The 137671-nt window shown below is 41.9% G+C and overlaps 4 protein-coding genes across 5 annotated transcripts; 1 reads left to right on the forward strand and 3 right to left on the reverse strand.

The window, feature by feature from the left end:
- The first annotated feature begins 9416 nt into the window (after positions 1-9416).
- rubcn (rubicon autophagy regulator) lies at positions 9417-64113 on the forward strand. 2 transcript variants are annotated; one of them, XM_080736600.1, is made up of 21 exons: positions 9417-9624; positions 16285-16438; positions 19995-20078; positions 27474-27633; positions 28848-28954; positions 29536-29776; positions 32815-33339; positions 35337-35432; positions 35850-35965; positions 36436-36634; positions 37815-37925; positions 43333-43407; positions 49048-49108; positions 49510-49651; positions 50249-50394; positions 51397-51461; positions 53732-53970; positions 54794-54855; positions 56939-57092; positions 57556-57649; positions 61267-64113. In XM_080736600.1, the coding sequence occupies exons 1-21, from the start codon at positions 9587-9589 to the stop codon at positions 61416-61418; spliced, it is 3021 nt and encodes a 1006-aa protein (XP_080592726.1). In that variant the 5' UTR covers positions 9417-9586; the 3' UTR covers positions 61419-64113. The 2 variants fall into 2 exon arrangements, with proteins under 2 accessions (XP_080592726.1, XP_080592727.1); XM_080736601.1 differs by lacking the exon at positions 43333-43407.
- A 2318-nt stretch (positions 64114-66431) lies between these two features.
- On the reverse strand, positions 66432-74346 carry LOC308287832 (5-hydroxytryptamine receptor 3A-like; the record flags this gene model as incomplete). The annotated part of the gene is made up of 9 exons (XM_080729131.1): positions 66432-66649; positions 67167-67481; positions 68607-68817; positions 69754-69914; positions 70660-70829; positions 71628-71737; positions 72063-72107; positions 73109-73256; positions 74321-74346. The coding sequence occupies 9 exons, from the start codon at positions 74344-74346 to the stop codon at positions 66432-66434; spliced, it is 1404 nt and encodes a 467-aa protein (XP_080585257.1).
- Positions 74347-75381: 1035 nt separating this feature from the next.
- On the reverse strand, positions 75382-93530 carry LOC308287837 (uncharacterized protein; the record flags this gene model as incomplete). The annotated part of the gene is made up of 16 exons (XM_080729138.1): positions 75382-75491; positions 75522-75704; positions 76763-76966; positions 77051-77261; positions 77497-77660; positions 80478-80647; positions 82154-82260; positions 85354-85691; positions 86097-86303; positions 90140-90341; positions 91145-91305; positions 91678-91844; positions 91992-92098; positions 92517-92561; positions 92856-92923; positions 93473-93530. The coding sequence occupies 16 exons, from the start codon at positions 93528-93530 to the stop codon at positions 75382-75384; spliced, it is 2502 nt and encodes an 833-aa protein (XP_080585264.1).
- Positions 93531-115362: 21832 nt separating this feature from the next.
- Positions 115363-119090, reverse strand: LOC308294806 (uncharacterized protein). Its single transcript, XM_080737673.1, has 3 exons — positions 116818-119090; positions 116489-116606; positions 115363-115938 (listed from the first exon to the last, which is right to left on the reverse strand). Exons 1-3 carry the CDS (start codon positions 118748-118750, stop codon positions 115722-115724), a joined length of 2268 nt encoding a protein of 755 aa, XP_080593799.1. The 5' UTR covers positions 118751-119090; the 3' UTR covers positions 115363-115721.
- Between the last annotated feature and the right edge of the window lie 18581 nt (positions 119091-137671).

The following is a 137671-nucleotide window of genomic DNA, read 5'->3' on the forward strand; positions in this document are numbered from 1 at the left end:
CCAGCATGTTTCCAGGTGGACCCAGGAAGGCCTTTGTGGCGATCCACCCGCCATACTTTGCCCGGCCTTTGTGGTGATCCACCCGCCATACTTTGCCCTGCCTGGAAATCCTGTACTTTTAGCAGTTACCGCCTCTCACCACAGATATAAAAAGCTAGATGCCTCCTCCGCCGCTGCAGTTCATTGGCGCGACTGGTCAAACAGGACTGGCGGAAGTGCGGAACTGTGGAACGTTGTGGATTCGTGGAAGGCACTCTGCCCCTTGCAGTGGGAAAGAAGGAGTCCCGCCAGTCCACCGCCAGTCCCGCATCTGATTGGCCTACCGAGCGTCCCATTCTGTCACGCCCAAGGAAGCGTCCTTCAGAATCCAGGAAGCTTGCCAGTCCTCTTTGACCAACGACCCCTGTCAGAGGAGGCGTCTATACCTTTATATGTCTATGCCTCTCACGACTTGGACGAGGGGTTGGATTTTAAGAGGCCATCTCCACAATGTTAAACCCCATTATCCAGGAGTTTAGCGGGAAGGTTTCTTCTTCACCGCCACCACCAGCGTCTAGAATCCAGAGGGGTTCTCCCTCTCTCCCTCATCATCATAGGCTCATCATAGCTGTTAGCTGTAGTGGCGTCTAACTGGCAAAATGTGTAATCTTTATCTCAATAGACCTTTGGCCTCTTATACTGTAGGTAGTATTTGACAATTTGGTATAGTTAAAGGGCAACCAGCTATAGTACTTGTCTGACTTTATTCCTTCCATCAATCCATCTTTCCATCTTTCTAGATAAACTTGTTTTTTGCCGCACTACTCCTTCCACAGTTGTGGTGGCACGCACTTGGACCATATGTCAAATCGACTGGCTTCATCGAGACACGTAAGGGTGCATTTTGCTAAGAGATACGTTATATATACTGTAGTTAATTTATATACCGGTAACTTTATTCGTGAATTAACTTTCTCCATTGACTTGAATGGAACAATGCAAAACTTTTACTTCCCAAATATGGAGATGACTGACATCATAGACCGACACTGACACAATATGTCCATATATGGGCATTCCCAGATATAAACTTAATATTGATGAGATCAGGGATCTCCATTCTCCATATATGGGCATTCATTTATTAGTGAATTAATTTTCCCGATTGACATTTCAAATGGTAAGACGGAATTCATTTGCAAGTGTGACTCGAATCACGGCAACCACACTTGCAATTTCCAATTGCATCTTCCTAGTTTGTTGATTACATTTGACACAGTAAGGGTCTTTTTCTTTCTTTTTCTAAGTATGAAAAGTCTTAAGTCCTTAAATTATCACTTAACTGCTGTCTGAAGACCCCCTCGGGAGAACCACAGGTTTATCTGAGGCAGCAGAGCAGAGGACTGGAAGGTGCACAGGTGTGTCAGTGAGTCAGAGACTCACTGTAAAGAACAGAGTGCCTGCTGACCAGTCTCTGGACACACTCTTACTCTGTCTGAATCAGAGAGACCGACAGGGAGTTCAGTTTTCTTGCTATTGTGACAGATGGTTCACCTCTTATACCAACCTCTCAGCCCAGACTCCAAGACTTGTCACTGTTTGCAAACAGACCCTCACATACTCTGCATGCTATTTCTATACAAACCCAACCATTCCACTCCACCACCCAGTAGAGTCAGAGCCTCTCCACACGGAACTGGTTCCCAGTAGTCAAGTCTGACTTGAAGACAAGGATAGTACTGATTAGCTCTCATGCGTAAACTTTCTGATACACTCAAACAGAAAGGTTTGCTTTGTTTGGGTCATGTAATGAGAACTCCCTTCTTGACCATAACCTGCTCTGCAGATAGTATATATAAAGTGCCAAAGCCTCTTAAAAGTCCTCCTGGAGGGAGGCAATCTCTTTTTGAACACCCTACTCGCAATTACAGGACGTTTTCTGTTCGCACAAACCCAGGCAAGTATCCCGGCCTATCGGTCCTTCTCCTTAATCTCCGACAACAGATAGATTACCTTTACCATCGTCTCGTTCTTGTCCTGACAGGTTTTAACCTCGTTCTTCATGTTTTCAATTTCCTTCTCTGCAGAGAGACGCAGCACCTCTTTGTCGTTAATCAGTTTCAGTTTCTCCTCTTCCTGTTTATACCGCTCCTCCCTCCTGTGTTCCTGCATGTCTGTGATCGTCTTTTGCATCTTCAGGACCTTGTTCTCTGTTGTCTTCATCTGGTTCTCCATGTTTTCTTTATCCTTCTCTAGAGAGCATACTTTTTGTGACAGCGAAGCCTTGTCACTATTAAGTTGACCTTTATCCCATTCTAGAGAGAGTACTTTTTGTGACAGCGTATCCTTTTCGCTATTTAGTTGATGAACTTTCCTCTCCCATTTGTCCCTCTCCTCCCTCTTCTTTTCTTCTGTGTCTTTAATCTTCTCTGTCATTGTCAGGATCTGTTTCTCCGCCTTTTCCACTTTTTCTGTGTTCGCTGTGAGTAATTGCTCCATTTCCAGGATCTTGGTCTCTCCGATCTTCACCTCGTTCCGCATGGCTTCTTTTTCCTGATTCTCAGAGCACAAGCTTCCTGTCAAAGATTCTATCTTTACAGTTAGGTCGCGTTTTTCAACAGTCCATTTGTTCACCAAAGCTTCCCTTTCTCCAATCAGTTCGAGTCTGTCCACCTTCAATTTGTTTGCCAAAGCTTCCTTCTCTTGAGTCAGCTGGAGTCTCTCCTCTTGTTTCGTCCTCTTCTCACTCTTCAGTTCCTCCTGAAGGGACGCGTTCTGTTCTCGAACGTGCTCCATCTGCCCTTGCAATGTGAGGAGATTGTTTTCTTTTGCCTTGATCGTGTCCTTCAAGTCATCAATCTTATTCACTGCAGAGAGACCCCTTTGTGACAAAGCATTTCTTTCCGTAATCAATTGGAGTTTCTCCTCCTCCCGTGTTTTCCTCTCCTCCTCCAAGTGTCTGATTGTCTCTTGCATTTTCAGAAGATTGCTCCCTGTTGTCACCATCTGGTTCTTCATGTCTTCATTGTTCTGCTCCATAGAGAGTACTGTCTGTGACAACGCCTCCTTTTCTCTAATAAGCAGACTAGTCTCCTCCTCCCACTTGTCCCTCTCCATCCTCGTCCTCTCCTCTGTGTCTCTGACCTTGGTCTCTGTTGCCTTCATCTTGTTCTTCACGTCTTCGGTCTCTTGCTCCGCAGAGAGAGACCGTTGGAACAGCGCCTCTCTTTCTCTAACCAGTTGGAGTCTCTCCTCCTCCCATCTGTCCGTCTCCTCCCTCCTCTCCTCATCCATGTATCTGATGTTCTCCTGCAGATCCAGGACTCTTTTGTCTTTGTTTTCTCTTAACATGACAATCATCGTTTCCAGTTTCAGGATCTTGAACTGATCAGCCTTCATCTGGTTCTTCAGGTTCTCCAATGTGTGGGACAAACCTTCCTTTTCTATGACCAGTTGGATGTTGTCCTCCTCGAATTTTGCCCCCACATCTTTCATTCCTTCAATCAATTTAACTGATTTCCTCTTCTCACTCTCCAATTCTCCCTCGAGGGAATCATTCTTTTCGATAAAGTAATCCATCTGCTCCTGCATCTTCAGAACGCTGGTGTCTGTTGACTTAATTACTTTGTTCAAGTTCTCATTCTGCTGTGACAAAGTGTTTTTTTCTGTAATCAGTTGGTGTCTCTCATCCTCCCATTTGTTAATCTCCTCCCTACTACTTTCCTTGAAGACTGCAAACGCTTGCTGGTTCTTTTTCTCCTCTGCTTCCACTTCCTGCAACAACTCTTCCATTCTCTGGATCTTGAGCTCTTGAGTTGTCCGGTCTTCCTCTAGGTCTTTAATCTTTTCCATCGCTTGGTAGTTCCTTTTTTTCTCCTTTGCTTCTACTTCTTTCAATGTTTTCTCCATATTCTGGATCTTGAGTTCTCGAGTGGCCATCTCTGACTCCAGGTCTTTGATCGTTTGTATGGCTTGGTTGTTCCTTTTTTTCTCCTTTGCCTCCATGTCTTGCAACGCCTTTTCCATTTTCAAGATTTTGAGCTCTCGAGTGGTCCTCTCCAGCTCCAGCTCTTTCATTCTCTCTTCTGTTGCTTGGTAGCTGTTCCTTTTCTCCTCTGCTTCCACTTCCTGAAACGACTTCTCCATTTTCAAGATATTGAGTTTTTGAGTCGTCCTCTCTTGCTCCAGGTCTTTGATCGCCCTTTCCATTTCCAAGATCTTGGTCTCGGCGGTCCCCAGTTCATTTTTCAAGTCTGCATTTGTCTTTAGCAGTATGACATACATACTATGATATTTAACCTGCTCCTTGGTAAAGATGTTCTTAATATACTCATAGTCCAACATTGTTGTTCAGCTCTTACTACAGGTACAAATAAAGTATAATGTTAGGTCTCTGTTAGCATCTGTGGCTTTGTCCATTGTGCATTTATTTATAAACCCAAACTCTCCCAAGTCTGTGTGTCACAGATGTTCACTGATTGGACAAAGTATTATGATGACATTGGGGTTGTCATAGTAGCAACCTTTTTTAATCTTGAGTTTCATCACAAAATGATGTGTAGATGTTAATTGACGGCCCGATAGCCTGATAATAGTTTGGTGTGTAGAGACCTTAAGGCGCACCCGCCCCTTTGTGGGGGTTTTGGGATCTCTATACTGTATGGGCTGAAGGTGGATCAAAAAAGGCAAAAACAGGAAGACATGCTGGTCATCAGCAGGGGAATTGCAGAACTGGCCAAGTGCCAGGGAAAGCAGCACACCAAGTTAATGAACTATACTCATTTTAAAAGGGTGGAGCGTGGGGATGATAGCCTACAGGCTGTGGACTGAGAGGATGTTGACTATGTCATCGTCCGTCATGACTGACCCACAGAATACTTCCTTCAACAATCAAAACAACTGCTGTACACATAATGAGTTTAACATGAATTAACGTTCATGATAAATTGGCCTGAAGTGAAGGCCCTGCAATAGAATAGACAGGCAGCAAGCAAGCAGAAGCTGCCTGAGCCCTCTACATATTGTGGATTTATTTTAATGGCAATACATCAACCAGTTGATAAACACTGGAGTTCATGCTGACCATATTTTGAAGCACTATTGAAACAACCAAATTGAAAATGGCACTCATGACATCCAGAGGCTTAGAATAATGTGATGAGTAATGCTTCTTCATTGCCATTAATCAGTTTTCCCATTTCTACTGCAAAACATGCACACAATCGTTATTTTAAATACATATACACATACACATACACACACATACATATACGCATACACATACTTTCACAATAGCAGTGTCTTGACCTGAAGGAAACAAATGTTATGTAATCACAATCTTTCATTTTGGCCTCAAATGACCAGGCGTGTGTGTGTGCGGACGGATGCATGCACATTGCACGAATGTGCTGACAAGAAGGAAATATTGTGTGTGTGTGTGTGTGTGTGTGTGTGTGTGTGTGTGTGTGTGTGTGTGTGTGTGTGTGTGTGTGTGTGTGTGTTTGCGTGTGCGAGTCTCTGGCTATTGCGCAATTATAACAATCCAGCTGTCTACCACCACACCTACAGTACTGTAGAAATTAATGTTTACAGTACGAGAATAATTGATTCAAGCTGTCGGCATCCATTGACTCGTTATTGCCATCAAGTGACAAATCTTTTCAACACAAAACCTTATATTTTCTTATATTTCTAAAATGTAATTTTCTCCAATCTATAGGTAGTGTATCTTAATACAATATAACGTATACAATTGGGGTGGTTTCATTTTGTCTCCCTGCTCATCTATTGAGACATTTAGATCAAACCCAATTTGACCGGATGGTCAAGATTCCATGCATCCCCTGAGCAAGCAGGCAGGCTCATTAGCTCAATGACAAAACAAATCAGGAACTTGCACAGGAAACCGGGTTCAAATCCAGGGTAGAAGAGGAAAGTTATAAAGTACTGCTTTAACACAAAATTACTAAATAAATAATTACAATTACAAGTGGCCTGCATGCATGTTGCTTGGTTTGTGATGGGAGAACTGGCCACTTGTGAAGTGGGCCCAGGGGTGAATGGGCCACTGTTGCTCATGAGTGAGTGAATAGAAATGATTTTTTTTAACATGTTTTAAAATGGGAAATTGGAAATGGGGCCCAGGGCCCTCCTCCTGGGCTATTACTGCTCATATTTCACTGCCTTTGCCACATAAGTAAATATATTTAAATGCTCTGTTTATATATACATTTCTATCAAGTTTACTGTACATATTGTGGAACAACTCAAAACTTGCATTTTCCCAGACCTGTCAAGAGCTAATCACATATAGGGCATGCATCACTTTGATTGATTGCTTGATTGATTGGTTGATTGATTGATTGAATTAACAACAACAAAAAAGAATGAAAAAAATGCCTTTTTTCCATTGGGGTCCTTTGTACTCAATTCATCGACAGGGTACTTGACGTTTTAGTTGATGATAGCAATTCATGAGTTAAATATATATATATTGTTATTTCATTGAACACTGTGACTGAACATCTAAATTGCTTATCTTTTTGTATTTTAGGCTTTTTACAAATATTGCACCAGCAAAAATTGCAAAATAGGCTAGGCTACAATTAAATTGCTGGCAATTACCAAGTCGGCAAGTCCAGTACCAATAAATCAAAAATAAATAAAGTACTTTGGGAAAACAGATCCTGCATTTAATAATTGTATAACACCCTCCAATTTATTTCTGTGACTGACTATCCTACAGTAGGATGGGCCTGTTCCTGTGCTTAGGCTACTTGCTTTGTTTCTGATAGAAATATACTTTTTGAGACATAAGGTACTGTAATAAGACGTAAAGAAGCTGTCATTCACTGCAGCCGTTTTTCTCCTACAGTATAGACTAGTGTTTTGTATTTCTTGATGACATGTATAACAAACTGTGTTAAATTGTGTATGCTGTGTTGATGAATTGAATAGGCCTACAGTCCCAGGGACTTTTAGCCCTAATGTCTGACTGTGTGTCTCATAAAGTGTTCAATCAATCTAAAAGCTATCATGTGTGGTGTTGCAGAATCATGTATGGAACAGCAGGTGGCAGCATAATGTGATGAATGATGATCCTCTGGGTTTTAATCTAGAAAGTTCCTATAATTAGTTTGTCATTCACGCAAATTTTGCCACTTTCACATAAACACGAGCCACATGGGAGGGATTGATACATACATATATATGTATATATATACTGTATATATATATATTTATATATATATACACACACACACACACGTATATATATATATATATATATATACACACACACACACACACACACACACACACACACACACACACACACACACACACACACATAAAGACTTGGAGTAGAACCGCTGCTCCTTCACTTGGAAAGGAGTCAGCTTAGGTGGTTCGGGCATCTAGTACGGATGCCTCCTGAGTGCCTTCCTAGGAAGATCCTCGATGCACGTCCCACTGGGAGGAGACCCCGTGGCAGATCAAAGACCAGAAGGATTATATCGCCACACTGGCCTGGGAACGCCTCGGTATACTCCCAGAAGGAGTGGAGGAAGTTGCTCAGCATAGGGAACTCTGGAAATCTCAGTTGGAAGTGTTAACCCGTGACCCGATTCCGGATAAGCGGTTGAAGATGGATGGATGGATGGATAATTAACACAGTCATGCTTTGTGCAATGCATTTTAAACTAGAAGCAGTGCTTTTCCGAGCACAGGTCTCCACCAGGCCGTGCGTCCTGGTGGTGCTACTGTATAATAGGCCAATGTAAAAAGGGTGGCATATGTCCTTCACCTTAGATCTTTCATGGCAATCGGACGCTGCATGCATGATTTGAAGCATTGTGTTCCAAAAATGTGTTTTGCTAAAGTCTACCTGCTGGTGGCGCTATAACAGCCCAATGTGAAAAAGGTAGCATTTGTTCCTTGACCTAGTGGGAATATGTGTGGCAAATTTCATGGTAATCGCAAGCTGCGTTGATGATTTGAGGCATTTTGTTCAAAAACGGAGCAATCCTGCAAACTTTGGAAGCTAATATTAGCCAATCAGGATGGAATATGAAATATCAGACGGATTGGACTTGATCACATGACTATAGAGATACTGTGTACCGATTTGCGTGATTTTTGGATAAAATCTCAAGGAATAATAGGAAAAATTGTGTTTTACATAAGTCGGAGCTATAAAAGGCTGATGTGAAAAATGCAGGGAAAGGGTTTTTCCTTGGCCTCTAGGGAGTGCACTTACAAAGTTTGAAACTGATCGGTGGAGTTATAGGTAAAACCACAAATCGGCCTGTTATAGCGCCACCATGAGGCTGATTTCAAAAATTTGAAGTGGCATTTCTTCCTCGACCTAGTGGGAACGTGTGTGCGCGATTTCATGATAATTGCACTTTGCTTTGGGATTTGAGGCATTTTGTTCAAAATGGCTCAATCCTACAAACTTTGGAAGCCAATCTTAGCCAATCAGGATGGAATATGCAAAATCGGACAGATCCGTGTCGATCACATGACTGTCGAGATACTGCCTACCGATTTGTAGGATTTTTGGACAAAATCTGTAAGAGTAGTGCACAGAAATGTGTTTTGCGAACATCGGCCACAGGTGGCGCTAGAAAAGGCCCATTTGAAAAATTTAGGGCAGAGGTTCTAGATTGGCATCCAGGGAATGTGTGTGCTCACTTTGTCAGCGACCGGGCCAACGGCGACTGGTGCACACAAACTGCGAGGACGCACGGACGGACGGACACACGGACGGACGGACGCACACACGGACGCACGGACACACGGACGGACGAAGGGGAAAACATACTCTCCCCCATGCCTTCGGCTGGTGGAGACAATAAAGCCTGCATGAGGTGAGGAGACGCATATGTATTGAAGTTTAATGGCTGTAAGTCTAACAGGGCATGAGTTAATACCTGTTCAAAGTTTGGATATTTAATTGTGTGCTATTGCGCCACCCTTTGGCCAATGTTTGAATGTTTGTGAATTGGTAGAGGGCCTTTTTGCAATATGATATTATAATTCAAATAGTGAGAGATCTATTGTCTGAGGTCAAAACACTAAAGTTGTTCGGCATGAGTTATATCTGTTCAAAGAGCGCCACCCTTTGGATAGTGGTTCTGGGCTTTGTGTCACTGACCCTTGACATATCCCTCTACCATAATATTGCCCAGTTTGTATGCTCTATTGTTGTTTGAATGTTATAAGTATATCAATATAAACTCAAGTCATACATGTTCTGTATATTTGGAAACTGTAAATAAATAATATATTTAAAAAAAGTATGGGGAACATGAATGGGAGATTTTTTTGTGGCACCAGCAAACCACGCCCACTGCCATGCCTAGTCTCCCCCCCCCCCCCACACACACACACACACCCCTCCTCCTCGGCTCCTCCACTGTTTTGAAATCTGACAGATACGAAACATATCATGTCGGCGTTACAGTGAGAGAGTCCATGGATCTCATTTCTTTAGTTTGGACCAGTCCATCCTCATCATCCTGACGCTAATTGGATATCTTCAGGGGGGGAAGCTGATAGCTGGCGACGTTGTTCGGTTCCCCCCGAAGGAAGGAAGGACACATCCATGGAGATCACAGCCGAGGCAGAAGCCGACGAACGCAGGTGAGAGTGACAACAGAGAGCCGGGGGATACTGAGAGAATCTCTTTGCTGAGAGGGCCTTCCTGGCTAGCGGCGGTACACCAGCGTCTGTGACCTATCGATTGTTGTGACTCGCAGTTCTCTCAGGCAAATTCGCTGTTGGAAAAAGGCAGCCAGTAGGGTATCACATCAATTCAAGACGATCTAGATGTAGTAGACAATGGTGTAAAGTAATAGATTTATAAGTACAATGTTGACGTATTTGTACTTTACTTGACTATTTCCAGTCCAGCACTTTTACTTTTACACCACTATATCTTGGTGTCGGATCCAAATATTGTACTTTGACTCCATTACTCCACCCCAAACAAGCCATTGCGCTTTGTTTGTCCTGTACTGGGTTAGTACAGGAATGCAGTATTATGCATGAATCAAGCGTGATGTGTGCCAACAGTGACCTCTAGAGTCACACAATTCGATAGCTCATTAATGTCCTGTGTGACAGTTGCAATGGGCTTGCCTTGAGCTGCTAAGCTATGGCTACAGCTGAAGTTAATAAGGTTGTCACTAGATCTGTTTAACAAGCGACTCTAACAAAACAAACACCCGGTAAATGTCCATGGACGAATGCTTTACCAGAGCATTCCATAAGAACATGTTCTTAAATAAATGACAAGACTAGCTAGGTAGTTAGCATAATAGTGGGGTTTCAGATAGCAAACCTGAGCTAAATAATTGACATAAACGTTAATGAAAGTAAACCGTCGTCATGTAGACATTGACAAATGTGTCACATTTGTTCCAACATGCACCTTTTAAAAAACACAGCTTGCAACTTATTGCAAAAACATGTATTTTCATGGGAGGCATAGGACAAGTAATAGCCAGCAACTTCTAAGTATACTTTCTCAGACATTTGTGAGAATTATTTTACGGTATGTTGTTGTACAGTATTGAAGGCCAAACGAGTTAGTTGTATTTACAAATATGGTGGCATAGCATATATATGAGCAAGCAATGGCAAAATCTGCTGATTTGTTGGCTATGTAAACAAACATTGAAACGTCATGATGATGACATTTGGATACTTTTGAGTGTGTAAATTAGAATCCCATGGTTTGTCATGCTGCTGCTACAAATAATGTGAAAGTCATACGGCGTGCACAGACTGCACACAGACAGACAAGCAATGACTCAACACATAGATAAGATTATCTTTCTATTATATGATTAGTAACTGATGAGATAATGGAAATAATTACACACACACACACACACACACACACACACACACACACACACACACACACACACACACACACACACACACAGAGAGAGAGAGAAAGTTGTAAAGTTAATCCTTAATCTCAAAGACATGGTGGAATGTTGCTCATTACCCTGAAAGTTCACACACACAAGACCAGTAGCTGAACTCGTGATGGTGCTGTTTATGTTTAAGATCCGTCTCCAGTAAAGGGTTATATTGTGATGGGTATAAACATATCGTCTCTGTCGGGTGGAAACCTCATACGTCCGAAACCTTTCAGGATTCACATTCAGAAGAAGCAGATCTACAAGCTCAAAAGTCAAAATGCACAGCGCTTCGAGCTTGTGGATCTGCTACTTTTGATGCTTTTGTGTGACACTGTCGTAGTATGATCAAGTATATACTGTAGGGTATTAATTTACAAAAGAAAACGTAAAAAGTTTGAATATGGACTTGGGAGGTTTCCGCTCGATATTAACGATGATATGAACTATATTAACATCGTTGTTAATCCTAGTTTAACTGCCTCAAGTTAAAAGTCTTGTGAGGTTTCTGGTGATAGGTGGAGTATGTCAATGTAAACTAACTCACTTCTGTTTTCTTTTCATCATAGCTGGGTTTACTTTGTCCCCCCAACAAATAGTTTTTTGGCCCTTGAAAGCATTCCACAATTGATATTAGGATGATATTCTCATTTGTCTATTTGATCTCCTGTTCATGTGATCTCCTGTTCACGTCTCTCAAATCATGTGCTGGCACAATCTGCCTGAGATTCACCTGCTATCATCCCCGACTGAATCACGCTTGTCACAGGTTGTCGGTGAGACAGACTATTTTATGGTCAGCAGGGGAACGTTCACCAAAAAATAGCAGATCTACAAGCTCACAATGCGTCGTGGCGCGTTTGGTGTAGAGTAAAAAAGAGCGTACCAAGTACAGTTGCAACTCGGGTAAACTTTTTTTTTTATCAAGTATGGAGGGTTAAAAGTGGTTATGGGAAGACTTCACCCATTCTCAACCCATTCTCAACCTATCTTTGTAAAATAAATTTGGTCCTCTGTTAGAGATGGACCGATTGCAAAATTCTTGGCCGATACGATCCACCGGTTTTATGAAGGTCTGACCTGCCAAAACCGATTTTTCCGATACCGATTTCTTTAGCTAAGAACTAGAAAATATGGTTGCTCCAATACCCTTTTTTTCAGTCCAAGTAGGCCTACCAGTAAGACTCCCTAATCGGGAGATAAGCGACCGTAGGTCACATGTACACACAAAGAGGGCTGTAACTGCCATTGGTTCCTAGTTGTGTGGGCAATGTGTAGACATACTGTGTACCGATGTGCGTGATTTTAGGGCAAAATCTGTAGGAGCAGTGTCCAAAAATGTGTTTTGCAAGAATCGGCCTCATGGTGGCGCTAGAAGAGGGCCATGTGAGAAATGAGGGGTGGGGTCTCCGCGTTGCCTTGGCGGACGAATAGGTACCGGCCCCGGCTCTCCCGGACGCTCCTAGCCCGAGTTACGGCATTTTATGTGAGCTGCAGTGGAGGGGGTCCTCCACTGGGGGCGCCACCACTTTGGCATCCGTTCTGGAGCACCAGGAGTCGGTGGTCCCCGGGAATTCCCCGTGAGCAGCCATGTTGGAGTGGTCATTTGGTCATTTTTGCACATTTGGTCTTTTTTTACATCTGGGGGTCCCCCAGGGACCTGGGGGTCCCTGGAGCTCCGGGGGTCCTTGGAGGTTGTAGTTTGGCAGCCAAGGAGCGTGTGTGCAAAATTTGGCATGGATCGGGGCAACGGTTGCGGAGATATGAGCAGGGCAATAGTGTGACGTGTGAGGTGTGACAGACAGACGGACAGACAGACAGACAGACTGACTGACTGACGGACTGACGGACTGACACTTTGTGCAGGGTTTGATAGTAAATGCGACCTACGGTCGCAATAAGACATACTTCAATTTGAGTACCAATAAGCTAGAAGAACACTAATGCCAAATCAATCACAATAGTACAATATCCAAAATCACAGACAATATCCAATAATAATATGACCGTCTGGACTAGGCAGGAGGAAAGCAGGTGACACATGCTTTTTTTCCCCCTTCTTTTTGGAGACAACATTGACACAGGATTATGGAATATATCCTTACATTGCAAAGGTAATCACAATCAGCACCATCTGTATTCTGTAGGCTGCCACTAAGTAGACTGGCTGCTACTTGCTAATGTTTACTTTAGTCACAGGAACAGAGCATCATGCTGTGCAGTCAGTGCCATAGACACAATTGGCATAAAACCGGTATTTATGTCAGTGACCTGCCGGTCACCGATTCGGCCGGTTTGATATCATACCTGCCGATTTTTGATATTGGCCGATTCCGATTTCCATCCCTATCCTCTGTCTGTTTCTCAACGGAGGACTGTGAATAGTTCAGAAGCCTACCAGCGATGTCATATTGAAGATGGGTTGAAATGGGTGAAGTCATCCTTTAAGTCATGAGATACTGTCTGACCAACAGCGCCTGTTTGCCCAAAATGCTCCGTCTGTCTGTCCTGAACAGAACAGAATGTCTAGTCCCTGTGGAAAGTGACAATGTTTATTTGTTAGTTTGTGGACACTCTGCTGTGATATGAGCTCAGTGGTCGCATACCTGCGAAACATGTGACCCGCTGTCTGTGTTGTTGAGCCTAATTACACGATGGAGGTCAGCATATCGTCTCTGTTGGGTGGAGACCTCTTATGTCCAAAACGGTTTCTTTTCAGGATTAGGGTTAGTAGCAGATCCACAAGCTCACTCGAGCTTGTCGATCTGCTTTTGTGTGATGCTTTAGTCTACTATGATCAAGTAGGGCGTTCATTTAAACACATCAAGTTTAATTATGGAGATAGGAGGTTTCTGCCTGACAGCAACGATCTGATGAAATATAAATTGGGCTTCATTATTGCAAAGGCAGTTTTTTGTATTCCGTGCCATACATTCTTTCTGGGGCAGTCCTTGGTGTCAATGAACAGTCAAAAACTTCCCGAGACTCTAGGAGTGCACCCTGTGGTAATGAAACCAAACCACTAAACAGGAATCAAGGGTTTTAGGGTTCCCACGGTTGTGAAATTCCTGGAAATATTTTGAAATTTTGAAAAATATTTCAAACCTTTTTTTCCTGCTGAATATACTGCTATAAATAAAGAAGTATTTATAGCTTTGGTGCACTTATTAACCATAGGAAGTATTAAGTTGGTATAGCACATGCATTCCATACATTTCATAGGGCTGTACCATAACATTGGACAAATAACATCATCAACTCGCAACAGGAGCGGGCCCTATTGAGGGAAAAAAACAAATCAAATTTTTATTGTTTCAATTATAATGTATTAAGGCATATTAGAATTATTAACCAGGGATCCTTTTAAATTGGAGCAGCATTTCCCACCAGTCAGTCTCCAAGGCATAAAAACTGTATCATCATGACACATTCCCCAGTATACAACGCTGACAAGACTATTAGACTAGTTTGGTTTTCTGTATCTGTCTTTGTCCTACGCAGTTTTAGTTGAGCATTGGGTTACGCATCATTGCTGACCAGGGGGAAAAACACAGGAAGTCCTGGATGCAAGCTTTGCACTTTGTGTTTCTCTGAGAGGAAAGTGACATCGACTCATGTCAGGTTGGGTATTGGATATTCCCAAAGCAGCTGCATTCCATCCAAGTGCTGCTGTGTCCAAAATATAGTTTTTGAACATTGTCGTCATCAGGTTTCTTTCCTTGTATTATACCTTTCTCTCTCGTTAGCCTATTTTCCTGATATCGTCTGTATCGGGTGGTAACCTCATATGTCCAAAACTGATACTTTTCAGGATTTAAATTCAAATGTAACAGATCTACAAGCTCAAAACGTGTCGCTTCCCGAAGCGTTTCCAGCCTGCAGATCTGCTACTTGTGATGCTTTTGTGTGACACAAAGCGACAAAAAAACTGCCTGACAGCGACCATATGATACCTACAGTACCTGCCCCTGTGACCCTGTCCCCCATAACATAGTAAACTAGGTCTCAGTCACTCTTCCATGACATCGTTGTGATGTCCAGTCATGGGGAATGATTGGTGGTTTGTGTCCCCTGGTCTAAGATGACACAGTGTTTCCAGGCAATGGGACAGTGTGTATGCGGGTACACAGTAGCTCTGAGTGTTAGCACTGCTAATGGTCAGCACTTTTACTCTGACTAAATGACCCCAGAACATGAGGACTGCTGCACTCTGTGGTCGGTGTATGCTTAGCTGTCACTGTTTTCCTGTCACAGAGTGCCATTTAGACCTGACTAACAGATACGTCTTTATACCTTTCAGTCTGGGACAGCATCTGTGTCTGTCTATTATCTTCTTGAATAAAAATGTTTTTAGAAAACTAGGTGGATTTCTTTTAAATCAGCCTCAGATCTCACCAATGTCAACAATATTTACTTAAAGCAGGTGCTGCTACCAGTAGGTGTAATAGGATGGTGGTGGGATCTCTTAGGATGTTTTGTTTTTGAATTAGAGCTGTCAAACTGAGTGCCATCTATTTTAATCAGCTTCTCAGTAGTCCTCACTACTGTAAGTAAGTACAGTAAGTAGGCTAGTCACTCAGATCAGATAACACAGGGATGCTGACTGAACCCTCGCTAAAAGAAAAACACCAGGACAAGGATCCACTCATCCTAGACTCTTTGCCCTCCTGGCCCCCAAAACGTAGTTTTAGTTTTTTATAAAGTTTTTGAGCGGTGGTTACACCGTCTCCTATACGTGGCCGTGTGTGTATGCGTCCGTCCGTCCGTCCGTGTGTGTGTGTCTGTATGTAGCCTGCAGGCCTGCAGTACCTTTTATGACCACACATGTTAAGGGAGGGGCGCTGTTGTTCAGGCCAGGCCAGACCAGGCACACACACACACACGCACGCACGCACACACACACACACACACACACACACACACACACACACACACACACACACACACACACACACACACACACACACACACACACACACACACACACACACACACACAGGGGGGGGGAGGGGGGGGTAAACCACCGCTCAGTTCACACGGGTGTGATTTTACTGAATAGGTGCTTGGTCTACTCTTCCCCAACACCTCCTCCATCCTTCCATCTGTCCTCCTCCTCCTCTCTCTCCCTCTGAAAGCAAAAACGTTGTTTTTAACAAAGCTCTTGCTTAGTCTTTTACCCTATGCCTTCATTTGTTTTTAATTTACTATTTACCCCAAGAAGGGTCTCTATTTTTCAAGGGTCTTATGTTGTTGCCGATGTTTTAAACCCTGCAGCACTTATTGTGATTGTGCCAAAATGTAAAGTGTGTGTAAATAAAATGTATTATTATTATTCATACCTGCTCCCTCTGTGTGTGGCTGTGCTCCCCAGGCGTGAACACTGGAAGCTGCTGTCCAGCCTGAAGACCACGGTGGAGGGTCTGGTGTCATCCAACAACCCCAACGTGTGGTCTCGCTACGGGGGGCTGCAGAGGCTGCACAAGGACATGAACAACATCCTCAGCCACGGACTCAAGAATGAGCAGGTCCCACACCCACACTTACTTTGTTTTTGTATCGTCCCTGTCGAGCAGAAACCTCTTGCCTCCATGTTTCAATGTGTTCTTTTCGTAAATGAATGCCCTACTGCCTACTTGATCGTACTACAGTACAGAGTCACACAAAAGTATGTTGTGTGTTGCAATTTTATTTATTTATTTGAATATTGAAAAGTAACAGTTTAGGACATAATGAGGTTTCCACCCGACAGAAACGATTTGTTTATTTGTCTATGATGACGTTAGTTCTCAAACTTTTTCATGTCATCGACCCCCAAATTGATTAAAGAAAAACTTCTTTTTTTATAACAAGGATTCATATTTTAGATTGTAATTAGAGAAAAGAAAAGTAGTTGGGCATGCATTTTAGACACAATAAGCCCATTCCCAAGACGCACTGCAATCTTTCATGGGCAGATGTGACTTATGGTGCCTAGAAATTGCCAGCTTATTTTGTCTAAAAAGACATATTTAGCCAATTGTATGCATGCCCCCAGCCACTGAAATCAAAATGGCTAAAATCGCAAAAATGATAGAAAGCAGTAAATGACAACATTTTAAATCTCATCTTTTCTTTTCACTAATTACAAAAATATGAACCCTTGTTGTAAAAAACTAAGTTGCCATTTAATGTATCTGGCCACAGACCCTCATCTGAAAATACTTTGTGCCAGGGAGGGACCCCCCCTCCCATACAAGATTTGTGTTGTTGAAATGTTAAAAAAAATAAAAAAAACATAAAAAATGTATTTACAAGATGATTATTAGCTTGCTGATACCATGGTCAAACCAGACACGACCAAAACTTGTCGATAACTCCTGGTGATGGTACTATAGATTTCAATGTATCCACTATCCTCATAACCGATCAGTTTGATCTGTTATCAGGCTAGGAGATAATTAAATAAGGAAGGATGCCTGATGTTATCAGCCTCCCGATATTATCGGCCGAGATTAGCATAAAAATGTAATATTGGACGATATTGGTTTAAAAGTGTGGTGTGTGTGTGTGTGTGTGTGTGTGTGTGTGTGTGTGTGTGTGTGTGTGTGTGTGTGTGTGTGTGTGTGTGTGTGTGTGTGTGTGTGTGTGTGTGTGTGTGTGTGTGTGTGTGTGTGTGTGTGTGTGTGTGTGTAATGAAATGAAATGAGCTTACTATAATCACACAGTAATCCTAGACTTTCAGGTTAGAGCACTGCAGACTCAGTCAGAGGGCATGCGTGTATCCGTGCGTGTGTTTGTGTGTGTTTCCGACTGTCCGTGTCCGTGTCCGAACATATCGAACATCCCTATAAAAAAGCAGAGTTGAAGGGCCATCAATCACACTGGACTGATTTATTGCGGTTGCAAAATCGAGTTAAAGTTCCTGCTTGTTGCCACACAGCTACTAGGGTGGTGGTGGTGGAATTAGAATGAAAAAGAAAAGTTGATCTGGGAAGGAAAGTAATTGTGAAACTTTACAACACACTGACAACAGTGGGTACTACACATGGTACACATCAACACACTAATAGGTAGGCTGTACAGTACAAAGTGCAACAGTATTGTGCACATCCTGAATGTAGTGGCAGTATGTACTTGATGAATAGGTTTCGAGAACCACTTTTATTGTACTTGTGTAGAAGACATCAGTGGTGTAATCTAACTAGGAAGATTAGTTAAGTACTGTACTTAAATACAGTTGTGAGGTATTTGTTCTTTACTTGAATTTTTCCAATTTCCAATACTTTAACTTCTACCCCACTACATCTCGGATCCAAATATTGTACCTTTACTCCACTACATTTATTTGAGAACTTTAGTTATTAGTTAGTTTGTAGATTTTGATCATTATCACAAAACGTACACATTAACCACTTCAATGCTATATACATTTTGGCCTTTTAAAAATAGACGATCTGCAAGCTCACAATACGCAATGTGTGACGCATTGTGAAGCGTGTAGATCTGTTATTTTCAAAAGATTTTTATACATTTGAAAACTTGAAATAGGACATTCTGCATTATGCGTCCTTTTACTTTTGCTACCTAGTAAATTTTGATGCCAAATACATTTGTACTTTTACAAAAACAAATTGAATTCCATACTTTTACTTGTGTTTCTACTTTGCAGTATCGATACTTTTCCTTAAAGTTCCGCTGACACACCCCGAAATTATCATAGTATTATACAGTAGGTCACGTGGTCTATCTGATAACAGTCTGATTCCAGTCTGATTTTTTTTTTCACTGACTTTTGGACACTTTTTGAGCGGTGGTCACACCGTCTCCATAGCGTGGCCGTGTGTGTAGGTATGTATGTATGTTTGTTTGTATGTATGTATGTATGTATGTATGTATGTGGGTGGGTGGGTCTGTATGTAGCCTCAAGCCTGTGGTGTAGTACCTTTTCTGACCACACATGTTAAGGGAGGGGCGCTGTTGTTCAGGCCAGGCCAGAACAGGCAAGGCACACTCACACTCACACACACGCACGCACGCACGCACGCACGCATGCACACACACACACACACACACACACACACACACACACACACACACACACACACACACACACACACACACACACACACGCGCGCGCGCACAGACTCCACCGCTCAGTTCACACGGGTGTGATTTTTTTTGTCTCTGCACTTTTCTTTTATTTAGGCTAAGCATTATTATTATCGTCTTGGTGCAGACACTTATGTATACTTTATATATGTGTATATCTTTTGGCACTGCGTTGATAAGTAGTTCCTAATGTTTGAATGAATGGACCATTATAAGTTCTTTGATATGAGTTTGCAATATGCTTAGAAAAGTCCCTTAAAATTGCAATCCATTATAGAAACGTTAAGTACTACTATTTCTTGTTGTGTTGTGTATTTTATTTTAAACTGTTCTCGACACTTTATATATATTTTTTAACTTAATTGCTCTGTATGGTTGATTCTCCTGTATTGTTGAGTCTTCTTTCTTGTTTGTTTGTGTCGCTCGGCTGTACACAACAGTCCTTTTTCTTTTTTCTTACTGTCCTGTAACCTTAACTACTGTGCCTCCTCTGGGTGACTGAATTTCCCCCTTGTGATAATCAAGGTATCTATCTATCCAATGATCCCATCACCCGCCCCAGTTCCTGGAAACAGTTCCAAATGTGATAGAACCGATTTCCATGTTAACCCTAGTAATGATGACAAGAGGCATTTGTTTAAAAAAATCTCTTCAGGTATTGTATCTAGGCTATCAGTTCACCTATGATAAAGGAACCGGATGGTGAATAATGGGAACTTAACACAAAGCACTGTATAATAGTCTGTTGTTGTGTCTATTGTAGTTGTCTTCTCTATTGTCCGCATGTGTATTTGACCTCTTTAATCGTGTCACTCTAGATTTTAACCACTTTAACCATTATTTCATGCTTTAACTCTGAAGAAATAGCTGATATACAAGCTCAAAGCCCAGCCTCGCAAGCTTGTAGATCTGCTATTTTTCAAATCTCTGTGTTTACAGGTGTACTACAAAACACACAGTCAGAGACTATAAGAGTATACTGTGTTTTTACAGGTGTACTACAGACACAGAGACTACTGGGCGTTTGTGTGGTGTGTCCGGACCTTCGGCCCTCACCTGGCGGCCATCGTGGAACCGGTACGGAAGTGACAATTCAACTCAAACTTTATTCCTCCACAGGCACGTGCACACATAGACGTCAAAGGGGGCTTGAGCCCCTGCCCTTTATCCCTCTGTAAAAAGTGCCCTCTCCTGACCACAAATGCAGTTTTTACTATGGTGAAAGAAATGCAAATGCCCTCTTTCCATGCCCATACCTGAAGGCAGCATTCAAGAGAATTGCCTTATTAGTCCGATAAAATTAAGGCAGAGGTTGGACAAAATTGTATTATTGTCTCCACCAGCCGAAGGCAGGGGGAGAGTATGTTTTCGCCCCTGTCCGTCCGTCCGTCCGTGCATCCGTCCGTGCGTCCGTCCGTCCTCCGAGTTTGTGTACAGCTAATCCCCGGTGCCGTTGGCCCGATCGCTGCCAAACTGAGCACACACACTCCCTGGATGCCAATTCAGAACCTCTGCCCCACATTTTTCAAATGGCCCTGTTCTAGCGCCACCATGAGGCCGATGTTTGCAAAACACATTTCTGTACACTGCTCCTACAGATTTTGTCCAAAAATCCTACAAATTGGTAGACAGTATCTCTACAGTCATGTGATCATCATGGATACGTCCATGATTTTCCATATTCCATCCTGATTGGCTACAATTGGCTTCCAAAGTTTGCAGGATTGCTCCGTTTTGAACAAAATGCCTCAAATCATGAACACAGCGTGCAACCTTGGTGAAATTGGGCGGGCACGTTCCCACTAGGTAGAGGAAGAAATGCCACTTCAAATTTTTTGCACAAAAAACATTCATTGGCCCCAGAAAACGCCAACAAAAGATGATTTTTTTGATGACTCATCACTTTTCATCACTAAACCATCATTTTCTGGGGCCATTTTTAGCCTAAGGAATGTTTTTTGTGCAAAACAAATGCTTGCAATGGATTCAGCATCATGACAAACCCCTAGTTAGACCCCTCACATCCTACTTAAAGCTGATTTTCTTTCTGGGTATTTTCCTCCTGTATAGAAAGTCGATGGGAGCCCAACTTGATTTGGCCACTGTGGGTATTTACAGTGAGCAGATCATGGTAGATTTTTTATCCTGGCTAGTAGACCTAATTTCCTAACAGAATCAGTTGAAAAACTAAATAATACAATTTTGTCCAACCTGAGTGTATTTTTTCCCTAGATTTACTAGACTATATCCAAACTCTCCTGAACTGGAATGCAGCATCTTATGTTGAAAGAATTGCCCTTTCTGTGTAGAAATCCATGCCGTTACGCCACATCTCCAGTATTGACTTGATAATGCTTAGTTCAGTGTGTATCAAGCACTGCGACGCGTTGTGAGCTTGGAGGTCTGCTATTTTCGATATTTTCACCAAAAGGCCCTTTTAGAAATGTCAGCCTCTGCCTCTCTAGCATTCTCTGCATGTCCCTGTTCCTCTATAGTGACACACAGGAAGTCCATGGAGTATAAACAAATATTAGACAAAAACACGTGAAATAAATGATGCAAAAAAACCCCCCATAAAATCACATTTGGAGGCCGACTCTCCAGAGGCGGCTTCAGGACAATTAGTTCTATGCCAATCAGACTATCCGTTCCTCCTGCCATGACCTCCTTCTCACAGTAGCACCACAATCAGGGTTCCCACGGTCATGAAATTCCTGGAAATATTTTGAAATTAGAAAAATATTTTTCCAGTACTGGAAAAGTTTTGGAATTGATCAAGGGTTATTGATTTTGTTAATACCTCTGAAATGACAAATTAAACATTGGCGAAATTGTCAAATATTAGAGGCAGAAATTGTGAAAATAGCAGATCTACATGCTCACAACGCCTCGCAACGCGAGGCGTTGTGAGCATGGCTCATTTTCACAATAAAACCGTGTTATACAAAATTCCTCAACTCTCTTCAAATATGATTATTTCGGGGGTCACGGCCTGAAAAGGTTGAGAACCACTGGCATACACTACCTGTCTTTGGGCATTGCGCATAGGAATAAGCCACTCGTTATTGAGCTGAATTATTGTTATATACCGGTAGTCCTGGAAATCGGGTTAAATATTCTGGAAACGTTTTGGAAAAGTTTTGGAAATTAATTGGTAAAGATGTGTGGGAACCCTGCACAATCCTCTGAGGCCTTCATCTCCTTCACCTATGCTGCTGTTGTGAGGGTCAATGACCTTTGATCCTTGGAATCCACTCTTCCTCTGCGGAATGTTCGGCTTGATTTATACTTGTTGTGCACCAGGCAGTGTCAACAACAACAGGTCGTGAGCTTGTAGATCGGCTCACGTCACATTTGTGATGCGTTGTGAGCTTGCATGTCTGCTGTTTACAGCATGCAACACCAGCATGCGACTATGTATAAATCAGGCTGGATGGGATTGTGCAACAATGTCAGGGTCTTCACATAAGTGTTGATGTCGTGTCGACTGCCTTTTTTCACTGATGAAAACTAAATAAAAACTAAGCTATGATGACTCAAACTAAGACTAAATATATTAACAATATCGTCAATAATAAAAACTTGACTAAAATGTTAGGGAGTGACTAGTGGAGATAGATCCACTAGGACTAAAAGACAAGTTGTGAGCTTGTAGATCGGCTATTTTCAGCACACAAATAAATCACACCGGTGTGAAGTGAGTGGTGCTCACCGTAGAAACACTATTGGTTCGAGTAGCACGCTAAGTACAGGATGATGATGTAGACCCACATGGGTAAAATATCAGTATTTGATACTATGGGAAAACCCTTAGAGAGCGTCAAAGGTGAGGGTGTCAAATATCAGTGTTTGATACCATTGGAAAACCCTTGGAAAACCTACATCATCAGTATTTGATACCCTCATGTTGTTCCTGTCGCACAAAGATTTGGATGTAGTAACTCAAGGACCCCCTAGAGGTCCCGGACCCCCTTTTGAAGACCCCTGCTCTGGGCAATATCCATTTTAACTTCCAAGTAAATCTCCCTGACGTTGACTTCATTGGTTTAATTCTCTGTAAACTGACTAGTCTGGTAGGAGGCTATAGGGCCCACGCACCCGAAAGATATATTTTTCTAACCTACCTTTTTAGAATCCTTAAGGTGTCTAGTAAATGAATTTTGATGTTCCCAGAGCCAATTCGTGTCCGATATATGTTTTTTTTAACCATATGTTGTGTCCTTCCTGGATTTTCGCTGTGAAAAATACAAACTTTAAATCAACATAGCTTGTGAACTATACATCCGACAGAAACCATTCACCCCATTTTATGTACGTTTTTGCGAGATGAATTGATTGATATGAAGATTTGCCATGGTTCCATCATGTTTAGTGCATTAAAACCCACATAAACAGAAAAAAAGTTAAAATTCGCCTAAAATGGATCACAACAACTCCTCCCCCATGCACCCTATTGATATATTTTTTCAAACATTTGCATTTTTACAATCTTCAAGATGTGTAGTAAACAAATGTTGATGTTCCCCACTTGAAATATTGACACATGTATGTTTATTCTGGCATAGTGTTTGCTATAGTGAATTTTCGAAAATGCAAAAAAGAGAATGTAAAATCTACATAAGGTCTTATCTATACATTATTCTGAGACAAATATCCAATTTGTCTGTTTCATTTTGGCATGAGGCATTGAGGGAGATGGCTGGTGACATAATATGTATATTTATGGATCATCAATACTCAAATAAATGCTAAAATACAGGCAATTCAATAGGCAGAATGGTGCCAGAGGACATTTACCAATACAAATGAAGTTTATTTTATTTATTTATTTTCAAATTGTTAATATGAATGCTTTAGGTGGTTTAGAGCCAGGGTTTAATTTTGCCTACAGTAACCCTAACCCTAACTCAAATATACATGATGTCTTAATTAAATGATATGCATAGACAAATTACCCTATTTGGTTATATTTTGGCATGACATGTCATGCCAAAATACCATTTCATGCCAAGATTTGATTCTAGACATTCCAATGGAACCAACCTTGTCATGCCACCTTGTCGGGCAGGGGGGTAAATGCCTAATGATTCAAAGATGGACAACATTTTGGCAAGGGATTAGATTAGATTAGATATCTTTATTATCCACAAGGGAAATTTGTTTTGCTCGGGTCAGTGCATATCAAGACAATACATAAATATACAATATAATAAAACACCCAGCAAAGTACTTCAGTTCTATAAAAAGTATAAAATAATTCTAAATATTAAAAGGTATTTAAAAGAAAGCAAAGTCCTCCATCCACACTGTGGAACACTGGAAACTGGCACTGGCCTTTGCCCTCTTGAGTGTAGAGGCGTCATATCTCCTACCCGAGGGCAGGATCTTGAATCAGGTGTTGAGATTATGAGTTGGGTCTCTCGCGGTCTTTGCTGCTTTTTTCACTGTCCTCTGGTCATAGAGATGCTGAAGGGCAGAGCACTGCATCCCACAGAGCTTAGACCCCACTGAGGTTGGCCTCTGAGAGACCCCCGTACCAGGCCAGGAAGGAGAAGGTAAGGAGGCTCTCTATATGGCAGATGTAAAAGCTGCGAAGGATGGGGGGGAGGGGGCAACATCCATATATCTCAGCCTCCGTAGGAGGTAGGTCCGCTGCTGACACTTTGCAAAGATGGCCTGTGTGCTGTCATTAAAAGTCAACCCACTGTCAATAGTGGTCCCAAGATATTTGTAGCTGCTGACCCTCTCCACCAGCTCTCCACCCAGTGTCAGCTGAGGAACAGGGTCGAGGTCATCATCCTTCCTCCGGGGGCTTATGAGAAGCTCTTTAGTCTTCTTCACATTCAGCTGGAGGTAGTGCTCCTCACACCACTGGTGGAGCTTCTCTGCTTCCTCTTCAAAGTGAGCAGGGCAGTTTGAGGTGTCCACCAGAGCAGTATCGTCCTCAAACGTCACAGCCATGCTCGCACTGTCTGAGCCCCTCAGGTTGTTGGTATAGAGGGAGAACAGGACTGGGGAAATCACTGTCCCCTGGGGGGCACCAGTAGATGTAATCAGGACAGAAGACGAGGAGTTGTTGACCTTAACAAACTGCTCCCTTTTAAGGAGGAAGTCCATTATCCAGAGGATCATGTGAGGATCCACCTGGAGATAAACGGCCATCACAAATTTTCAAATGGACCCTTGAGCTTTCACCTTGATTTATGTGAATGTAAATGCGTGAAAGGCTCCCCCTGTACAGACATGCCACATTTAGGATATTCTCATGCAGTGTTGGGTAAGAACCATGTAGCTTTTTAACTGTCTGTATAGGGGCAGCATAGCTGAATGGTTAGGGAGCCCGCCTGGGGAACCAGAGCCCCTGGTTGACCCAGGTTCGATTCCAGGCAAGGGTTCCAATGTCCATGTGTGTGGAGGAAAATAGGTATCTATCTATCTATCTGCATCTCAACTCAACACAATTAAAAGCACATTTCTAAAGCACGTTAACATGACCAGGTCATCCAAAGTGCTGTACTGTACAGATGCATTACAGTGTTCTATAGATGTAGTACAGTGGTCTGAAGATGCACTAGAGAGGTCAACAGAACACAACAGTGGCCCACAAATGCACTAGAATGGTCTACAGATCACAACAGTGGTCTACAGATGTACTACAGTGGTCTATATATGTCGTACAGTGGCCTACATATACACTATAGTGTCTGCAGATGCTCTACAGATGTACTAGAATGGTCTACAGGTGGACAACAGTGGTCTACAGTGGTCAACAGATGCACTACTGTGGTCTATGCAGGACAGCCCAGGCTCTGCAACAGCTTGCCCCTACACATCAAGAGCTGCCCAGTCGACTGATATTTCATGACTTTATTAAAGACTTGCCTGGTCTTTAGCTGAGACTGGCAGTCCATGATTTTCCTTTACTGATGCTAATGTTTAGCTTTTGTTTATTTTGGTATTCATTGGTATTTTATTGTAAATGTCTTTATATATTGCATTGTTATGTCGTTTTCTATTTTAACTGTACAACACTTTGGGTGACCTGGTCATGTTAAATGTGCTTTAGAAATGTGCTTTTACCGGTAATTGTGTTGAGTCGAGATGCAGTGAGTCTAGATAGACAGAGACAGACAGACAGAGGAACCCTTGCCTGGAATCAAACCTGGGTCAACCAGGGGCTTTGGTTCTCCAGGTGGGCTCCCTAACCATTCAGCTATGCCGCCCCTATAAAGACAGTAATAAAAACTAAATGGTTCTTGAGATTGTCCTAAATTTGGCATGTCTGTACAGGGGAGGCTTTCACGCATTTGAATCATTAGGCATTTACCCCCCTGCCCGACAAGGTAGCATGACAAGGTTGGTTCCATTGGAAACTTGAGGTTGTCTAGAATCAAATCTTGGCATGAAATGGTATTTTGGCATGACATGTCATGCCAAAATAAAACAAAATAGGATAATTTGTCTATGCATGTAATTTAATGAAGACGTCATGTATATTTGAAATTGTTTGCAGATATCCAAAACTGTAGGCAAAATTAAAACCTGGCACTATGTTTTGAATTTGGATGGGGTGTGTGTATCAAGCAGCCAAAGCAATGATATTAACAATTTGAATAAAATAAAATAAAAAATAAACTTCATTTGTATTGGTAAATGTCCTCTGGCCCCATTCTGCCTATTGAATTGCCTGCATTTTTGCATTTATTTGAGTATTGATGATCCATAAATATACATATTATGTCACCAGCCATCTCCCTCAATGCCTCATGCCAAAATGAAACAGACAAATTGGACATTTGTCTCAGAATAATGTATAGTTAAGACCTTATGTAGATTTTACATTCTCTTTTTTGCATTTTCGAAAATTCACTATAGCAAACACTATGCCAGAATAAACATACATGTGTCAATATTTCAAGTGGGGAACATCAACATTTGTTTACTACACATCTTGAAGATTGTAAAAATGCAAATGTTTGAAAAAATATATCAATAGGGTGCATGGGGGAGGAGTTGTTGTGATCCATTTTAGGCGAATTTTAACTTTTTTTCTGTTTATTTGGGTTTTAATGCACTAAACATGATGGAACCATGGCAAATCTTCATATCAATCAATTCATCTCGCAAAAACGAACATAAAATGGGGTGAATGGTTTCTGTCGGATGTATAGTTCACAAGCTATGTTGATTTAAAGTTTGTATTTTTCACAGCCGAAAATCCAGGACGGACACAACATATGGTTAAAAAAACATATATCGGACACAAATTGGCCCTGGGAACATCAAAATTCATTAACTAGACACCTTAAGGATTCTAAAAAGGTAGGTTAGAAAAATATATCTTTCGGGTGCGTGGGCCCTATAGCCTCCTACCAGACTAGACCTTCATCTCTTCATCTATCCTCATTTTCATCTATCTCTCTCTCTCTCTGTCTCTTCCTCTCTCTCTCTCTGTCCCACCTCCACCTCCAGTTCAATCAGCTGGAGCCGGTGTTGACCAGTGGCCTGCAGACGGCTGGTGAAAGCCACAAGGCTGAGCGCTGGCTGCTCCACAGTCTGCAGATCCACCAGCTCTCCGCCCAGCTTCGGCCGCTGCTCAGACACATGGGACACCCACTCAAGTACTACAACGGTGAGTCCCAGTAGTAGCAGCCTATTTGTGTGTTTTCTTTTTTTCATAAATAAACAGCCCTACTTGGTCATACTGCAGCGTCACACAGAAACATCAAAAGTAGAAGATCTGCAAGCTCAAAATGCAGTGCGGTGCATTTTGAGCTTGTAGATCTGCTACTAGCCTTCCCTAACACTTGATCTAGAGGAGGCGGATCCACTGGCTGGAAACAGCTGGTGAATCCTATTGGTTCACGATTTGTGCCATGGCCCGCCTCCCACTTCTATGCCAGAAATTGCAGCAGGTTACCCCAGGCTTTTATTTTTCTTCCTATCGCCAAAATAAAAGCCTGGGTTTCCGAGGCTTGAATCCTGAAAAGTAACAGTTTTGGACATACAGTATGAGGTTTCCACCCGACAGATGATGATCAATATACTTACATACCGTTAGGTCGGACATGTTTTCAAGTTGAGTACAGCTGCAACAGCCAGTCTGAGCTTCAATTTGTACTTTTGTACTGTGATCTGTATCATTAATTTTAGACCTTAATCAAAATGTGGCTTACGAAGTACGGAATGATGGTATAAATGCTCGTCACAAGTTGTCTGTACCCAGCACACAGGTACAAAGCTGAGGTGTGGCTCGAGAAAGGGGACACAGACTGTCCTGAGGCTGAGTTAAACTGATTAAATCTTAAAAAAAAAAAAAAAGAATAAATAAACAAATAAACAGGCTTCCTTGGAACTATATAATCTAATTATACATTTTCGGAATGTAATCTGTGCTCATTATAGCTGGTAATGTTTCATAACCAGATCACGTACTCCTGATTACAACCATGTACGGACGGCTCTGAAATGTCTTTAATATGTTTCATGCAACAGACAGTGTTTGTTTTTAGGGAGAAAACACACTCTCTTTCTACTCGCTCTCACGCTTTTCTGTTTCACTCAATTCTTCTGTCTCACTGTGTGTGTGTGTGTGTGTGTGTGTGTGTGTCTATCTGTGTTTCTGTCTCCGTCTCCGTCTCTCTCTCTCTCTCTCTCTCTCTCTGTGTCTCTCTCTCTCTCTGTGTCTCTCTCTCTCTTCTCTCTCTCTCTCTCTCTCTCTCTCTCTCTCTGTCTCTCTGTCTCTCTGTGTCTCTCTCTCTCTCTCTCTCTCTCTCTCTCTCTCTCTCTCTCTCTCTCTCTCTCTCTCTCTCTCTGTCTCTCTGTCTCTCTGTGTCTCTCTCTCAGAGGAGGCCTTTCTGCTGAGTGAGCCCCATGTGACAGCTATGTTCCAGTGTCTGGAGGCTGTCGAGCAGAACAACCCCAGGCTGCTGGCTTTGGTGGACACTGTCGGGGTAAGGGCGGGCGGGCGGGCGGGCGGATGCACGCACACACACACACACACACACACACACACACACACACACACACACACACACACACACACACACACACACACACACACACACACACACACACACACACACATACACACTAACAATACTTTTACTTCTACTCCACTACATCTCGGATCAGAATATTGTACTTTTACTCCATTACATTTATTCGAAAACTAGTTAATTTGTAGATTTTTATTATTATTACAAAACCACTTCAGCTCTATATTCATTTCGGCCATTTGAAAATAGCCGATCTACAAGCTCACAATGTGTCGCATCGCAACTCATTGTGAGCTTGTAGATCTGCTATTTTCAAACTATTTTTTATTCATTTGAAAATTTGAAATGGGACATTCTCCACGACAAGTACTCTATACTTTTAAGTACATTTTGACGTCAATACTTTTGTACTTTTACTCAAGTACATTTTGAATTCCTGACTTTTACTTGTAACGGAGTATTTCTCAGTTATATTGCAGTGCTGTTACTTTTTACTTCAGTAAAACATTCAAGTACTTTTTTTTCCTTCTTCCCAGTTGTCTCCACTGAAGAGCCCCCTGAACCTGGGCCTGCTGAAGAGCCAGAGCCTGTGCGTGCTACCGGGGTCCGGGGGGTCCTGGAGGAGCAGCGACCCCCCCCAGGGGCCCCCCAGGGGAGAGGAGCCCCCCCTGAACCGCAGACTCACCACCTCCAACTGCTCCATGCGGGACCCGGACCACCACCACCACACCACCACCACTACAACAGCCGCCGCCGCCCAAAACAGCACCCCCGCTGGTAAGGAGGAAAGGGATTTTGTAGTACTCGTAAGCTATGATGACAACAACTATCCATGTGAATATTGTTCTGGAAAGGAGATGTTTGTGTGCAATCAGGTGAAACCACAGACAAAGACAGAATAATCGCGTAGTTTCATACACAATAGACACTGTGTGATGCATCACACAGTGTCCCTGTGTAGCTCTCCACCGCACCCATGTCGGAGGCGGTAAGTGTTGGAAAGTGTCTGCTGTTGAATGGACGGTGGGTACACTGTCACGTCTGGTCGCAAGTTGGAGGGAAGCGTTGAAAGCTGGCTTTCGTCCATCGGATAGCAGCGGGCTTGTTGTTGAAAAACAACAAGCTATTCTTTGCACCATAGTAGCCGTCTGTTGGTGTCGGCTCTCAGGTGCATTTAGCAACCTTTTCCCCATACCTTCCAACCGACTGATCTCCTGACTTTGTTCGACTGCCAGTCTGTTGTAACCTGCAGTAGTCTGTTTGATGGAGAGCTACCTTTAAAAGCGTTAGAGAACCACAGTTCTCTAGCCTCCCTGTGTGGCCAGCCAGAGGTTGACGTGATGCTGGTTTGCTCAGATAGAGTCAGAGCTCTGTTTTTAATATTTAATATATGTCTCACTCCTTTCTGCAAGAGGACTTTTCGATTTTTATTTTTATTAAATCAATAAAAAAAAAAAAGTTTCAGTACCGACTGGTTAATCTGGGCTCAGCAGAGAGAAAGAGAGGGGGAATTGTGGTCCCATGAATGCAGCATAGTGATTCTGTGTGTGAATCTGACTGAGCGAGCAGCACAGTAGCCTGATTGTTCACAGACATGGTCCGTTACTGGAGAATGTGTTGCTATAGAGCGTTCAAAATGCCGGCTTCACAGCTGACTATGTTCAGCGTGGCGCCGCAGATACAGAAATTAACTCATTGAGTGCCTATCCCGAATTAGTTCGGGATATATGATCGTATCACAGGGTGCCTATCCCGAACAAGTTCGGGATATAAAAAAAAAAAAAAAAAAAAATTGAAAAATTTTTTTTTGAATTTTTTTTTTTTTTTTTTGGACCCCATCAAATCTGGTGAACATGATTTCAATCGCGATTTTGCATGTTCCACCCCCATACAACCCCATCTAACATACAGGGCAGCCATGTTTGTTTACATAACATGTAAAACATAATGGCGATTATCTCAAGAATGCCTGAACGGATTTCCAATCGGATTTTTTTGTTTGAAAGCTGTGAACAAACTGCACAAATCCACTCCAATGCAATCCAGGATTGCATTGGATTTTTCAGAGCTCATTCTTCTCTGTTTTTTTCCCATGCATGAGGTGTGCAAGGTTTAATCATGGCTAAGTTGACGAAAATAAGGCTTCTAAAATGCTTGGTAGCCAATAGCTAACTTCAAGCTAACTTCATCCTCTTCCTGTACATGCAGTCATGCACAAAGGAAAGTGTTCAGGCAAGTCATGGCTGCAGGGCTTCTGCATATACCAGCATATCTCTATGGGATTTTCTCTGGCCACTGGGCGCCCTCTAGTGGTGAAAGGGGTGGCACTAAATGAGTTAACAGCGGGTGGTTGGTTTTCACGAATTGAATTTAACGGCAAGAGACAGTGCCGGTCTGTCCTGTTGGAAAGTTGATGTTTGTTGCTTTTTACTTTGCTTCAGTTGGGAAAGAGAGAAGGAGAGAGAGAGGGGTGAGCCATCAGGGCAGCCCTAGCAACCATCTACTATGTTTGGGCAAAAACAGTAATTAGCCTGAATGCTTCATTTGGAACTTGGCAGTGCACAGTTGAGGGGGTGGGGCTTCTGACCACAACGTCATAGGTTTAAATCCCCAGGCCAGATGTTGTGTATTGGCTGTCAAGGAAAGCAAAAGAGCAAATCCTTCAGTAACTGCATAAAAATATAAATATTCACTCAACATCCTTTGTTCAGTACTGTATGTGTAAGCCAAGGTTTTACAACAAATGCATGACTTTATAACCAACCAAGGACCAAAACAAGTGTTCGGTTACAGCAGTGGAGGTGTGTTTATGCAGTTTTGAGCTTGGGAATAACATAGTAACCATCAGTGGAAGGCGTGTGGTTGTACTGGGCAGCTTCCACATGTGGATGATGTTTGTAAGTTGTATGAAAAAGAATGATATGGTTCAGAATCAGAAGAATCAACGTCGTTGTCACATCACAGGTTTACAGGTGTAAAACAGTGGGTGAAATTCGTTTTTGTGTATATACAGTAAATGTGTATTCGAATAAAAAATAATATTCAAATTATGAAAAAAATGTTATAAAAAATTTGACAGGGATACGCAGATAAAGTAAAACGCGGGGAGCTCGCCTCCCATTATGTGTCATGGTTATTTGAAAATAAAAGAAAACCCTCTTTACTAACCCAATGGTTCTCAACCATTTCAGGCTGCGATCCCCAAAATAATCATATTTTAACTGGGGACCCCCCCACCCTGAGGAGCACTAATAGTTGAGGCATTACATATTGTATAGTCTGGTATGATTCACCTCGAAACATGGGCTGCGTATTGTTGTAGTGTTGTTGTTTGGTTACTATTCTGAATGTTTTGAAGGTTTGCACTGGGCTCTATATCCGGTATTGTCCCAGCTCAGATTATACTTCCTGGCCAGGAATATCATAGTTTTTTCCCAGAAGTTCTTCTCGCCCCCCTAGTGGCGAAAAGAACTTCTGGGAACTCAGATTACATTTTGTATCGCACGGTTCTATTGTCAACGCGAGGCGTTGTGAGCATGTAGATCGGCTATTTTCACAATTTCTGCCTCTAATATTTGAATATTTGGCCAATGTTTAATTTGTCATATAGAGGTATTCAAAAGTCCTTAAATTGTCACTTTAGAAATGTGCAGATACACTCTATACACTTAAGCTTTATGTCGGTTTGTTTACTGTTGAGTGAGAAAACAATGTTGCACATTAAGTTAATCATCTGGGGACCCCCCAAAATAATTTGGGGACCCCGACCCGCAGGTTGAGAACCACTGTACTAACCCATCAACTTTGTCTTCCAGATACCACCAGCAGCACCCTGGGAGCGCCCTGGGTTTGGGTGTCCCGGCCGGGGGAGAGTGAGCGGGGCGTGACCCCTCCTCCTCCCCCTGGCCCCTCGTCTATCCCGCGCGTCTCCCTGACTGAGCCCCCCTCCCCCCCAGCTAGCAGCAGCCCGCCGCCACCCCCTCCCCCCGAGGGGGACTCGGGCGACGGGGACTACGATGACGGCCCTGAGTACCTGGCCATCGGCAACCTGGGCCAGCGCAACCGGAGCCGCCAACGCGGCGGCGGCGGCAGTGGCGCCGACTCCCGGAGCTCCACACCCTGCAGCGAGCAGGACGCGTCGTCGTTGGACGCCGGGGAGGACCGGCAGCAGCAGCCCCAGGCCGGGCGGCGGGGCTCCCTGGCCGTCGGCCCCCCTCCCGCTCCCAGGCGCTCGTCCTTCTCCGAGGGCCAGCGTGCGGGGCCGGTGGGGGGCCGGGGGGGAGTGCCCCGCGGTCACACCCGCTCGCTGTCCGACGGGGTCAGTCACAAACTCCGACACGGTGAGTTCCGTCACTTAAAGACAGGGTGCTGTGACAATTTTTTCCCCCCTGAAACATGACCATCAGGTGTTTTGATAAGGGTGATTTTAGTGTGTCACTAAAGCGGTGTATTTCGATTGGTCTTTTTGACTCGGAGACTTTCAGCTTTCAGGAAGAAACCAAAAATACCCAGGGAAGACATATTTGCTTATTATAACCACACCCGGGGGTCTGTTGGAGTAATGGTAACTCCATAGACACATATAAAACAGAAAAATAACAACAAAAAAAGATGCACCGCAATCTTTCATGGCAGGTGTAGATAGTAACAAAGAAATTGCTGATTGTCTCTAAAAAGACATATTTAGCCACTTTTACGCATGCCCCCACCTGCTGAAATCAAAATACTAAAATCGCTAAAACAATAGAAAGCAGTACATTTTAACACTCATCTTTTCTTTTCCTAATTACAATCCTTGTTGTAAAAAAAATCGTCTTTAATTAACATTTTTGATAAACAAAAGATCAATCATACATACAGTATTGCATACATATTATTGTACTGGTTCTCAAAGTGAGGTCCAGGGACCCTCTTGGTTACTTGAAGGGACTCCTGACAGTGTGATTAAAAAAACTTTTTGGGAAACGGTAAAATGAGTGATGGAACCGATTCCGGTTCCCTGATCCCAACCCTAACCTCTCTCAATTCCTCCTGCTGCTGCCTAACGGATCCTTTTCTTTGAGATGTAACTGTCTTCTCCTCCATGATCTCCCCTGTCCTATATCTATTTTCTCAATCTCTTCTGTCTGCGCAAAAAAGGAGGCGGCCACCGGAAAATCACCATAATAATCGAAGATCCCATAGCAGGTTGTCAGTGCAGTTCTACTGTAAATCCATTGTCACGCAACAACCCCTCTTTTCCTTTTGCATTTTTTGACATGCGTACGGCACATCGCCGCCCCCCCGTCTCTCACAGCCAGGCTTTTTGTGCAATTGTCTTTTCAGTTTCCAATTGCTCTTCCTGTTTGTTTTGTTTTGTTGTTGAGGTCAGGATGAGGCCAGGCCATGTACAGTAACGTGATGTTGTTTGTGCTGCGTTTGTTTCCATGCACGCTGTTCTCTCATATCATGTTGTTTTGTCATATCGTCGCTGTCAGGACAGAAAGGTCTTATCTCCATATTCTAATTTTTTTTTGTACATTAATGCTCTACTTGATCATACTACAGCGTCACTCAAAAGTAGCAGATCCACAAGCTCGAAAGACGGTGTGAAGCAACGTACTTTCGAGCTTGTAGATCTGCTACTTCTGCTAAATTTGAAATTGAATTACGAAAAGTAACAGTTTTGGACATATGAGATTTCCACCCGACAGAGACGATATAAACTTCATAGCGATATCATTTATTTTATACGCCTGTGACCCTTTGATTATGTTTGATCTATGCCTGTACACTGAGTTGCTGTTATATATTGGGATGTAGAGAATGTTCCGGGTACTAAATTCATCATGTGACAAATGAGACCAAATTGATCTGATTTGTGTTAATTGACTGTAACAAGTTATCAAATCTGTGACATTTCTGTCCAGTGAACCTCAACTAATGATAGGATATGCCTTATTTATTTTTTTACATTTTCTTTTGCCAATACAAATATTGGATTCAAATGATTTTAATTATCTGCTTATATTTCATATATAGTCTCGGAATCGTGCTAATATAGTCTCCGTAATGTTAGTTATATTGGAACAGCCTAACATTTAGCAGTTACCTATGTCACACCAAAATTCACCCTCATAGATGTGTATTTATCATCGTATTATTGATTTCTTTGGGACGACTTAACCATGACATCAGTGCAGTAGCATTTATAATTGTTTGCTTTCCATACTCCCATGTGCAACATGGTGACGCATGCTTCCTCCCGTTTGAGTTCAACAGTTCCATGTCGATGTCATCTGAAGGTATTGGAGACATTGTTACTGTGTCACTAATTAAAGACTGGTTGGTGTCTCAGAGTCGACTGGTGACGTCGGCTGTATGAAGGACTACAGCCCCTTCTCCACTCAGAGCAGTGATGGCAGCCCCCCCAGCTCCCTCTATATGGAGTCTAGTGAGTATGATACTGTTTAAATCCCCTCTATATGGAGTCTAGTGAGTATGATACTGTTTAAATCCCCTCTATATGGAGTCTAGTGAGTATGATACTGTTTAACCCATTCAGACCTGGACAGCATCTGTGTCACGTTAGATTTTAATCACTTAAACCATTATTTTGTACTTTAGCTATTCCAAAATAGCAGATGTACAAGCTTGTAGATCAAAATGAGTCCCGACCCACAGTCACAAACAGTGGCTTAAATCACTATCATTTTTAGGGGGTTTTATTTTCCTAAAAAAAAAAGAAAAAAGAAAAGGCCCAAAAGCAGCAATATTATGGTGTGGGGAAATACGCACTTAACTAAGTATAACTCAGGCATCATAATGTCTCTTTCTTCTGTTTGCTTGTGTGTGTGCGTGTATCTCTCAGATGGCTCCCAGTACAGCAGTGTTCCAGATGGAATGTTCAGGAAGCCCTCGGAGGGGCAGAGCCTCATCAGCTACCTGTCAGAGCAGGACTTTGGCAGCTGTGCTGACCTGGAGAAGGTCAGTGAGAGGACCGTCGTTCATTCAGGGTCCCAGGGGGATGACGGCTGTTCACATTTAACCTCAAATTCACTTTTGTGCACCTTTTTATTTTAATTTTTAGTTGATTTATATTGCCTGTGAGTGCATCCATACTCTCCATCTATCTGATCCGACGCATAAGTTATCACCCCAAGGGCTTATCAGATATTACCATTTACCCAGGATGAATAAAAGCTGGTTATGCAATAAGGAACCCTGAAGAAGGCAGCTTGTCTGTCGAAACGTTGGTTTCTTATTCTGTGTCGTCCTTTAATAAATGTGCATCGGCAGCTACGAGTGTGCGGCTCTACTCTTTTTTTGTATGCAATAAGATTGACCAGAGTTACAGTAGTCCCTAAGTTCCTAGAATATTATTGTTTTTATTAGAATTAAATAAATGTCCCTGACAGGCCTCGATCTAATTCCACCTGTCTGTCTCTCTATTCCAGGAGAACGCCCACTTCAGCATCTCAGAGTCTCTGATCGCCGCCATCGAGCTGATGAAGTGCAACATGCGGCGCAGGGAGGAGGAGGGCGAGGAGGAGGGGGACAGCGACAATGAGATCCAGCAGCTCAAGCAGAAGATCCGCCTGCGCAGGCAGCAGATCCGACACAGCCGGCTGCCGCCCTGCGCGTCCTCACAGCACCGTAAGCTAGCATTAGCCGCCCCTGCGCGTCCTCACAGCACGCGGGTGATATCATCCGGCAAGGGCTTCTGCCAGACATAAGCTGCGTCTCAAGTCCTTAAATCAAATCCTATTTCCTAGTTCCTATTTCCTTGCTTGTATGTTAGTCCCTCCCATTGAGGAAATAGAGAAGAGGACCCCCCTATAGGGGCGTTCTATTGTCAGTGGGCAGGACTAACATACAAGGTAATAGGAAAGAAGTATAGGAAATAGGATTTAAGGGCTTCGCATGCAGCAGTCCAAGCCACTAGTCCCTTTGAGTGGCAGTCGGTCGCAAAAGCAGTCCCCACAACAATATTAACTATTCTGGCCCCCTGCCCTGGTCTACAACTCGAATGGCGCTGAGTTGTCTCAAGCGACCTTCGCAACGCTCGACACGGCGACTTGCTCGCTTTAGCTCGCTCTGCGGTGTCTCACGTGGCTCATGGTCAATAACTATACTTTAGCTTGTAGATCGTCTATTTTGAAATGGCTGAAATGTGTACATTTTAGGCCTGAAGTGATTTGTAATAAAAAATCTAAATCTAAATCTTAAAGTAACTAGTAACTAAAGTTGTCATATAATAGTAGTGGAGTAAACCCATTACAAGATTTTCCTCTGAGAGGTAGTGGAGTAGAAGTAAAAGTATTGGAAATTGGAAATACTCAAGTCAAGTACAAATACCTCAAACAGTTACTTAAAGTACAGTACTTAAAGGGCCACTTCACCTCTGGGACAACCCTATCTTATTTTATTGTTGTTTGGGACACGATCAACACAATCCAAGAGTTATTTTTTGTGTTCTGTTTTTTGAGATATTTTAGTATTTCAGCATGTACTAGTGATGCATTTTGCATCATATGATGCAAAACACATCACTGATGATGCAAAATGCATCACTAGTACATGCTGAAATACTAAAATATCTAAAAACACAGATTGAACACAAAAAATAAGGATTGTGTTGATCGTGTCCCAAACAAGAATAAAATAAGATAGGGTTGTCCCAGAGGTGAAGTGGGCCTTTAAGTAAATGTACTTAGTTACTTTCCACCACTGCTCACAGGTTCCTTTGCTGGTATTGATTATTGATGAAGTCTTTCTTTTCTTTTTTTTCTCTTCCCCTTCCCTTCTCCATGTCTTCTCTGTGGTTCCTCTCCAGTGTTCCACTCCACAGACAGCGGCGGCTCCAGGAGGAGCTCCCAGGACTCCTGCGAGGAGGGTCTGTCCGACTCGGGCTCTGGAGAGGAGGTGGAGGAGTGTGAACTAAGAGGTAGAGAGAGGGAACACTGCAATGGCTGCAAACACACATTCTGATAGTGTGTGTGTGTGTGTGTAGGGCTGTCACAATTATTACATAATCGTCTAATCGTGATTATTTGACATTATCGCAATTATTTTGTCATAATCGTCATAATCGTGAATGTTGAAATAGTGGAAATAGCAGATCTACAAGCTCACAACGCGTTTTATCGCGACACGTTGTGAGCTTGTAGATCGGCTATTTCCACTATCAAAGTTATTTTTGGAGCTGTGTGAAGCACAGGCTCCCTATACGTGGCCGTGTGGGTCTGTCTGTGTGTCTGTGTGTCTGTCTGTGTGTCTGTATGTAGCCTGAACTTCCTAAACTTCGGCACGCTACTAGTCCCACAGTTTTGCCACCACACACTCGCGCCATATGTCAAATCGACCGGCTTACTCGGGAATCGTGGGCTAGTAACTTGCTAAGAGAAAGGTTCAATAGTTTAATTGATATTAATTTATTAGTGAATTAATTTTCCCCATTGACTTATAATGGGAATCGCAAAAACTCACATTCAATTATTTGTCTCTCGCAAACCATAGGGGCTACAGTTTCAAGACTTGGAGAGGAGGTTCATAATGATTTCAAGGATTAAATAAAAAATAATTGTGTCATTTGGCCACATGGTGGCGCCATAACACCCCACTTTACGTTTTGTCCTGTAACTCTTGAACCGTAGGTCGGAAAATTAAAAATATGTTTTCCCTGGATTCCTTGGGTCATGACGCATCTCCCCATATAGGCCACGCCCATTTGCGCCATGTTAGATTTTCCGCCATCTTGAATTTTCTCCAAAACACACTTTTTGCTCCTTTTCCTACATATTTTCTTCAAATGTCACAAAAATCGGTACACATGATCCACACACACACACACACACACACACACACACACACACACACACACACACACACACACACACACACACACACACACACAGCTCCACTTCACACGGGTGTGATTTTTTAAGTTGTAAGTTGTCAAATATGTCAGTAATTTCTTTGTATTTTTGGAGCTGTGTGAAGCACAGGCTCCCTATACGTGGCCGTGTGGGTCTGTCTGTGTGTCTGTCTGTCTGTGTGTCTGTCTGTGTGTCTGTATGTAGCCTGAACTTCCTAAACTTCGGCACGCTACTAGTCCCACAGTTTTGCCACCACACACTCGCGCCATATGTCAAATCGACCGGCTTACTCGGGAATCGTGGGCTAGTAACTTGCTAAGAGAAAGGTTCTATAGTTTAATTGATATTAATTTATTAGTGAATTAATTTTCCCCATTGACTTATAATGGGAATCGCAAAAACTCACATTCAATTATTTGTCTCTCGCAAACCATAGGGGCTAGAGTTTCAAGACTTGGAGAGGAGGTTCATAATGATTTCAAGGATTAAATAAAAAATAATTGTGTCATTTGGCCGCATGGTGGCACCATAACACCCCACTTTACGTTTTGGCCTGTAACTCTTGAACCGTAGGTCGGAAAATTAAAAATATTTTTTCCCTGGATTCCTTGGGTCATGACGCATCTCCCCATATAGGCCACGCCCATTTGCGCCATGATAGATTTTCCGCCATCTTGAATTTTCTCCAAAACACACTTTTTGCTCCTTTTCCTACATATTTTCTTCAAATGTCACAAAAATCGGTACACATGATCCACACACACACACACACACACACACACACACACACACACACACACACACACACACACACACACACACACACACACACACAGCTCCACTTCACACGGGTGTGATTTTTAGGTTATGTGTCATATCTACCATGTACAACTTCAAAGCCTAAAAGACAAACAGAAATGTAATTATCAACGACAAAAACACAATTAAATCGTTAATCGCCAATTATTTGAGTGACAATTAATCGACATGTAAAATGTCATATCGTGACAGCCCTATGTGTGTGTATGTATGTTTTGGGTTAATTTAGAAGGAGTTACGGTAATTACTTCAGTAATGTTTTATTTAAAGGTCTTGTCTGTAATGCATTATAACCACATTTATAATGTGTTTATAAGGCTTGTTATTTTAGTTTACAACTAACTATAAGACTTGCTATTTTAGTTTATAATAGCTTATAACAAAGACACTTTATAACTAAGTTATGGTAGTTATGATTATGCTGTTCGGCTGAGCTTATAATGAATAATGACCAGCACTTATAATCCTTCTTTGAACCTTGTTATAAGTTGTGATGCGTGATCATAAGCATTTATAACAAGTGTTATTAAGCCATAATAATGCAATATAGACCAGACCTTTAAGTAAAGCGTAAAGTGTTGCCCTTATTTCCTTTGTTGCTGTGAACCATAATTCCTTACATCGCGGCCATGTGCTTCACGTGGTTCATTACTCACCCGGGTGTAAGCAATCAACTTCATTGAAGTGAAGCAGTGAACCTCGTTCTCATCACAACTGTATGTCTGACTGGGCTTCAGCTGCGGAAAGGGTGTCATAATTTACTGTGATACATGGTAATTCATTGAAAGCTGTTCAGGTGTGTTTTGTGAATATTGTCTCCGTCAGGGCGAAACCTCTGACCTAAACTGTTACTTTATCACGATTCAAATTCAGAATTGGCAAAGGTGGCAGATCTACAAGCTCTTTCGTGCCGGGTTTCGAACTTGTGGATCTGCTACTTTTGATGCTTTTGTGTGACGCTGTAGTAATCGTATGATCCAGTAGGGCGTTACTTTACGGGAAAACAAACCCACAAAAAGTTAGAATGTGGAGATGAGCGGTTTCTGCACCGATATGTAGCAAAATAGGTTTTCCAGAAAACTGTTGGATTTAGAAGGCATTTGTAGAATTGGCCTCACGTCTTAAGATGGCTCCTGATCATTTGTTACATGCAGTGTGCACAAAGTACGTTGAAGACAATGCAAAGCGAAAAACCAGTGATATAGTAGTAGTATTTTATTTTTATTACAAAGCATTTTCATGCAAATATTAACAGCATGGGTTGTTGGTTTTTGTTTGTGGCATGACCTATGTGTATATTTAAAGGAGAATTCCGGGCTAGCCGTCTTGCCACTTTAATCTGATATAATCCTCGGCAGCACCGACCGCGAGTGGTGAGATTTTACGCCAAATTGCTTATTTGTATCGCTCGACAACCTTTTTCTTTTTTTTTTTTAATCTGACTTTCATAATGCCGGGAATGTCTCCAAAGAGTTTTGTTTCTGTGCAGCTGCTGTAGGAGGGCAAACTGACGCTAGACCCCTCCCATCTCTGGTCAGAGCTAACTCGCTAGAAATTGACTTGAACTTTTCTTTTCGCCACTACCACTTGTTAATGTGTGGAATAACATCAGGTTACCGCAAGAAAAGCACTCCTCCGGAATTCTCTATTAACTGTGTGTGTGTATGTGCACTTGTGTAAATGCACCTGACAACTTGGCAGCATGGACATGCATAAGAGTATGTGTTCCTCCTAACATCTATATTGCGTCCCAGTGATCTATTGACTACTGTGTGTGTTGTTTAAACATCAATACAGTGTGTGTACAGTAGCTGTGTGCATGTGATACATAAAGCGGTCACTACAACATTAAAATGTGTTCTACTTAGGTCTTCGATATCGTCTCTGTCGGGTGGAAACCTCATGTGTCCTAATCTACTTACTTACTTTACAGGATTCAAATTCAAAAATTGCAAGTAGCAGATCTACAAACTCTGCTACTTTTGAGTGACGCTGTAGTATGATCAATTAGGACATTAATTATGAAAAATACCCAAAGTTATAATATGGAGATACAAGGTTTCTGCCCGACAGCAACGATATACATTACTTTGCATGCCTGCCCATGGGTGTGTGCATCTCTCAGTACGTTATGCATGCCTGGGTAACCTGTAAGTAAACAATAAATTAAAGTCCAGCACGGCACATCAATCGTGGCATGTCCTCTAATCCACAGACAAAGCTTTTGGAGCTGAGGAGCGCTTTGGATATCATGTCCATTTAGGACATAGCAGTGGATGTACTGGTGCCACTAAAATCGGCCATTCATTTTTCCCATAGTTAAAATAATATTTACAGCAGGGGTGCCCACACTTTTTTGACTGGAGAGCTACTTTTAAAATGACTAGATCAACATGATCTACCCACCCCAAAAAATTTACCTGGGGGGGCTTTGGAATAGTAGCGGCACTGGCGTTACATATTAGACAAACGCACTTGAAATGGTAAATGGAAGTCTTTGCAATGCTACTGACTTGAAACCAAAGCATTGCATTGTGGGGGTTTGCCTACTTTAGAAGCAGTGAAGGGAGCTGACAGGCAAGTCAAGTCACCTTAATTCAAGTGACAGATTCCAAAATGAGGGGTTTTGTGATTTTTGTTTATAATTATTTCCCTTTATATTAGGGGCATGTTATACTGTATGGTCTACCTGCACAGCCTTTGTGATCTACTGGTAGATCACGATCTACCTTTTGGGCACCCCTGATTTACAGTATATCAATTATTTTAAACCTAGAATCAAGCTGTCCGGGATCCTGGTGAATCATGACCAATACAGCCTTAGATTCTGTGAAAAGAAAAAGAGAAAATCGTTAAACAAGGGGTAATTATTAACACTTTAGTCACCATATACGCCAACACATTTTTTTGTGGCACCAGTAAACCACTGTTCTAGCCTATCCACCATTGAGGTGCTCAATGGCACTGGCTGCCGGCTGTCCTGGACTTTTTATTTATTTATTGCATATCTTTTGGGGATTCAGCACCTTCTGAATTATTCTGAAGTTGCGTTGAGCATGTTTTAGTTCATCAAAAGGATATTTCACTTTCAAATATTTTAACATCTACTGTGTGAGCACCCCCAGACAGTTTTGATGTTGCTTGTTTCAGTCTTTAGATATTTGATATAAATTGTATCGATACATACCCATTGTAATTTCAAACTCCATTTTAACCAATTTAGATTAATGGAAAACCCCCTTCTGTGGTTCTGGTGGTGATATTATTTTCCTTAAAGTGTAAGGGGGCGTGTTTTTTCAATTACTTTATTTAATAAATAAAATGAAAATAAATGAAAAAAGTTGTAGAAAAAACACGGCCCCCTCACATATTAGGACAATATCGGTCACCAGAACCAAGAGGACGGGTGTTTTCGAATCTAACATGATTAAAATGGATTTTGAAATTACAATGGGTTTATATACTGGCTGATGGATGAATATCAAATATCTAAATACTGAATCAAGCAACTTAAAAATGTTAAAATGTCCCCCATACATTTTTGAAAGTGACATACCCTGTTTAAGTGGTGACCCTTGCCTGTGTTTTGTGTGTTTTGTAAATGTTGTGGTTTTTTGGGTGGCGGCCGTGCTGAGTGTTAGTCTGTGTTTCTGTCAGATGGCTGTGAGGGCCAGTCCCTGTTGGTGGCGTCACAGAGCGGTCTGTCCTTGTCACTGGCCTCCCTCTTCTCAGGTACCTGCAGGCCGCTGGGGAGGGAGGGAGATGTTCCCATGCCAATCGCAGACCACCGCAGTCTGCCATTAGATTCCAAACTGATGGATGTAACTCCGTCCCTTACCCTCTCTGTGCCTCATTACTCTTGTAATAGCTTGTAAGATTGGCTATTTTTAAATGGGCCTTAAAGGGACAGTTCACCCCCAAAAATAACTTCTTTTCATGTATATATTTTTAGTTTTTGTTGCATTCCTAAGACAATATTGTGATGACCTGCCATGGTTCTCTATGGCAGGGGTTTTCAAAGTGGGTGACGGGGCACCCTGGGGTGCCGTGACGGCAGTCCAGGGGTGCCACGACGCAAGATCATTTGATAATATTTTGAATTTATTTGGACACTTGAAAAAATATTTAGTGTAATTTTAAACTTGAAGTACAAAGTTATCTTCAGTCAGTTCTAACCAAAATGGCTATTATCTCAACGTTTTCCTTGCAACATAATCACTAAAATATCGTCACTGTCGGGCAGAAACCTCGTATCTCCAAGTTTCAAATGTGTACGTCTTTTGGTAAAGCAAAGCCCTGCTTCATCATACAAGACTGTCACACAAAACTAGTGAAAACAGCCGATCTACAAGCACACAACGCCGTAGATCTGCTGTTTTCACTAGTTTAGTACATTTTATAGCTGTTAAATACAAAATGAACGGTTTTGGACATACAAGGTTTCCACCCGACAACAACGATATGCTATAAATATAAGGTGCTGGGAGTGAAAATTATAATGTAGGGGTGCCTCGGATTAAAAAAATATTTATGGGGTGCTCTGAGACAAAAAAGTTTGGGAACCCCTGCTCTATGGAGATGCAAAGAGTTTCCTCATTATTGGCTTAGGAACTTGACAAAAACTGTGTGGGGTGAGTAATCGATTGAAACGTTCATTTTGGGGATGAACTATTCCTTTAAGTGGTTATTTATTTATTAAAGCAGGAGGGTAAAAGGCGGAGCTTGGAATCCTGCTACTAACATGCCTGGCCTCAAGCTGACTTATTGCACTCGCTTGGCTGCTTGTGTTGCATGCTGGTTGCTGCTTGGCACTCTTCATCGCTTAGATAGTATCACGACCACTGCACGTGGGTCTGTACACATGCTGCTTCAGGGAGGCGAAGGAAGAGAATTGGAGCAAGTGACATTCTGTGACTGCTGCCGTTGGATTTAGTCACACCCTTTTGTACAGTTCCACATTGAAAGTTCAATTTATGCTCCCCTCACACAATGATGAAAAATGAACAGATCTTCAAATTGCGACGAATTGTTAGTTTGAAGATGTGTGTTTTCTTCGGAACAGAGTATAAATTGGATATTAGTCATCCTTCCATCTTTCCATCCATCTGAACATTCACCCATTTGTAGTCTCTGTCTTAACGTTCATCCACTGTGCAGGTGGAGGTGGGATTGGATCCACATCCTTCCATCTTGTAGTCCTCCTAGGGCTGGGGCGGTATGGACTTTTAGATTCAAAAAAAGAAAACCACCGCGGTATGCATTACACAACCGTGGTTATTGCAACCAGCCCTAGACTGCACCAATGCAACTCCTTGCAAATAGTCGCAACTCCTTGCAACAAAACAGTTTCAGTAATTGCATGCAACAGTCTTGTTGCAAGGAGTTGCGGCTAGTTGCATTGGTGTGCACTGGCCTTAACTCATTCTGTGCCAGATGCCAAAATGGCTCCAAGGTAGCTGTGCCGAGATTTTGTATGTTTTTCTTTACTATGCAATGAAAAAAAATGATTTTTTTTTTATAATTCTTTTCCCACAGAAACAGACACAGTTGTTGTGATTCAGTGGCAAAAATAATTTTGTCAATCGGACAAATGGTTCCAGAGATAGAGCTGTTTGAATGAAAAAAAGTGTCCATCCACTAGAAAGGACACACATGAACACACATTTTCTCAATCAGCTAAACGAGGGAGCGAACACACAAACAGAGAAAAGCATCTCTCTGATCTCAGGTCATTTTGACATCTTTAACACCTTCCAAGCCCCGGCAGAACCCCCTGAACCCCGGTACTGCCGTGCAATCGGAGTTTTTTTTGTTGGCCAACCTTATTTTGATGGTCTAGAAGGCAGATCTCCTCCGGTCATTAACATGGAGCGATACGGGGAAAACAGCGATAATAAACAGCACCCAAAAATACAATCCGTCTTCTGTGCACGCACATCGATCTAATCCAATGCAATCCATTCATTCCGAAGGCTTGATTTCGTCTGTCGTCTGATGGAAAAAGACGAGAGGGTGCGCTAGCCAGCCTGCTCCATACAGATAACAAGGGGCCGTAATGGCCGCTCATGGACCCAGTGGCAGAGCCAGCCGATGACGTCATCACGTTTCTGACGTGATCCCATTGCGCAAGGTCTCTTAAAGAGACAGAGCACGGCCGGCAACTGTATTTTTCAAAAAATTATGATTAATTTCATAAATTATGGGAAAGTACGGGAATAGACGATCGGCTAATTGGTGGTCGAGGCAAGTACGGGCAAGTGCGGACGGCTTTGAAGGTGTAAAAAAAAAAAAAAAAAAAAATGTTTTTTTTTTCTTAATTTTTTTTCTATGTAAAAAACACAAAAACCGTCATAAGCCGTCATTGGCACACAGGGCTATTGGAAAAAACCCGTCATAAGCCGTCATTGGCACAGAATGAGTTAAGGGAAGTTCACACAAAGCACTATAGCGATAACTGTCGTCATAGTTGTGAACTCTGTCATCCACTTAACACGTTGCAAGCCGCGGCAGAACCCTCTGAACAGAGGTAGCGCCGAAGAAATAAGCCATTTATTTACAAACATGTTTTAAAAAAACAAAGCCCACATGATAACAACACGTACTGGAGTGCTCGACACAGCGTACATATTCATCCTGCAGAGGTCGGCGATCTTACTTTGGCGAGGCGGAGGGGAGATCAATTCCATTCGTTTACGTGCGGCGAAGCAGGGAAAGGAGCGATAGAGAAGCGGCGCCCGAACGTGATTGAAACCGCGATCCACGAACAGAGACAAAGACCAGCCATCTTGTTTGAGCTTCTTGCTGAGTTTCAACACTGGGGAGAGGATGAGGCTCCTCCTGGCCAGCCATCCATCCAGAATGTGAGTCAACGGCGTGGCCTGCTGGATATTAGGAGTATCACACCCAGCACCAGAAAATGACTGTCAGAGCATATTAACCCTTTCAGATCGCTCCAAAAAGACACAGAGAAGAATTTCCGATGTTTTTTTTTTTTTTTATTATAATTTATATCAAAAGTCCGGGAATAGACGGCGTGGCTGATGGGACCCAGTAGGAAGTCCGAGGGAGTACGGCCAGGCTTAGAAGGTGTTAAGCTAGACGTTTTTTTAAAATAATATCTTTAGTTATAAAAATAATCACGGTATAGACACGGTTATGAATTCAACACTGCAGTATGCATTACACAACCGCTGTATTGTGGTTATTGCACCCAGCCCTAAGTCCTCCTTCCTTAGATAACAACAACTCTAACATCAAAGCTGGTTTGTGCTTTGTAGGAACGGACGCACTGGAGTCCTTCCTACTCAACCATCAGAACTGAACCATTGAGGTTAAAGCCAATGTGTCTCCTTTGAGGATTGGCCGTAAATTAAAAAAGGCTGACCCTCACTGGTCTATTGCAATATATAATTTTGTATATACATATAATTGGTCATGAAAGAGTGCATGACGAGACGAACGATGAACCAGTTCTAATGCTAGTTGGCACTGTGTAAAAATGTTTGAAATGTTTCACTTTTCCTTTTCCTTCAACTCTGCTCTAGGGCTCATATTAGTATTGCTATTGCATATAGTTTGACTTAAAGGCATCGGATATTACACGTGTGGCTCAGACATTTACAACGGACAGCTTATATCAAATCGTCTCTGTCGGGAGAATCCTCATTATTATGTCCAACACTGTACAATTCAAAAGTTGCGAAAATAGCAGATCTGCTACTGTTGATGCTTTTGTGTGACGCTGTTGTATGATCAAGTAGAGCGTTAATTTATGATAAAACACAAAAAGTAAAAATACTTGAGATAAGAGGTTTCTTCCCGCCGGCAGCAACATGATCCTATTAAAGTTTAACTAGTCAGTCATATTAGAACTTATATAACTGTGTCCAATCAGGATTTATTACCCCATCATTCGTGCAAGTCGGCAGATGTTATTTCCGATACAGAAACAACAGAGGCACACTTGTTGAATCCAAGCTTAATTTATGTATTGGGACTGTTTTATATGTGTTGGTGTAACATTGCTTTGAGTGCTGCTGCCCAACGGGCTTTGCTCTCAGCCTGCACATGAATCCCCATCATGTGAGCAAACAAAAGAGGAATGTTTGTCTCTTGCTGAAACCCCTTCCAAAAATACTGCAGGGATCTGATTAATCTGCCGTCGGGCAGAAACCTCCTATCTCCATATTCTAACTTTTTGTTTTTCATAAATTAACCCGTTTAGAGACCTGAGGCCGATTCTAAAAAAGCATTCTAAATCCTGACTTACCTTTTCCGACATTGAAAAAATATTAATGTTGCTATACATGGCTAGGTAATGTTCCACATCTGACCACGTGTAATTTCTGATGTCTTTTTTATTCTAAATGTTATTTATTCAGAGCTTTATTACAGGTAAAACCATGCTAGAGATGGTGCCATTAGATTTCTCACTTTCTGCATGCTGACCTCTGGAGATGTGACTTCTGGGATGTTTGAGGATTTTAGCGTTTTCCTGTTAATTCGTAATAATGGGAGATCGTTGGGTTTCCTGTTTTATTGTTACAGCCTCACTGATGCTTCCCCCCCCCCCCCCCCTCACTGTAGAGGAGGCAGCTTAGCTAAAGCTAGCACATTATGCTATGAGACATTATGCTGCGTTCACACTGACCGATACAAAAGATACAAAGTGACACAGCATATCGTCTCTGTTGGGTGTAAATCTGATATGTTACTTTCCTGGATTCAAATTAAAAATTACAAGCTCAAAACAAGTCCCTTCACCGCATTACGAGCTTGTATATCTGCTATTTTTGATGCTTTTGTGTGACGTTGGGCATTAATTTACAGGGGGGGGGAACGCAACTAGTTAGAATATGTTAGAATATATAGATTTTGTAGCGTCGCTTTGTGTCTTCCAAGTCGCTATGGCTTCCGTTGAAAATGAATGGTAGCCTAAAGCTCTGTATCTGCCAGTGTGAACGTAGCATCAGGGTGGGAACTTATTAACACCAGCAAACAGCCAAATAAATGCTATACTCTTTCATCCAGCAAACAGCCAAATAAATGCTATATTCTTTCATCCGTAAATTATAGTTTTTCTTTGGCTGCTAAAACATTGACTGGTGCATTTCTGGAGCCCATGGGCCCACTGTGGTTTCGATGGAAGTTTCTCAAACTTTTACATTTCAAGAAGGTCTCCCCTTAATTCTGACAGTGTACAAATGGAACCTAACGGGTCCATTTGGTTCCATTTGTACACTGTCAGAGTTCCTAAAATCCACCTTCCGAACCACTGTTCTGGATAACACAGCACTGATGAAAGCCCTCTGTCGCCCCCTGTCTTCATAACACAGCACTGATGAAAGCCCTCTGTCGCCCCCTGTCTTCCAGATGCTGACATCAAACGCAGCGTTACCTCCAGCAGCAGGTCCTTCCTCAGCTCAGAGTCTATGTGAGTATCACCCTAGTGCTTTAGCCCTATTCTATACCTAGGCTATTTGAAAACTGCCGATCTACAAGCTCACAATGCGTTGCATCGTGATGCGTTGTGAGCTTGTAGATCTGCTATTTTCAAACATTTTGTACCATTACTTTTGGTGCTTTAAGTATATTTTGATGCCAATACTTTTACTCAAGTACATTTTCAATAAATTTTTCTGGAATTCTGGAGTATTTATATATTGCAGTATTAATCAAAAAAATAGTAAAATAATTGAGTACTTTTTCCACCACTGCTCATAACATACTGCATGCCGTAGGACTTGGCCATACACATTTCTTTAATCTTGCCTTAACCCATGAGTATGGTTGGTGTGGTTAAGTTAAGTCCTGCGATGTGTTGTGTTTGTGCAGCTCTCCGTTGTTCCTGCAGTCCATGCAGTCCAACTCTGCAGAGTCTGTGGCCATGGGTCTGCTCAGACAGTTTGAGGGCATGCAGCTCCCTGCTGCCTCGGAGCTCGACTGGCTGGTCCCAGAGCACGACGCTCCACAGAAGGTAGGCGCACGCACTCGCTCACTCAATCGCTCGCTCACTCACACTCTCTCTCACTCACACACTCACTCACTCACACACTCACTCTCTCTCTCTCTCTTTCACCTGCACGCACATACAGACGAGGGCTGCAACTATCGATTATCTTCCTAGCAATTATTCTATTGATTACTTTAATCAATTAATCAATACAAATGCAAATAAATGTTAACAAAAACTAAGAGTAATATAGCAAATTGAGACGTATCGAAATGCATTGTAGTATCGAATCATTAGCAGGTGATTTCATAATTTACTCGAATCGTGAGGCCAATGAAGATTGACGCCGCTGCTCTATGAAATATTGTCCAAAACTGTTACTTGTCAAGACTCAAATTCAAAAATAGCAAAAGTAGCAGATCGACAGTACAAGCACGGCTTGTATATCTGCTACTTTTGATGCTTTTCTGTGATGTTGTAGTATGATGGGTGTTAATTTACGAAAAAACACAAAGTGTTAGAATGTGGAGATAAGAGGTTTCTGCCCGACAGCAACGATTTACTACTATACACATCCGTGTACATCGTACTAAAACATATTTCTACACCCTGCTCCATCAGCTGCTGCCCATCCCAGACTCTCTGCCCATCTCACCTGACGATGGCGAGCATGCTGACATCTATAAGCTGCGGATCCGGGTGCGAGGGAACCTGGAGTGGGCCCCGCCACGGCCCCAGATCATCTTCAACATCCACCCTGCTCCCAAGTGAGTCCTGCACCAGGTTTTACCTGACATTCATATGAACCTCCACTTAACATGCACCGAAAGAAGAGTGTTCATTTGTAAAATGACGTGTTATTCTTTTTTAAGTTTTAAGATCAGCTAGCAGCTTCCTTAAAACATCCGGGACAACGCTGCTTCACACGTCCCAGACTCCTCTCCCTTTCTGGCTCCCAAACTGTGCAACAAATTCCCACTTGCAGTCAGAACTGCAGACTTAGAAAAAAATCACACTTGTGTGAACTGAGCGGTGGAGGCTGCGTGTGTGTGTGTGCGTGTGTGTGTGTGTGTGTGCGTGCGCGTGCGTGCGCGCGTGTGTGTGTATATTTGTGTGTGTGAATGTGAGTGTGAGTGTGCCTGGCCTGAACAGCGCCCCTCCCTTAACATGTGTGGTCAGAAAAGGTATAGCAGGCTACACCACAGGCTACATACAGACAGACACACACACACACATACATACATACACACACGGCCACGCTATGGAGACGGTGTGACCTCCGCTCAAAAAAGCACCAATGCACCATAGTGCCCGAATGTGGACAAATTCTGACCCGGTGTGCATGAGGTCATAGAGACACCATGTGTTCATTTATTGTCAGTTTTTTCCTTTAAGAGAAGTTCGTAGCACTTTCCCTAGCCTTGATAACCTTGCAGGCTTTATGCAAAGGTTATGATGTAATTTAGATAGCATGTTACCATTTAACCAGATGCCAGTTTTATTTATGACCTAGCATCCTGTAAATTGTACATATTATTTATTTTTTGATATCCTTATAATGTTAAGACTGATGGTTCTTAGCTTACCTATGAGGCAATACACTGTCTCTGTGCATTTGATCTACTGTATTACCTTACTGTATTACCTTGCTTACTGATAGTCGCTCTGGATTAAGAGCGTCCGCTAAATGCCTAAATGTTATGTTACAGTACAACAATATTTCATCCTTTTCATATGAATGTATGTAAATGAATGTCTCTCGTTCTCAGGAGGAAGATAGTTGTGGCCAAACAGAACTACCGTTGTGCTGGCTGCGGTACGCGCATCGACCCAGGTACAATCAAGCTCATGCATAGATGGACAGATGAACCATTTTATCACCAGGGGCCATAACAGAAAATAAGCCTTGTTTTATTTTTATGTTGTCCTTGCCAGTTCTGAGAAGGATGTAAATGCCCAAGAAAGTAAATCAGAACACTTATATTTATCTGACAGTGTTATCCTGAAGGCTTTTAATTGAGTAACAGTATTCAGGGCCAAGACCTCGACACCCAAGGCAAGGCAGTTTTATTTGTGTAGCACATTTCAACAACAAGGCAATTCAATGTGCTCTCACAGAACAGCAAGCAAAGGAAACACATTTATACAATAAAAATATCAGATACAGTTGCAGAAGAGAAAGAAGGTAACGAAATGTACCTCAATCAAAGGCAGCAGAAAACGGAAAGGACTTCAGTTGTGTTGAGAAATAAGAAATCGGAGTTTGTTCCAGATATGTGGTGCATAAAAACGAAATGCTGCTTCACCACGTTTAGTTTTGGTCATAGGGACAGAAAGCAGATTGTATTTTGGCCCTAAAAAAAACATTCAACGCTTTATAGACCAACAGTAGTATTTAGAAATCAATTCTTTCAACAGACAAAACCCTGTTCCTATCTCCTAGAGCATCACTGTTCTAGGTAGGGAGGCGGTATCGGTACTCGTGGTATCGGTACTCGCCCCGATACCGGCCTATTTTGCGGTATCGGTACTCGTCCGATACTGCTCACAAAGCACCCGAGTACCCTGTGTGTTCCGCCACTTCGCCTTTCTCTCTCTCTCTTAAAGTATCAAAAGTAAAAATACAAAATGTTTGAGCATAGCAGATCTAGAAGATCATGCACAGTACAGGAATTTCCATGGGCTAAACCTGAAAAAAAGTGAAATGTGTGGCAGTTGTGCCATGTTCTGGGAAAGCAGTGCAATTTAATGTGTTATATACAGCCAGAAAGTGAGGAACATCTGATAAAAAAAATAATATTGGTACTCGGTATCGGCGAGTACTCAAAATGAAGTACTCGTACTTGTACTCGGTCAGCAAAAAAGTGGTATCGGGACATCCCTAGTTCTAGGATAACTGAAAGCATCACTGTTCAGTCGGTTTTTACCCAATCCAAACCCATGGATCAAGGTTCTCAGTCGCCACCACTGATCAGTCATCAGGATTCAACAGAAGTCTTCCAAGGAAGCATGTTGTGCACCAAAAATAGCCTTTTTCGGTGCACCACACATCTTGTAGATACAGATAGGCTATTTGGGGATTTTAAGATGAAAGACTAATTGAAGTGTTCAAACTAGTAATTAAATAGATTAGATTAGAGTGTTTTGAATTTGTATGCATCTTCCAAGAAAAACCCTTTCTGGGCACATGGGTTTAGAATAATTTGAACAAAACAGCGTCATTCTGTGCTAACTTTTAGGAAACAGGGCTAGTGTGTGGGAGGTTTCACAAATTACATATTGGGCCTTGGACAAGTTTTCAGTCATGAGATTTTTATTTAGCTTCAAACTACACGGTTCCGAAAAAATCAAATTTGTTTCCGATTCCGTCCCATTCCGAATAAATAATCCAATGACAAAACCAAACCCGGATGGCCCCGTAACAATTTCGTCCGATTCTGTACCGTAACCTGTGAAATGTGTCCCGAAATTCGATTCTTTCCGATATTCCGAGAGACCGACCATTTTATGATTAAAGCTTTGAGAACAACAGTGTCAGAGGAAGACATGATTGTAGGCCGGTGTTTTCTAATCAGCCTGGCAGCTGGCTTGCCTTGCAGTATCGGTACACATGCATCGCGCAGAGTAGCTAAACTTCTTTTTGTGTTGCGCTGCAGTAATCTGATCCTAAACCAGCCTACAACATTGCACAAGTTAAACAGCACTTCATTGCGTTTCTCTCCTCATCAGTGCAGCGCGCTGCACACACAGTCACACAGTAGTACGGGTATTCTCTGATCCACTCAGCTAATACAGTACACATAATGATAGACAGACCTGAGTTCCGAGGCAATGCGATTCCGACCCAGGCCAGAGTGATTATGATAAAATGCAGATCAAATCGTGGATATTTAAATTTATCGTGAAATTATGCACTGGGATCAATTCACCTTTTATTTGCCGAGCTGCATATACGGTACCATTTAAACCCTCTATAATTGAAACGGACCTGGAAATAATTTGATACAGTATATTTTTTTCCATCGCAACATTTTCACATCGTCCCAAACCTACTTCAAACTATGCAAACCTCTCCCCATGGCTCTCTGCTTCTCTCCACAACAGACTACATCAAGCGGCTGCGCTACTGCGAGTACATCGGCCGCTACTTCTGCCAGTGCTGCCACGAGAACGCCCAGGCGGTGGTGCCCGGCCGCGTGCTGCGGAAGTGGGACTTCAGCAAGTACTACGTCAGCAACTTTGCCCGCGACCTGCTGAGCAAGATCGCCGGAGACCCCCTGTTCAACCCCAACGACATCAACAGTGGCCTGTACAAGAAGAACAAGTCTCTGGAGGCGGTCAGGGTGAGTGGCATTGGAAGACTGTTCCATGGTTTTAGGACTTTTAGGATAGATTGACAGATTGATCGATTGATTAATTGATTGAAGTATAGTATTTAGCTTTCTGCCTGCGATCAGTGCGATGGATACCTTCACATCAGTGTTTCCCAAACACTGGGTCGGGACCCATTTTTATCGTCCCGACCCATTTGTTTTGCATTTTCAGACATTAAAAAAAAAAAAGAAGAAAGAAAAAGTTTTGTTCTCAAACTCTTCGACAAACGAATAATAATAATGAGAATCTTGGGGTACATTGGACTGTATTTTCCATCCTAAAAAATCTATAGCTTCATGCTAATCTGGTTTAATGGTTGCTTTGAGTTCATTGAGTTTTCAACCTTGAAAAACACAGATGTATGTTTGAACAAGGCCCACGGCATCCTGAGAAAGTTGACAGAGCTGAAGCGTTAATATGTATGACTAGTCTTTAAGTGACATAAAGGTGGCCGCACACACACTGGTAAAGTGCTAAAGTGCCAATATTTTATTTTGGACTCAGATAAATGAAAACCAACATTTTGGCAGCTTACTGCCTTCTTCAGGGTACTGAAGATATCAACCCGAAATGTCCATAATAATATATTGGCACTTTGGCAACCAGTGTGTGCAGCCACCTTTATGACTCTTGAAGACATAGCATTCCTGTGCATTGTGGTTAATATGAAGGAACATGACAGTTGTTAGGTATCTCAGGTCATGTCAAGTCACGGATTGAATTTGAAGAGCTTCCTGGTTTGGGCGAATGAGTGCTGGACTAAATCAATGATTCATTCCTGCTGCCATATAGGTTCTGAGGGTCCAGCTCTTCCACATGAAGAACCTTTTCAAGACCTGTCGCCTGGCTAAAGAGTAAGCTGCTACATTTATTTACATACCTGTGAGTTTGTGTGTGTCTCTCTGGTTTTCGTGACTGTGCATCTGTTTGTGTATGAACATTCCTCCACAGCAGAATGTATGTATGCAAAGTATGTTGGTGACACAATCAATGAATGTTATTACTGGTATGAACTTGCTGTGTTTTCACATAATGGCTCTGTTGTTTGGTAATGTCTTGTAGCTGTCAAATCTAAATGAAATCAATCTTTATTTAAAGAGCACATTTAAAAACAATTGTACACAGTAAAAACAAAGCATCAACATATACTGTGCACCCACATACAGTAGCATAAAAAAACACATTCAAAATGAAGTAGATAAAAATAACTTCAGGTGTGATTAAAAACCAATGAAAAGAAGTAAATTATGCATTTATAACTCGCCTTTATCCAAGGCGCTTTACAATATACATTACATTCACCCATTCACACACATAGGAACACTTCGACACTAACTCTTGGGGAGCCCGGGATCGAACTGGGAACCTTCCGGTTCCCAAGCGGCCGCTCCACCTCCTGAGCTACTGTCGAAGTGAGTCTTAAGGAAAGATTTAAAAGAAAATCTTGGACTGACCACTTCTAATGGCGAGGGGCAGGCTATTCCAGAGCCTGGAAGCTGCAGCAGTAAAGGCGCAATCTCAGCCTGGTTTTGGGGACAATCAATGGGGTACTGCCTAATTCCTTGCTGTCTGTTACCCTGGTGCCTATTATCAAAGACAAAGCTGGCAAGGTTGGGAGCTTGGACAATTACAGACCTATTGCTCTTGCTAGTGTAATGTCCAAGGTCCTTGAAAGAGTTTTATTAGATCGACTTTCTTCTTTTTTTGATACTACTGACAATCAGTATGGGTTTAAGGCAAAACATGGTACTGATCTCTGTGTGTATGCTCTGAAAGAAGTCATTGAAAAATATAAAAGTCAGAATTCCTCTGTTCTAGTGGGGTTGGTTGACGCGTCTCGGGCCTTTGACAGAGTCAATCATCATAAACTGTTTTTAAAGCTTAAAGAAAAGGGTGTTCCTGATAGCATAATTCGCATCTTGTCATACTGGTATGCTAACCAGAGTATGCAGGTCAGATGGGGTAGTGGGGTCTCTGCTCCCTTCTCTGTTAGCAATGGCGTCCGCCAGGGGGGATTAATTTCGCCAGCCCTGTTCAATTTATATATGAACGATCTCTCTGTGTCTTTAAATAAGTGTAAAACAGGTTGTAAGATTGGGGACACCCTAATTAATCATTTTATGTACGCGGATGACCTGGCAGTAATATCTCCCAGTAGTGCTGGGTTTCAACAGTTGCTCGATGTTTGTACAGCGTATGGTTTATCTTTTGATGTCAAATATAACGCTAAGAAGAGTGTTGTCATGACCTGTAGGACGAGGGATGATAAAAATCTTTCCTTTCCATCTTTCTACCTCGCAGGCCAAGTGTTACCTGTATGTAGCAAAGCCAAGTATTTGGGACATGTCATAAATGACCAGTTGACGGATGATGATGATCTGTATAGGCAGCGACGAGCATTATATGCTCAAGCTAACATGTTGGGGAGGAAATTTCATTTCTGCTCTGTTAATGTGAAAGCTAACCTCTTTAGAGCATATTGTACTCCTTTGTATACCGCCCCCCTGTGGGTTAAGTTCAAGAAGACAAGCATGCATAAACTTCAGGTTGCCTATAATGACTGTTTACGTATACTTCTGAGAAAACCTAGGTGGAGCAGTGCTAGTGAGTTGTTCTGTAACCTGGGTATAAGCACTTTTCAAGCTCTTCGGAGGAATTTAATGTATAGATTTATGTGTCGTTTGAATGAGTCGCAAAACTCTATTATTGGGTTGTTGATCAACCCCTGCCTCAGTACTACCAGGTACCAGTCTCCTTTCTGGGAACACTGGTATGATTGTCTTGTGTATAGATGATGTTTTATTTATGATTCTGTACAGTTTTTATTTTAATTTTATTTTATGTGTTTTTATGTGTCTCGTTTTTAATGGACCCTGTGTCTTCTAAATAAAGTTGATTGAATGTGTTCAGTATCCTAACGGAGCGTTGTGTCCTCAGGGTGCTGGAGCAGTTTGACACCCTGCCAGGTCACCTGACCGAGGACCTCCACCTCTTTTCCGTCAATGACCTCACTGCCGTGCGCAACGGGGAACTGGCCCCCCGATTGAAGGAGCTGCACAAACTTGGTTCCACGCATGTAGCTGGCTGTGTGGTAAGATTACTGGCTGATTTTTGCACAATCACTTGTTTACGTTAAATGTGTGCCTAAACAACTCACAATTAAATAAATTCATTGTGTTCAAGGTATAGTATAAGTATAAATTGTAAAATAGAGAAAAGACATTAATACACCATACAGGCTTGTGCCAAAAAAACATCTCAAAATAAGGAAAGATTTATATTTATTAAAATGTTTATCTCCTGCTAACATCTACAAACGTACCTGTCCAACATCCAAGCCAACTTCCTCTGTAGGGACGAACATTTTTTCTTGTGTTTTATTATTTCTTTATTGAAATTGAATGAATGACTAAATAAATGGTAAGACCTCAAGGAAGGCACACAACAATAGTTTAAACCAACAAACAGCCAAGTATTACAGTTACAAGTGACAATTTCTGAACCTTGCTTTTTGTCCACTCATCCACCGATCCATGTCCCATTGTGTTCCTCAGCTGTGCCAGGCCAAGGGCTTTGTGTGCGAGTTCTGCGGCAACGACAAAGACATCATCTTCCCCTTCGAGCTCAACAAGTGCCAGCGCTGCGAAGGTGAGCCCTCTCTCCTGGTGGTCCGTGGTTTGGGAGGAGGCCCCGGGGGCCGCGGACCCTCGCTCATCCCCTCCTCCTGGAGGGACTGGAAGTTCCCCAGGCCTCGAAGGCTGGCTAGGGCCCTGTCCCAGGACAAGAAGGAGGGAGAGGGCGGGGAGGAGCGGGTAGACAAGGAGGAGGAGGGGGAGAGGGAGGAAGGGAGCAGGGATGTGAGAGAGGAGGAGAGTGAGGAAGGGGAGAGGTCGGGGGACACCGGCGGGGAAGGAAAAACGCAACGGAGGTTGACGTTTACAGCTCTAAAGTCTGGACGACTGGCCAAAGCTCTGTCCAGGAGTAAGGGAAGGGACGGGGAGGCGGTCGAGGAGGGAGATGTCGACACCTGGGAGGAGTTAGAAGCGTCGGAAGTGAGTGGAAAGGACTTGGAGGAGGAGAGAGGGAAGTATGAGAGCGACGAGGTAGAGAGGGAGTCGTCCGACGCGACCGTAAGTGGAGACGAGCGAGCGCCAACGGTAAAGAGCAACCTGCTGAAGCTCCTCCAGGTGGGCAGGGTGAGGCGGGCGACGCGCTCGACCAGCGACAGCGAGTCGCGAGGCAGCCTGGACAGTTTAAATGAACGAGGGACAGTGGGTAAGGAAGAGAGGAAAGGGGCGCGATGGAACCTACCGGGGATCGGCAGGCTAGCCAAGGGTCGCTCCAAAGGGGAAGGGTTAGATGTTGAAGGCACCGCGAAAGCGGAACATGCGAAAGGATTCGTAGAGTGGCAAGGAAAGGAAAACGAGGGCGAAGCAGAAGCGCCGGCAGAAAGGAGAGACGAGGGGACAGACGGTACAGAGAAGGGAGGAAACGAGAGTGAGGCGGCGAACGCAGAAAAGGCAGATTCAGTCACTGTAGTCAAAGCGGGAAGGTTTGCAGGCGTCACTTCATTCAAGATGCCCGTACTGAGCAACATTTTCTCCCGAGAAAAGGGCAAAAGGGACAACGACGAAAGCAGGGCGAGGGAAAGCGAACCGAACGCTGAGGGGGGAGGCGAAGAAGGAGAGGGGGAGACAGAAACGCAGAGCAGCTGGAGGCACCGCAAAATGCGCAAGGCCAGGAGAGTGAGTCGAGCCAGGAAGGTCAAAGGGCACGGGACAGAAACGGGAGGGGAGAAGATGGAAGACGATTGGGTGGAGATAGACGTTACTGTTGGACAACACAGTGAGAAAGATGAGGCTTAGTGACTGCAGATGTCCAAGGAAGACTCAAAAGGTTGGAGCAGGACTTATAATACAACCCTGTGGATAGAAGTGAAAACGGAAGGTTAATGTGAAGAGAGATAGTTGTTCCTTGTCTAGTTGAATCTTATAAGAAGCTGGGTCAATTCCAAGCGATGTTCTATTCTTTCTGGACTCCCAATGCCCTTGAGCAAGATGATGTACTGTGAACTCAACCTTTTCCTGCTCCGCTCATGAAATGGTAGAATGTAAAATGTAGAGTACATTTTAAAGTTTAAACATAAATGGAACACGGCCCCCCTGTCGTTACAAAGGGTGTGTGCTGTGTGTGTGGGTGTCGGTGAATAACAACTGGTTTTAAAGTGTCTAAAGATTGTAAACACAGTTGTTACCGTCAAGTCTGAACAGTTGCGTTTTACGCTGCCTGTTAAATTCCACAGTGATTCACACTCCGCTCTGTTACATTTGTTATAAAGCACATCGGATTTATAGTTGTGGACATTGTGCACTTCCTTGTGTGTGCATGTCTTCCTCTTTTCACCTTGTTGTTTGCACTAGTTTTTGTGACCTTGTTTGTTGGTTTCTATTACGGGTTAAAGCTCTCTCTTTCTCTTTCTCTTCTTTTGCTGGGAACTGAATTCTTGGCACCACAGTGGAGGTGATGGTTGTTTTTCCTGCTTGTTTCTGTTGGTGGAGTTGCACAGGTGGTGAAAGGCCTTTGTGTGTGCTTTTTTGTGTGCTGTTCTTTGGTGACGGGTATGTTTTACATAGCTTTTTGCATATGGCTTGTAAAACACAGCGACTGATACACATTACTCTAGCTAAGGCTGTGTAGGCCCTATCTTGAATTTCTTGGTATTTTTAAAACAGTGAAAATAGTCGATCTACATTCATTGACACTTTGTGAGCTTGAAGATCGACTGTTTGACTCTGTCTTTGTGTTGTTCCTGTGACGTCCTTAAGGGCTCGATATGATCATATTTATAGGTCATGTCTGATGCCAGAGATACAGTTTCGAATGAGGACAAGGTTCTCATTAACTGAAGCAGTTTAATGTTTGCTCTGGTCCTGAATTTCAATTTGGACACGTGCATGATAAGATACTTGTTATGCTGCCAGAATGGAATTTGACAATAGGTCTTTTGTGTGTTCATTTTGTATTTGTTTGTAGGATTTTTAATGAAGTAAGATGTTTGTATGGTTGTCTTTTTGTGTTTCGGAATGAATGTATTTATTGTTTAAGTTGTTTTATATACTTTTTTTGCTTATTGGTTGAGCTTCGTTCCTTGACTTCCTTCCTCATCTTTGTGTGATTGTGAAATAAACACCGTATTTTTTTAATTTGCCCATTTCATTTGTCATGTCGTTAATCTACTGTTTTACAATATGGAGATAATAGACATAACATTTACATACGGTTAAGGATTACACACTCAAAAGTCAATGAATGAATAATAGAGTTGAAACATTAGACCACTTTCACTCAGAGTGGAGCGAGTCTGAACTGGTTGTACGGGCGGTGCGCCACTCCTCTGCTTAACGTGAAGGTCTCTCCACCTCCACCTCCTCCTCCCCTCTGCCTCTCCACCTCCACATGCATCTCTTTTTATCTCCCTCTCTCGACTTACCCTCTTTAGTGATTGGATGCCCTGTTGTGACATCACAGTCTTCACGCCTCTTGCTCATTGTTAACGACCGGTTTCGTGTTGCCGGTCGGACCGGTTTGTTGTGGTGTGCGTGTGTGTTTGTGGTTGTGGTTGTTTAGGTTTTATAGCCAGGGAGGAGAGGAGGGCGTGATGTGAATGCCTGACTGACTGGAGTCAGTTCCCTTCCTTTCATGTCTGTCCTGAAAGAGAAGTGTCATTGAACCAGCGTTGACAATATTGAATTACTTTGTCATAGTTCGTGACCATGGTTTCATATCTTTTACACCCGACGGAGACGATGGAGTTCTGTGTTTTTACTGTTTACTTGAAGCTACGTATTGATGTCAGCAGCCACACTCCCTGTCTGTTGACTCTTGTTAAACTGGTTTCATTCTTCACCTTTCTTTTACGTGATAAGCAGTGATGATGATGATGATGATGAGAAATTACTTTGTTACTTTATCTCCATATTTCAAGTTATAATTATATTTAGTTCCTGTACTTAACGCAGTTAACGCAGTACTTAAGTCTTACAAGTGTCACACAAACATAGTGAGAATAAGCGATGTACAAGCTTGTGATGCATGTTTTGACCTTGTAGATCTGCTATTTAACATGTTTTTAATAGAATCATTAAAGGGAATAGTTTGGCATTGACCGGTGTGCAGCCTACGGCAGCGAAACATAAACATTGTTTATTTTCCACTGATCGCCATACTTGTGTTTGTTTCCACCCTCATCCCCAACCCCCCTCCAGAGTGTCACGCCTGCTACCATCGCAGCTGCTTCCGCGCGGGCAAGGACTGCCCTCGGTGCCAGCGGCTGGCGGAGCGACGCGAGAGGATGGCGCGCAAGAACATGGAGGAGCTGGAGGACCAGGAGGCGGACGAGGGAGGTGGGGAGAGCTAGCTGGGAGAGAGGAGGAGCTAGCTGGGAGAGAGGAGGAGGAGCTAGCTGGGAGAGAGGAGGAGGAGCTAGCTGGGAGAGAGGAGGAGCTAGAGAGGAGGCCGCATGCAGGAGAACAATGAAGAAGAAAAGAAGCACAACACGACAATGATTGTAGTGACTGTCCCCCCCCCCCCCCCCCCCTCCCAATACACCCCCCAGACCAGGGTTAATATGATGTCTGTTTAGAGGCACTTGGGAGTGCCTGGCAGATGGGTGGGCTTGGTAGGATAATATGTGAAGGTTTTTTTTTTTTTTTTTGTGTGAAAAGGTTAAAGGAGTAGTTTACCCAAAAAATGACTTTATTTTCTATCAGTTACACACCCCATGGCATGAAGCCTTGATTATTATTAACTTTGACAGTGTACACATGGACCAGTTAGGAACCTAGAGAACCTAGGCACCTAGAGAGTCCCTGAGATCCACTTTGAGAACCACTGCTATAGAGCAGTGGTTCTCAGTGGTGTCCAGGAAACCTCTGGGTTCCTAGAGGGGGTTCCTAATGGCTTCCTTATGGAGAACCTCTGAACCTTCATATACAGTATCTTCAGCTCTTTAATAAACAGAAGATACATTTTCAGGCGGGTTGACAATTTCAGCCAATCCAGGAGAGAGTACCTATTCTCATAAAAAAATGTTTGTGTTCCAAGTTCCAATTGTGTCTGCTCATTTCTCGGTGTCATCAATTCCAGTTTAATTTGTTTATCCTGTACGAGTTCTCTCTTCAGTCCTGATTGGATAAAAGTGGTTTCCTGACCCAAAAATGCACTGTTGACTAAAGAGCTGGAGTACATGGAGACCTTAATGAGTACTATCAGGTTATAGAGCTATTTAACACGTATTCTGACAGAAGAAAATCACTTGCCCTACCTTTAACTCATAAGGCATAAGTGTGCAAACCGAATGGACTTTTGATTACTTTTCCTTTGATCGTCTAAAACTTTTGTGACGCATTGTAATGCCACCAACCGGTGGGCAAACCCTTCCCATCTGCCACTAGCACGTCCCTGCCGTTTAACCCTGTCTCATCCATTCCTCTGTCTGTCTCCCTCCCTTAACTCATAAGTGCAGCTTCAGGCATCTGCTTTGACCTGTGTTTTTAACAGGCTACTGGCTACTTAAGAGACGTGTTTTGTTTAGTTTTTTGTTCTCAGTGCAGAGGACCGGAGTGATACTGTCTTCTTTTGTCCTTTTAACCCATTAAAACCAGGAAAGCATCCGTGTCATTTTAGATTTTAGAGTTGGTTGTTCAAAAATAGTAGGTGTACAAGCTCGTACATCTGCTATTTCTTTTTTTACGATCGTGAAAGTGTTTGAGAACGGCCGCAGGTCTTAACGGAAGGTGTTGAAGGCGTATCCCTTTAAAAAAAAACCCGTTATTTAACTCAACCCCAAACCTTTAGACTGTTTTTAACGCTGTTTTAGCCGAGTCTACGATGTGCCTCTGGGACCAAATGTACTTGGACCGGTGTCGCTGGCGCTACACTGAGAACTTTGTGAATTCCAGTTGCGTTTTGGAAGGACTGGACTTGACCATGTGTCAGTGTTGCAAACTTTTTTTTAAGATGAGAGTGATGGCGCCATCTTTGTGCTGCTTTTGTACGTTTGTGAGTTTGCGCTTATGAAACACACTTGATTGAAATAATGCTTAATATAAAGAGAGAGTGAGTGAGAGTGTGTGTGTGTGCATGCATGTATGTATGTACCTGCTATATACGCAGCTGAACGCAAATGTTTTGCACCAGCCCAATCTGGCACTTAACCGTTATGTTTTCTTTTATGTTCGTGTTTCAAGTTTATTTTTATTAATTTAATTGCACTGATATGTTCTGTTGGCGAGGATGGAGGTCATTCTTCTGGGGGCTTTTTAACCACCTGGTGCAATAATATCTCAGTATTGTGTTCGTGCAGGGCCTTCACTTCATCTAATTCCTAACTCTGTGTTTTTTTTTTACTCTCTCACATAGACTTGTATAATGTCGTTATACCTGTGATGAAGGGTTTGTTTTCGTCACAGGCATATCCGATTATTAGACTTATCCTGATTCAAGATTTTTGTTAAACACTAAGTTTCAACCATGTTTATTTCATCCAGCACAGCGTAGGCAAAGTTGTGTTAAATGCGAGAGCACATTCGTTCTTGAGTCATCTGAACCCTTGATACATTGATTGTGTACCCCACTCCCCCCACTCCCCCAGTATCACACAAGTGGGCTGTATTTTAATAAACCCTATATACTTTGTTGACCGGAGTCCACCAGGGTCTATACTCGGTCCCTTCCTTTTTCACCTCAAAATATTACAAGCTCACAATGCAACACGTTGTGTTGAGTTTTTTCAAACTACAAATACCAACTCCCCTTGTGTGATCATCCTTCATCTGAGCTCTTGTGAGACTAGAGGCTCTTTCAAGCAATACATTCATTATTGTCCTTCGTCCCTAGCAAAGCAACTCGTCCCAGTTTCTGTTCATTATAAACTGGGCTACTTTTTTAACAGAAACACTGTCTAGTTGTCTTTCCAACCCCAGAGTGAAGTGACCTCTCAACTTGATTCTACTGAAAGCCTCCTCAGTTATGCCATATTATTTTAAGTTCATGGACTGCCGTTTTATATAACCTGGAGGGTGTGCGGAGGTTAATGTGCACTACAGAGAAAAATGTTGTATTATAAGAATTTATTGATTTATTATTGTTAATATAATTATGTTAATTTGCTTTTTGTTCTGTAATTAAGATGACATTAAATGACTGGCCAGACTGTTCATCTGTGTGGTTGTGGGCTCTTGTATTTTTTGGACTTGGGTTTAGATGCAATGAACTTTCACTTCAGTCACGTACCCACGCACGTTTAGCTGTGCTGCTCATTCAACCGATCAGTCACTCTTTCTGGCAGACATTTAGGAACTGATGTATGGATCAATTGATCATTAAGTGGAAACGTGTTTCTTATCTGACGGGTGGCTTGATAGATTGATAGATTAATTCTCATCTCGACTGGAGACCCAATATGACCCTATACTTAAAGCTCTTCTACTCCAGGCTCTAGAAACAAAATGTGCTGTCTTAAACTCATACCTGTAATTAAATAATGACTCTGACATCACATACATAATCCTATTCTCTTCTAGCATAGTTTATAACTTTTATATTCATGTAGTATTTAAATGTTGTGCACCACCAGTACCAGTACTGCTACTGACAGCAGTAAGCCTGATGTGAGACAGAACAGGCAAGGGACAGGAGAAACGTTGAGTAAATGATCAACCTAGAACTGAATTAAAGTTAGTTAAGTTACCAACCCTTCACCCTTATGACTCATTCATTGTATGGTCCCTACCAGGGCAGGAATTTCATGGAGGCCATGGCATGACCTGAGGCCACAGTGGCCTTAATGCCAACTGAACCACTTTTTCCCCTATCTCTTTCTTGTCAATACAGTACATAGACAGTAGATACCGGTGTCTCTTTCTTGTCATGCAGACACCAGTGTTTTTTTTATTTATTTTTTGAGATTCTGAAATCTTATCTCTCCCGAGTCCCCATTAAACCAATTCAGTGACTTTGATTGATGCAGGGCTGAGCTTGGATCGGATTGTAAATACCATCATTTATCTAGGCCTATTTCACTGCAGATTAAACATTAAGTTCAAAAAATTATTTCAATGGACTCAAATCTTGTTTTATTTGATGGCCTTCCTGCCCTGGCATTTGGCCTTTGTGCCCTCAAATGGACAATATACTAAAGGCCAAGTGGCCTTGCCCCTAAAATGACGAAATTCCAGCCCTGGTCCCATTTTAATTTTATTTTTTTGTATAGATTTTTCACATACACATTCAGGCAGTGTACACACTATTCACAGCATCCACAACACAAAAGCCCTGACATTGACAAAGAACAGAACAACTAAGCTAAACATGGTACACAAGACAAAACACAACAAGAGCACTAAAAACAACAGTGGTTATGGCTTTTCTTATGTACAGCTGTTCAGAGCTCTAACACTCAATGATTTTCAGGGACAGGTTCAACAGTTACACATGTAATACACCCCTCTGCTGGTGGTGAAGTGTAATACACCCTCTGGTGGTGGTGAGGATGGGGAGCAAACCAACAACCTTTGAGAGAAAGAGAGATATGGGGTGGGGGGAGAGAAGGAAAGAAAATAGGCATGGAGGGAGGGAGGAAGGAAGGAAGGAAGGAAGGAATGGAAAGAAGGAAGCAATGGAAAGAAGGAAGAAAGGGAAGGAAAGAAAGAAGACAGACAGAAATAAAGGAGGGAATGTGAAGAAAGAAAGGAAGAAAGGAAGAAAAAGAAAATAAGAAAGAAAGGAAGGAAAGTAGTAGGAAGGAACGGAAAGAATGAATAAAAGGAAGGAAGGAAAACAGACAGACAGAAAGAAAGAAAAAGAAGGACAGTGGGAGGAAGTATAAGGAGGGAAAGCGTCCTTCTTGTCTGACTCTGGCTGATCCAGATGCTCCACATACAGATGTTCATGCAGGCCCGGCTGCAGGATGAAATGACTAGTAAGGGGGCTTTTGAAAATTGTGAGGGGCATATATTTTTTTATATAGGCTAGTAATAATGAACATTCTTTTTATTATCTATCCACAACTTTCCAACATCCCATCGTGCATTGCGCAGAATGTGCAGGCAGCTTCCGGCGCCGCAGCCAAGAGTGATCTACAAGCTCACAACGGTTGCATCTGCAACGCGACGTGAGCTTGTATGTCTGTTGTTAACCGGAAGTGTCCTGCAAATAAGGCTACAGTAAATTTAGGTGATTTTAAATTGCGGATTAAACTGTGTCTCAATACTGTTATTGTAATATCTATGACAATAATAATATTCAGCCAATATTTATGTTGTTTCTGATATTTTCTTGACTTTACATAGAATATAAACTGAGGGGGCACAACTTGCAACTGAGGATGCAATGCCCCCCCCCAGGCTCCCTCGTAGTGCCGGGCCTGTGTTCATGTCTGGCTGATCCAGATGCACCACATACAGATGATGACCATGGCGTAGCAGGTGATGAGCAGCAGGTAGATGCGGAACAGCAGGAAGTCCAGGACGTAGCCCACGTGGCACCACTGGTCCTGCATCTCGCTCTCTTTCTGCAGGGAGGTCAGGTGGGCACGCAGCTCACTCAGGTCCCTGCAGATCTGCTGCAGCTCAGGGGCAGCAGGTGGCGCTGTTGGCACAGCGACCGGGCCTGCGTGGCACAGAGGTGGAGGGAATGAAACTCTAGTCAACTATGAGATTTGGTGAACTAAAAGGACGTGGTGCCAAAGTTGTGTACTTTTTTGTTTTGTTTTGTATGTGTCTATGGAGTTAACATTAGTCTAATAGACCCCCAGGTGTGGTTATAATATGCAAATATCTATTTATTATATGTATTGTAGTTTTATTGTGTCAGTGGATGACCTATCAGATTAACTGACAAAAACTCAATTAAAGATGTAACATGTAAAAAGGTCTTAGAAAGCAGATTTGTTTGTAGAATTGAGGTTTTCCCAAACCTAGTGCTACGTTGATTGAGATCCTTTAATGAAATACTTGTTGCCCAATGTGATTCTACTATGAGCCAGTTAAACAACTTCATTGGTGCAACTGAACACAACATCAGTGTTTGTTGACGAGTATTAATACTATAATACTGGTACTTGTATTAACTAGCAGTAGTAGCAGAATATTAGTAATAGTATTACCACTGGTAGCAGTAGTGGAAACCGGAGGATGCTGAACGGATGTTGTGTGAGCATCCGGCTGGATGATCCAGGGTCCTGCTGATGAACCACTGTCCGGGGGCCCGTCAGGCTTGTCCTCCTGGCCCTGGCCGGGCAGCGGGAGCTCCTCCGGCCAGCGGTAGCAGATGAGGTTGGCGATGTGTTTGAGGACCACCACGCGGACCCAGCGCGGGACGTCCCGGTACTTCATGGAGTTGTGGTGGAGGACGTTGGTGATGATGACCGTCTCCAGCAGGCTAATCACCATGAGGGCCAGACACACCGAGAAGTAGATACCTGACAGAGGAACATACATAGACTTTGGCAAAGAAAAAGAAATGACAAGCTCACAACGCGTTGTGACCATGTAGATCTGCTATTTTCCCAGGCCCCACTTGTGTGGGAAATATAATGTGATCAGCTAAAGTGCTGTAACCATGCTTCATAATTCATATTCCCCCATGGGTTACTGGAGCAGTTCTACTGATCCCACTGCATTTCTCATGGAGTAATTCTACCTGACAACTTTCACCCTTTGGCTGTCACTAGAATAACAATTTATGAGCTTGTCTAACCAGAATCAGGTGGGTCATGCAGGGGAAAAAAAGCTCACCATTACACAGCAAATACATTATATATGTCTCTCGTTCACAGGAATGTTGAGGATCTGAGAAAGTGTGTACTTTAGTTGCAGTTAAAGTGTAAGGGTTAGACATACAGTAACATACCTCTCGAGACGGATGTGCCATCTAGTTGTATAGTATAGAGGTATTGATGTATTGTTCAATGATTCATACCTCTACACCACTACATCTCAGAGGCAAATATTGTACTTTTTACTCCAAAACAATTATTTTAAAACTTTAAAAGTGAAATAACTTTGGTGTCACATGGGCGGACCACAGCAGAAAACGTGATCCTCCCGTGGACTAACCACGGGTCACATCTAAAGAGACAAGGTCAGAGAGAGAGGGACGAGCCTGGCAGGGCACTGCGTCAGGCACCCGGAACAGGTAGTGGCAAGAACAATGACACTGTGAGAGCTGACCCAGGGCAAAGCCAGGGAAGGAAAAGAGGCGCACCACCTACGTACATACACAGCAGCACTGCGAGCTTGTACATCTGCTATTTCTGTGCACGGAGTGTGCGGAGGCTCCCTTTAATTTTTCATCTTGCTCCATTTTGGATCGAGCACCTCACCTAAAGTTTACTGGCAGATGAGCGGGGGTCTTTTCACTATTTCTAAAAGAAAGTTTAAAAATATCAAAAATGTTTGGAACATTTCGAATAATCTTCTGGCACAAAACATTTCCAGATGGGGTTCCACAGCCAAATACGTATCAATCTGGGGGTCCTTGACATGAAAACATTTGTGAACCACTGCACTAAAGACTTTCTGATTTGTTCCAGTGCCTCTCTGACCTATGATGGGCGTGCCGTTGGCGGTGCTGGGCAGCAGGTCGTTCATGATGAGCAGGAAGACGGTGTAGCCCAGGATGAGGGTCATCTTGAAGGAGGCGCGGTCCACACTGTGAGGAGGCAGGTAGAAGGACAGGATGTCGATGAGCATCAGGAAGGAGCTGGGGATGAGCAGGTTGACCACGTACAGCACCGGGCGGCGCTTGATCACCACCTAGTGGACAGGACAGGGACGGACATATTATGGGTTGTTTTTTTTAGACAGTAGCCTAACCTTCTCAGGATGATATTGTTTTGTATAATCATCTCTATCAGGTGGAAATGTCCAAAACAAATTCAAAAGTAGCAAAAGTAGCAGATCTACAAGCTCGAGACATGTCACTTTGCGCAACGTTTCAAGCTTGTGCATCTGCTACTTTTGAAGAATATTAATTCACATTCATTTATTTTATCTGGTAAAGGCACTGAACTCCTAAGTTACTCCCAACGAGTAAGTTGGTGCCTTTCATTTTGTCCCTGATTCACGTTGTAAATGGATAATTGGGATAGAGGCTCTATAGAAGGAGACACTTTCTGTCCAGTGTGGATTTCGTTGAATATCTATGAGGAAAAATGTTTGTCGACTACCTTTTTTCACTGACGAATATTAAATAAAAATGAAGACATGAATACAACTAAGACTAAATATACAAATAAAAACTAGACAAAAATGTTAGGGAGGGACTAGTGGAGAAGAGATCCAGTAGAACTAAAAGACAAGTCATTTTATGTTTGGCTGCGCTTTGGTGTTGCGCTCTAAAAATAGCAGATCTACAAGCTCACAACGCGTTGCGCTTCGACGCGTTATGAGCTTGTAGATCGGCTATTTTCAGCACACAAACCAAGTGTGAAATCAAAGCCTTCCAAAATACAATAGTCGACAAAATCAACTGTAGATTTAGTCGACTAAAATCATGTGATATTTATTATTTAGTCAACTAAAACTAGACTAAAACTAAAACATTTCATGTTCACTAAAATATATGTGAAACTAAATAGAATTTTATTCCAAAGACTATGTCTTGTGTTGTCAAAATCAACACTGCTTTTGTGATGATGTCCCACTCATCGACTCACCCAGAAGGTGATGATGTCTCACTCATCGACTCACCCAGAAGGTGATGATGTCCCACTCATCGATGCCGAACTTCAGGATGGAGGCCTCCCCCTGGATCACCAGCAGCTCCCACTCCCCGCTGGCCTCCAGGTAGCGTTTAGAGTTGCCAGACATCTCCTCAAAGGTCAGGGCTGGACTCACCCTCACGTCCCTGACTGAGACCGAACCAACCACAGACAGACAGATGGACGGACAGACAGACATGGGCATTCAGGAACACAGAGACACAGCAGTGTAAAGTAACTTACATTAAGTACATTTACCCAAGTACTGTACTTAATTAATGTTTAGGTACTTTTTACTTTACTGGAGTATTTCCAATTCTAAATATATATATATGTATTTTTTTACTTCTACTATTGTCCATTGATCCAATAGAGTTAGGAAGTTTAGTCAGAAGCACTTTTTAATACTTTCCAATATTTGTAAACCCCACATAAAGGGTGTTCAATATCATTGATTTATTCAAGAACAAGTTGAAAAGTGGTCTGAGGACCACCAGTGGTCATTGAAGGGGTTTCAGGTGGTCCCCAGCTAAATGATAAAGGAGAACTGGAAAACAAATGGACCCTGATAGATCTTTAACTCTTGAGAGCGTAAAATGAAACCAAATGGACCCGTAAAAGTCAAATTATTGTTAAAATCTGCATTACTTAATTAAATATTTGTGTGTTTTGTCTCTGTTATCTCTCCTATGGTACCAACATCAACACAGCATTGTGGACAACATCGTATCCAACAATAACATAATATTCTACGTTTTGGGCCTGAGAGGCTAAATCTCATCGTCAAATTGTGGTCCGTAGCTCAAACGGCAAATAAATGATGGACCGTGATGTGAAAAGAGTTGAAAACCACTGATCTACACCAGAGAGCCTTATACAGAAAGTGTGCGGTCACTGGTGTGCATGTAGGAGCCGAAGGTGAAGGTGCAGTTCTGCACGTCGAAGGGGAAGCTGAAGATCTCCAGGTTGCAGGCGGACACCAGACGCAGCATCCTGTCCCAGCGGATGTGTCCTGTGTGGTTGACGTAGACGTAGGGACAGGCCTGGGACACGTCGTCGTCCACACTGAGACAGCAAGGACAGCAAGGACAAACATGCATCAAAGAGGAAGAAAGAAAGGCATGCTTTTGTTTTGTTCTTTAATTCTTTTTAAATAATGTCTCTTACTTATACATCTAGGGTCGTTTGTCCAATCCCTTTATCTCTATTCTCCACAGAGTGATTTTGACGACATCTCATTAGAAAAGAGCGCTTTCCTACGCCATTGTTTCTACCTCTCTCCAGTCCGCTTGGCATCATCCCAAGTCCCAAACTATCAAAAATTAATAAAATGCTAGTCCAAACGTGTTATGCTGAAAATAGCTTAGTTGCCCTAATAAAGCAAGGGCAAACAGACTATACCTACTTGTCCAACCTCCCTTAAGTTTTTGTTCTGCTTTCGTCCAAAGCACAGTAGTAAAACCACACTTCTCAAGGTTTCAAATGTCCTCTTGTTTCATGCAGACTCTGGGGAGTGTTTGTTTTTGCCACTCCTGGATTCAAGACAGAATAGTTTGACAGAATAGACCACCCGATACTCTTAAGCAAAGGGTGGGTAGTATAATTATAGCTGGGACTTTCCTAGACTGGTTCGCTTCATGCTCGTCAAATAGCAGTGATTCTGTGGCTTAATGGCCACGTCTTAATTCTCATCGCCTCGTTTGACCTCAGAGTCTGTTGATTCCTTTTAAAAAGCTGATTAAAAACTCACCTGTTTCGCGAACACTTTAGCTAGTACTGTTTTGAGTTGATTGGTTGATTGAAACAGAAGCATCATCATGTTTCAATCAGGACACATAGATGATGATGTGAGGAGACACTTACAACTCATAGATGATGATGTCAGGAGACCAGAGCTGCTTCACAGGGAGGGAGATCCTGGTCACACCATCGCACAAGTCAGGGTCCCAGACCAGGAACTCATGGTGCCAGTACTGGAGAGGAACAATATGCTATCTGAGCTACAGCTAAGGTCTCATATTTGACATTATGGAATAGTCAGGTGAAATATGTTTTTGTGAGTATATCGTTGTTGTCGGGTGGAAACCTTGTGAGTTCAAAACTGTTGGTTTTGTATTTATCATTTAAAAAATTGTAGATCTGTTTTTTTCACTAGTTTTGTGCGACAGTACAAATGTCAAACTTGGAGATACAAGGTTTCTGCCCGACAAGATTGAATAAACACAATAAATACAATTATACTTAAAGCTTTTTATAGAAGAAATTTCCAAACATGCATTTCTTGTCATGCCAACTTACCAGTCTGAGCCACAGGAAGGTTGTTAGAATCTGAGTTTTCTCATTCTGAATTAGAGCACAGACAGACAACATGTCAAATGGATGCTATTGCTATAGGTTTCCTAGAACCTATGACTTTTACTGAGAGGGCAGAGGCTACATTTTCACCTTTTTACACTTTGACTGCCAGATGTAAAATATCGTCTGCTCTGCCCTTGCCAGCAAATCCCAGTGTTTTCAAGTACCTTTGAAAAATCATAGAATATTATGCCTGGTGTTAAAAGAAGCACGCAGGCCTTCTAGTGTCGGGGGGAAAAGATTGCCAGACGCGATAATCCAGTGCAGAGATTAAACCAGTTATATGTGTTTTTTTCGGTGAGTTGGACTTTCCGACGTGCACATTTCCGAACTCTAATTCAGTCTAATGCTTTTCATTTTGTAGTCGAACCAGACCTTTTGACCGAAAAGTTCGGTTTCAGTCAAAGTATGGACAGGCCTTGATTCGGTGCTACTGGGATCATTCACAGACTGGAGACAAGCATTTGACGAGCGGAGTCAGCAGGGAGTGTTGGGCGGGAGGAGTAGGACGGAGGCTCTACGTCCTCCCGGTGGGGGATCCTCACTGGCAGGTGAGCCAGTACGATACAACAGCAGTGACAACAACTACATTTTGGAGGAAAAAAATTGTATTAAAAGCTAAAAGATTTTCGCAACTTTCAGGAGGCATAGTTACAGTACAGACTCAAAGATTGTGGAACAGTTGTCTGGCTTGAGAAATGACTTTGTAGGACTTTGAAGTCAAATAAGATTTTGTTGTTGTCGGGCAGAAATCTCCATATTTCCATCAACAATCTTTGTGTTGTTCGTAAATTAACGGCCCTACTTGATCATACAACATCGTCACAAAAGTATCAAAAGTAGCAGATCCACAAGCTCGAAAAAGCGCTGCGTTTTGAGCTTGTAGATGTTCTACTTTTGATTTGATTTTTAAATTTGAATCTTGAAAAGTAACAGTTTTGGACATACAGTATGAGGTTTCCACGCGGCAGAGAAGATTCAATACTCACCACCCCCAGTACAGCATACAGAGTGAAAGAGATGTTGGTGATGGTGGGGTTACTGAGGTTCACCGCTGGTCTGAAGTACTTCAGGTCAAACACAGCCTGCATAGACTCATAGGTGGGGCCGCTGTGACCCTCCTTACAGGTCAGCTCACTGTGACACAGACAGACTGAGAGACAGACAGAGAGAGAGAGAGAGAGAGAGAGAGAGAGAGAGAGAGAGAGAGAGAGAGAGAGAGAGAGAGAGAGAGACACACACACACACACACACACACACACACACACACACACACACACACACACACACACACACACACACACACACACACACACACACACACAGAGAGAGTGAGAAAGAGAGAGATGGACAGAAATAAAAATGTATTTACTTGCCGAGATGTTCTGACAAATCAACGGCATCAATGACCTCAAGAAATGTAAAATAAAATACATTTTGAATGTCAACAAAAACGTAACAGTACAGCAGTGCTGCCACCGAATAACACAAAACAAATTAACAACTTATAAGTGGCCTTTTTTAATAGAATTAAACATAAAACTAAACTACTGATTGTATACTGTATAAGCTATGCTTAAAGGCGTAACAAAGGAATACAACAAACTTTTATATCAACAAATAAAACATACAATAACATAATGGAACTGAACTCAATGTATTTACCTGTTAATAAAAGTACAGCTGTGATCAGTGTGAAGTTCCATGATGGAATCATGTTGGCTGGTCGCATGGTCGCATTAGAACAGGACAGCTCGTTCAAAAGAAGCTGTGCTGACTGCTGTATGAAGCATTAAGTAGTAGTAATTGTACAGGACTACTTAAACACGCACATGCACGCACACGCACACACACGCACACACACACACACACACACACACACACACACACACACACACACACACACACACACACACACACACACACACACACACACACACACACATTCAGGTGTGACAATGTGCCCACAAGTCGTCCACGCCCACTCACACTCACACGCACACACACACACGCGCACACATACATGCGCGCGCGCGCGCACACACACACACACACACACACACACACACACACACACACACACACACACACACACACACACACACACACACACACACACACACACACACACACACATAGCAGAGTTGTTGTTCAACACCTACAGTAACCACTCATCCATTGTATTGTTGAACCCTTCTTACCCATGAGAGTAATGTCCTCCTCTCATTTAGTCTTAGTGCTGGTTTAGGTTGTTATTGGTTGGTTACCCAATCAAGCATTAACCAAAATGAAACTAAAGAGAATATGAGCCACAAGTCTACGATTGTAGTTTTATATCACATGGTCATATCACAGGAAAGATCACACAGATTCAAGACAATTAACAAAGCAGGTAACGATGCAGGTAAAAATTAAATGACTCTGATCCTGCTGCTATAAGGCTTACAGCGCTAATTCATTGCTTTTATATCCTATCTATTGGCTATAAAACCTTTAGCACCATACTAACTCTATCTACTGAACAAACGAAAAGGAACCTGAAACTTTGCAAAAACAAAATTGATTCTTGATCTCAGCATGATAAAGCCTGGGTGACATAAGGATTAAAAATAATAATTAATAATCATAATCACAAGTTGAGTTTGTGTGGCGAAAACAGACACCATGCCCAACGATTTAAAGTGTAAAACTACATCTAAATGTCTGCAGTGTTTCTAATTGTTATACTATACAAGTCTGGCAGTAGTGGTGCTTGTACTTTATCTGTGCTTTCAATCCACCATCTACCATAAATCTCCTTATTCTGTCGTCAGCTGCTGAATTTGAGAAGCCAATGAAAAGCATGCATGGTACTGTACGTCTGTGGAAAGCAATAATAAGCTATTTGGTCATGTGATGATGTCTGGTCTCACGAGAAGACCTGTGTCTGAGAAGGCTTGTCACATCAGATCACTGGAGGCTTTAGTGTGGTGTTATGTAGAAAAACACAATAACCTAATTCATTAATAAAGACAGTGTCGCTTTAAAGTGACTCTTGATCCCAAACCTCAGCAGTGGTAATACCATTCTCCAACCATTAAGTTATAAAGGGAATACAACCTCCAACCTCCAAAAGTTACAGTCTCGCCTGCTTACAGTCACCTCTCGTGCGATTACTGTTTGCCACCGCTGTCAGTTGAGTCATCCAAAAAAGACTCATTGTTAATTCATTAACGTCCACTACATTCCACGGGTCATATCATTCCATCCATGTCCAGCTTTGTCAGGGTTGCACATAGGTGTATTGCAAGGACCAGATGATGATGATGGTGATGACGCTGGCCGCGATGAAGATGATATAGAGGCCAAACAGCAGCCGGTCGATGACCAGGCCTACCTTGAGCTACTCCTGGGAGCTCTGGCTGTCCTGCAGGTGGCTGTTCATCTGCATGCGGATGGCTCGGCCTCGGAGGTCCCTGGACAGCCTCCGCAGCTCCCTCAGGGCAGGAGTGAGGTGGTCCGCCGGTGCGGTGTTGGTGTTGGAGGGCCTCTTACACACTCCTGTGATGAGGAGGCCAGGCTGGACATCCTTGCTCCTCATTGACACTGAGTTGGAAAGGGAAAGTGAAGTGATGTTTAGGGACAGTGGTTCTCAAACCTTTTAGTGTCAAGGAAATTATTTAGCCGCGGACCCTCATCTGGAAATGTGTTCCAGGGGACCCCAGAAGTCGAAACTATTCGAAGATTTCCAAATATTTTCCAAATATTTCCAAATATTTTCCAAATATTTTCAAATATTTTCCAAATATTTTCAAATATTTTCCAAATATTTTCCAAATATTCTCAGATATTTTCAAATATCTTCAAATATTTTCAAAAATAGAGGATCTTCAAGCTCACAACGTGTCGATGTAGATCGTCAATCTTTTTGAGTGGTGCTAACCGCTCCTATATCTGACTTTGTCTGTCTGTATGTACGTACAGTATGTCCCGTGCCTGTGTGTTTTCTGCTGGTGTTTCAGTCCGAGTGTATCAAAGGGTGCGTTCGGAAATGCTCACTGGGTCTGGTTAGGGTTAGGGTTAGGGTTAGTTTTAGGCATAGTTTTACTGAGGTTAGGGTTAGCGTTGGGTTTAGGCATAGTTTTACTGAGGTTAGGGTTAGGATTAGGGTTGGGTTTAGGCACTCACTACACTGAGCACACACCCGGTGCGCATTTCTGAACACACCCTTTGATACACTCGGACTGAAACACCAGCAGAAAACACTCTCCCGTGCCTGTGTGTACATATGTCACGCCCCATGCCACATTGGCCAAGCTTTGCAGGACGCTTCATTAAATTAACTCATAAATTGCACTGCTCACAATTTTTTTTCTCCAAAATAGTAAAAAAAATGCAAAAAAAAAAGTTTAGGCATAAGGGGTAAGGTGACGCACACAAGTAGACAAAGGTCAAAAGTCAAGGTCAGTGTGACCTCATGTCTGTCTGCCAAAATCGTCATTGATAAAGAAAAAAATAAAATAAAATAAAAGACGTGTTGTGAGCTTGTTGATCTTTACAAATTGTCATACATCTAAGTACTGTGTGTAGGATAGGGCTTAAGTGATTGAAACGGACTCAATCCATCTAATTGTTAAACTATGGTTTCATAAGACTAACATTACCTTGAGCATCTGGGTTGACCGTGACGGTGTTGCTCTGTGGTTTAGAAGGGAGCCAGACGACGCGGGCCAGGTACCGCAGCACCACGATGCTGAGCCAGCGAGGCACGGCGGGAAGATGGCTGGAGCTGTACTGGATGTTGGTGATGAAGATGGTCTCCAGCAGGCTGGCCACCATCAGAGCCAAGGAGATGGAGAAGAACACATCTACAGGGGGCACAAAGGAGGGGAATAGAAGAGGGAGGAATTCCTGATACCAGCCAATCTGAAGACTGTAAAGTCAACACTCACTGATGAGAGGTGTGGTTTCTCCGGTGGCCGGCAGCAGGTCATTCATGATGAGCAGGAAGACGGTGTAGCCCAGGATGAGGGTCATCTTGAAAGCGGAACGGTCGACGTTGGCCGGAGGCAACAGGAAGCTGATGAGGTACACTGTCACCAGGAAACAGCTGGGGACCAGGAGGTTCACCACGTAGAGAGAAGGGTGCCGTCTCAAAACAATCTGAGGGAGAGAAACATAGGTCAATCAATCACATCAATCACAAGTGATTGATGTGATTGATCACAAGTGATTGCCCGGGGTGGCACCATTTGACATCTGCTCACAAAGTCAAAATAAGCATTTTGGGGGAGTGAGTGTGTTTTGGCTCAACAATGCAGGGTTTTGGTGACTTTTGTACAAGAAAGGAAAGAAGAGTCAGCCTTGGACATTTGTTGTGGTCTCGTTTTGTCCTTACAAAGTATCTTATCTCTTGGTAGCTCCCCTCAGGTAACACCAGGACATTTGACTGGCGTTTGATGTCTATGAGCTCCCATTCTCCAGTGGTCCTCATCTCGTCTCTGGACGCCTCCAGAATCTCCTGGGCTGACATGTTCCCCATCACCGTCCTTATGTCAGATTCTGAAACAATCCACCGTTTGTCAGCCTTCTGATTGGTCCCTGAGACTCCCTGACTGGCCAACCAGAAAAAACCATTCACTTTTTGCTATCGGGGTGGAGTTTGTGCAGTGGAGAATGTTGCTTCAGGCTTTCAACAACGGTCCGCACTGCGCGACACGGCGTGCGTCTAGTACGGCCGCGCGAGGTGATCGCGATTTCGCTCAATATAATGAATAAGCTTCAACAAACTAGTTCACATGGACCTTATCAATGTAACTAAGAGTTACGATTGGGTACATATTTTAAATGGGCAGAATTACGAAAGCCAGCCTATTATGTGAGGAGAACTATAATCTGGCTGTCATCTTCCTACCCAAGATGCACTGCGCTTTCTCTTTCTATTTCTATTCTCTCTCTGATCCAGAGGATTAAACTAATTAAAACATATATTTTCGGGGGAAAACGACTGTTTTGCTATGTAATTACTGTACCTTTTTCTTCCCTTTTATTAATATCACGTAGATGTGTTTTTTTGGGTACTTTATATAGCTGTAATGAGGCTATGAAAAAAAGAAAAATCCCATCCACTTCCACTATAAAAGAATCTGCAATGGTGATTCTGTCCCACTGGGATTAAACAAATTAAAACATATATTTTCGGGGAAACCCCCTGTTTTGCAATGTAACTACTGTACCTTTGTCTTCCCTTTTTATTAATATCACCTAGATGTTTTTCCTTTGGTACTTTAAATTGCAATAATGAGGCAATAAAAATACCCTCTCCCCCCATTCACTGCCACTATAAAAACAATCTGCCCAGGGTCATCTGTACCACCATAGTAACAGGGCAGAATGGGGCGGGATTTGCAAAGGGGAGAATTGTTCATACACCCGTAAGTGGGGAAGCTATATACGTTCTGTTTTTTTGTGTGTAATTGAGGTCAGGAAACATGAAACAAGCCTAAAAATATAAATAAATAAAAATGTGATGTCATATAAACCTTTAACAGAACCTGGGATGTGGTGTTAGTGCAACATACTACTATTTTTTTTAATTGAAAACTTGCAATAAAAAATAAATATACAGTTGTTCAAATGATAGGGGCCTGAGAGTATTGTATGTGTGAGTTCCGCTAGAGATTCAGATAACTTCCAATTAGATGGCACAGGGTGATAGATTCTATGTACATTTTGGTGTATATTTTGTTTTGAAACTAAAGGTAGGGTTACTAGGGTAAGTGATTTCACTTAAGTTTCAGTTTTCATGTAGGTGACAGGCGGGAGCCTTCCTCCAATCATGACAAGTGGGGAAGGGCCTTGGTTCGCATAAGGCCCGCCCCCACTCGACCATGATTGGAGGAAGGCTCAACAGTTTTGGTGGAGCAACTATAAACTTATTTTTTCTCCTCACAGGGCATACGGCTGAAATCCAAATATGGACCAAACACTCTATAGTAACTACTACTATCAGAACATTGACCAATTTAGTTATTATTTGAATTAAATTAATTCACTTACCCTACCTATACGTTTACTCAAGTTCAACACTGACATGAAAATACATTATTTCCTTCCACAGAGCAGGTCACATACAGTATTTCAACAGAGCCTCTTTCTTGTACTGTCTGCTGGCCCATCTGTCTGTCTGTCTGTCTGTCTGTCTGTCTGTCTGGCTGTCTGTCTGTCTGTTTGTGATTCAGTCTCACCAATGTCATGAAAAAGGACAACCTAGCAGCTGTACTGTGCTTCATTGACTTCAAAAAGGCTTTTGATTCTATCCACAGAAGCAAGATGGTGAAGATCCTTGAGGCCTACAATGTCCCTCCCAACATTCTCCGGGCTATCGAGACCATGTACGCAAGAACAAGGGCCAGAGTGGTGACCCCGGATGGCAGCAGTGAGGTGTTTGACATCCGAGCTGGTGTAATGCAAGGAGACACCCTAGCCCCCTACCTCTTCATCATAGTTCTAGATTATGCGCTCAGGAAAGCCATAGGTGGACGAGAACAAGAGCTTGGCTTCACACTAACACCAAGGAGGTCAAAGCGGCATCCCGCAGTAGTTCTGACAGACCTGGACTATGCGGACGACATCAGCCTGCTCTCCGACAGCATGGAACAAGCACAAGAACTCCTGAACAGGGTGGAGATAGAGTGTGCCAAAGTTGGTCTCAGGCTAAATGCTAAGAAAACTGAGGTTATCACCTATAACCTACCTGATCACTCACCTCTGACAACAACAGAAGGAGCTGTGTTGAAGGAAGTCAAGGACTTCAAGTACCTGGGCGCATGGGTCGACTCAACTGAGAAAGACCTTAAAGTAAGGAAGGCACTCGCTTGGAGGGCCCTGAACGGCATGAACAGTGTATGGAACTCCAACCTCCCCCGCCAAATCAAACTCAGCCTCTTCTTCGCAACAGTGGAGTCTGTTCTCCTATATGGCAGTGAATGCTGGACCCTGAAGCCAACCCTGCAGAAGTCTCTAAATGGGTGCTACACTAGAATGTTGCGTGCAGTACTCAACATCAACAGGAGTGCACATGTTACCAACGAGAACCTGTATGAGGGTATACCAAGGGTAAGCGAGAAAATTGCCACCAGAAGAATGAGACTAGCAGGACACTGCCAAAGACACCAGGAGCTTCCAGCCAGCAAATTGGTACTGTGGGAGCCAACACATGGGCACCGGTCGCGAGGACGTCCCACAAAAACATACGTGGACGTACTCAAGGAAGACGTAGGGACACAGAACACCAATGAGCTGGCCAGATGTATGGAGAACCGAGATGACTGGAAACAACGATGGAGGGCTCGTCTGAGGACGACCTAGATAGATCACCAATGTGAATGTAGGGTCCAAAGGTCATGGTGCAGTTTTGAATGTCGAAGGGGAACCGGTAGATATCCAGGCGACAGGAACTGACCACTCTGAGGGGCTTATCATCATAGACATGGCCCTTGTTGTCCAGGTACACATACGGAGTGTGAGGAGACTTGTCTTCACCCATACTGTACCGGGAGAGGGAAGGGAATTAAAAGGTAGAACATGAAGAAGTAGATTTACCGTTTAAAGCTTAGGTTTAGTTTAATATACGCATTAGTTTCAACAATAAAAAAGTGAACACAGGTAAATATAAACGCTGTGAAAAACCCAGGGCAACTTGGACATGTTTTTTCAGAAACTCCCCATGCATACATAACTCACTGCACATATTAAGAAGCTTGAGGTACTGCAACATCCTTCATCCATAGAGGAGCATTGTGGGCATAATGAATTGATGAAAAGATGGCCAAGATAAGAACAGAACAGCAGAGCAGGCTCCGGAGATGGAGGGTGGAAGATGAGGAGACACCTGGATAAGGAAGTTAAAAAAAGCTGCAGGAACGATAAGTGAAGGTGGCTAGAGGAGAAAGCAAGGGAGGCACAGGAGGCAGCAGAGAAGAACAACATGAAGACACTTGTGCGGGAGCTAACCAGTTCTAGGAACAGATCCAGTGTGCCAATCAGAAGCCAAGATGGCAGGGCTCTTCGATTATCCACCGGGAATTACAGTGGCAGATTGTCCAGCTGTATGGCATGCCGTCCAAGCATGTGAACATCTTCAGAGCCCGGCCTATACCGTAACTCCACTTGTGGAGTCAGAACCAGCACAACCGACGACTTTGACATATTTGACAGGGTTGCATCCTGTCAACCTTACTTTTCCTTATCATCGTTGACTTTGTGATGAGGAAGACACTTGCTGGGAACAAACTTCAGCATAACAGAGTTGGACTCCGCAGATGACCTGACTCTGATTAGTCCTACCCAATATGCACTCCAAGAGATCACCAGCAATCTCCAAGAGCACGGAAGGAAGGTTGGTCTATGAATCAGCCATGAGAAAACCATGGCCATGATCATGGGTCAAGAACAATCACCACTCTCTTGAGCATGAGATCGAGTGCGTAGACAACTTCACATACCTCAGAGCAACATCTCGAGCACAGGAGACGTGGAGATAGACGTACGGACGAGAATTGCAGGAGTGTTCCAATGAGTGTTCAATGCCATAGTCATAGCCATCAAGCTACGCCTCTAAGTGTCTGTTGTCATCCCAACAGTGACCTACGCCTGTGAGACGTGCCAGCATCACCAACATGTTGGATGTCTTCTACGACGACGCCTCAGAACCATCATGAGGATCATTCGGTGACACCACATCACCAATGAAGATGTGATGAGGAGGGCAGGGGTGGCACTGCCGCCCAAAGAAGACGTGGAGAAATACGTTTAAGGAAGACCTAAGCGAGATGGGTGTCAGCTGGAATGGTGCCAGAAGGTTCGCTAGGGACTGGAGCAGATGGAGGGTAGTCGTCCCAATGTTCCAACAGGAACGGGAGGAACTAAGTAAGTCTAAGTAAGTAAACTCATTGCTAGAGCTGTTGCCAGCTAATGTTACGAATACAACCGGCGCAAACCTCAAAATTGTATTTTTATCTTTTACCTTACAACTCATCATCAGATTAACTTACAACTCGCTGATGCGGATGTCTGGAACCCACAGGTTCTCACGAGGGATGGTGACTCTCCTTGCCCCACATTCTCTCTCATCCCAGCTCAAACCCTCAATGTCCCACTCCTAGATATAGAATCAGAAACCACAATCACAAATCAAAATCAGAAAACAATCAAAATCAGTAGCCACACCTCAACAGAATCCCACTGCTCCTTGTGCAATGTGCACATACTGGCAGGTATTTTCACTTGAAACACACACACTATATAGACTCAAACTAGCAAAGATGTTATATAGAAATACTGACAAATTCTGACTTTGTTGGGAGTGTGAAGACTGAATATCTACACAGTGGTCAGTGAGATATGTTATCCGGGAACAAAGTGTTGTACCGACAGACCATTCTCATCTCATTTCTTTTTATGAATTTCTATTATGTTGTTAATACATTACTTACCAGAATTTGCCAGATGAATGTTGTAACGACTTGGGCTTTTTCATCCTAAAGAAATATTTTAATTTCGAAAATCATTACAACGATTCAAACTACGTATGCTGATTAAAGCAGCACTATGTAGTTTGGGGTATCAGTATTAGTCTCGCGTGGCCAGACTGTTGCCTAACGCGATTTGCAAGTCATACAGTCTGCGGCACGGAAATAGAAACGAGTGCGAGATAAGATGCTCCCTTGGTGCAGTAGCAATAACATGTCCTACTGGGGCGTTATTTTGTCTTTCTCTGGTGTTGTTGGTGTTCCATGATGTTTTCAAATGTTTTCTTAAACTATACACTCATAACAAGAATATGCTGGTCGAATGACTCTGTCTGTGCGAGTGTGCTTCTGTTATGTTTCCAGTGGGACTACAGTTCAGTGCAGCAGTGGCTACTTCCGATACTCTCCGTTCGGGAGCTGCCGTTCCAGACTTTATATAGCATTCGGAGATTGTGCATTGTGAAATAGTTGTCTGGCTATGGGAGACTATATCAGTATAGACACAGAAAGGTAGACGCCACCTCCGGCTCTGGGGCATCTGTATCGCGGGACAGGAGCCATAACTCTATGGGCGGGAGGGCAAGCATCTGCGTTCTGAATTTGACACGCACACACACACACACGCACGCACGCATGCATGCACACCCATGCAGCCTTGGCACTAAATATCCTCAAATGGGGTCAAATACATTCATTTAAGGGTCCTTGACATGAAAATGTTTGAGAACAACAGCTAGTTTAAACAACACAACGGGTTATAGTAGCCTACACGGACATGGCAACACTAGCCAGAATAGGATTTGCTGGTTAAGGGTAGTGAATGATGATGATTTAGTTGAGTATAGTGAGCTTGGAGAACAAGACGCCAACCGGCAGCATCACATGACTAGTTCTAAAGTGTATTAAGCTCATACATAAATACATACATACTGCAGTACAGTACATACAGCATTACACAGTTGCAGAGCGATGATAGAGAACAGGAACAAAATGTGTGCTGGGCATACAGTCATGTGATAAAGGTTAAACTACATTATGTACATTATCGAGACGTGAGCAGTAATTGTCTCCACCAGCCGAAGGCTGAGGGAGAGTATGTTTTCCCCTCCGTCCGTCCGTCCGTGCGTCCGTCCGTCCGTCCGTCCGTCCGTCCGTCCGTCCGTCCGTTTGTCCGTTACCAGCTAATCTCCGGCGCTGTTGGCCCGGTCGCTGCCAAACTGTGCACACACACTCCCTCGACACCAATTCAGAACCTCTGCCCCAAATATTTCACATGGGCCTGTTCTAGCGCCACCAGGAGGCCGACTTTTGCAAAACTAACTTTTGCCAGTACTCCTACAGATTTTGTCCAAAAATCACGTAAATCAGTAGACAGTATCTCTACAGTCATGTGATCGACATGGATGTGTCAGATTTTCCATATTCCATCCTGATTGGCTAAAACTGGCTTTCAAAGTTTGCAGGATTGGTCAGTTTTGAATAAAATGCCTGAAATCCTGAACGCAGTGTGCGATTTTGGTGAAATTGTGCATGCACATTCCCAATAGGCAGAGGAATATATGCCACTTAAGAAAAATCAAATCAGCCTCATGGTGGCGCTATAACAGGCCGATTCATGTTTTCACCTATAACTCCACCGATTAGTGTCAAACTTTGTATGCGCACTCCTTAGAGGCCAAGGTAAAACCTTTTCCCTGCATTTTTTACATCAGCCTTTTATAGCGCCATCAGGAGGCCGACTTATGTAAAACACATTACATGCCTGACCTGGTGGAGACCTGTGCTCGGAAGAGCACTGCTTCTAGTTCTCTTACTGTTTTGTGCCAAGGACCCCCAAATTCATATACTGTATATTTGGCTGTGAACCCCATTCTGAAAATGTTTTGTGCTAGGGACCCCCAGAACAGAACAGGCAAATGTGAAAAATGCAGGGCAAAGGTTTATCCTTAGCCTCTAGGGAGTGCACATACAACGTTTTGCAATTATCGGTGGAGTTAAAGGTAAAAACAAAAAAATGCTGTTATAGCGCCACCATGAGGCTGATTTGAGAAATTTGAAGTAGCAATTCTTCCTCGGCCCAGTGGGAACGTTCGCGCCCGATTTCATCAAGATTGTATGCTGTATTCATGATTTGAGGCATTTTGTTCAAAATGGAGCAATCCTGCAAACTTTGGAAGCCAATTGTAGCCAATCAGAATGGAATATGGAAAATCGGACAGCTCCATGTTGTTCACATCACTGTAGAGATACTTTCTACCGATTTGTAGGATTTGTGGACAAAATCTTTAAGAGTAGTGTACCGAAATGTGTTTTGCAAACATCGGCCTCATGGTGGCGCTAGAACATGGCCATTTGAAAAATGTGGGGCAGAGGTTCTGAACTGGCATCTAGGGAGTGTGTGTACTCATTTTGGCAGCGACCGTGCCAACGGCGCCGGAGATTAGCTGGTAACAAACTGGATGGACGCACGGCAATGAATAGATTGTCTCTGTCAGGTGTCCAAAACTGTTACTTTTCAGGATTCAAATTTAAAAGCATCAAAAGTAGCAGATCCATAAGTTCAAAATGCGCCTTTTGTGTTTCATTACGCACACACACACGCGCACACACACACACACACACACGTGCGCACGCATGCACGCATGCACGCACGCACGCACGCACACACATTATTGCTTGATCCAGAAACATCCTATGGTGATGAAGCTGGCAGACAGGAAGACAATATAGAATCCAAACAGCAGCCGGTCCAGGACCAGCCCTATCTTGTGCCACTCGTCTTTGTTCGGACCGTCCTGCAGGTGTCTGTCCATCTGCATGCGGATGGCGTGGAGGTCCCTGGACAGCCTCCACAGCTCCTCCATGGCAGGAGACAAAGTCAGTGGGTCTCCTGGAGAGGGTTTCAGTGGGTCCCCTGGGTGGGGTTTCAGTGGGTCTGCTGGGTGGGGTTTCAGTGGAGACCCTGGAGTGTCATGGGTCTTCTGAGACACTGCTGTGATGTAGATCCGAGATTCTCCGTTGGTGTTTGGACCATGCTGGACATCCTTGCTGTTCACTGTCACTGAGTTTGAACAAGAAAAAAATTACACATAATTTAAAGCAGCTTGCGGCAAGCTAAACAATGAAAACGGTATTATTAAATAACACATGCAACTCCCTTGATTCAGAGACATTGAATTTCATGTCTTTGAAAACTTTAGTTACTAGTTACCTTGAAGATTTTGATTATTATTACAAAACATACATTATTGGTCTCAGTGATGGGCAAGCTACTTGGAAAATGTAGCTACACTGCTAGGTACTCTTGATTAAATATGGCTCAACTACAATGGAAGTTAGCTGGCTACCGTGACGTTACTTAGAAATGTAGTTAAGCTACGTAGCTAAGCTACTTGTAGCTAGCTACTGCCCATCATTGACTGGTCTCTCCGTCAGTAACTGAGATCACTATTTGCTCCGTCATTACCGTGAGCCTCTGGGTTGATCGTCGTGACTCTGTTGCTGGGCGGTTTAGGAGGGAGACAGACGACGTAGGCCACGTATTTGAGCACCACCGTCTTGAGCCAGCGAGGCACGGCTGAGTGATGGCGGGAGCTGCACTTGATGTTGGTGATGAAGACGGTCTCCATCAGGCTGACCACCATCATGGCCAGGCTGATGGAGAAGAACACGTCTGCAGGTGGAGGACAGAAGAGGGAACAACAACTGAGGTTTGGGAGATAAAGAGACAATTCCAATGATCTCCCTTGGGCCTTGGCTCTACCATTACTTTTGTAGTGCCCTCTTGAAGAGCCATAAGTAGTGTTTGAAATGGGACACTTCTCAACTTCAATGCTAATTTCTCCCCCTAGTGACTGTTTGGAAGATGACATTTATATATATAAAAAAGGTTATCTGTTATAATCTTTCAAGACATATTCTGCTAACAGCAGAATCTGTCAGCACCACTGCCTTAAAAATGTTGAAGTTGTTGTTAGTAGGAATAAACACAGAAACACTCGGTAGGAAGTTGACTAAGAAAGGAGAAAGGTGGGGGGCAGACCAACTAGGCCCCTCAGCCAAGACTGCGAGTTAAAAAAGACCTTCTGGTACTTTTCAACTAATAGCGTTTTGGTGTCAAGCTTTCCTCAGCGTGTTAAGAAAGTGGTCAGTGTTGTGTTGTGGTGTTGTGTGGACCAGGAGGGACTGATAGACAGACATGACATGACATGACAAGTACTTCAGCTGCTATCATAGCCCAGCAGATTAATGGTTCAATCGTTCACTTTGTGATACAAGCGTGAGACTTGGTACATACTCTTCAAATCCCGCTCTCTTCAAAAATAGCGCTGGCCACTCAAAATTTCAAGATGGCGGCTCCCAAAATCCAAGATGTCCGCCCAAAAATGTAGTCTTTCCTTCATAACTCGAATTGCATTCATTTTAAGACCCATAAATGTATTGAAGTTGAATATAAAGATGGGCATTGCGGATGTTTTGGTACCGAGTACATGTCTGTATCTATTATGGTTCTTGAGATACAGCATATACTCAGAGCAGATTAATGGCTAATTTCATACGAATCGTTCATTTGTAATGCAAGCATGACATTTGGTACAAATACTCTGTAAGGGCCACTCTTATAGAAAAAGGCGCTGGCCACTCAAAATTCCAAGATGGTGACCTTTTTTTCAAAATGGAAGCCACCTTCTCAGAGGAGATCTTGATATAATAAGAATAAGAATCGTTCACTTTGTGATACAAGGATGACATTTGGCACATTTACTCTGTAAGGGCCACTCTTATGAAAAAAGGCACTGGCCACTGAATCATTTGTTCCTTTTTCAAAATTTGCCTTTAATCTGCTCCGACTATATGCTGTATCTCAAGAACCGTAATAGATACAGACATGTACTTGGTACCAAAGCATCCGCAATATCCATCTTTATATTCAACTTCAATACATATATGTGTCTTAAAATGAATGCAACTCGAGTTATAAAGGAAAAACAATATTTTTGGAAAGACATCTTGGATTTCGGGGGCTGCCATATTGGAATTTTGCGTGGCCAGCGCTATTTTTGAAAAGAGAGGGATTTGAAGAGTATATGTACCAAGTTTCACGCTTGTATCACAAAGTGAACGATTCTGATAATGACCCATTAATCTGCTGGGCTATCAGTAAAAATGTATATTTAAAAAAAATCTCATATGCACATAACCATATAGCACAAAACAAAATATCAACAAGACAATACATAAGGTCCAGAAAACCTTTCAGTGAGGCTGTTGTAATTGCCTCATTGGCTGAGGGGACAAAAACAAATCCTTCTAAAACAAATCTTTTCCCACGTCAAGGTTCTGTATCTTCGACCAGATGGCATGAGGTCGAAGTAGCGATACAGGGGATGATCAGTGTCATTTGCTATTGAAAGTGCTAGGCGTCCGATGGCCTCATTGTTCAGAAAGTGTGGGTGTGGGATCTTGGAAGCAAAATAATGGTAGAACAAATTAGCTCTTCCAGCCGGGGACTGCCCCATAGGTCGAACTCCCGTTGGGTCGAACAGCATCGGCAGGTTAGATAATCACCCGCGTCATGGTTACTGAGGTTAGGTTTTGGGTTAGGGTTAGAGTTAGGCATAGTTTTACTGAGGTTAGGATTAGGGTTTGGGTTAGAGTTTGGTGGTCGATCCAAAGGGTGATCGACCTAATGACGTTTTACCCTTCCAGCCTCGTTTTGAACACAAGCTAATCTAAACCAATTATTATAATAAGTTATAATTACACGTTATAAGTTATAATAACCTGTAACTAGAAAGATGCAATTGGAAATTGCGAGTGTGGTTGCTGACGGTTGCTGACCATACAGTAAGCTAACTGTCATGTGAAGCTCGACCAATTGATTCCCTATTGATTCCCACTCCCATTGATTCCTTACTGATTCCCACTCCCATTGATTGTCTCCACCAGCCGAAGGCAGTGGGAGAGTATGTTTTCGCCCCTGTCCGTCCGTCCGTCTGTCCGTCCGTCCGTCCGTCCGTGCGTCCGTCCTCCGAGTTCGTGTACAGCTAATCTCCGGCGCCGTTGGCCCGGTCGCTGCCAAAATGAGCACACACACTCCCTGGATGCCAATTCAGAACCTCTGCCCCAAATTTTTCAAATGGCCCTCATGGTGGCGCTATAACAGGCCCATTCGTCCTCCGAGTTTATGTACAGCTAATCTCCGGCGCCGTTGGCCCGGTCGCTGCCAAAATGAGCACACACACTCCCTGGATGCCAATTCAGAACCTCTGCCCCAAATTTTTCAAATGGCCCTCATGGTGGCGCTATAACGGGCCCATTCGTCCTCCGAGTTTGTGTACAGCTAATCTCCGGCGCCGTTGGCCCGGTCGCTGCCAAAATGAGCACACACACTCCCTGGATGCCAATTCAGAACCTCTGCCCCAAATTTTTCAAATGGCCCTCATGGTGGCGCTATAACGGGCCCATTCGTCCTCCGAGTTTGTGTACAGCTAATCTCCGGCGCCGTTGGCCAGGTCGCTGCCAAAATGAGCACACACACTCCCTGGATGCCAATTCAGAACCTCTGCCCCAAATTTTTCAAATGGCCCTCATGGTGGCGCTATAACGGGCCCATTCGTCCTCCGAGTTTGTGTACAGCTAATCTCCGGCGCCGTTGGCCCGGTCGCTGCCAAAATGAGCACACACACTCCCTGGATGCCAATTCAGAACCTCTGCCCCAAATTTTTCAAATGGCCCTCATGGTGGCACTATAACAGGCCGGTTCGTGGTTTTACCTATAACTCCACCCATCAGTTTCAAACTTTGTAAGCACACTCCCTGGATGCAAATTCAGAACCTCTGCACACATTTCTCAAATGGTCCTGTTCTAGCGCCACCATGAGGCCGATGTTTGCAAAACACATTTCTGTACACTCCTACAGATTTTGTCCAAAAATCACGCAAATCGGTAGACAGTGTCTCTACGGTCATGTGATCGACACGGATCTGTCTGATTGTCCATATTCCATCCTGATTGGCTGATATTGGCTTTCAAAGTTTGTAAGATTGGTCCATTTTGGACAAAATGCCTCAAATCACAAATGCAGAGTGCAATTAACATGAAATCACGCACACACATTCCCACTAGGCCGAGGAAGAAATGCGACTTCAAATTTTTGAAATCAGCCTCATGGTGGCGCCATGAAAGGTCTAAGATTGGTGAAGAACACATGCCACCCTTTTTACATTGGCCTATTATAGCACCACCAGGACGCGTGGCTGGTGGAGACCTGTGCTCGGAAGAGCACTTCTTCTAGTTCCTTACTGATTCCCACTCCCATTGATTCCTTACTGATTCCCACTCTCATTGATTCCCTATTGATTCCCTATCCCTGCCATTTCCAATGGCAGTGGAAAAGTTACCCTAGAGGTCTATAAACAGTTTCCCTATAACTCTATAAAGTTTTTACCTAGGACTATTATGTGTTGCCCTGTTGGGCAACCACACCAATTACACAAGTCACTCACTGATGAGAGGCGTGGCTTTTGCGGTGGTTGGCAGCAGGTCGATCATGATGAGCAGGTAGACCTGGATGAGGATCATCTTGAAGGTGGAGCGGTCAACATTCTCAAGAGGAAGCAGGAAGCTGAAGAGGTCCACTGTGATGAGGAAACAGCTGGGGGCCAGGAGGTTCACCACGTAGAGGATAGGATTTCTCCTTAAAACCATCTAAAGTGAGAGAAATCACCCAAGGGTCAGTAAAAAAGAAATCACACCTATTGTGAAGTGAGCGTTGCTATTTATGAGTTAATTTCATTAAGCATCCCGCACACAAAGCATTGCACGCAAACTTTGGGTGGTTTTGTGCAAAGATGTAGGCCAGATGTAGGCAAAATGCGAGCGGACCGATGTAAGTATCCGTGTGCACGGTGCGCTTCTCACCCTGTGTTTACAAATTCTTCAACCCACAATGCCACATGTTTTGGTTCATTTCCTGCATTTGTGGATTGCATTCACACCAATAGTGAACCACACTGTGGTGCGCTTGTAAGCAAAGCGAGACCACCGAAGTAAGCAAAGCGAGACCACCGAACGGAAGGTTCTGTGGTGCAAAAACTAAGTGCGATTAAAATGCGTTAATTTTTTTAATCGTGTTACAACAAACGCAAAGGGAGATGCGAAATTTAGATTTAAAACTCACTCGTTGATTCACTCGTACAACAAAATGTGTTTTACGTGAAAAAAAATGCTTCTCAGGTCAAATATCGATGTGCGATTAAAATGCGATTAATTGCGAATAATTAATCACAGAGCCTGTAATTAATTAGATTAAAAACATTAATCGCATCCCAGCCCTAATATATATATATATATATATATATATATATATATATATATATATATATATATATATATATAATAGCAGACGCTCTAATCCAGAACCATTTACAATAAGCAAGGTAAGCATCAATACATCAAATGCATGGAAATATTCAGTAAATTACATACAGTATTAATGGAAGTGTTCTTACATGGAATTCAAGCTCTGAGAAGCTCCCCTCGGTGACGGTCAGCGTGGATGGTTGTGCTAGGATTTCTCTGAGGTCCCATTCTCCCCTCGTCCGAATCACTTCTCTGGACTCGGCATAGATCTCCTGGGCTGTGCTGCCCATAACCAGCCTCACGTCAGAAGCTGCAACGATCAGTTTTACAAGTAGATCAAAAGGTAGTGTGAGTGTTGTTGTATGTGTGTGTGTGTGTTCTGTAACAGGCAGACATCCTTTTGGCATAGATCATATGCCATCTAAATGCTATGCCATCTAAATTCTATGCCATCTAAATTCTATGCCATCTAAATTCTATGCCATTGAACACAGGTTTTCAAAGTGGGGGCAACGAGTTGGCGGGGGATGCGCTTAAGTAACAGTTTTGGTATAGAGGCGACAGAGACGAGACAATGCATTTGACAATCTATCTTGTCTTGTCCCATGCATCTGTCTGTCTGTCTGTCTGTCTGTCTGTCTGTCTGTCTCTCTCTCTCTCTCTCTCTCTCTCTCTCTCTCACCATAGTGAAGGTAGGATCCAAAGGTCAGGGTGCAGTTTTGAGTGTCGAAGGGGAACCTGAAGATTTCCATGTGACAGGTAGTGACCGCTCTGACTGGCCTATCATCGTACACATGACCCTTATTGTCCAGGTACACAAAGGGAGTGTTGGGAGAGATGTCGTTTGTCCTGCACCAGGACAAAGCAGAAAAGCATGGAACGGAATAGAATGGTAATATTAGTTTAACATATGCATGAGTTCAACAAATAAAAACTATATAACAAATATATCTGTTTTATTATGAATAATAAAACCCATAAAATGGGAGAACTTACAACTCGGCGATGCGGATGTCTGGAACCCACAGGTTCTCCCGAGGGACGGAGACTCTCCTTGTCCCACATTCTCTCTCATCCCAGCTCAAACCCTCAATGTCCCACTCCTAGATGTACAATCAGAAACCACAATCAGAAATTAGGTTCAACTCCAATGCTTTAATATTAAAGCATCACCATGTATCTTTCTTTTAATCAATACATTTTAATGTTGTCCAATCTGCATATTAGAGTATGTTACTACAATATAACTCATTACAATTGGGGGGATTGTATTTTGTCTCTCTGCTCTTCTATTGAGACATGGATTGTGTCAAATAGGTCCTGTCTGACACAAATATTGACCTAATGGTCAAGATTAACTTTTTCCCTCGAGCAAACAAGCATGCCAGCTCTATCAGCTCAATGGTAAAAATGTCAGCACTTGTAAGAAACCGTGTTCAAATCCGGGGTAGAAGAGGAAAGAATGGAATGGAAATATAATGTATTGAATTCATGTTTTGCTGTTGAGAAGTGAACACTTACAAGAATCTGCCATATGAACGTTGTAAGTGATTGGGCTTTTTCATTCTAGAGAGAATGTTCAGAAACATGTTCAGTATTCAATATTTATTACAGGGGGAAAATGCATAATACTGACTCAAAACTAAATCCAATAAAATAATTGGAAGTTGTGCTGGCTGAGCAAACATACAATACATATAATTTATATAGTCTAATATGACATACAGACAGACATGAAAATAGAAATAGCCATGTACTCACCACTCCTAGAATTCCCACTATGGTAAAATGAACGCTTACATCTGTTGGTGTTGTGATATCATTTACAGGACGTATGTGTTTATTACTACTACTTAATACACTCTCCTCCAGGGCCTTAAACAAGGACTTAGGAGTTGGACTGCTACAATTCAATGCTGCTGCCAAATCTGGATTTATGGGGAAACAATGCTGAGTGAGTTTCATGTTTCCAACATGAATTCACATACTATTTAATTCACATTAATGCATGATGACAGGTGGTGCTAACCTTAGGTTAAGCTACGCAGTCGGAGTAAAGATATACCATCAGGGGATGGAGAGGGGCATGGCAGGTTACCAAGGGCAAAACATTTAGATCATTTTGCGAACAAGGGGGATGGCATCCCCCTCATCCCCTTCAAAAGAATAATAATAATAATTTGGGAACCACTGATTTAGCCAGATACTAGGTTTGATGTCTGCTATAGCTACTTTGTGGCACAACTCCACTGCTTATATCATTGATATACACTCAAACAGTGTTTGTATAACAATGATTACACGACAAATCCTATATTGTCATTTATTTGCATACAATTCAGAAGTATATACTGTGTAGCATCAGAGGTGTCTGACTGAAAGCATTGCCAGGTCCAACATGTGTAGTGTAAACTGAGAAGCCATTTCATCAACCAGTTAAAAAACCATTATGTAGCATTCATTCTGATTTTTCTTACCGTGAAGCAACACAACACAGAAGAAGACGAACTCAGCAGATGTAATTAGATCCTTCATCTTGAGTCTCTGCATAGCAATTGTCATTCCATGATTTTCTTTAGGAATATATTTGTTGCCTTCTTTGGGGGGAAAACAACAACAAAAAGCAAAAATAAGTAAAAGTTCTGTCTGTTGCGTCAGCTTGTTTTGTGTCAGTGTGGGTAGATGTATTCTCTAAAAAGACTACTGACTGTTAGAAGTTAGAACAAACACATAAAAGGTGAGGTTACACTGCACCTCACCTCATCACGCCCTGTGAAAACAACTTGTTATATTCATTAAATCTTTTGTGACTTCTGGGCATTTCCCACAATCTAATTTACATGCATGTTTCCATGGTAGTAGCAGGCAACAGGTAGTTCCGACAAAGCAATCTGATTGGTTGAAATAGCTATCTACCCTTGCGGATAATGACCATAACCGGCACTGGTATATTAAATCAAACGTAATCATCAGCTGTCCTGTCCCTGCACTGTGCTAAGCGGCCACACTAGCAGTTTTCATGGGAAGTTCAGGGACATACTGTAGTGGCAAAATCTGGCATATCGAATTACAATGAAATGAATTTGACATGTTTTTTTTAAAGGGTAACTGTTGTATAGTTGCAATATTACACTCAAGAGCGCATTACCGTGCTTATTGGCACTTAAGTGTTTTTTACGGAACTCAGCTCTGCCTCATTCCGGCAGCTGTTCCACGGTATAAATCCCTCTCTTGTTGGAGAACGGGGTAAGATGAACCACCTTTTGCTTATGTTTACCTGGAAGCAAGTAGACTTATTTCCTTTCTTACGGTTATTTAAACCGTAAGAAAAACTATTAAAACCAATTAAATAACGTTTGTTATTCAAAACCTTTTAATATTTGCAATTATTGATATAATATTAAAAACTTCTCTTAAATTAGTGTATTCATCAAAATGAAAGATGATTCAGCATAATTTGAGTAGCAAAGACCTAATAAAAAAATATGAATGGTGATTCACATAGTTCAACTTACCCCAAGATCTTGCCCCAGAGCCACCATTTGGACAAAACCTGGCTAGCTTAATGCTTAAGGCTCATCTTTAGCTAAATGATTCACATAGTTTTATACATTGGGCTATCACCAACACGCATGCTATATAAGTTTAGACCTGGGTACATTTGCTTTAACATAAAAATCATTATACCATAAAAGTAAAATATTTACTTCGACCAGCAAAAAACACTTTTTGGGGTAGAAATATGCTTTCCACTTTGCCCATGGGTCTGTAAACTCCACAGCCAGGTGGAAATGATGTTCTTATTTTAAAGTGATCCCTAGCTAATACGACAAATATGCCATAATACATTATAATTGTCCTCTATAACTACAATGTAAAATTAAAAACACCTTAAATATTTTATTTCTTCTAGAAATAGCAAATCTTTCACTCAACAGGGGAAATGCCCGTCGCAAGTTGATGATGTCATAAATGTCATGTGTGATCTATCCCTATGGAATTTATGGCATGCATGTGCAAATAAAAACAAACTTATACTTCCTATGGTTAATATGAGCATCAAATCAATATTTCAAATGTGTTTTTGCACATGCATGCCATAAATTCCATAGGGATAGATCACACATGACATTTATGACATCATCAACTTGCGACGGGCATTTCCCCTGTTGAGTGAAAGATTTGCTATTTCTAGAAGAAATATTTAAGGTGTTTTTAATTTTACATTGTAGTTATAGAGGACAATTATAATGTATTAAGGCATATTTGTCGTATTAGCCAGGGATCACTTTAAGGTCAAATGACAACTCATGTGTATAGTTTTAGGGGGTGGTTCATCTTATACCCAGCGGTTCATCTTACCCCGTTCTCCCCTATTGCTTAACAGCTTTTTGGAACGACTTCAGGCCTGACGGCTACTGTAGCTTACCTGAGTGTCAACAGACACTTCCCTGGTGGTTACTGTCTTTGGGTGTTGACAAACATGAGACCCATGTTAGCTTTGTGGTTGTTGGTGAGTGACAGGAACTACCACTATGATACCCAAGTACCTGTCAAAATACTTTATAAACATTAAGGATGTCCATAATTATAACACCAGAGGCAGCGCCACAGATCACTTCCAACCCAGAGTAAAAATCAACAAAGGGTCAAACTCGTTTTTCTGCTATACCACCAAAATGTGGAAAGCCTTACCGAAGGCCATAAAGGAGTGTGGATCACTAGCATCCTTTAAAATTGCCCTGAAAAACCACTTACAGGCAGCAGCCGTTCACAACTGGTAAAAAAAAATGAACCTAGCCCAACCCTACCCTCTCCTGCCCCTTCTTTGTATATACTGTTTGTTTAGACTTACTGTTTTCTTTTTAGTTTTTCTTTACATATCTGCATAGTACTGTGTTCTATTTGTCTGTCATTCAATGTTATATGAGATACTTCAATGGTTTCCAGTGGAAATAAGCTTAGTCTTTTCATGGATCTCCTTTTAGTAGACCTGGCTTGTACCAGTGAACTGTACCGTCATGAAACTGTACCTTTTCCTATGCAAACTTCTAATAAAGTCTTCAATCAATCAATCAAGTCACTGTAGCACGTTTTACTGAGCGTCCACAAAGGGTATGGCAGGTGACCATAGGCGACTCTAGCCTCTTCCAGCAAGGGGTGCACGACCTCTATTACCTCATGCACGCGCGCGAAGCGCGCGCGCGAAAAAAATTGCGGATATTAGCGGTTTTGTAATGTTGTTTTAGCGGATTTCTGCAGTTAATTTTGTACCCAATGCATTTTTTCAAGTTAAAATCGGTTCGGTTCTACACGGCGGCAGAACCATTTTGGGCTTAATATAATAGGGTTTATAAAAGCATGATCTGACTGTCTTAGTCTTACCTTGGGCTGGTCAGGAGGAAATGGTTCAGTCACGCACAGTGAGACAAGAGTCCTGGCTGATAGAGCCTGAGGTCTGTGTTTTGTAGAGGAAAGTCAGGTACAAAATGATCCTCTCCATGTGATGTTTCAGGGCAAGCAGCTATATTATAATATCTACCGGTAGTCACGTCCATAGTAGTGAAGAGCTCGAACTCCATGCTTTATTTTTAACAGATGTTGTTTTCAATTTCAATACTGGCGCGTGGATATGACATCACATCAGGAGGGGAGGGGGGGGCTGCCTGGAGCTGCCAGCCTCTATCACTACCACTAGGGGGTGTTTTTGTATTCGGTCTGAGTGGATGTAAAGTTACATTACAAAAAAAAAAAAAAATCAAAATGGCCGCCTGGCGGCCAGGGGTTGCACGTGCACCCTAGGACACCCCTTAAAATCGCCTATGCAGGTGACACTATCAGGTAAGAATTGCCCCAGAAATAATATTAGCATAATTTAGCAAAATACGTGTTCAAAACATCTGAGTTGAGTTAATTTTATTGTACTGTAATGCCCAAGATTATTAGCAAGTATAGCCTATATAGGCTATAAAATACAATAAACATATTTGCAAAACTGTACAGTATGTCCAACATGGTTAGAGAAACTATAACAAACAGAGAAATGCTAGAATGTAAGTATTAGATAAATTATTAAAGATAAATATGGATCTATAAATCCATAGTTAAAATAAAACACAGAGACCAAAGGACTATATCTTTTAGATTGCTGTATTTGAGAGGAGTCAGACAGAGGAGACAAACAGTGAGCGTACCATAGGGGTAGCTTGATAATTCTCTCTCTCCTCCAAGATGGAGGAGAACAGTATATAAAGAGTACAGTTTATGACAGTAAGAATCGTGGGACTTATTGATTCGTTCCCATATCATAACAAGGAAGACATTATAACAGTAGAAGTCGTGGGACTCATTCATTTGTTCCCAGATCATAACAAGGAAGTAACAGGAAGAAAGTGACACGTAGTGTTGGTAATTTTCCACCACTAGTGACTTATACAGTATATCATGATTACGTAGCCAGGGCAACCAAAGTTACTATGACCTGTAATCTGTATTAGCCTGAACCTACAGTATCTTATACTGTAAGTTCAGTTCAATATATATTATATGGTCATATGAGCCTCATACACAAATCATGAATTATGTATCATAATTCTTATCTTATCAGTAAGAACAATATTCACGAATGCCCGATGCATACAAGCTGTATCTCGTTGTAAAGTTGAAAAATTATATCAAACAATATTATTAAAGGGGAGATATAATGGACCTTTAGGGCGAGGTTGCTTTTTGCCCTTAGGCGTCTTACTGGTATAGGCCTACTGTTGTTCATACCATACTATTTTAATTGATTCTGTAACACTTCAGGTTCAGAAATGGGCTTTAGTTTGTAACCTCAAAGTTTGCAGCAGCCTGATTCATAATAAATAATCTTGCTCTCACACACCCTTGTCTTATTTTCCACGATAACTCATTGCCCACTATTTGAGGGCAGGGTAGCATTTGTAGGGTAGCATTCGTGTGTGTGAGGAGTCACCCTTCCGCTAAGCCTGCGCTGTACCCATTTGTATTCATAGCTGTGGTTCGGGTGTTACATTATAAACAAACCCATCAGACCCCCATGTTCGTCCTCTTTGTGATGCTATTATTATATATTTTTTTAATTGTGAATCAAGTTGCTAGGTTTAAGTATAAAGGAACAACGAGGTGCCAACGTTTTCAGATTTAAGTTTAAAGGTTACATTTTTAAAGTGTGATTTTACTTTGAAAAGATTTGTAATTTTGGAGATATTTAACTTTTAAAACGTAGGCCTACATCTGAAAACCATGAAATCTCGCTGATCTTTCATACTTTAACCTAAAAATCCACCTTACTGTGGACATGTATGCTTGAGATTTTTACTTGAAATAATTTGTAGTTTTTGAAATATTTAACTTTGAGCGCCCAATGCATTGTCAATGGAAAAAAGTACAACATTTGGCAGGCTACTATAGCTACATACTTACACCTAGAAACATCCTTCAAACTGTGTCATGTTCAGCTTACTGTGGAAATGTTTGCCTGAAAATGAATATTTGACATGTTTCATAGTTTTAGAGATATACTGTACTACTTTTAAAATTCTGAAAATTAACATGGGGCTCAATGGCAGATTTTTGCACCTAAAAAAAACACGATCACCTAGAAACTCCATTCATACTTTTTATAATTCACCTTACTGTGGAAACATGTGCTTGAACGCTTTAGTCTGAAATGTTTTCTAGTTTTGGAGATATTTAACTTAAAGCGCCCAATGCATTGTCAATGAAAATGGCCATTTAAAGGAGAGAAAATTTGAAATGAGCCATCAATGTCAGTTGTTCAGTGCAAAGTTACCGTTGGCAGGATTTGATCTCATGAACTTATAATCATGAGTCAAGAGCTTTTCCAACTGAGCTACCGTAACTCAACATGTGTGTGCGCCCTTTCCACCCAATGCATTCACAAAGACATTTCGAGTTACCCATTTGTTTTCATTAAAAAAAATCCAAAGTAGCCTACTGCATCATTGAACTATATAGGCAAGGTTTGAACCTGGCACCTCTGGGTCAGAGGACTAATCATTAGACCACTATACTACCTCTCAAGCAGTCCTAGCACATGTCTCTTTGTATTATCGTGGTGTTTTCTTTTACTTATTAGTGGCCAAGGCCACGAAGTGGCAAATGGCCACTCATTGATATTGGACTTCATCATAACTATTATTATTCCGCCACTTTTTCTCTAGCGGCTAGACCGTGCAGTCGCTTTTTACGAAACTCGGCAGTATGGCAGAGGACTATGCCAAACGGCTAAAACGCGAAGCTCGCAACAATCGGCCAAAGGGTGGCGCTGTAGGAAGCCTTTGAAAAATGCCAACTTTGAACACGTAAAGCTCATGCTCTGTTTCAGGTTCAGCAATGAAACCTGTATACACTTATGCGTCTCCTCATGCCGAACAACTTTTACACTCTGACTTTTGACCTCTGATCTTTACTTCTCCCACCATTTTGAATTATATGAAAAACAGTCAAAATCTATCTCCTCCTGGGATTTTCGCATTACGTGCGCGAAACTTTTTTTACATGAACTTTGGACCAATACGGTTAGATATGTCTCGGCAGATTTCTTTTAAAGCAAAACATTATTTTTTAATAATTCACTGTATATTGCAGTTTCATGAAAATTATTCTTCTGCCTCTAAATCATACTTGCAAAGTGACACGTTCATGGCATTTGGCAAATATGCAGAGGGTTAGTCCAAATATCACTGAAAGCAATCTTACTCCAATTGGCCAAAGGGGGGCGCTATACGAAGCGTTTGAAAACTCAAACTTTAAAGGGGCATAAGTCATGCCTCGTTTTGTTTCAAGACATGCAACTTGCTTACAGGCGTGCCTTGACTCAAGCAGAAGACATCTATGTCTTTGTTAAGTAAGCTCCGCCCTTCGATTTTCTGCCATTTTGAGCAGTTTGTAAAACGCTTAAACCCGCTTTTATTCCGGAATTTTCGCATCACGTGCACGGAACTTTTTTTACATTAACTTTGGACCAATATCTAAAGATCTGTCAGATCGGATTTTTTAAAAATTGAAACATGCTTTTTTAATAATTCAATGTATATTGTAGTTTTATGCAAATTATTCTTCTGCTTCTAAAACAAACATTTAAAGTAATATTTTCTCACTGTGCAGAGCTGTGCATAGCTCACCTGGTAAGGCCTTTGTCATCATTCCAGAAGTCCCCGGTTCAAGCCTTACCTCATGCATTTAAAATGCATTTCACAAAATATAGCTGTGAAAACCCTGGTATTGCAACCAAACATGGCAACCCAACCAAACATGGCAACCGTTAAGCAAGAGAGTATAAATAACGGTTGAGGTGAGGCCACTTCCTCCTCACTCAGTGTGTTTGGAAGCATGGTTGATGCTGCTGGTTGCTGACTTCAGTGCCTATATAGGCTATACACGGGTGGGTGACGTGACGTAACGTTTTCGCTGTCCTCGGTGTCAAACATGTATAAATAAAAAATATATTTGTCAAAAACCTTCTGAATATTGTGCAGGACATTAAGCTTTATGTGAACTTACTCAAGATTAAAACATTTCATTCCTCATTTCTTCAGAATCTTCAACCAAACATGGCAAAACTCATATGGTGTGACTGTCCTGACCTTGTTTCTCAAAGTGGGAACTTGAATAAAACTAAGAAAAAGAATTGCTAAAAATCATTTGAAAATGAATTTAGGCTAAAAAAAATGTCTATTTTGAGCCTATATCTTTTCAAAGTCAAAGCATAATGTTTTCAGTCATTTCTGATCAAAAACATTTTGTCCCCCAACCCAAAATCATTTGGTGTGACACTAGTTTGGAAAAATTAAACAGGCAATTATTTGGACACCTATTGGCTAGAGAGGTCCTTCTTCTGTAAGGCTATTCAGCACTCCCAGCACAACTGCAAGACAGGTGTCTGAGGTGAGTTATGATTTTAACATTTTCATGAAATGCCATCTTGTTGAAACGTTCACAAACTCACCATTCTGGATGTCTTTTGGTGTGACACCTTTTCTTTAAAAAAAGCTTAAGTTATTTGAAGTTTTGGTCATATTTCCATGTAGATCTAGGCTGCTTTGTTATAGCTAGCATGCTGTTAGCATGCTAATGTGTACATAGTAGCCTCAAGGTAAACCTAAATGCAGAAAACAGTAATATGGTGTGACACTTAATCATATGGTGTGACAGGTCTGCTTGTCACGCCATATGACTTGATTGTCACACCATATGATTTATACTGTATTTAACTACAGATATAACAATAAATAACAAAGTTCCATGTTTCTTTTGTACATTTAAACATTTGTTTTAAACATTTTTACATAAAATGTAATTTAGCTTCATTCAGTGATACTTCAAATTCATCAGACAGAGCAGAAACCCCTTCACAGAAACCTTAACATATTGTTTCAATCTAAACAATATTTTCTCTTTGTCTTAAACTATACATTCCATTTTCTTTTGTCAGCTGGGAAATGACAAGTGCTGAGAGAACGAGAAAGTACAGGGAGAAACTAAACAATGACCCAGCAAGGAGAGAGGAGCCAAAGGGGCGAGACTGCATTTTCTAAGAAGAGCAGGAGGTTGTCTGTGGCATAGCAGAACCACAACAAGGCAGCCGGTTTGCTACCCTCACCAAATACGACTGGCTGATGTACAATACAGTCTAAATGTATAATCTAATCTGATCTAATACTTTTGTACTTTCACTCACTGGACTGGACAGTGGACAGTGTTAAGGTAGGACCCGAGACAAAACTAGCGAAAATAGCTGATCTACAAGCGCTCAACACGTTGTGCTTGTAGATCAGCTATTTTTGGAGTTGCGCAACCCAGCACTCTTTAGCTAGTGGAGATGTGGTGTAATGTCATGATTCCTAATTACATTTGTTCAACACAAAATGCTGTGTTCAAGTTCAGGAGACTTCGGAAAAAAGCAATTTACCTGAATGCTGAGTTCTGTTTCCACTAATTGGTGTTAATAAAATGTTGCCTTGGCTCCAAGTGTGGCTATGCGCCTTATTGTCTCTTTAGGATCCTTCTGCCGTGGGCCGGCAGAAGACTTAGGTGTGTGTAGCATTCCTGTGCACATCCTCATCATCCATCTACTACTACAATTCTTTCTTATCCCATGTTAAAGCCCTACAATAATATCCTGTTCAGAAATATTAAGGCCATGTTATCCTGGGTAATTGTTTAATCAATCAGTAAAGTTCAGTACTCACTAATAGGTAGGTTAAACACAGTTTGTTTTGACACATGAAGATATGATCATACGGTGTGACACTAAATCATTTGGTGTGACATTCCAAATAGTGAAAAATCATACCTTTATTAATGATTAAACCAAAAAAATGTTTATGCATTACATAGAGAATATTATCAGGAAGAGTCACAAATATTTGTGTAATTTTAGAGAAAGTTTTGACAGAATACATTTAAAATATGTTGTAAGATCATGAACATGGGCCTCACACAGAGTGTCGATTATGAAAAAAACATACAGATATAATTAATTTTCAAAAAACTATAGTGGATCACTGGTTAGTTATGATAAAGGACTTTGATAAAGTGAGTAACTTAAGAAAGATGTACTCCATTTTCATTTTATGAACAATTATTTTCATGTCACACCATATGACGATTTTAGGCACAAGTACAACAAACTGCTGAATAAAGTCTGATTCCAATAAAATATCTAAAAACAGAATGTATTTCCATAAGGGTGAGAGTGAGTAGAACAAAAGTAAATAACTTTTATGCCTGCAATTTAAAGTTTTTTTAAAAACACATTTTTTGGGGCGTCACGTCACTGACCCACATACTCAACGGTGAGTTAACAGTGTTATGATTTATTGTCAATGGTTGGTTGGTTTTGCTAAAATATGTTGAAATGGCTCTGTTAGTTTGATTTAGCAAAAAGGCTGACTTTAACATGGGATTTCCTCATTTTGCTAAAACGCTAGCAGAGCAAACAATCCACTGCTTGAGTTTTGATTAGTATTTTGAATGTAATAGTTTGTTTTGAAGTAGTTGATTAGATTTTGAAGTAATGACTTGAGTTTCTTTATAAAGTAATGATGTTTGAGTATATAATTATATTTATATATGCATTTATTTATTGATTCAGTGTGGCAAACCAGGGGATACTCAGCCTCACATGCCAGTTGACTGGGTGTGGTCACACCTGCAGGCCATCTGACAATCAGCCTAAGTACTCACCTCATTTCTCTCTCTCTCCTCCACCTAGGCCGGCAAGGCTCCAACACCCTGGGGGAAAGCGGAGTCCCCCCCCCCCGCCCCAAATTGGAATCCATAGTCACTGCTCTCTCTGCTCTGCCGACAGGACACCAGAGCCGCCTGTGAGCCCCTCAAGTTTTGACCCCCAGCTCCTTCCCCTCAATGTTTTTCAAAAAGACAATTTAAAGGAGTAGTTCACTTCCAAAATGACAATTTAAAGGAGTAGTTCACTTCCAAAATGACTTTTTTCCCCCTATTGATTAGTCACGCCATGGAGAGTTCAATAATATTTTTGGGTTTTTGTCATTTTGGGGGTGAACTACTAATTTAATTTTGGTTAAGTCTGACTGCTAGCCACTTACAGAAAACAATCATGCTATAATATTTTGTAATTGCCAATCCTTTGTGTAAATAAACTGAAATTCATACTAGACTATTTCTTTATCATGTTGTACAAGCATCTGGTTGGATATGATATAATTGGGTCTACAATGCCAGTGGTGTAAAAGTAACTAAGTACATTTACTCAAGTACTACCCTTAGTACAATTTTGATGTATTTTATACTTGTATTTCTAGTTTTTAGTACTCTTAAGTCTAGGCTACTCCAGTACATGCTCACGTATTGCATTGTGAGCTTGTAGATCTGCTATTTTCAAAATCTTTCAAGTTGATGTCAATACCTTTGTACTTTTATTCAAGTACATTTTGAATTCAGAACTTTTACTTGTAACAAATATTTCTCTCTATACGTTATTCCTGGCATTCTGTTCATATCCTGAAAGAGGCGGAGGCTGAAAAAGCTGGCATGAAAAACATAATTTGGTTTCCTGTTGTCCTTGCATTAAAGTGTCAGTAGTTGGCGTTCTGGGCTCTGAATGTACCTGGGTTGCCATGTCTGCTTATAATAAGCAATTTGTGTCTCTAAAAAATAGTATTGTTGCTTATTGGGCTTACATTCTAATATTTTTAAACCAGTTTGTGAAGTTGGCTGATGGCCTAGGCTCCAAAGAACAGCTCAAGATGGGCTTTTTAAGATTTTTAATTCTCCAGCCTCCACAATGCAGTTTTGTACAGTGAAACCCAAAATTCAAAAATAGCAAAAATAAACTTTGCCAAAAATCTAAAAATAGAGAACTCGGGAACAAAAGGCAAAACTCAAGAAAAAGGCAAAAATAACAAACACTGCATAGGGCTATGGGGCCCTTGCAACTCTCACTGAGATGTGTTCATCTCGCTCTGCTGAGCATAACCGAGTTGCCCTGGTTAGCAGCAGTAGTGCTTTGGGGGCCGGACGCGACCGGACGCCGTGTGGCCGGAAATATTTCCCCACATGCACGCACACGGACGGCACCGAACGGTGCACGACCGTGTAAACGCGTGCATACCCCCCCGCGAGAGCCGCGATAACTACAAGCAATACTTTAATCAGTGGCTACTACTATGCATAACAGGTTTCTAGTGGTGAATGTGTGAGCGTCCTCAAGCCTCTATTCATATGGATATATAGCCTACTTAGGTTTCCAGCTGTGACTGCATGTGCATGTGTCGATGTGTGTGTGTGTGTCCTCATCCATTACTGTGGTATTTAGTGTTTGAGATTCGTTCAAGGCAAACTTTGTTTTCTCTATCCTACTGCAGCGCTGTATTTTCTAAATGCATTTAAAGAAAGTAGAACATAAAATCTTAAGTAGCCTAACAATGCAAATGTAATTAAGACTAGAAAACTATTGTTTTCCCACCATTAGATCTGCTGACATCCTTTCTATCTAAATAGCCTCTAGAGGCGCGTGCACGTGACGTCAATAAATGACCGTCCGCCCGGGAAAAAAAATCCCAAAGCACCACTGGTTAGCAGCCTCCCTTTAAAGGAGTGGATCCTACCACTAACCAGGAAACCAATTACCTTGAAATGGCTGATATAGCAGCTTACAGTCTCTCTCTCTGAATACATTACCCTTTCAATAAATGTGAAAGTGTTTTACACTACATATTCAGGTTGGAATTCATGTACAGAGCTGTTAGAAAAACTTTGCTCAATGTCTTTGTCTAACACCCCCCCTCCTCCACAGTAGTGGCACCCTCCACCCCTATTTAAGTGGAGTGGTACAGCCCTGTTCTGTTTGACTTGCACTGTCACGACCTGGCCCGTAGGCAATGACAAATTGAGGAGGACACATGGTAGGGGTATAAATAATAACAATAATGTATTAACTAAAAGGGTTAACTCATATTTACAAGAGGTGTGTAAGTCAGTAATCAGTAGTGTCAGCAATGCATGGATGTGGTAAGTATGATGTGGGGTGTTGTAAAGGAACTGAACAAACAAAGGGTGCTGTCGTCTGGGGAGGGAGAGAGAGACTGGCTTTCCACCCAGTCTTTTATGGGGAGCCAGGGAGCACTGGCCAGGTGCTCCCAGTGCACCTAATCATCATCAGGCTTCATTGGCTGACACCCATAGGCTCTGTGGAAGAAGCACACATACAGGGATCCACCATACATAGGCTACACAGGCCCTACAGGCCAGGCCAAGGGGCCGTGACATGCACATTCAACAGAGGAGTGCCAGTGACTGCAGATGAGCTAAGGTGACAAACAATGAGCCTAAACATAATAAACAGGATGTTTTACCACTTGTGTACGTCTCATTTCAACAACATTTCATAACCATTATAACGTAATTTGTTAATCAGCACAGTATTGATATTTGTTTGCATCAGCCACGCAGTACACACACTTCAAACAGTGCTCCCAAATTGGCCGGTGTTCTTAATTAGTATTTGGCGCAGCTGTGTGGGGTGTGTGTGTGTGTGTGTGTGTGTGTGTGTGTGTGTGTGTGTGTGTGTGTGTGTGTGTGTGTGTGTGTGTTTGTGTTTGTGTGTGTGTGTGTGTGTGTGTGTTTGTGTGTGTGTGCACGCGCGCGTGCAATGTCTTTAAGCAGATTGCATATGTCTATAGGGCACGGGCTGCCCCGTGACAAAGTGGTTCCCAAATCCTACAGTCTTTTGCATACATGTTGTGTAGAGGCCAATTTGTGCTTTTACCTATAACCACCGATTAGTGTAAAACTTTGTATGCACACTTCCCAGAGGCCAAGGAAAAACCTGTGCCCTGCATTTTTCACATCTGCCATTTATAGCGCCACCAGAAGGCAGACTTACAGTATGTAAAACACATTCTTCGATATTACTCCTTCAGATTTTATCCGAAAATCACACAAATCAGTACACAGTATCTCTACAGTGATGTGATCATGACGGATTTGTCCGATATCATATTCTATCTAATTGGCTAACATTGAATTCCAAGGTTTGCAGGATTGCTCCTTTTTGAACAAAATGTCTCAAACGCAGCCTGCTATGTGTGTGAGATTTTGCACACACATTCCCACTATGCCAAGGAACAGATGCCACCCTTCTCACATTGGCCTGTTATAGCGCCACAAGCGGGTACATTTTTGCAAAACACATTTTTGGAACAAAATGTCTCAAATCCCGCATGCAGCGTCCGATTGCCGTGAAATGCCCAAGAACACTTTGGCCTATTATAGAGTCACCACTAGGCCTGACCTGCCGGAGACCTGTTCGGAAGAACACTGCTTCTAGTTTTTCTTTGATTTGTTCTTTGCTTTCCCTTGATGCTTTTTTGCTTTCCTGCTTTTTCCGCCTTGGCCACTTTATCGCTGCTTGCAGCTATATTTGATAATGTTATTAGACAAAAATAGAGAACAGTAAAGTATAGTCATTACAATAGAAATGTAGTACAGTTAAACACCCTGCCTAAAAGGAACATCCATTTTTTTTTTTTTTTTACGTTGGAAGTCCTTGGTATTCAATTCATGGACATAACAATAGCAAGCCAATGAAACACTCAATAATATTGCAGTTATAAAAGACCAAATGTACAGGATAGGGGAAACAAGGGGGTGGTTATCCTTTCTCCATCAATTGGCTGGGGACCACCTGGAACCTCCTCAAGGACCACTGGTTCAGAACCACAAAATAGACTCCCGTCCATTGGTATTCAGTTCTCTCACCTCTGCCATGCTCTGCTCCACTTTTGTTTCTTATTCGTCTGTTTCAGCCTTCGTTCGAGTAATTTTGGGGTCAACTTTTGGGTCAGCCAGATTTGTTTAATAATGTGTTTAATACACAAGATGGGGTCAAACCCCCAGCTATTAGGTTCCTGGCTGCAATTTGCGGTCAGGCTACTGTTTGGGGATATACGTAATGTACCATCATATTCTCACCCCCAGTCAGACACCTGACTGACGCCTCTGAATGTTCTCTGCTAACTTTTTTTCACTATTATATCCTGTTAGCATATACCTTGGGCCATCACAAGTTCATACTGAACACCCCCAACTCGGGGCCGTTTGGTCTCAGGGGCCCTAAAACCCATTTTTGGTACATTAATTATGTAAATGTATATAATAATTCACTAGAATTACATACATTGTCACACATGTATGACATTTGGCATGGAGTATCCTGACACATATAGGGGTAAGTAGCAGAATAGGATTCTGGTGCTTGCTACCATTGTATTTTAGGATATCACCCACAACATCCACAGAAACAACCAGAAAATGCTGTCCGCTTGACAATTCCTCATCAAATAGGATTATTTTCAAGCACTTTATGGTGAATATAATTACCTCTCCTCTATATAGAAAACTTCCCATATGCATGAGCTACAATTTGAGCCTAAGATGATCTTTGTATCTTGAACATTACCATCACTGTAGCCAAAATATGACACTACCTCAAATCGGAGAAAATTGGATTTTCCAGTCAGTAGCTTTACAGAAGCCTAGAATCTAACAATGGGTTCACAAATACTGCTATTTGAAGTTATAAACATGAGAAATGAATACTAGCAGGGAAGCAAATGTTTTGAAATGGTATTCAAAAATATGTTTTATGTTTGATATGCACAAAATAGCTTGTTGCAATACAATAATAATACAGTAACACAGTATAGCAAATACATGTGAAACAAAATGTACTGTAACAACAGACCTAGTATTACACAGTAAATATAGAAAATGGAATAAATTAGTGGCAGCAGAGTCCTTGTTTCCTCTTTTTTCATCATTTGACATACAAAGAAAAAAATCAAACCTTGGTTCGAAGTATAGAGCGGTGAATCCAAGCAGCTATACCCTGTGTGTGTGTGTGTGTGTGTGTGTGTGTGTGTGTGTGTGTGTGTGTGTGTGTGTGTGTGTGTGTGTGTGTGTGTGTGTGTGTGTGTGTGTGTGTGTGTGTGTGTGTGTGTGTGTCTAGTAATGGTCTAGTCTGCAAACAGTGTCCTTCTCAATCTGTTCCTTTACAGTAGGCCTACAGTACTGTTGTGGCTAGGCTGCACAACGGTGCCCTCTGGTCACCCAGCATCATTGCTGTACCTTACTGTACTGTACTGTACTGTACTGTACTGTACTGTACTGTACTGTACCTTACTGTACCTTACTGTACAGTACTGTACTGTACCTTACTCTACATACCCAATTGACGCCCCTGCTTTCCAGGATGAAGGAATTGTAACATTGAATCATACCTGAACTCCTAAACGTCAGAGACAACCATCCTTCCAGTGTTTTACTCAGACGGGAATGAAGTCCATTTGACCACAGCTCAGCTACAGCTCAGACATCACATGAAATATGACAAGTAGTGAAAGAGGAAGAACCCTAAACATGCCAGCCTGGCTGTGGTCAAATGGACGTCATGCTGTCTGAGGGTTCATCTCTGTGTCCCCAAACGAACGGATATGTCCGTGTCACGACATGTCCTCAGTGGCGGCTCCAGGGAATAATCAGCGACAAACTAGTAATGTCCATTACACGTTTTCTCACTGAGACGATTGTAATTTCCTGTGCTGCATGCACAACAACACAGGAATAGACATCAAAACAAAACCAACTTGGTGCAGTGCCAACGTAGGCTATCTTTTATTATTGCATTTTCATTAGACTATTAATTAATTTGAAAATGTTTATTTATAATAATCACAAAGAACAAAACATATCGTCACTGTCGGGCAGAAACCTCGTCTCTCCAAGTTTCAAATATGTAAATTCTTTCGCAAGGCAAAGCCCTGCTTCATACAAGGCCGTCGCACAAAAGTAGTGAAAACAGCAGATCGACAAGCACACAACGCCTCGCACCGCGAGGCGTTGTGTGCTTGTAGATCGGCTGTTTTCACTAGTTTAAATCATTTTTAAAATGATAAATGGTAAAATAACGGTTTTGGACATACAAGGTTTTCACCCGACAACGACGATATATAACATATATAATTACCTCCTGTAAAACATCTTAAAATAATGGTGGCTGGCCAATCTGGACTGGGGGGTCACAAAGACTAATCTGGGTGGGCATTGCCCCCCAATGCCCCCCTGTGGAGCCGCCCATAAATGTCCTTGTCTGTGGCACAGTTTAGATTTTTGTCTTTTTTTCTTATTTTGATCATAAGACCCAATTAATGAATGTCAGTCTCCATGTTCTCCTCAGAATATGTATGACACTGATTTACTATGACACTATTACTTTACTTTACTTTATTTATTTATTTGGACAGGACAGTACCAGTTAATGGACACATTGACATTGACATGTTGCATAATAAATACAAACATACAAAAATCGCAGTGTAAACCAGCCGGAGTTAGCTTAGAGCTAAATTTCATCCGTTGTCCTCACATAAAACAAGAAACAAAACAGGACTAACAATAACAAGAACAGAACAGTACAGGGCGAACAAAACACAACAACAACAAGGTGCTTGGCGCAACAGAGTGCCTAGTGCGACAAAGTGCTTAGTGCCAGAAGTAAGCTAAAAACCATACAGGAGAAACTAACGTAAGTAATTCGTACCGGCATCAAATAGTTCTTATAGGTGGTTACATGTTTGTGATCGTTTTAACCACTGCTTCAACTGCCCTTTAAAAGCACCGAATGTGGGGATCTCTCTAATTGAGGTAGGGATCTGGTTCCAATATTGGCATCCATTTATGGAGAGAACGTTTTTACTAAAAGTAGTTTTTCTAAAATCAATTTCACAGTCTCCCCTGGATGTTGACCTAGTACTGCGTCCAATATCCCTCTTCTTATGGATGAATTCCATAAGAGGAGGGGGAGCCATACTATGTATGGCACATTAGGAGTCCACTAGGACAGTGGTTCTCAAACCTTTCATTTGCAAGGACCCCCATAACTCTGACAATGTACAAATGGAACCAAATGGACCCTATGGTTCTATTTGTACACTCTCAACGTTACAGACCTATATCCGAGCTACACGCTCACGTGTCAATGTAGATCATCTAGTTCAGTGGTTCTCAAACTTTTTGGGCTTCAGTACCCCTTTTCCTGATTGCTGAATCCAAGTATCCCCTTTAATCGACAACAACATTTTGACTAGAAGAGTCCAGTTTTTATTTCAATATGACATGTATAAAAAGGGTAGCCTATTTTCTATTCCGGTAAACTTAATTTGGTTTAAAGCTACGGAGCATGTTCACAAACATTCGTTAATGTCTTATCATTAAACATAACAGTAATATAAATGTTTCCATTTTCCATGTTCTCTCAAGTACCCCCTGTAGTACCTCTGCGTACCCCTAGCGGTACACGTATCCCCATTTGAGAAACACTGTGATCTAGCTTGTTAGGGTTCTGGCTGTGACTGCATGGTTGTCTGAATCACATGACATGTTATAACTGTGTCCACTAGGGGGGGTAGTTGTACCAGCACAAATGTCCTGAACGTCATATAAAGCAAGAAGATAAAAGAACACACACTTCCAAGTAAAATGTTTAGTATATAATGTGTTCCATGTCTCATGATTGATTTGATTTGAATCACAAATTAAGTTTTTAACCTGAATAATTAATGAAACTTGTTGATCTCATGAACAAGTAATTACAATTCAGTCTTACCATCAGATGAAAATGCAGATCAGTATTGTTTTCATTCTCAGCGAGAATTAAAGCATAACTTGAATAGTGGTCAATCAATCCAATAATGTTCAAATTCAGTCAATAATAAAATGAGCAATCAATAGAAATCATGTCACACAAATACAGTGCACAAATGCGTATCAAATATGCATTACAAGTTATCAATATAAATCTAAGAGGTCAATCCATCTCAAAATACACTAGAAAAATATTGTTCCTTCGAAACAATTGTGGGCTCGCTTCAAGCCAGAAAACAATGGCTATAAAAGTACAAAATGTCAAGATCGCAGGCAGTGCTCTCTTTGACGTTACTGACGTCAAAGATTGGTCCATTTTGTTCCAAAAATGTGTTGTGCAAAAGTTGACCCGCTGGTGGCGCTATAACAGGCCAATGTAAGAAGGGTGGTATCTGTTCCTTGACCTATTGGGAATGTGCTTGCAAGATTTCACGCACATTGCAGGCTGTGTTCATGATTTGAGGTGTTTTTGGCTTTGGCCACTTTATCGCTGCTTGCAGCTATATTCATTTTTTTTTTTTGTGTGTGTGTGTGTGCACTTCATAGGCATATTAGATAAAGGTCCTTAGATTGTGTGTAGAATGTTTCATGCAAATTGCAAAAAAAAAATCCTAACGGGTTTAAGCGTTTCACAAACTGCTCAAAATGATATAGCGCCCCCCTTTGGCCAATTGGGGTAAGATTGGTTTTAGTGATATTTGGACTAACACTCTACATCTTTGCCAAATGCCATGAACATGTTACTTTGCATGTATGATTTAGAGGCAGAAGAATAATTTGCATAAAACTGCAATATTCATTGAATTTATTTAAAAAAGCATGTTTCAATTTTAAAGAAATCCGATCTGACAGATCTTTAGATATCGGTCCAAAGTTCACGTAAAAAAAAGTTTTGTGCACATGGAGCGAAAATTCCAGAATAAAAGCGGGTTTACGCGTTTTACAAACTGCTCAAAATGGCGGAAAATCGAAGGGCGGAGCTTACTTAACAACGACACAGATGTCTTCCGCTTGAGTCAAAGCACGCATGTAACAAGTTGCATGTCTTCAAACGAAACGAGTCATGACTTATGCCCGTTTGAAGTTTGAATTTTCAAACGCTTCGTATAGCGCCCCCCTTTGGCCGATTGGAATAAAATTGGTTTCAGTGATACTTTGACTAACCCTCTACATCTTTGCCAAATGCCATGAACGTGTAACTTTGCATGTATGATTTAGAGGCCGAAGAATAATTTGCATAAAACCGCAATATTGATTGAATTATTAAAAAATTATATTTCACTTTAAAAGAAATCCGACCAGACTAGTTTGACCGTATTGGTCCAAAGTTCATGTGAAAAAAGTTTTGTGCGCGTAACGCAAAAATCCCAGGAGGAGATAGATTTTTACTGTTTTTTATATAATTCAAAATTCTGGGGGATCTAAAGGTCAGAGGTCAAAAGTCAGAGCGTAAAAGTTGTTCGGCATGAGGAGAAGCATACGTGTATACAGGTTTCATGACTGTACGTATAACAGAGCATGAGCTCTATCTGTTCAAAGTTTGCACTTTCGAAGGCTTCCTACAGCGCCACCATTTGGCCGATTGCTGTAAAAAATAATAGCACACTTCGCCACTGTAAGCTGAACAAATTGATGTTTTTATTTTCATTTTCTGTCTAAGTATATAGGAGTAGAAAGGAACCGAAGTTTTGAGGAGAACTTGATATGACGGTTAGATATTGTCACTAGAAAAATATTGTTCCTTCGAAACAATTGTGGGCTCGCTTCAAGCCGGAAAACAATGGCTATAAAAGCACAAAATGTCAAGATCGCAGGCAGTGCTCTCTTTGACGTTACTGACGTCAAAGATTGGTCCATTTTGTTCCAAAAATGTGTTGTGCAAAAGTTGACCCGCTGGTGGCGCTATAACAGGCCAATGTGAGAAGGTTGGTATCTGTTCCTTGACCTATTGGGAATGTGCTTGCAAGATTTCACGCACATCCCAGGCTGTGTTCATGATTTGAGGTGTTTTTGGCTTTGGACACTTTATCGCTGCTTGCAGCTATATTTATTATTATTATTTTATCATTTTTTTGTGTGCACTTCATAGGCATGTTAGATAAAGGTCCTTAGATTGCGTGTAGAATGTTTCATGCAAATTGCAAAAAAAATCCTAGAATAAAAACGGGTTTAAGCGTTTTACAAACTGCTCAAAATTATATAGCGCCCCCCTTTGGCCATTTGGGGTAAGATTGGTTTCAGTGATATTTGAACTAACCCTCTACACTATTTTGTCATGAAAATGTGACTTTGCATGTATGTTTTAGAGGCAGAAGAATAATTTGCATAAAAATGCAATATTGTTTGAATTATTTAAAAAAGCATGTTTCAATGTTAAAGAAATCCGATCTGACAGATCTTTAGATATCGGTCCAAAGTTCACGTAAAAAAAGTTTTGTGCACGTGACGCGAAAATTCCAGAATAAAAGCGGGTTTACGCGTTTTACAAACTGCTCAAAATGGCGGAAAATCAAAGGGCGGAGCTTACTTAACAACGACACAGATGTCTTCCGCTCGAGTCAAAGCACGCGTGTAACAAGTTGCATGTCTTCAAACGAAACGAGTCATGACTTATGCCCGTTTGAAGTTTGAATTTTCAAACGCTTCGTATAGCGCCCCCCTTTGGCCGATTGGAATAAAATTGGTTTCAGTGATACTTTGACTAACCCTCTACATCTTTGCCAAATGCCATGAACGTGTAACTTTGCATGTATGATTTAGAGACCGAAGAATAATTTGCATAAAACCGCAATATCGATTGAATTATTAAAAAATTATATTTCACTTTAAAAAAAATCTGGTTGATCAATCTCACCGTTTTGGTCCAAAGTTCATGTGAAAAAAGTTTCGTGCGCGTAACAAAAAAAACCCAGGAGGAGATAGATTTTTACTGTTTTTCATATTATTCCGAATTGTGGGAGACCTAAAGGTCAGAGGTCAAAAGTTAGAGGGTAAAAGTTGTTCGGCATGAGGAGACGCATACGTGTATACAGGTTTCATGCCTGTACCTCAAACACAGCATGAGCTATACCTGTTCAAAGATCGCACTTTCGAAGGCTTCCTACAGCGCCACCATTTGGCCGATTGCTGTAAAAAGTAATAGCGCACTTCGCCACTGTAAACTGAACACATTGATGTTTTTATTTTCATTTTCTCACTAAGTATGTAGGAGTAGAAAGGAACCGAAGTTCCCGTCTACTGTCTGACTGACTGATAGATAAATAATGACAATATCTAAAGTGTGCTCGCCTTATAGGCGAGCCCACAATTAATTACCAAAGAAATGTATTCAATATATTCTATGTAAATGAATGTTTTTTCATTTTTTTTCCTTTTCTTTCTTTCTTTTTCTTAGCAAATAATACCATTTATTGCGACCGTAGGTCGCAGTTACTTGCACACTATCCAAACCTCCACCGGCTGTCCCTCCGTCACTCCCTCCGTCACTCCCTCCGTCACTCCCTCTGTCACACGTCACACGTCACACTTTTGCCCTGCTCATATCTCTGCAACCGTTGCCCCGATCCATGCCAGATTTTGCACACACACTCCTTGCCTGCCAAACTACAACCTCCAAGGACCCCCGGAGTTTCGGGGACCCCCAGGTCCCTGGGGGACCCCCAGGTGTAAAAAATTACCAAATGTGCAAAAATGACCAAATGACCACCCCAACGGGGCTGCTCACGGGGCATTCCCGGGGACCACCCACTCCTGGTGCTCCAGAACGGATGCAAAAGTGGTGGCGCCCCCAGTGGAGGACCCCCTGCCACTGCAGCTCACATAAAATGCCGTAACTCGGGCTAGGAGCGACCGGGAGAGCCGGGGCCGGTACCTATTCGTCCGCCTTGGCGGCGCGGACACCCCACCCCTCATTTCTCACATGGCCCTCTAGCGCCACCATGAGGCCGATTCAGATTTTGCCCTAAAATCACGAAGATCACTACACAGTATGTCTACACTCATGTCAACAACATGGATCAGGAAGATTTTGGAAAAACACATTTTTGCTCTATTTATGGAGATAAGCGACCAATGGTCGCTTATCTCCCGATTAGGGAGTCTTACTGGTTAAGCTAGATTATTTATCATGGATGCATATATTAGAGCTGATTACACCTTCACCATTTTCACCAAACATTGGTTTAAAATTGTAAATGATCCCTGATCAATAAAGAAAATACATGAAATGAAAGGGAATTATATTACATTGAATTAAAATAGAAAGTACAACAAAATGATCAAATCCAATTGAATGTTAAATGTAAATTAAAATATAAAAAATACAATTCATTAGAGTAATAGAAATTGGGTTAAGTAAAGAAAGAAACAACTTTAAAAGTTCATATTGAATAAAACAACTAACACTATCTTGTGTTAACAGTAAACAACTAAACGAACGCTCCACCATCCCCGACTTTCATTCAGATTCACCGTATAACAAAGACATGAAACAGCAGATTATTGATTCAAGTCCAGGTCAATGTGAGGTGTGTCCAGAGCTCTGTGTAGGTTCTGCCAGAACAGTCCAGGGTGCTGTCCAGCCTGGGACCAGCTCAGGTAGGTGTGGCTCTTCACCAGCCTCCTCATGTGATAGTAGGGAGACAACTGCTGGGCTGGAATATCCTCCAGAAACACCAGGATCAATATGTCCTTCTGTTCATCAAACAGACGGTAGCTGCACACATGAGACCACAGGACATTTATCACTCAGTCTAGTTTCATTTACACTTATTTACAGTGAGACAAACTACTACTTGCATTGAACATATATACTTTATTTTCTGTAATACTTTATTAACACGCTATTAATGTAGGCCTATTAATTAATGCTTTATTCACATTGAATAAAGTTTACAGTGTGACACAGTGCCACATAAATGTCTTAAAGGGTATATTTCCTGCCCATTCCATAAAAATGTAATACAAAATAAAAGCAAATTTAAGTTAATTCAACATAATGCACAAATTGTGTTGCCTCTTTCACATGTGAAAGAGACAAAATGTGACATAGCTCCGTTTACAAATGCTACCCCCTCCAACTGTATATGTCTTCCCCATTTTCAACTGTTTGTATTTTGAAAGTTGCTTTGGCAATGTAAACGTATGTTTTCTGAAGCCAATAAAGCTCCTTTGAATTAAATTGAATTAAATTGAATTGTGTAATTGTGGCCCTCATTTTATTTAATGGAATTTACAGTGAAACATCAGAGAAATGGTGTCCCCACCTGGCCATCTGGAACTCTCTAGAGCACCATTCACTCTCCAGGTAATGATTGCTGATCACACAGATGGTCTTTCTGCTGCCATAGATGGCATCTGCAATATTCTCTATGATGGGTTTACCTTGAAACAAAACATACAAACATTATGCAAACCACGTTTCAAACTAGTTATCTTCTTGAGAGAGAGATAATAGTGTCACATTAAATTAAGTCAATAAAGAGAACTTTTTGTCAGACTGAGAGAGGTCCCTATCTGCTTACAACCGTTAGTGACACAAAGAGTCATATTTATATAAATACAGTATTACTTAGAGACAGAGAGAGGTTTGTACCTGGTAGGAAGTCTCTGTGGTGCAGACAGAGTCTCCAGCCCTGCTCTGCCTCCAGCACTGGAAGCATTTCTCTGCAAACCCAGAGCTCATCGTGAACGTTGTAGGAGATGAAGGCATCGTAGCGCTGAGGAGACCCCCTCTTTCTTTCCTTGGCATCATAAAGGAAGGCCAGGAAGAGGTAGTAGGCATAGAGAAGATGCAACCTCAGGAAGTGATAGGTGAAGGATGTGAGCAGAGTCAGCACAATCACACAAGTGGAGGAAATGAAGCAGATGAAGCTAGTGTCAACCAAACAGGAATTATAGTCAAAATCCAGAAACCTGGTTCCCTTTTTAGCCAGAGGAAACCCACAAGTGTAGCGGTGAGCATCAACTACTTGTGTTTGGTTGTTGTTCAGCATCCACTGCTGAAATTCAACATTAGACCAATCACAACAATCAAAAGGGTTGTGATTCATGTTAATGTACCTGAGAGCAGGGAGAAAGCTGAACACAGAGACATTGATCGCTGTCAACTCATTGTAGCGCAGGTCCAGCCAGGAGAGTCTAGTCAGATTGCCTTGTGCCAGGAAATCCAGGGACGTCAGATTACAGTTTATTAAGGAAAGGTTCTTCAGCTGTGGTACATGCTTGAATGAGTCTGGGTAAGGTTGTTCACTATTGACAACGCACAGGTGTTCCAAATGTTTCATATCTGGGAGCATGTCCCATACGGTTAATGAATACATGTAGTCAGAGCTGAATTGTATTGTTAACTTCTTCAGGCTCTGCCCTACGGTGGTATTATAGCTTTGCCATTGTAACTCATCAGAAAGTGAAGATGTAATTTCTGAGGGGTTCAAATTTAGACTAAATGTTTCAAGTTCATCTAGTCCTTCCAAATAGTAGTTTTTCCATAGATGATAACCAGCATATTCCATGTCTAATTTCTTGAGTGATTTCAGACTCACAAATTCCCCTTTGCTGAGCGTCATCATTTTATTGTACTCCAGAGTTAGAACCTTTAACTCATTAAGATGTTGAAAAACACATTGTTTGAGTTCAGTGATTTTGTTGACATCTAGATGAAGGTGTGTGAGTCTGGTTAAATTCAAGAAGTCTGAGCAGCTTAAATCATTAATGAGATTCCCACTCAGGTCGAGGATTTGAAGCATGGAGAGATACTTAACATCATCTGGCACTTTGGAAAGCTGATTGTTGCAGAGCTTCAGCTGACTCAGTTGTTTCATTTGTTTTATTGAATCCTTAGACAGTGCATGCAGTGCATTCCATGATAGATCCAGGTTGGTAAGCTGAGTACAAGGTGACAGTGGTATACTAAGACTGTCATTGAATCTACTCTGCATTCCTAGCGTCCTCAGTGTGGGTATTTTGCAGATATTATTTAAGAGATCTCTGTCTGCCCACACATCCCCAAATTCCAGCTGTAGGTTCTCCAGTGAATCAAGGCTCTGAAGAGCATTTCTAATGGTGTGATAAGGCATGCAATAACCCCACAAAGACACAGTAGTTATATTGCTTAGAAAGTACTTGTCTGGTATGTACCACTCCCACCCATCATTATCCGAGAAGTCCAGATTGATTGTCTTAAGATGTGGAAATACAGCTGTTGTGATGCTAAACGTTTTTATCGATCCTGATTTAATTTTCAACTCCCTGAGCTCAGAGGACATGTTTAATGGCAGATCCTTTGACTGAAAAGACTCTAACTCATCAGTTTGGATGTATAACAGATGTACGCTTGGTAGTTTTAAGATGGTGATGATATCTATCATTTTATTGGACGTCAGACTTAGTTCCTGTAAGCTGGTGAGTGACTGGAAGGCAGCAGGGTTAATGAATGTTATATTATTATAATATAAGGTCAGTATCAAGAGGTTAGACAATCCCTGAAACATGTTGTCTGTCAGTGTTGTTAGGCTGTTTGTGTCCATACGGAGCACTTTAAGTTGCACCAAAGGGACAAAAGCCCCATCATCTACATGAGTTATAAAATTAGAACGCAGATCCAAATCTGTGAGATTTGACAGATGGTAAAAATCTGCCCTGTGGATCTTTTGGAGATTATTGACCCATAGTGTTAATGATATAACATCTCTGGGAATGTCGTCGGGTACGCTAAAGAGTTGACGATCATAACAGTCCACTGAAACACCAGCAGAGACATTGTCAGGGTAAAGAATAGTGCAGTTTTTCAGGAAGTAAGCCAGTATGGGACTAAGATGAAGCGAGAACAACAGAAATAAGAAGAGGAAACAATGGCAGCTTCCTGTCTGTAGCATCATGGCTGTCTTCAGGGTCAACTGTCAGGTACTTTTGGTGGAGTGATTCTGCTGTGGACACTGGTTGGTGACAACACTGTTCAGCATTGATGATCTAAAGAGGATACAACAGTAAAACAGTTACAGTGCACATGTAAGCTTATATTTGATCTGTAACTAACTCGACATAGAATATCAGTCTATATATGTCTCATGTTCCCTTTAAAGGACTATAGCCTCATGTATGGACAGACCTGACCCATGTCATTGTCATTTGGGTCTCACCATCTTGTTCATAACTGAATAAGATATTTAAATGTAAACTTTACAACGAAAGCTGTACACAAATGAACTCTCAAAAGGTCATAGAGAACTCTGTCAACTTCTCCTTTCAGCCTCTTTCACTTCACTGACAGTCATCAAGTTAAAGGGGAATACCATTGATTTTCAACATTGAACCATATACCTTAGAGGAGTTGTTGTGTGGAAATAAGAAAAAGTCCCGCCTCCCCCCTTCACATTAGAGCCCTGCACGGGCCTGAAATGTTGTGCCCAGCACGGCCCTGGCCCATGGAATTCAGGCCCAGCACGGCCCCTGGCCCGTTTGGCATCGCTATTAACAGCCCGAGCCTGGCCCGAAGCCCGGCACCTTATTTATTTAATTAATAATTTTTGTGCGTGGCTTTCACTGCTGCACTCTCAAGGGCAGTCCATACTGTCACCGACCTCCAAAACTTTCGTCGGAAAGGTCCAGTTCAACAACAAAATCACTCGCAACTTCCCAAAAAGATTACCCCTTATTTGATTGCTATAGATACGAGAGAGAACCCATAGCCTAGAGTGCTGCCTTCCACACACACCCTCCATTCTAGCTGCTCACATACTGAGACGTCATGCTCTAGTCTAGGGTGAAATTCACAGCGCAACATGTTTCAAGCATGGTTCCGAGCCCGGCCCTAGGCCCGTTGGTGACATACAGAAATGGTCCGAGCCCGGGCCCTGGTCGGGTCTCGTTGGACTTGCAGGGTTCACATGACCCGAAAAATCAATTCCAGTTCTAGGGAACACAGAACACAATCAAGATGCTGTCTAAATAACATTCAGTATTTCTGGTCAAGAGAAATACAAATCTGTTACAAAAACATGAGAACAAGTGACCAAGAAATATCTGTATTAAATAAATGTTACAGAATGTCTATTGTTGGTAATGTTCACTATAACTTACTGTATCGTTAAAAGCCCTCCCCAAGCTACTGTACAATGTACTAGCGAGGGAAAACAACACAGTCGTTTTGATTACCTTTTGGCTTTCATATTTTAAATCATTTTCCCCACACATTTTTATATTGCCAGTGAATGGCAGGATCTACTAAAGCAGGGCTAGGCAACCTATAGGCACGGGTGGCACAGGGGAGGGTGATCATTGGCACACTGGCATAAGTGTGGGGGAGAGGTTTCTCTCTCTCTCTCTCTCTCCCTCTCTCTCTCTCTCTCTCTCTCTCTCTCTTTTAAAATGAAATGTTCAAAAAAAAGTGTAAGTCCCCTCATATCTGTATACGTACAAATACATCCTACATTCATTCAAACTCCTAGTTCTGACTGGGTTATGGGTTATTGCTACTGATCATTATATCCTGAGATAAAATATAAATTAAATAAAGGTTGTTATGTATATGGACAATCAAAATGGTATGATGTGGCACGCTGACTATCAAGAAAATGAAAACATTAGCCTGCTTCCAGACCATAGACCCCGCCCCTGCACTCTCAGAGTGGACTCTTTCTCTGGTCTGGAGCTGAGAACATGAATTGGGATTTATTTTCGGCCCGTCCAATGAGCGCGGGGGTGGGGGTGGGTCTAACGAATATCCAATCCGCGCAGCAGTTGAAACGATTCAAACCAAGTTCACACACACACAGGCAGGCTGAGGAAGGCACACACACGCGGGCGCGTTGATTTCACCAAGCTGTTAATGTTGATTACATGTTTCTGGTCGCAGTTCTGTGTGGAAGCAGTCACTGGCACAGACAGAGACACACACACACACACAATCACACACACACTCCGCGACCGTGCGTCGCGTCCACCGTGCGTCTCGATCACCGTGCGTCGTGGACGCGCGCGTGCACGCTCGCAAAAAAGTCCCTCCCCCGTAAATCGCTCAGAATAGGCACAGTTTCAGACTACTGCGTGAGCTGAGTTGAGATCAGCTATGAAAACATGGCACTTTATGTCAAATATGTTGCAGACCCCTGCACTAAAGTATCCACTGCATACACTTAAGGTATACACACACAAAGAATGTCAAGATCTAGAAGCTAAAACTTTGATTGGTTCAGCCCTTTAGCAAAGGACATCTTCCCAATTATATAACACATAGCATGGAAAAGTCATATTGAACAGTTCTTTCCAGGATGAATGAATTGAATCCTACCTGAACTCCTAAACGCCAGAGACAACCATCCTTCCAGTGTTTTACTCAGACAGGAATGAAGTCCATTTGACCACAACTCAGCTACAGCTCAGACATATCATGAGGTGACAAGTAGTGAAAGAGGAAGAACCCTAAACATGTAGAAATGCTTCAGTTCAGTGGAACTAGGACAGAGATATCAATATGTGCAAACAACTCGAGGTCAGACAACAATGAAGTTCATTTGACCACAGCTCAGCTACATCTCAGAAATATCATGGGGTGACAAATAGTGAAAGAGGAAGCACCCTAGAAATGCAGAAATAGCGCCGAGCGCTTCTAAGAGTTCACACAGTGAAGAAAATACAGAAATGCTTCACTTTAGTGGAACTAGGACAGAAATATCAATCAGTGTAAACTAGATTATAAGGTCAGACAGCAATGAAGTCCATTTGACCACAGCCATGGGTCATCAATTCATCTGTACACAGACAAAAGTGTCCGTGGCAATACTAGGCCTTGTCTGTGGCAAATTCTAGATTTTTATTTATTTTTATTATTATTATTAGTGGCCAAGCCACGCAGTGGCAAAGGCCACTCATTGATATTGTACTTTCTCTTCTTCTGCCACTTTTTCACTTGTGGTTTGACCGTGCTGTAGCTTTTTATGAAACTCAGCAGTATGGCAGAGGACTATGCCAAACGGCTAAAACGCAAAGCTCGCAACAATCGTCCAAAGGGTGGCGCTGTAGGAAGCCTTTGAAAATGCAAACTTTGAACAGGTATAGCTCATGCTCTGTTTGAGGTACAGCCATGAAACCTGCATACACTTATGCGTCTCCTCATGCCGAACAACTTTTACACTCTGACTTTTGACCTCTTACCTTTAGTTCTCCCACCATTTTGAATTATATGAAAAACAGTAAAAATCTATCTCCTCCTGGGATTTTCACGTCACGTGCACACAACTTTTTTTACATGAACTTCGGACCAATACAGTCAAACTGTCTGGTCGGATTTATTTTAAAGTGAAACATTAATTTTTAATAATTCACTGAATATTGCAGTTTTATGCTAATTATTCTTCTGCCTCTAAATCATACATGCAAAGTGACACGTTCATGGCATTTGGCAAAGATGTAGAGGGTTAGTCCAAATATCACTGAAACCAATCTTATTCCAATTGGCCAAGTCATGCCTCGTTTTGTTTAAAGACATGCAAGTTGCTTACACACGTGCCTTGACTCAAGCGGAAGACATCTGTGTCTTTGTTAAGTAAGCTCCGCCCTTAGATTTTCCGCCATTTTGAGCAGTTTGTAAAATGCTTAAACCCGCATTTATTGTGGAATTTTCGGATCACATGCACAGAACTTTTTTTTACATGAAATTTGGATCAATATCTAAAGATCTGTCAGATCGTTTTTTTTTTTTTTAATTGAAACATTCTTTTTTAATAATTCAATGAATATTGCAGTTTTATGCAAATTATTCTTCTGCCTCTAAAACATACATGCAAAGTCCCATTTTCATGATGAAATACTGTAGAGGGTAAGTCCAAATATCACTAAAACCAAAAAGAATCATATTTGAACTGGGGACCCCCCACCCTGACGTGAGTAGGGGTTTCCCATGCTCTGGGGCCTTAAGCTAGATGCAGAATAGAGGTGGGATGTTCGCGAACAAATCAAATCTTTTGAACTACTCTTTGAAGTGAACGATGGGATCCGGTTCGCGCAGTAGAGAGACGTTCATTTGGGGGGGAGACCCCTCTCCCCAATTCAACATCTCCTTGCTACTCCACTGAGTACTGACTGAGTACAGTGAGTGAGTGAGAGAGAGAGAGAGAACAAGTGGAGGAGCGAGTTCATTGTTGCCTGCTTGTTTTTTTTAGGTGTTTTATGAATAACAAAAGTCAAGGTAGCTTAATTTACACACACATTTTATGAAAAGTGTAAATACTAAATTGTGATCTCAACTGTCAGCAGAGGAATGTGGTGGCTGCCGAACAATTGGCAATCAAACCACACCCAATATAAAGCCAGTCAGTCTGCAGTTGCTCAGTGTGGTGCACAACACTGGAAGAGCTGCAGGTATGTAATCTTTTTATTATTTCAACAACTATTCCAATTTCTGACAGTTTAATTCATTCATTATTTATAGCTACTTACCCATACAATAATTTGGCTTTTAGATACCATACCTACCTGATCCACTCGCTACACTGGCTGTGTGAATGAGGAACAATGTGACTTGGTGAGTGACCATGTGCTCTTTGGTTTTTGGGATTTGAATGTAAAAAATATTTATTTTGGAATGTAATGCTTATTGTTATTTTGTATTCATTTGGCCTTTTTCTCTGTATCCAGTCCAGGTTTTTTGGCTAGGAACTCAACTGAATGATGGCAAGCCAGCCCTGTACGATCCCTGCATGATCCCAGTCCTGTTTGACCTATGGTCATGGGTAGGAAACTCACTCATACACAAACATTCCCCCCAGTTCTCTCAATCCCAATCTCCACTTTGCCCTATGAACATTGAACATTGAACACTCTGACTGACTTGACTACCAAGTACTTTGACCGGACTGATATTCGGGAATCAAATGTGAATATCAACTGTATGCATTCATGCTTTATTTTCCTTTTGCTTTTTCAATACAATCCCTCGCAATAAAGTTTGGTCTCTTGAGTTTTATTTAATGTTGTCATCAATGTAATTCCTCCAACCAACACCTTCTTCTGCAACAACAGGTGTAGCATTATGCTTTGTAGAGGAAAAGTATAAATTGCTAGTGGACCAACTACAAGCCAATGCATTTTAATGTTTATGCCTGCCAGTTTATTGAATGATTGGGGTGGTGGTAATAATGGGTGTGGCCACTTCTCCTGGGTCTCTCCTGGACTGCTGTGGGCTGTTCCTCGACTAATGGGAACATGCCAAGTGCTGTGAGAAGAAGATGGGGTTTCAAGGGTTTCAGAGTTTATTTAAATTGTTAATGCGTTTCCACCCAAATTATATTTGTTTAATAGTAACATCTTTTTTGTGACATGTATGTGTTTATCTGTAAAAAATAAATAAATAATAAACAATGTAATAATAGTAACACATCTTTAGTGTATAGGTAAATTTTAGGCAATGGGTTATTTTGGAAGTATTTAAAGGAAGTATTGTTGCTAATTGGGGCTGTGTCCTGTGGTACAGTCCACTCCTATTTAAAGGAGGCCACAGGGACAGACAAGGTAATTAGTTGGACCTGCACTGAAGTGAGTTATTAAAAAAAAAAAAAAAAAAGGTACTTGGCTGCAGACCCCCATCTCAACATATTTTGTTCCAGGGACCCCAATAAGTAAATATGCCTATATTTGCGTTAAAAATGTTCACTCTGAATTTGGGTCTTGTCTTAAGCTAGATGCCGAATAGATACACGAAGCTCAGATCCGTTGACAAATAAAAGGTCGCCACCCATGATACTTGGAATGTAGGAGTTGAGGCATTACATTTATTTTGACTCTGTTCCACAGATTAATATTGTAAAAATAGCATATCTTGACTAAAAGACTGGGCTTTTAAATCAGCGTGTCAACCCTGTTTTCCCTTCATTTTAGATTAAGCCAAAGATAAGCATCTTTGTACTGCTTAAATGCTGGATGCAAAATATTATTTGTGGGTTGTTGAAGGCTAAATGAGGCTAAATGTGACGAGAAATGTACAGACGGATTACCGCACACTTGCATCCTGTTATGTAGAGACACACATGGGGTAATTTTGATTGAAATGAAAAACAACAAATGCAGAAGTAACTTGGGCACACTTATGGGGAAGTGAATCCAGACAAAGTCTTATATATATATATATATATATATATATATATATATATGTGTGTGTATATATATATATATATATATATATATACAGTTTATATACTGTCCCCTTCAGAAGGAACATTGGGCTCTCTACCCCAGCGAGAGGTCGCGCGCCAAAAGACGAGAGACAGCCGTGACATATTGAAAAAATGCGAAAGCAGTTGATTGGTGTCAGTTTCACTTGTTCAAGTTCCTCCACGATCCAAACATACAACTTAAGATCATCTTCCACCTTTTTTTTTGGAATTATGTCTGTGTTGTGCAAGCCAAACCGTACATAAATAATAGGCCCCTACATGGTTTGAAAGCTGTAGTGTATCATGTGAATGGCTCATCCAACAAGATTGTATTTATATTTTTAGAATGCTGTGCAAATTCAGATGCCACACGCAGGTGGAGTCGCCAAGAAGACTAATTACCTCTTGTTAAAGCTTAGTCATCCTCTTTATTACCAGTCCTACTGTTCAAGCTACTGAAGACAAGACATGCTAGTTGGTACAATACCTAGAAGATGACAAATTGACCATGTTCACTCTAGACTAAAATATTAACTACGAAAAAAAGAATAGGCAATATGACAAGCTAAAATCTATAATGACACAGATGCCTCCCGGATTTAATAGGTTAAAACGCAGGTTTGTCAATCAAAAAATAAAATAAACATACTGGTTATTCTGCTTCTAATGGCATAATTTACTGGCAAGCACTTTCATGTGGAACCATGTGAACCTAGTTAAGGTCAGGACACATAATGTAGCATATAGTCTGGGGCCTTAGGGGGAGAAAATGGTCATTAGGCTCTGTGGATTGACTCCTGTCCGGGCCCCTCCTACGTCTCACCAGGTCCAGGACATGTGTGTTGCACCAGACTCCAGTCTCATCTCAGTTCCTCCCTGCAGTTTGCTGCTTCATGGCTGCGTCGCCCACAGCCTGTCTTTTACGTCTGCTTCTTATCTTAAGGGCAGCCTTAAAGCAAGCTTAATGCTAGCGTTCTTCTTCAAAACCATGTGACTTCCATAGGGAATTAATTGGACGCTGCTCTTCCCCCCCCACCTCCCCCCAGGTATTAAAGCACAGGTAACATGCTTTTTATGTGTTCCTGAGGCCCTACAATTCCAAGTGCGTGTCAGGGTGGGGTGTATATAATATGATTATGATAAAATAGGATTATTTTGGGGGGTCAAGGCCTGAACAGGTTGAGACCCTGGGGGCAGAGTAGAAGTATTTCAGAACCTTCTCGAACACCCTAAATATCCTCAAGAATTTCCGCAAGTGGTCATTGTGTTAGCTCCAGAGTATTTGCCAATAATTACACATTTTGTGCTGTATGTTTGTTTTGTTTTTACTCTGGGACTACACAGCGGTCCGCGGTCGGGAACAAAGCGGGTTGGGCATACATGCCCCACCCATAGACTGGCCCCACCCGGTTATGCATGAATATACCCATAGTACCCGTTGTTATGCCCAAATATGGAGATCTCTGTATTTGTCCGTGTGTCTGTGTCTGTCTGTGTCTCTCTCTATAGTCTGCATGTGTCTATCAGTCTGTCTGTCTATCTGCTGTCCGACTTCACGCCGGGCACTGAGCTCCCTTGGGTCCTCCAGCGTGCGATTTCCGTGAACTTTTGCACGCACTAGGTCGAGGAATAAATACCACCCTTTTCACATTGGCCTGTTATAGCATTTTGTAACAAAATGCCTCAAATAATGAATGCAGTGGAAGTGTTGTGGAAGACCAAAGAAGACATGGCACCCGACTATTATAGCGCCACCAGGAGGCCACAATAAGACCTGAGACCTGTGCTCGCAAGAGCACTGCTTTTAGTTCATTCTGTACCCTAAGCATATTCCATTCTGGGCCTGGGAGTGTGGTGTTTTCTTTTTCTTTTTTAACAGTCTAATGCCTCATTCACACTACAGATATATAGTTGAACGTTTTGCTTGGTAATTCAATGTAATCTCAATGGAAACCAGCTTTAAAGGCTGGGCGTGTCGGCTGTCCTTGGAATCCAGCCTTTAAAGCTGGTTTCCATTGAGATAACATTGAATTACCAAGCAAAACGTTCAACTATATATCTGTAGTGTGAATGAGGCATAAGGCAGGAATGTCCAAACTTATTTCAAAGGGGCCACATTAGAAATTATTAAAACACCCAAGGGCCGACTATATCTCCTGTAAAAATTTAGCCTACTTTCACATACATGTGCATCGCAAATACAATATTTTATCATCACCAATATTTAATATCAATGGTCTTTTGTCAGGTGTGAACACAAATTACCAAATGCAACCAGACGTGCAAGGTAAAAAGTACAACAAAATAGCTATTACTATAACTATAAAATATTATTGTTTGACAGTGCTGGCGGACCGTTTATAGTATAATATAGGAATGAAGCCACGGGCCATACAAAATTTGTCATTGGGCCGCATTTGGCCCCTGGGCCACACTTTGGACCCACTGGTCTATGGGAATATTCCTGTGCTATTAATAAGTCAAATGCATTGTTCACAAAGGAAATAATAATTATACATGTAACTTGCAATTACAAATTAGTTATTTCTGTTCTCTCTTGCCATTCCTGTCCCCAGATGTAAAAACAGATGATGATTATCTGTAAGGATATTACATTTGTACAATATCCGGCCTGTGAGAGCGGTGTATTGTTCAAAATTGTCACTATGCTGTCAATTGGTTATGTCAAATGCACTGCTCATGAGAAAGACAAATATCAATAAATCATACAAAAGGTGTATTCTGAATAAGAAAACAAGGTATTTCCATTCCTATGTCAAGTGATGTGGCAAGCATGAAAGAGCTCTGGTATGGCAGCTACAATGGTTGATTGATGTAAAAAAGGGTGTGGTGTAGAGGTTTGTGAGAACTGTGATGTACAGGCATATTTGTTCTCTTCTGTTTGTAACCTTTTAGTAATGTTTATTATGTGTTGCTTTTTGTAATGTTGCTTGTTTTCTGCATGGGGATAATGGATGGATATTTGCATTCTTGCTAAATCCAGTGTATTTACATTGTAGCCTATGTGTGATGTGCATTAATATGTGCCGTCCAAATAAACATATAAATAAATAAAAATCAAACCTTGGTTCGAAGTGAAGCGGTGAACTTTTAGTCTATGTGTTCTAGATAGGGTTACCAACCGTCCCGTAAAAAAACGGGATCGTCCCTTTTTTGGAAACTAAAAGACGTGTCCCGTATTGAACTGAAACGGGTTTGAAGGTTGGGGGATAAATATGAATGACGGGATGATTTAATTGAGAAATGACAGCGATTCTGCCTGTCAGTGAGCTTCCACTGCTCTCCTCTGAGACAAGTGCTGCATCCCATTGCTGAGTGAGGCGCTGCGCTGTTTGTAAGCAGCCTATTGGCTTATTAACACAGTGTTGCTAAGACACAGTCTCCGCCCCCTACACAATCCCTTCCCATGGGCTGTAGGTTCAGTCCACAAGTTGCCTGCGAGAGACGAGTGCGTGCGAGCGAGCGAGCATACGACAGTGCTCGGCTCAGAACATTGTTTAATGTCTTAAAAAAAAACTTGTGACAGAAGATTGTGTACAAACAGATTGGACATGAATCCATGATAGGTGATAGCCTAAACAACAAGGTGAAAAAGCAGGCAAGCAAGCAGAAAATAAGCCATGGATTGTATTCCTGGGAGCACTGTAGTCTTGTCTGCCAACTAATTATCGCTAAGCCTGACTTATCAGACCACTATTTACTGTGTTTTAATATGACTGTCTCTGATCTAGAAAAAAACAATAGAGAATATACTATAAAAAAGAGATTTTTCGGGTCTTCGGCAGCAGAAGAGTTTGCTAGCCATCTTGCATGTGCACCCTGCCTTCCTGATACTCCCTCAGTAAATGATATGGTTCAACGTTTTAATCTTAAATTAGAGTCAGCTCTGGATATAGTGGCTCCTATGAAAACTAAAAAGAAATATAACTCCAAAATAACACCCTGGATAAACGATCATATACGTTCACTCAAAAAACAATGCCGCAGAGCAGAGCGAGCTTGGAGAAAAAATAAATTAGCTATCCACCTAGAGATATTTAAGTCGTCAACAGCCACCTATAATAAAACCATGCGTCTGGCTAGGCAGGCCTATTTTTCCGGAATTATTAATGAGAATAAGAACAATGCTAGGGTCTTATTCTCTACCATTGAACGCCTTTTAAACCCCCCCCAGTCCTACAAGCAGTCACTCCCTGCCTCTAAAGCAAAGTGTAATGAGTTTGCATCCTTCTTTGACAACAAAATTGTTAACATTCGAGCTGGTATTATGAATAATACTGTCACAAATGCAAATGCGGTTAATGGTGCCATTTGTAAAAGCGTTGATAAATCTAGGGGGAGCCTAGTATCATTTTGTGCAATTGATGAAGAGGAACTTCGTAAAACCATATCGCAAATGACATCGTCTTCTTGCTCGCTGGATGTAATACCCACGCCGTTTCTTAAAGAGGTTGTAGACTGTGTTATTGAAGATATCCTAAAAATAGTAAACAGCTCTATACAATCAGGCGTCTTCCCAGACTCACTTAAAACGGCCGTAGTTAAGCCCTTACTCAAAAAACCCAACCTTGACCCGTCAGTGCTGGATAATTATAGACCCATCTCTAATTTGCCTTTTCTGGGCAAGGTCCTAGAAAAAATTATCTTTCATCAATTGGATGTGTTTCTGCAGAACAATAAGGTGCATAACAAATTCCAATCCGGTTTCAGGAAAGGACACAGCACAGAAACTGCACTTTTAAAAGTTATTAATGATCTTAGGGTGGCTGCTGACAACAAAGATGTGTCCGTTCTCCTACTGCTGGACCTATCGGCGGCTTTTGACACAATTGACCATACAATTCTAATACAACGTCTCGAACACTGGGTAGGACTGTCAGGTACAGCTCTGTCCTGGTTTTGCTCTTACCTAACAGGCAGAAGCTACTCTGTTAATCTAGCTGACTTTGAGTCAAACAAACACAACATCTGCTCTGGTATTCCACAGGGCTCGATTCTTGGTCCTTTATTATTCTCCCTCTATATACTGCCGCTGGGAGAACTTATTTCCGCTCACGGTGTGAATTTCCATTTCTATGCTGATGACACCCAGTTGTACCTTTCGGTGGCTCCGGATGACCCCTGTGCTCTAGACCCATTGCTGACGTGTGTGTCTAGCATAAAATGCTGGATGAGTGAGAACTTTCTCAAGCTAAATGAGGACAAGACAGAAGTTCTCATAATAGGTTCTACTGCCCAGAGAGAATCAATAATAAGTAGACTTGGTAACCTGGCTAAAGAAAGTAACACCTCTGTAAAGAACCTGGGGGTGATCATTGATGCTGAATTAAATTTTAATACACACATTAATCATGTCACGAAGATTGCCTTCTTTCACCTTAGAAATATTGCGCGAATTAGAGCCTATCTGTCGCTGAACGATGCAAAAACGCTGATCCACGCTTTTGTTTTCTCTCGGCTTGATTACTGCAATGCACTTCTCTCCGGTCTGCCAAAGAAATCAACTGACAGACTACAACTTGTTCAAAATGCAGCAGCCAGAGTTTTAACTAAAACTAAGATAAGAGAACATATTACTCCAGTTTTAGCGTCGCTACACTGGCTCCCGGTTGTTTTTAGGATTGATTTTAAAATTCTTTTACTTGTTTATAAAGCTCTAAATGGTCTGGCACCTTCGTACATATGACTGCCTGCATAGATATGTTCCAACCCGCCCACTCAGGTCCTCTAGTGCAGACCTACTTGAGGCGCCAACAATGACATATAAAAAATATGGTGAAGCAGCTTTCTGCTTCTATGGACCGACAGCTTGGAATAAACTCCCACTACACCTAAGACAGGCAGCCTCGGTGGATAGCTTTAAAGCACAGCTCAAGACCTATTTCTTTACTCTTGCTTTTAGCTGAATGTTTAAATCCCTGTGCTGCTACTGACGTCCGCACTGCTCTGAAATTGTTCTTCAATGTTTTATGTTTTTATTTTTCTGCTTTATTGTAATCATTTTAATTATTTCTTTTTATTATGTATTTTTTATTTTATTTTACTTTTCTCTGTTAAGCACTTGTGCTTCATTTTATGCTCTGTAAAGCACTTTGAGCTGCATTTCATGTCATGAAAGGTGCTATACAAATAAAGTTTTATTTTTATTATTATTATTAAAGCGACCCCAGACAGGCTGGTATGTGAAATAACATAAGCATGTGTTGATTTTGTTTTTAAGAATACCAGAAAACTCGCCCTTCGACTTTGAAAGAGGGCGACTTATCTGGCTACCGTTTTGAAAACCTAATGGTTATTACTGTATGCCAATATGATTAAACTAGTGTTGGGTAACCAGAGAGTGGGCACATATAGAACCAGGTAGACCGAGGCTATATGTTTTGGAAAATTGAGAGAAATACAATATAGGACTACACTACATGATTTTAAGTTAATAGGTTAGGTGGCCCAAAGACACCTGAATTAATATTGTGAAAGGAAAAATATGATTTAATATAGGAAAATACCCGGTTTAGCCAACTTTATAACTGAAAATACCCGATTTTTTGGCGGCGCCTTTGGAAGGGAAGCTTGACCAATCCTCAAAGTATGGTCTCATTGGACATTTTTAATCATCCAATCATCAGACCGGGACAGACGTTACACACATATTCTGGATATACGGGACAGATAAAACCTGTTCATTCTGGACTGGAATGTATGAGGTGCCGTTTGAGCCAAAAATTGTGAAACACTTTTACACACACTAATGAGACAGTCTTATACGTACTACTGAAATGCTTTTACATTCAATATTGAGACACTTTGACACACGCTGTTGAGACACTCTTACATATACTAATGAAATGTTATACGCTCAATATTGAAACACTCTTACACTCACTACTGAAACACTCGTACGTACGTACGTACATACATACATACTTAGTAAATCTATGCGCGTTCGTATATGAAACCGTATACATACTCAACTGAACACTTACGCATGCATATGACAAACACATACACATACCTATATACTTCTGTGCCATATACACATACGTACACAATTCTTGCACGCATACAAGTTAAACATTTACACATATATATCTGAAACACTCACACATCCACCCATGAAAAGGCTGCATATATATTACTGAACACTCGTACGTGTACAACTGAATTTATTGTATTTCACATATATTCATACAAGTAGTTTCACTAGTATGTATAAATGAATTCAATGATGTATTTACATATAATTTCAGTGCTATGTATACGTGATTTCAGTATAATGTATGAAAGAGTTCCACATGTAATCATACAAGTAGTTTCAGTGGTATGTATAAATGAATTCAATAATGTATAAACGTATCATTTCAGTGCTATGCATACGTGATTTCAGTATAATGTATGAAAGAGTTCCACATGTAATCGTACAAGTCATTTCAGTACTATATATATACGTTATTTCGATATTATATATACGTTATTTTGATAGCATGTATATTAGGGTGGATCTTAAATTACCTTTTTTAGATTTTCTTGAGTCTCACCCCCCAATTATGTTCCAATGTACAAAAAAATGTTTTGGTTAAAATTTGGTTGAATTTCAAGCATATTTAGAGGTAGCTCAATCAAGTCAAAGATTGTACATTTTATTGGTCAAAATCGAATTGCACTGCAGGCACATTTAAGTTATACATTACACATTATTCTTATACTAAGCACAGAAATTATATTTTTTAAGCTTACAAATCTAAACACAAATCTGATTACATGTTTGTCATATGTCAAACCAGAATTAATGTATTGTAGGAAATAGCAAAGCAAAGAATGACAATTGCTATTTTTCATTTAACGTGCACAATGACATGTCTTTATTGCACACTCTTCAATCATACTCACAACACACAACAAGTACACAGCCCCACTTCCTTGTTTACCCCCAAAAACCCCGAAAGTCACTGCAGTATAGCAATTCAGTAGTTACTGATCAATTAAAGTTTGTTTACGGCTATCGGGATACTTGTGCCGATGGTTCTGCACAATTTGCAGCAAGTATTGGAGTTGGGACTCATCTTTAGTAATGAGACCACAATATTCTTGTATTAGGTCAACCCCACGCTCTGCATGATCATTGACAACATTCATTGCCTTCACTACAGCCAGAGCTTCTTGGTAGTCTACCCTGGGCTCCCACTCATCGGGATCAACGTCAAGGAAGTCATCTGGGAGATCCATCATTTTGAAAAGCACTTCAATGTTCTTCCTTGCAATTGTTCCAAGGTCAACAGTAATTCTCAGTTCATGATCTTCATTTCCATCTTTCATGGCTCTCACCATCAGCCTCTTCGTTTGCGCGCTCACTTGACTGTCAAACAATGCAAGTCCGACAATCTCTGGAGCAAAATACCATAAGTGATTGGAACACTTTTGAGAAGCAGCTTTAGACACCTCAGCATTTATTGATGAATATTCCAGCAACGATTTTAACAGCTGCCAAGTAATTTAGTGGAGCGCTGACAGCAACAGGTGCCATCATCCATGCCTTCACATAATTGCAAACTGCAAAAATGCACAAATCCATGCATGCTTTTTCTTCCCTGAAGGTCAGTTTGAATTGGCCATGAAACATCCAGATCTTCATACAATAAATAACCTTTGCCATCCAACGGGCATGATGGGTAGCTCCTGGAGCTCTGAACCGGATACCTCGAGCAGCGAGGTATCCGGTTCATCAATAAATGCTGAGGTGTCTAAAGCTGCTTCTCAAAAGTTTTCCAATCACTTATGGTGAACAGGGGCATATGAAGAGAATTACTGTTGACCTTGGAACAATTGCAAGGAAGAACATTGAAGATTTTTTCCAAGGTGCTTTGAGTGGGAGCCCAGGGAGGACTACCAAGAAGCTCTGGCTGTAGTGAAGGCGATGAATGTTGTTAATGATCATGCAGAGTGTGGGGTTGACCTAATCCAAGAATATTGTGGTCTCATTACTAAAGATGAGTCCCAACTCCAATACTTGCTGCAAATTGTGCAGGACTATCGGCACAAGTATCCCGATAGCCGTAAACAAACTTTAATTGATCAGTAACTACTGAATTGCTATACTGCAGTGACTTTCGGGGGTTTTGGGGGTAAACAAGGAAGTGGGGCTGTGTACTTGTTGTGTGTTGTGAGTATGATTGAAGAGTGTGCAATAAAGACATGTCATTTGTGCACGTTAAATGAAAAATTGCAAATTGTCATTCTTTGCTTTGCTATTACCTACAATACATTAATTCTGGTTTGACATATGACAAACATGTAATCAGATTTGTGTTTAGATTTGTAAGCTTAAAAAATATCATTTCTGTGCTTAGTATAAGAATAATGTGTAATGTATAACTTAAATGTGCCTGCAGTGCAATTCGATTTTGACCAATAAAATGTACAATCTTTGACTTGATTGAGCTACCTCTAAATATGCTTGAAATTCAACCAAATTTTAACCAAAGCAGTTTTTTGTACATTGGAACATAATTGGGGGGTGAGACTCAAGAAAATCAGAAAAGGGTCATTTAAGATCCACCCTAATGTATATATATATAATTTCATTACTATATGCAAATAAAAAACATGTATTCATACAAGTAATTTCAGTTATATATATATATATATATATATATATATATATATATAAGTAATTTCGATAGTATATATACATGATTTTAATAGCATAATATATATATAATTTCATTACTATATGCAAATAAATCACATGTAATCATACTAGTCATTTCAGTACTATATATATAAGTTATTTCGATAATATATATACATTATTTTAATAGCATGTATATATCATTTCACTAGTATGTATGAAAGAGTCTCACATGTAGTCATGAAAGTTTTCAGTAGCACATACAAATCATTCTCAATGTCACCGGAAGGTATTTTCACTTTCAACGGAAGGCGATCTGCGTCATAGGTAAACAATCGCGCGCGCTGGCTAGAGATGGGATTTATGGCTCTTTAAAGTGAGCCGGATCTCTGGGATCCGTTTCTTTCAAAGAGCCGTTCAAAAGAATGGTTCATTCTACTAGTTACTTTGTAGATTTTAATTATAATTACAAATAACTTCAACCCTATATACATTTATTTCGGACATATATAGGTACAAACCTGCCATTTGAAAATAGCCGATCTACAAGCTCACGCATTGTGAGCTTGTAGATATGCTATTTTCTAATTATTTTTCTACATTTTACTCATTGGAAAACCTGTGAAACAGGACATTCTGCATAATGAGTACGTTCTAATATTGGTACTTTAAGTACATTTTGATACCAATACTTTTTTACTTTTACTCAAGTAGGCCTACATTAACATTCCAAACTTCTACTTTTGCAGTATTGATATTTTTACTTAAGAAACTGAGTACTTTTCACACCAGACGAATTCCAGTCTGGCTTCAGAGAGTCCCATTCCACAGATACATGCCTCATCTATTTGAATGATTACATCAAACGTGAAATTCACGATGGCAAATATTGCGGCATGGTCATGCTGGACCTCCAGAAGGCATTTGACACTGTCGATCATTCTATTCTAATTGAAAAACTCAAAGCTATTGGTCTTGACAGCACAGCAGTGAAATGGATGCACTCCACATACATACTTGGTGGGGAGGGAACAGATGGTGGAAGTCAACGGAACCCTGTCCCCCCCTCCAAGTAAACTGTGGAGTACCTCAAGGGAGTATACTAGGACCTCTGTTGTTCTTAATATACGTAAACGACATGTCATCTGCTTGTGACTCTTGCAAATCTGTTTCTGTTCGCGGATGACTCGGCTCTCCTTGTCTCAGGCAGAGACATATTGCAGGTTGAAAAGGCCCTTAACTGTGAACTAAACAAGATCTGCACCTGGCTCAATGACAACAGACTCTCAATTCACCTAGGTAAAACTGAATGTATCCTCTTTGGATCGAGTCAGAAACTTAGCCTAGTTGAGAACTTCACAATTAAAGTAGGTGACACTGTGATAGAAAGAAAAAAATCAAACCCAAGTTTGAAGTGAGCGGTGGTGTGTGTGTGTGTGTGTGTGTGTGCGTGTGCGTGTGCGTGTGCGTGTGCGTGTGCGTGCGTGCGTGCGTGCGTGCGTGCGTGCGTGCGTGCGTGCGTGCGTGCGTGCGCGTGTGTGTTGCTCACCCAGGTCTGTGTGTGTGTGTGTGTGTGTGTGTGTGTGTGTGTGTGTGTGTGTGTGTGTGTGTGTGTGTGTGTGTGTGTGTGTGTGTGTGTGTGTGTGTGTGTGTGTGTGTTGGGGGGGGGGGGGGGGGGGGGGCGTGCACCCGTGTGTGTGAGAGTGTGAGCCATACTTGCTCACTCAGGCCAACACTGCTATTGCAGTTGATGCTCAGGGCAGACTAGACTCAACAGCACCTCTCTGGTCACACAGGGTACTACTCAGGCTACATACACCAGAGGCTACATACAGACAGACACACAGACACACAGACAGACACGGATACACACACGGCCACGCTATGGAGACGGTGTGACCACCGCTCAAAAAACACATCTACCTAGGTTGCATCCTGGAGGCTAACCTATCCAGTGAAAAAAATGACTACCAAGGTAATCAAAAAGGTCAACCAACAAATTTGTTTCTTGCAAAGGGTTGCCCCGCTGATCAATATTAAATCTCGAAAGACACTAGGAGGTGCTCTTATTGGGCCCCTCATTGATTACGGAGTCCTTGTCTGGTATCGCGACGCCCCAGCTGCCTTAAAGTTAACTAGGGTTGTGCTTGGTCTTCCTCCTCAGACCCACCTTACCGATCATCACCACGAAAGCGTGGGGTGGCTCAAAGTAGCTGACAGAGTACAGCATCTTGCAATGGGCCTGGTGTACAAGATTCACTACACCTCCAAGATACCCATGTACCTGGCAAACTACTTCTTAAAGGTCAAGGATGTTCACGATCACAACACCAGAGGCAGCTCCACTAATCATCATCAACGTAGATTTAACACTAAACAAGGCTCTAACTCGTTCTCCTGCTATACCATCAACATGTGGAACGCCCTTCCACAAGCCTTAAAGGAGAGTAAATCCCTAGCCTCCTTCAAAATTGGTATGAAAAGTCATCTTCAGACAGCTGCTACCCGTGACTTGTAAATAGACTAAGCCCCCATGCTCCCCCCCCCCCCATGCTTTTTTTTTTTCTGCCTTTGTATTTGATGTTATGCTTTTGGAACTGATATTATCCTAGATAAAGTATGTTCTATCCGTCTGTCTTTCAATGTTATATGAG

This window comes from Nannobrachium achirus (genome assembly GCF_963921795.1).
Source record: "Nannobrachium achirus genome assembly, chromosome: 1".
NCBI lineage: Eukaryota > Metazoa > Chordata > Actinopteri > Myctophiformes > Myctophidae > Nannobrachium > Nannobrachium achirus.

What these genes read in the sequence shown, in the direction of transcription:
- rubcn (XM_080736600.1), top strand. Translation starts at nt 9,587, where the DNA reads ATGGAGATCACAGCCGAGGCAGAAGCCGACGAACGCAG. An exon ending in GCTGTGCTGACCTGGAGAAG is followed by an intron (nt 35,966 to 36,435) that starts GTCAGTGAGAGG and finishes TCTCTATTCCAG; the next exon opens with GAGAACGCCCACTTCAGCAT. An exon ending in AGCACGACGCTCCACAGAAG is followed by an intron (nt 49,652 to 50,248) that starts GTAGGCGCACGC and finishes CTGCTCCATCAG; the next exon opens with CTGCTGCCCATCCCAGACTC.
- LOC308294806 (XM_080737673.1), bottom strand. Translation starts at nt 118,750, where the DNA reads ATGGACACAAACAGCCTAACAACACTGACAGACAACATGTTTCAGGGA. An exon ending in CCACAGAGACTTCCTACCAG is followed by an intron (nt 116,607 to 116,817) that starts GTACAAACCTCT and finishes TTTTGTTTCAAG; the next exon opens with GTAAACCCATCATAGAGAAT. An exon ending in AGAGAGTTCCAGATGGCCAG is followed by an intron (nt 115,939 to 116,488) that starts GTGGGGACACCA and finishes TCATGTGTGCAG; the next exon opens with CTACCGTCTGTTTGATGAAC.